The sequence below is a fragment of the Cajanus cajan genome, chromosome 7 (genome assembly GCF_000230855.2).
Source record: "Cajanus cajan strain Asha chromosome 7, NIPB_CcT2T_4, whole genome shotgun sequence".
NCBI lineage: Eukaryota > Viridiplantae > Streptophyta > Magnoliopsida > Fabales > Fabaceae > Cajanus > Cajanus cajan.
In genome coordinates, this window is record NC_138523.1 from 49,132,193 (window position 1) to 49,276,371 (window position 144,179).

General features: G+C 32.9%; 12 protein-coding genes and 1 pseudogene across 26 annotated transcripts in view; 6 read left to right on the forward strand and 7 right to left on the reverse strand.

Annotated features, from left to right (window-relative positions):
- Positions 1-1,202: 1,202 nt before the first annotated feature.
- On the reverse strand, positions 1,203-1,877 carry LOC145950060 (uncharacterized). Its single transcript, XM_083060983.1, has one exon. The coding sequence runs from the start codon at positions 1,875-1,877 to the stop codon at positions 1,203-1,205; it is 675 nt and encodes a 224-aa protein (XP_082917109.1).
- Positions 1,878-11,966: 10,089 nt separating this feature from the next.
- On the reverse strand, positions 11,967-12,084 carry LOC114915667 (uncharacterized; annotated as a pseudogene).
- An 11,260-nt stretch (positions 12,085-23,344) lies between these two features.
- On the forward strand, positions 23,345-36,092 carry LTA3 (Dihydrolipoamide acetyltransferase, long form protein). The gene is made up of 23 exons (XM_020348396.3): positions 23,345-23,584; positions 23,803-23,850; positions 24,379-24,433; positions 24,509-24,539; positions 26,952-26,998; positions 27,092-27,136; positions 27,268-27,341; positions 29,297-29,366; positions 29,980-30,168; positions 30,269-30,313; positions 30,450-30,523; positions 31,023-31,092; positions 31,326-31,715; positions 32,178-32,238; positions 32,336-32,380; positions 32,554-32,637; positions 32,954-33,030; positions 33,107-33,169; positions 33,397-33,467; positions 33,581-33,641; positions 34,704-34,764; positions 34,846-34,926; positions 35,579-36,092. Exons 1-23 carry the CDS (start codon positions 23,505-23,507, stop codon positions 35,638-35,640), a joined length of 1,884 nt encoding a protein of 627 aa, XP_020203985.1. The 5' UTR covers positions 23,345-23,504; the 3' UTR covers positions 35,641-36,092.
- A 556-nt stretch (positions 36,093-36,648) lies between these two features.
- LOC109789442 (pyruvate kinase 1, cytosolic) lies at positions 36,649-44,320 on the reverse strand. Its single transcript, XM_020348397.3, has 16 exons — positions 44,163-44,320; positions 43,246-43,342; positions 42,640-42,737; positions 42,373-42,528; positions 41,763-41,840; positions 41,165-41,296; positions 40,634-40,711; positions 40,387-40,458; positions 40,165-40,254; positions 39,837-39,981; positions 39,560-39,648; positions 38,822-38,917; positions 38,602-38,669; positions 38,297-38,396; positions 37,676-37,735; positions 36,649-37,087 (listed from the first exon to the last, which is right to left on the reverse strand). The coding sequence occupies exons 1-16, from the start codon at positions 44,229-44,231 to the stop codon at positions 36,935-36,937; spliced, it is 1,581 nt and encodes a 526-aa protein (XP_020203986.1). The 5' UTR covers positions 44,232-44,320; the 3' UTR covers positions 36,649-36,934.
- A 6,459-nt stretch (positions 44,321-50,779) lies between these two features.
- On the forward strand, positions 50,780-54,588 carry LOC109789444 (protein PSK SIMULATOR 3). Of its 3 annotated transcripts, none has more exons than XM_020348401.3 (2): positions 50,780-50,945; positions 52,321-54,588. In XM_020348401.3, exon 2 carries the CDS (start codon positions 52,382-52,384, stop codon positions 54,101-54,103), a length of 1,722 nt encoding a protein of 573 aa, XP_020203990.2. In that variant the 5' UTR covers positions 50,780-50,945; positions 52,321-52,381; the 3' UTR covers positions 54,104-54,588. The 3 variants fall into 3 exon arrangements, with proteins under 3 accessions (XP_020203990.2, XP_020203989.2, XP_020203991.2); XM_020348400.3 differs by having other exon boundaries at positions 52,326-54,588; XM_020348402.3 differs by having other exon boundaries at positions 52,375-54,588.
- Positions 54,589-57,837: 3,249 nt separating this feature from the next.
- LOC109789438 (phosphatidylinositol-3-phosphatase myotubularin-1) lies at positions 57,838-83,034 on the forward strand. Of its 2 annotated transcripts, XM_020348393.3 has the most exons (19): positions 57,838-58,170; positions 58,276-58,344; positions 59,775-59,849; positions 62,936-63,007; positions 63,759-63,828; positions 65,112-65,161; positions 76,259-76,548; positions 76,664-76,737; positions 76,883-76,946; positions 77,161-77,220; positions 77,680-77,779; positions 77,865-77,978; positions 79,022-79,191; positions 79,340-79,424; positions 79,730-79,957; positions 80,787-80,846; positions 80,938-81,002; positions 81,831-82,110; positions 82,190-83,034. In XM_020348393.3, exons 1-19 carry the CDS (start codon positions 58,057-58,059, stop codon positions 82,694-82,696), a joined length of 2,547 nt encoding a protein of 848 aa, XP_020203982.1. In that variant the 5' UTR covers positions 57,838-58,056; the 3' UTR covers positions 82,697-83,034. The 2 variants fall into 2 exon arrangements, with proteins under 2 accessions (XP_020203982.1, XP_020203983.1); XM_020348394.3 differs by lacking the exons at positions 57,838-58,170; positions 58,276-58,344; positions 59,775-59,849 and having other exon boundaries at positions 62,962-63,007; positions 63,759-63,821.
- Positions 83,035-83,588: 554 nt separating this feature from the next.
- LOC109789445 (uncharacterized) lies at positions 83,589-90,285 on the reverse strand. 9 transcript variants are annotated; one of them, XM_083059955.1, is made up of 11 exons: positions 89,834-90,285; positions 89,221-89,440; positions 88,252-88,522; positions 87,914-88,064; positions 86,225-86,827; positions 85,513-85,648; positions 85,323-85,376; positions 85,146-85,237; positions 84,478-84,713; positions 83,864-84,025; positions 83,589-83,776 (listed from the first exon to the last, which is right to left on the reverse strand). In XM_083059955.1, the coding sequence occupies exons 5-11, from the start codon at positions 86,710-86,712 to the stop codon at positions 83,685-83,687; spliced, it is 1,260 nt and encodes a 419-aa protein (XP_082916081.1). In that variant the 5' UTR covers positions 86,713-86,827; positions 87,914-88,064; positions 88,252-88,522; positions 89,221-89,440; positions 89,834-90,285; the 3' UTR covers positions 83,589-83,684. The 9 variants fall into 9 exon arrangements, with proteins under 9 accessions (XP_082916081.1, XP_082916085.1, XP_082916083.1 ...); XM_083059959.1 differs by lacking the exon at positions 89,221-89,440 and having other exon boundaries at positions 83,864-83,928; positions 84,002-84,025; positions 89,834-90,281; XM_083059957.1 differs by lacking the exon at positions 89,221-89,440 and having other exon boundaries at positions 85,513-85,645; positions 89,834-90,281.
- A 9,816-nt stretch (positions 90,286-100,101) lies between these two features.
- LOC109789449 (GABA transporter 1) lies at positions 100,102-106,073 on the reverse strand. Of its 2 annotated transcripts, XM_020348408.3 has the most exons (9): positions 105,623-106,073; positions 105,293-105,523; positions 104,446-104,543; positions 104,161-104,347; positions 103,947-104,077; positions 103,355-103,588; positions 102,719-103,259; positions 101,817-102,048; positions 100,102-100,496 (listed from the first exon to the last, which is right to left on the reverse strand). In XM_020348408.3, exons 1-7 carry the CDS (start codon positions 105,744-105,746, stop codon positions 102,879-102,881), a joined length of 1,386 nt encoding a protein of 461 aa, XP_020203997.1. In that variant the 5' UTR covers positions 105,747-106,073; the 3' UTR covers positions 100,102-100,496; positions 101,817-102,048; positions 102,719-102,878. The 2 variants fall into 2 exon arrangements, with proteins under 2 accessions (XP_020203997.1, XP_082916089.1); XM_083059963.1 differs by having other exon boundaries at positions 101,817-103,259.
- A 13,738-nt stretch (positions 106,074-119,811) lies between these two features.
- LOC109789447 (glucomannan 4-beta-mannosyltransferase 9) lies at positions 119,812-123,826 on the forward strand. Its single transcript, XM_020348406.3, has 9 exons — positions 119,812-120,604; positions 120,745-120,843; positions 121,298-121,550; positions 122,073-122,183; positions 122,266-122,402; positions 122,581-122,694; positions 122,781-122,980; positions 123,058-123,252; positions 123,433-123,826. Exons 1-9 carry the CDS (start codon positions 120,287-120,289, stop codon positions 123,593-123,595), a joined length of 1,590 nt encoding a protein of 529 aa, XP_020203995.1. The 5' UTR covers positions 119,812-120,286; the 3' UTR covers positions 123,596-123,826.
- Positions 123,827-125,392: 1,566 nt separating this feature from the next.
- Positions 125,393-128,949, reverse strand: LOC109789437 (E3 ubiquitin-protein ligase SINA-like 10). 3 transcript variants are annotated; one of them, XM_083059964.1, is made up of 6 exons: positions 128,808-128,949; positions 127,609-127,718; positions 127,456-127,528; positions 127,249-127,392; positions 126,969-127,094; positions 125,393-126,078 (listed from the first exon to the last, which is right to left on the reverse strand). In XM_083059964.1, the coding sequence occupies exons 2-6, from the start codon at positions 127,674-127,676 to the stop codon at positions 125,455-125,457; spliced, it is 1,035 nt and encodes a 344-aa protein (XP_082916090.1). In that variant the 5' UTR covers positions 127,677-127,718; positions 128,808-128,949; the 3' UTR covers positions 125,393-125,454. The 3 variants fall into 3 exon arrangements, with proteins under 3 accessions (XP_082916090.1, XP_082916091.1, XP_020203981.2); XM_083059965.1 differs by lacking the exon at positions 128,808-128,949 and having other exon boundaries at positions 127,609-128,484; XM_020348392.3 differs by lacking the exon at positions 128,808-128,949 and having other exon boundaries at positions 127,456-128,486.
- LOC145949212 (uncharacterized) lies at positions 128,748-130,117 on the reverse strand. The gene is made up of 5 exons (XM_083060985.1): positions 129,938-130,117; positions 129,620-129,746; positions 129,400-129,457; positions 129,162-129,296; positions 128,748-129,074 (listed from the first exon to the last, which is right to left on the reverse strand). The coding sequence occupies exons 2-5, from the start codon at positions 129,730-129,732 to the stop codon at positions 128,748-128,750; spliced, it is 633 nt and encodes a 210-aa protein (XP_082917111.1). The 5' UTR covers positions 129,733-129,746; positions 129,938-130,117.
- Positions 130,118-130,689: 572 nt separating this feature from the next.
- Positions 130,690-138,048, forward strand: LOC109789443 (Vps51/Vps67 family (components of vesicular transport) protein). Its single transcript, XM_020348399.3, has 7 exons — positions 130,690-131,528; positions 131,710-133,197; positions 134,710-134,904; positions 135,207-135,487; positions 135,978-136,157; positions 136,394-136,568; positions 137,290-138,048. Exons 1-7 carry the CDS (start codon positions 130,833-130,835, stop codon positions 137,461-137,463), a joined length of 3,189 nt encoding a protein of 1,062 aa, XP_020203988.1. The 5' UTR covers positions 130,690-130,832; the 3' UTR covers positions 137,464-138,048.
- A 5,193-nt stretch (positions 138,049-143,241) lies between these two features.
- The window catches only part of LOC145949588 (uncharacterized), a 3,796-nt gene continuing 2,858 nt past the window's right edge, over positions 143,242-144,179 (forward strand). Inside the window, exon 1 of the mRNA XM_083059966.1 lies at positions 143,242-143,991. The gene's annotated coding sequence lies outside the window, so the exon portion shown is untranslated. The remainder of the gene's footprint in view (positions 143,992-144,179) is intronic.

Genomic DNA, 144,179 nt, shown 5'->3' on the forward strand with positions numbered 1-144,179 from the left:
ATTAGAGGTAAAAAGGTGGTGCCTCGTTAAAAACCTTCTCAGCAAAAACCCCTCATATTTTTACAGGGACAAAATACTGAGTTAGGAAAAAAGTGCACCTAATACATATGGATAAACTGATTAGCTATAGTAAAAACGCAAACTTGCAGCGTTCCACGTCCTCGGTATTAGCCCTCCATCCAGGGTCCTTAGTCGGTAAGCTCTGTTGCCGACCACATCATCAATCTTGTATGGGCCAACCCATTTGGGCGAGAGCTTGTTCCTTATCTGCGTCAGCTGAGCACGTCTCAAAACTAGGTCGCCCACGACGAAGTTTCTTGGATTTACCTTTGTGTTGTACTTGAAGGCTGCTCTTCTCTGGGCTGCTACTTGATTTATCCTCGCTTTCTCCCTTGTTTCTGTTATCAAGTCCAGGTCCACCCGTCTTCCTTGGTCGGATTCCTCCTCAGCAAAAGTTATGGCCCGTGTTGACGGTTCGGCAATTTCAATTGGAATCATGGCGTCAGTCCCGTATAATAGGTTGAAAGGAGTGTTCTGAGTCGATGAATGGACCGTCGTGTGATATGACCATAGCACCTGGGGAAGCTCCTCCACCCATGAAGCGCCTGAGTCTTGGACACGCTTTTTCAATCCTGAGAGAACTACCTTGTTGGCCGACTCCGCCTGGCCGTTAGACTGGGGATGTTCGACGGAGGTAAATCTCATCCGGATCCCGATCCCTTGACAGAGTTCTCGGACTTTCGCACTTGCGAATTGTGTCCCATTATCCGACACGAGCACCTGAGGAACGCCATACCTGCATACTACATTCTTCCATAAAAATGTCCGTACTCTCTCCGCATAAATGGTTGCTACAGGTTCCGCCTCAATCCATTTGCTGAAGTAGTCCACAACTACTATCAAGAACTTCAACTGTCTCATCGCGGTCGGAAATGGACCGAGAATGTCAATACCCCACTTGTTGAATGGCCAAGGAGACAAGATCGAGTGGAGTCGTTCGGCTGGGGAGTGGTGCAAGGTTGCATGCCGTTGACATCCATCGCATTTTTGAACCCAATTGACGCAGTCATTCTTCAAACTTGGCCAAAAATAACCTGCCCTTGCTACTTTGTACACCAGAGCTCGGCCTCCTATGTGGCTTCCACACATTCCACTATGCACTTCATCCATCACTCTCCAGGCTTGTGGTATGGTCAAACACCTTAAGAGGGAGAGCTAAAACCCCTTCGGTACAGCCTTTCGTTGATGACTACAAACCTAGCCGATTCTCTTTGTATCAATGATGCTTCCCTCTTATCTTCTGGTAACTCCCCCCGAGTCAAGTATGCAATGTACGGCCCCATCCATGAATCAAGCTCTTCTTGAATGAAGAGAATACTTCCCTGTGGAGTGTTGATGCTCGGCTGAGTCAAAGTTTCCTGGATGACGGACCGAGTTGCTCCCGGCTTCTTTGTGCTCGCGAGCTTGGAGAGTAGATCGGCCCCCGAATTTTGTTCTCGTGGAACGTGGTTAAGCGTGAATTCTCGGAAATTTTTTGACAAGAGTTTAACCTTTTCCAAATATTTAGCCAATTGAGGATCCTTCGCTTGGAAGGTTCCAGCCACTTGCCCGGTGACCAGCTGGGAGTCGCTTCTTGCTGATAAGCTCGTCGCCCCCATTTCCTTTGCCAAACTCATCCCTGCTAGCAATGCCTCGTATTCGGCTTGGTTGTTACTTGCTCGAAAATCGAATCGCAAAGACTGCTCTAGCAGTATTCCCCCTGGGCCTTCCAAGACAATTCCCGCTCCGCTTCCTCCTAGATTTGAAGCACCATCAACCGATAAGATCCACTGAGCTTCGCCGACCGTATCCTCCTCGGCTGGAGGGGTCAGTTTCATGACAAAGTCGGCTAATGCCTGAGCTTTGATTGCTCATCGTGGCTTATATTTGATGGAGAATTCCGATAACTCGACTGACCACTTCATCATTCTGCCAGCCAGATCGGGTTTCTGCAGAACTTGGCGAATCGGGTAGTCCGTGCGGATTATTACCTCGTAACTCTGGAAGTAATGTCTCAACTTCCTCGCAGTTATCAAAATTGCAAGGGCCAGCTTTTCCATTCTCTGGTATCTTGTCTCTGCTCCCTGTAAGACCCTACTTACGAAGTAAATAGGGACTTGAGAGGTCTCCTGCTCTTGCACCAGAACCGAACTGACAGCTCGGTCGGATGCCGAGATGTATACCAACATGGGCAAGTTTGATCGTGGTTTTGTCAGGATCGGCGGGGATGCCAACAACTTCTTGAGTTCCGAGAAGGCTTCTTCACACTCGACCGTCCAAGTAAACCGGTCGTTCTTCCTCAGACATTGAAAAAGGGGCAACGCCTTATCCGCCGCTCTTGATAGGAATCGGGAAAGGGAAGCCATCCTTCCCGTCAATTGCTGTACCTCTTTCACCGTAGATGGGCTCCTCATGTTGATGATCGCCGAACACTTGTCGGGATTGGCTTCAATACCGCGGTGAGTTAACAGGAAACCCAGGTACTTTCCGGCCTGGACACCGAAAGAGCACTTCTCAGGATTCAGTTTGAGCTGGTATTTTCCAATGGTGTCGAACAGTTCCTGTAAGTCAGCAAAATACCGATTTATGCTTTCCGACTTCACCACCATGTCATCTACGTAGGCTTCCACATTTCGACCCAGTTGATTCACAAGGACTCTGTCCATCAGTCGTTGATAAGTCGCCCCTGCGTTCTTCAGACCGAAAGGCATGACCCTGTAGCAAAAATTGGCTTGGTCGGCTATAAAGGCAGTCTTGTCCTCATCTGCGGGATGCATTCGGATTTGGTTGTACCCCGAGTAGGCATCCATGAAGCTTAATAACTCGTATCCCGATGCCCCATCCACCAGGCAATCTATGTTCGGAAGCGGATACGAATCTTTTGGGCAGGCCTTGTTAAGGTCGGTGAAATCTGTACACATTCTCCACTTTCCGCTGCTCTTGCGCACCATGACTACGTTTGCCAACCAGGTTGGATATTGGATTTCACGGACATGTCCTGCCATCACTAACTTCTGCGTCTCTTCAGCGATAGCTCTTCGTTTTTCCTCGCCAAACTTCCTTCTCTTCTGGATTACCGCCTTCGCGCTTGGGTCTAAGGCCAACTTGTGGCACAAGAAATTTGGGTCAATCCCAGGCATGTCGCTGGAATTCCATGCAAACGCCGACACATTGTCCTTTAGAACACTCACCAATTTCTCCTCGTCCTGGGGGGTCAACGAGGTACCTATCTTCACATTTCTGCCTTCCATTACCTCCACTTCCTTGAGGTCTTCTGCTGGGGCAGGTCGGTGGTCGAACTGACCCATTCTAGGATCCAGTTCGACGGAGTGGACTTCCTTCTCTACCCACTTGGTGTAAAGTCGCCTTCGCGCCTTTAAACTATCCCCATAGCATTTCCGAGCTACCTCCTGGTCCACTCTGAGGGTCCCTACAGCTCCGTTCGGCAACGGGTACTTCACCTTCAGATGGGAAGTAGATACCACCGCTCCTAGCTTGTTCAGGGTCGGTCTGCCGATAAGTATACTGTAGGACGACTGAGCGTCGACCACCAAATACCGAACGACCACTGTCTTCATTTGAGCACCCTAGCCGAAGGTCGTCTCCAAATCGGCATATCCCCTTGCGATGACCTGGTCTCCCGCGAAACCTACTAGAGTCCCTGCATAAGGAATTAATCGGTCATTAGGTATTTTCATCCCCTCGAAAGTTTCCCAGAATAAAATGTCTGCGGAGCTTCCCTGATCGATCAACACGCGTTTCACATTGTACCCCATGACAATCGCCGACACGACGACGGGGTCGTCCTCATGAGGAGCTACTCCTTCGTAATCCGAGTCGGAAAATGAAATCTCGGGCTAAGGTGGTCGCCTTAATTCCGATACCATTAAAACCGAACGAGTGTACCTCTTTCGGGCAGCAGAAGTGGCTCCCCCGCCGGCGAACCCCCCTGCCACGGTATTGAAATCCCCGTGGATGGGCTGCTGATGGGTCTCAGCAATCTTTGCTGGCGCGTCTCTAGGAGGGGTTCTCCCCCTACGCCTATCCCTCCTGGTGTCATCCTGTGTGCGTCTCGGTCGCCTATCCGACGGGCCTTCTTCCTGTTTTCTTGCCACAAACTCCTTCAGTCGACCCTCCTTGATTAAACGCTCAATCTGCCTTCCTAAGACGAAGCAATTTTCAGTGGAATGCCCATGAGCCCTATGGAACTCACACCAATTGGTTTCGAAGGGCCCCAACTGACGCTCCGTCGCTGCTGGAAATTCAAACAACGATGCACTATTAACATCGTGAAGTATCTGTCGCCTGGAAACATTGAGCGGAGTAAACTTCTCTTCTTCATTGTTGCGCCTCCACTCGCCCCTTGACCGACCACCATGATCGACTTGCCTGTAATTGCCCTCCTTCACGTTGTACCGGTCATGTCGTTTACTCCAGTCTGATCGCGGTCGGAGATGCTTACTTCCCTGCTTATTGCTGCCCCCAATCTCGCGATTCTCCGCCGCCCTTTTGCTGATTTGTCCTTCCTCCGTCTTAATGTGACTCAATGCGAAGGCTCGTACCTCCGACATGGTCTGGCAATTTGCTCTCTCCAAAGCGATGTCGAAAGCTCCAGACCTCAGGCCCTTCTGAAACGCAATGACTGCCATCCTCTCGTCCAGGGATGCTATCCTTAAGGCGACTTCATTGAATCGTTGCAGAAAATCCTTCAGCGACTCCTCCCTCTGCTGCTTGAGATCGAACAAGTCCGACGTGATCGGTGGCTTCTTCTTGTTAGCAGCAAACTGTGCCATGAAGAGCCGACTGAAGACGTCAAAGTCGGTAATGGACCGGTCGGGCAGACCGCTAAACCAGTCGAGAGCCGCCTTTTTGAGCGTCCCCATGAATAGCTTACAACGGACTTCCATGCTTCCCCCACATATTAGCATTTGAGCTCGAAAATCCATTAGATGTTGACTGGGATCCTGCGTTCCGTCGAAGGGTTCGACTTGCGGTATCCGATGATCCCTGGGATGGCCTCGGCTTCTATAGCTTCCGAGAAAGGCCGAAAATCCCTAGGGACTTCCAACATGAGATCCTCCTCCACCGTTCTGGTGCTGGCTTCTATCCTAGCCTGTATCTCATCTGCTCGTCTCCTGATCTCTTCGTTTTCACGTTGCATGGCGTCCTCTCTCTCCCTGGATCGTGCGTTCTCCTCCCTTAAACCGTTGATCATGGCCATCATCTCCTCCATGGTTGGTGGTTGCGAGTTGTTGTTATTATTGCCACCCCTCGCCATGGTAGAGGGTAGGTTCTTTGTGCTTCTTGGGGCGTAGGAAAAGTTTCACTGTAGCCCCACGGTGGGCGCCAAAATGTTCCGGCCACGAGGTGCGCTAGGGTTTTTTCCTAGATTGTGCCTCAAAGCCAGAGCATTCAAAAGTGTAATCTGCCCCCTCAACTCTAGGGTTTTAGGTCTTATAGTACGTCGTTCATGGGCCGCTTGGGCCCCGAGGATCAAGGGATTTTCTGAACCGCTCTTGCCACGATGACTCTTGGTTAGTGGGAACGATCTTGATCGGAATCCGACCGAACGGCCCTGAACCGAGGGTCCAGTAAGGCGAATGCCGAGTAGTCCCCTTGTAGGCGAGCAGAGCCGAACTTAAGGAGCCTAGTCGGTATACGGTCGAGTAGGACTGTACTGAGCCCCTAGGGTCGGTCGATTACCGAGTGAGGGTGGTTGTCCCCCTATCTCCGAGAAGTCTAGGTCAGAATCCGACCTGGACGGTACAATATATATAGGCACACTATGCACCTTTTTTTTTCACATCAACCATACGTGCACCCACTTTTAAGAATTTGTTTCTGCGAGCATTTTGGTAACAAAGGATGTACTGTACACGTGCTAACTGATTGGAGAAAAACCCGTGAGACTTGGTCAAAAGGGGCACAATTAAAAAACTGTTTTTTTGTTTTGAAACGTTATAAAAAAAGATTAATTATATTAAATATTTAATTTAAATTTTAAATTCTAATATTATTTTTCAACAGTTTGTACCTAGGGAGCATCTTCAGGGCCGGGGGCACGTGATTGTCTATTGCTGTTTGTACCTTGGGAGCATCTTCAGATCCCACCGTTGATTAATTGAATCACGAAGTTAGTACATTAAATTTAAATCTAAATGCCCGTCACTTTTTTTTTTCATGTGTCATAGTTAGAGCACCTATAATGGGAGTTGCTCTCAACCACTTTAAATGAGTCTTAGTATGCCACATCATTCTTAAGCAACTCATACTATATTTTTATAATTTTCTCTAATAAAAGTTGCTTATAAGCACCCCTACTTGTTTACAACTCATACTACACTTTTTGACACCTCACACTACACTTTATTATAAATTTTTAAAAAATTAATTATTATAAATAATATATAAATATGAATAACAAATAAAAGAAATTACATAATAAAAAAATTACAATAATAAAAAGAAGTAGCTTAGTATATTCTACAATAAAAAATTAAAAGACTATTTTATTTGAGAAAATATTTTCTATTTTTATCTTTAAAAATAATTTTTATTTTTAAATTTTTAGATTTAGAAAACTTGTTTAGTTTGAGTTCTTGTTTTCATTCTATTTAGAAAATAGAAATACTAAAAATGTGTTTGATTTAATTATTTTTAATAAAATTTTACAAAATTTATTTTTTTTACTATAAAATATAAAAAATAAAACATAAAAATAAAAAATAAACGTCTCTCTTTCTCTCTTTCTCTCAAGCTCTCTTTTTTCTTTCTCTCAATCTCTCTCTCGTCTCTCATTCTCTCTTGTGGTTGGTGGCTAGTGGGTGTTGGCCGTGGCTGGTGGCTGGGGGCTGGTCGGGGGGAGCGCGCGCGACTGAGGGGGTTCGGTTGGGGGTTTCCAAAAAGGTGCATCAACAGATCTCATAGCTTCACTATAAGTTTTAGGATCATTTTCAAGTAAGAAAGAATAAAATTCATGACCAAAATCTTTAGCTTTTCTAATTATTTTACTAATTCTAGGTTCAAAATCCTTGTTAGCAGTACTACTAGAAGATAAAACAGAGCTAGAAGTATCATAAACAGGTTTAGACAATTTATTCTTCAAAGGAAAAATATTTTCAAAGAAAACAACATCTCTAGATTCCATAATTATATTATTAGAAATTTCAGAAACTTCAGATTTAATAACTAAAAATCTATAAGTAGTACTATGTAAAGAGTATCCTAGAAAAACACAATCAACCGTCTTGGGACCAATTTTTCTTTTCTTATTAATAGGAATATTCACCTTTAATTTGCAAGACACCCCCACACTTTGAGATATTTCAAATTTGGTTTTCTATTTTTCCAAAGTTCATAAGGGGTTTTATCAAAATTTTTATAAGGAATTTTATTCAAAATGTGACATGCAGTAAACAAAGCTTCCCCCCACAAATTATCAGGCAAACCAGAACTTATAAGCATAGCGTTAATCATGTCTAATAAAGTACAATTTTTTCTTTCAGCAATTCCATTAGATTGAGGAGCATAGGGAGGAGTGACTTCATAAATTATGCCATGTGTTTCAAAAAATTCACCCATTTCATTAGAAGAATATTTCCCTCCTCTATCAGAACAAAGAATTTTAATACTCCTTTCTAATTGATTTTCAACTTCTGCTTTATAAACCTTGAATTTTTCGAATAACTCACTTTTATGAATAATCAAGTATACATAACATATTTAGAGAAGTCATCAATGAATTCAATATAAAAACATTCTAAAAGTCATGTTATTCTTCTTAAAAGCACCAATTATATACGTATCCATATTATCTCCTCGTATAATCATCAATATATTAATGTATTTTACTAAATTAATAAAATTCACTTTAATTAATCTCATACACTATTTATCTATTTAAATTAAGACTTATCTTTCTCTTAACTAATTAGACTTATTCAGTGGGTACAGAGGTCCAGTGGGACGTGATTGGCTCTTGACTTGTTTGTACCTCGGGAGCATCTTCAGATCCCACCGTTGATTAATTGAATCACGAAGTTAGTATATTAAATTTAAATCTAAATGCTCGTCACTTTTTTATCATGTGTCGTAGTTAGATAGTTACGTTTGGCTTATGAGTCCATCCAAGACCCTTCCTATTTCGGAATCCACGCCAATTTTTTCTCATGTAAGTTCCTTCACTCGCGTGTAACATCATTTTCCATGTCTAAATCAAAATTATGCCTATCTTATCCTCGTGTTTCACAAAGAAAAATAAATAAATAAAATGAGTTAATTTCACCGATTTCATGACCTAACAAACATGCATACTAGTCCACACAGGTTCACTTAATTCGATTTCTTTTATTTAATACCTCTAATAAACACAACACAAATTTATTTTCCAATAAACTTATAAGTTTAAAGTGCTTAATATTAAATAAATAAATAAACATAATTTTAAAATATTATAATTTAATAATCTATATTAATAATAAAAAAATAACTCTATTTAGTGTTGATATTTATTTTACTACATTTAAATAACCGCATACACTATTGTAAGAAATGGTTGTCACATATTCTCTTTTCTGATAGCTTTCGTGCCTTTTTTATCTTAAAAATAATAATAATAATTATTATTATTATTATAAATAAATAAATAAAAGTTTTGACTATAGGAATAAGTACTATAAAACACGTTAGTTGAGCCCAAAATATGTTTTTTGTTAATACATATTTACCAGGCAAATATTGAATAGCCATCGAAATGGAAGTTGCTGAGTTACATGCATCAATGCCTCTCAAAGGTTTCTGCTGCCATCTTAATTAAATGCATGTTGGAATATGGATTACATATGTACACAGAGTTACAAAGTACAAACTATTATTTAGTCATAAGATTTAACAAACAAAATGGTATGTTTGGTTTTTTACTAGGTTCAAGGTTTAATATAGAAAGATTAAAACGTTTTATAGAATTAGTCTGCCTATTTTTTTGGGTTCAATATATATTTAATTAATATTTAAATATACTACCTTAAAATTCAATTTGAAAATTATTTCAGAGAGTGAGAGTGAAAATATTTCCACAGTTATTACGTGACAATTAAACTCTCTAAATTAACACACACACACACACACATATATATATATATATATATATATATATATATATATATTCAATATAAGATTACATATATTTTTAGTTATTATAAAATAAATTTTATATTGATTTTTAAATTATTTGTTTTTTGAAATTAAAAATTATTATTTATAATTTTATTCTTATGTGAACAATTTTAATTACTTTTTAATCAATTTTAACTACAAATGTACTTATTAGGTGAAGTGGTCATTCTATATGATAGTTACAACTGTGTATAATATCTTATTAGTGTGTAATACTTTAAAAATATATATATAATTATAAAAGTTATTTATCTACTTGGAAAAGATCATTAAAGAATAAAATTAGTAACTATTTTTATCCATTAAAATTATATTATCAAAATTTAAATTTAAGACCTTATACATATTATTAAATTCTCTTAAATTTTAAAGAGATGAAAATAAATATAAAAAATATTTTACATAAACCAGCAAAATAAAAATTTCCTCATTTACAAAAATTTAAAATAATATTTGTAAATAATTAAAAATAAAACGTTTATTTACAGAGGCAAAAATTAAAATTAGCTTGTTTTACTTTGATTAAATCCCTGGTTTATATATACATATATATATATATATATATATATATATATAAGAGCACTATCAATTCAAATATGAATAGTTGTGTATACGATTAACATCTCAATTACAAATAAATATATATTTAAGTAATTAAGTGAATATCATATTAAAATTAATGCAATGAAAATCGGTAAACACGTGCATGACAGACACTGAATTGACTGAACGGAGAAAATCGGTAAATCCACCGAATCATCGTCCATTAATAGGAATAAGGAAGGTACAAAATTTGTCAATTCTTCCTTCGGTGGAAGAGACTACCAAAATTATGTCTTTAGTCTTCACTAATAAAAAACAAACAAGTACCAACGTGTAAATAGCCATAAAATAAAATTTATAAATTGTGACATGTCCGCAGCATGAATTTTTTTCTGGAATAATTTTTTTAAAATAAAATTGGGACTCACACTCAGTTTATTTACTAAAAAGAAATTGTTTACTGTTCACATTCAGAATTCGGTTTTCCGAAATTCTAAACTGATTTATTTGCTTTGGCGAGTGATGGTGGTTGCCTACTTACTAAGTATGTTGCAAGTAATGCAAATGTATGTTCCAGGCTTTATCTGAAAATTAAATACGCAACTAGCATACCAATGTGGCTTATTAGACGATGAGAGTGTTTTATTTAAAAGGTTATTTTGGACTTTTAAACCATACATTGATGGTTTGTCCTTTTGCAAACCAATTGTTCAAGTGGTTGGAATATTTTTATACTGCAAATACAAAGGTACGCTATTGGTCACAGTTGCACAAGACGGACGCAACAACATAATTCCTATTGTGTTTGATATTGTTGAAGGTGAAACTAGCGATGCATGATTTTTTTTCTAAAGAACTTAAGGTGGTATGTAACATCGCAAGACGGGTTGTTCCTTATTTCGGATCGTCACGAGGCTATTCGAAGTGCATACTCCAAAAATGGAAGTGGTTGGACAAAAAACAATTATGTTCATGTCTATAAACACATTGCACAAAATTTCATGCGACAATTCAAAAATGCAGCACTAAAGAAGGATGTCGTCAACATGGGTAATTTTATCATTACTTTTTTTTAAAACTTTGTTACTTAGTTTTTATCATTTAATTTTTCTTTCTCCAACATATGGGATGACTGAACCTAAATTTTTTTATTATTACAACATAGTAATAGATAATAATGTTGAACCAACACAATGGTTAGACAACATTCCTAAGGAAAAATAAACACTAGCATGGGGCAATGGACGATGTTGGGGACACATGACAACAAACCTAGTAGAGTCTATTAATTCGGTATTGAAGAAAATATGAAATTTGCCAATTCGTTCCATGGTAATGGCGACATACACTCGTTGCAACAAGTTCTTCGTTCAAAGAGGCAGGGAAGTGGATGTAATGATTAATGTTGGATATGTCTACTCGAAAATTAAAAGTAAAATTATTCAAGATGGACAATCAAAGGCAAACACTCATAGAGTTATTACCTTTGACAGATTAAGCACTAGATTTATAGTGGAAGAAACACAATATCCGAGAGAATTTTGACTCATTGAGAAATTTATAATAAGGTTAGATGAGATGTGGTGTGATTATGGCAAGTTCCAGAAAGTTCATATTCATTGCTTTCATGTACTAACTTCATGCTTACATGCACACCACGACTATGAAAGCTACATATCTCCCATATATACCTTACAACAAGTTGCAAAGGTCGACGAAGGACAATTGAGTGCTCCGACATGAAGATTATTGGCCTACTTAGTACATACACTGGTTAAACTTTGTAGCCAAATTCGAAACTCAAGAGAACTTTAAAGGGTCGACCCAAGTCCAACATAATTAGAATAGAGATGGACATTAGAGAACAACATAATCATGTAAAAAAATTGCTCCTATTGTCACACCCCTCGTCACATTAGGAAGACATGTCCAAATATTGGTCATGCATTTAGTTTCCGCCACCATTGATCTTTATTGTTGTAATGAATTTTTAGTCTAATAAATGTAATTTTCATTGTAAATATAATTAATATATTTAATACTAATTTATTAAATTTAGTAATTATAAAGATATTTAAATTGTATATATTATTATATTTATTATTTATTACATTTTTAATTTATTATAAATATAACTTATCAAAAATATTATTTATTAAATTTATAATTTATTATAAAAATAAATTTTATTTTGGTGTTGTTTAAAAAAAGAGGGGCAACACGAGGACTTCCCAAGAGGTCACCCATCCTAGTACTATTCTCGTCCAAGTACGCTTAACTGGGAGTTCTGATGGGATCTGGAGCATTAGTGCTAGTATGATCGCACCTTTATAAAAATAAACTTATTAAAATTATTATTTATTAAATTTGAAATTTATTATAAATATAACTTATTAAAATTATTATTTATTAACATTATAACTTATTACATTTTTAATTTATTTTAAAAAAATTAAATTACTTATTTAAAATATTAATAAACAAATTCTATTTAATTAATGCATATTTTTAAATTGTTTAAAAAATTTAATTCTTTTAAAAAAATACAATTTAATAAAAATGAAAACAAAAAAAATAAGGTAAAGGCTGCTCAGAATTCGGCTCCATAATAATCGAATTCCAGCAACCACCATCACTCGCCAAAGTATTCAAATCAGTTCAAAATTTGGTTCCCGGGAAACCGAATTCTGAATGTGAAGAATAAACAGTTTCATTTTGGTACATAAACTAAGTGTGGGTCCATTTGTGTAACTTTATTTGAAAAAAAATTGTTCTATAAATTTTTTTTCACAACATCTCTACTTAAATAACTTGATTTGGATTTTAGGCACAAATAAATTTTAAAAAATACTTTATTTTTTTTTACCGTTTTATGTGATTTCTGCCATGTGACAATGTAATCAAATGGCGTAAGGTACAAACATTTTGTGCATGAACAAAAAGATAAATGGATGACGCACAAAATATCTTACTTCATTTGTTTTCTGATGCTCAACCAGCTTTGTGTGCCTTTTAAATGACGCATGGGGGCTTCTGCTCCATCCATATGGCAACTCTTCGTCTATAACGTGTCAGGGATGCAAGGACATGCGAATTCCCCTCCTCCATGCCCCTGATCCTCCTTCTCCTCTACAAATTTATTCTTACCCTCTTCTCTCATTCCTAATCTCTTTTTTCCCTTACTCTTGTAAATTATTATTTTTTTATTTATAATTTTTTGTTTAATTATTTATTTTTTTGATTAATTTTTTTGTGTTATTTTGCCGGTTAAATAACTAAATTTAATTCTCTATTTGTTGTTGCAAATTGGTTACAAGTTAGTATATAAATTTTATTTTTTAAAATTCATTATATATTGTAAATTCAAGAAATATAATATATGTGTTTAAAATTTGATAAAAATATAATTTTTTATAATAATTGAGCGACATATAAATATTAAATAATTATTTATTAATTTAAAATTAATTGTTAAAATATTTTAAAATATATGTAGATTTTATTTAGTTTAAATAAGTTAGTTAATATAGTTTGATTAAATTTGTAGTAAGTTATGAAATAAAAAGTAGATAAATTTTCAAAAAAATAAAGGTTTCCTTATGTTTATATGTTCCTAAAAAAAATTTTAAGTGTTCTTGCTTTAAATATTGTGCGATGTTATAATTATTTTAAAATTAGTTGTACAATATTTTTAATAAAAATTTTTGAACTATTGAATTATTTGGATTAGTTAAATAATATAATAATAATTTTTGATAAAATTAATGTATATTATTTGGGTATGGGTAATTTAATTTTTTTGATTAAATTGTATAGTTTTTTTATTATTAGAATTGAATTGTTTGTAAAAATTTAACTATTAGAATTTAATGGATAGAATAATTGTTAAAAATTAAATTTAACTATTTTAAAAATTAATTGTTAAAAATTCAATTTAACTATTTTAAATAATTTTAAGAGTTGTTAAAAATTAAAATGTTGGAATTAATAGAATGTGTAATTGTTTTGATTTTGATAGATGTTTGTAAATATATATTATAAGAATTAATTTAAAATATATATTTTTTGGTAAGATGGAAACGATTACAAGAATGGTCGCAATGATGATTGAACTTAGGTCTTCGTGATTCTAATTACCCCAACCCCTCCCCACCCAACCACTTGACTAACCCTAGTGGTTAAATTAAAATATATTTTTAACATAACAACTGAATATATGCATTTAAAATATGATATAAAAATAAAATATTTTAAGTATTAAATATATGGTGAAATTAATATCAGGTATAATTAGGATATTAACTATAATATTTAAATGAATAAAATAAACTATTTGATTTTTTTATCGGTAAATAAATTTTTTGATTGACAGAAAATAGATTATTTTTAAAAGCCATTTTTTACGAGCTCTAATTAGTTTAGTGTACTTTTTTTTACAATGTTAATATAAAGAAAATTAAATTTTATTAATATTATTCGAATTATTCACATTTATAATATTCAATAAAATAATCACATTTATAATATTTAATTATATATATAATTATTAAATTTAAACTATATAATTTTTACATTTAAGATTTTAATTTTTTTACAATTTAAAGATAATTTAATTTCATAATGATTACAAAAATATCCATATTAATTTATAAAATTATCTTTCATCGTTTTAAAAATTGAATAACTAAATCATATATATATATATATATATATATATATAGATTTTCAAGTAAAATAGTCACATTTATACAATTTAATTAAATATATATTTAATTATTAAATTTAAACTATATAATTTATAGATTTAAGTTTTTAAATTTTTAAAATTTAAAGATAATTTAATTTCATAATGATTACCAAATTATACACATTAATTTATAAAATTGTCTTTCATCATTTTAATAATTAAATAACTAAATCACGTATACACATATTCAAGTAAAATAGGTATATTTATAATATTTAATTAAATACATATATTTAATTATTAAATTTAAACTATATAATTTTTACATTTAAGATTTTATATTTTTCAAATTTAAAAGATAATTTAAATTCATAATGATTACCAAAATATCCATATTAATTTATAAAATTTTATTTCATCTTTTTAACAATTAAATAACTAAATCATATATATACACATTTTCAAGTAAATTAATCACATTTATAATATTTAATTAAATATATATTTTTTATTATTAAATTTAAACTATATACTAAATGTTCCTTGAAAATTTATATTACAACAAGATGATTATAAAATTAAATTATCTTTACATTTAAAATTTTTAAAATCTTAAATGTAAATATTTAAAAAAAAATCATGTCATGAAGAAATTTTTATATTTATTTCATGTGCATAATAACATATAAAATAATTTCAACTATTAAATACAACACATTTATTAATAAATTTTCTAAAAAAAATTAATAATCACTTCAAATATATTTTTGCAAACCGATTAAACATATTTCTCAATCTAATATTTCTCAAGTCAAAACTTTCTATAAAAAAATCCATACAATCAAATTAAATATACTACATTGAAAATTGTTAACAATTACAAAGTTGAACAAAATACTTACTTGTTAATACATAATAATTTTCATAAATAACAATTAATTTGTAAGCTTGCAAAATGTAAACAAAAAAATCAACAACATAAATATATTAAATAAATAAATTTATTTATATAAACAAAAATTAAAAAAAAAACTACCACAATAATGAAGATGAAAATTGAGGAAGAGCAAGTGAAAATTGAGGAAGAGCAAGAGGTGAGGGGAAGTGGGGATTTTATGGGAGAGTGAGAGGGGGGAGGGAAGAGGAACAATATATAACAAAAAAACAATCATAGATGGAGCATGGATGGAGTGACCAACCCCCTGTGTCATCTAAAAGACATGCAAAGCATAGGGGACCCCTTGCGCAACACCAGTCAAAGGCTGATACAAACGTGACAGGTGCGACAGTGTATCAGAAAACAGATGGAGCAAAAGGCCTTGTGCGCCATCCATTCATCATTTTGTCCATTCACAAAACGCTTATCTTCCTGCGCCATTTAACTATACTGTCACGTGACAAAAACCAACTAAAATGTTAAATTGTTTTTTTTAAATTTATTTGGGCCAAAAATCCTTATTTTTAAAGATAAAATATTTCTCGTTGTATATATTTATGCAAGATATATACTTCAAGTCAAATGATTTCTATATATGGTTTTTAAACCATGGTTTTTAAACCGACAAAAAAAATTCCATAAAATTTCCATTAGATATTATTAAGATTAATTTTTCACTTGATTGAATGTGGAAATAGAGAAGTACGGGACACACTTTTTATTTTAAATTTCTCCCTACCTTATGTTCATTGTATTAGATATTTTTCATTTTTCATTTTTCTTCTATTTTTTTCCTCCACTATATTTATAACATTGTAAATTTTTTGAATTTAGCAATAATTATATATTATGGTATTCAGAAGTATAGTGTTGAAAGACACTGAAAATTAAGAAACTCTTGAAAAATTATTAGGTATTTTAGAGGATTTCTCTGAGTAAAAATCCAATTTGACTATGGGAGATATATAAATTTTTTTTTAAGAATTGAGTTTTATAAGTTTAGTTTTTAAAAAACCTTATAAAGATAATCTAGAGACAAGAGTTTTGAGATTCCGATTCCTCTCTTTCTTTCTAGACTCCTCAAGTAAATTAGGATTGTTGGTTTGAAGTCCGAAAGCTGAGAATCAAGGTGGTGTTGGAGCGGAGCTTCAGTGATAACTCCAAGGCGTTCCTTTCTTCTTCCCCTTTCTCAGTTCAGTTCGACTTTGAGGTAAGGAAAGCTAGATTCATGGTTCTTATTAAGTGGTTTGGTTGATTGTTGGTTGATTTTGTTGTTGTATGTTGTGGTATTGCACTTAATCCATGGCTATATGTGTGATTGAGTGATGAAACTATTATTCTTAATGAGTTTTGGGTGAGAGATGCACATTGAGGTGATCTTGATGATTCTAGCTCATACGCGGTTGCATATTGGTGCTGGTTAAGTTGTTGATGATGTATATGTGTGTGTGTGCTTGTGTTGCATGTTTAGGTGGCTTGAGTAAAAATTGTGAGTCTGCAAGTCCAGAACACATCGTCGTGTCGGATGCACATTCATGGCATTGAGCATGGTTTTAATCAATGGTTCTTCATCTTGTTTATGTCAAGCATAAGATTGATGTCTTAATCTATCCCATGGTATCACAAATCCTAATAAGAGCTTCCCACCTAAGCATCATCATGGAATTCATCGGTGTCAGGTTGAAAGACACCTGCAAGCATAAAAGGAAACACATACAAGAACAAATAAGGGAGTGAAAAATGTCTTACTCGGGTTTAGGAGCAAAAACAATTGTCAGATAACACACACACAAAGTAATCACAAACAAGGCACACATACAAGCCATACATAAACCAGTAACACATGCACAATCATTTATCATGCAACGATGCCATGGACTTGACTCATAAATGCATGCATGTGGCGCCAGTCACGTATCTCATAATCACATATCACGTGGTATGTTGTCGAAGCAACATACCTGGAGTAGTCTAAGAGTACATGTAGACTCAACCGTGCATTCTCAACTAGAAGCATGTACTGTTAAGATCTCGTTAAGATAGCAAAGTCACGCAAGATACGTCCTATGCACACAAACAGGTAGAACTGGGCCTTCCAAATCGCACTATCCCCTAAGACTCCTTCAAGATGTTTCACTCGACAAGCCTTCCCTAACGGTGTACTCCATATCGTACCCCGTCACATAAATGCATATGATGCTTGTTTCCTGTAGGAACCCATAGAACACTTTAATCTATATCAAAACATATCCAAACTCAAAATTAAACTACATTCATACTCAATAATCATCAAGAAACACAATAGAAAACTCATAAGTCAAAATAGAAAACAATTGAAATTTGCTTGTTTCCCACAAGAATCTACAGAGCACTATAATTCATATCAAAATTTATCTTTTCTCGAAATTGACACATATTCACACTCAGCAAATATCAAATAACACAACAGAAAACTCAAACATGAAAACAAAAAATATTTAAAAAGTGTTTATTCCTAAGAGCATGCATCAGGCAAGGGATTGAGGCCAGTCCCACTACCAAACATATCCATTGTTGAAATTGAACACATATTAACACTCAAAATCACACAACACTCAAAATCGCACAAGGAATGCAATAAAATAATCAGAAAGTAAAATAGAAAACTTTTATAAAGTGTTTGTTCCTATACGCATACATCAGACAAAGGATTTGGGGTCAATCCAACTACTCAACAATTATTTTCACATCCCTGAGTGAGACTCTCACTCTCCCCTTACTTGGATGAAGCGAAGGTGAAGTGTGAGTCGTCTCCTGGTAGTCTTCCCTCCTTGGTTCTCCTGAGTCCTGAGTCTTCAAAGCAAGTAAAAAATAAATGAGAGAGTAGAGTCAAGAGAAATGAAAAGCGTGAAAAGTAACTCCTGACAATCCCTTTTTACTTAATAATAATAATAATAATAATAGTAATAATAATAATAAACAAAAGACTATCACGCCCTTCCTTTCCTTCTCATAAATAATAATAATAATATTAAACATGTCTTCTCCCTTTTATAAAATAATTAAAAATAATCAAATACACTTCCTCCTTTTTAATAAAAATAACACATGTCTTATATACAAAAAATAAATAAAATAAAGCTCGTATCAAATAGCTAAATAATATTTAAAAAAATTCTTCTAATAAACACATTAAAACATTAAAATAAATATTGTGTATTATTAATACAATTTTATAAAAATCATGGTGTTACATAAACATTGTCTAAATAGTGTCAAACATGAGATAAGAAAATGGATCCAACATGGATTGACGTTTAACACAAAAAGAGTGGCATTGAGTGTGAAGAGAGATAATTATCTTTGCCTGAATTGGGACCGGGCATTAGATTTTGTCATGCCAAGCTTGAGAACCCAAGGGTATCTACCTAATCCACATCAGGTGCAGGTGGTATGACATTAGATGTGGTCAAGGTAGAGGGCTCCCTGCCTCAATGGCAACAAGTGCATGTTGGATAGTGTTGAGCACATGTTGCCTTATAATAACTTGTTCTTTACTCAAATAAATTGGTGAACATAGATAAGTTAGATGAATTTTATTGCATGTTATATGTTGATAAATGATATTTGTTTTATGTATATTGATTTAGGATGATATATATTTCTAAAATTATGTAAAACAACACACTTCTAGAAAGTACTTTTTGGAATAATAAAATTAATGTTCTGAAAATTACTTTCGAGAAGTGTGTTGTTTTACATAATTTTGAAAAGTAATTTTTGAAATAGTAAATTTAATGTTTCATAAAGTACTTTTCAAAAGTATGTTAAAAGCACAATTATGAAAATTATTTTTGGAAATACTAATTTTACTATTATGGAAATTATCTTTCTGGACCATTAAAATTATTTGATATTGTGTTTTTAAACATGTAAATGGGAGGAAGTGCTTGAAGAAAAAATGTACATTTGACTCAACATTTTTTATATTATCGAGGAAGCCACACACATCTATAATATTATCAAAAATTGATTTTACGTCTCGAATGCGTGTAAAAACTTAAAAAAGGAGAGGGAGAGGACAATAATGTGAAAAGGGAAAGAGGAGGGGAAAAGAGAATAATATAAAATCAAGAGAATTAAAATTAACTACTAAAATAAGTGAGAGTAAGGAAAAAGTAAAAAGGTACATGTGAAAATCGAAAAGACGAGAGAAGAAGTGTAGAAAAAGAAAAAAGTATTTAGATTTTTTTTAAAATGAGATGTACTTATTAAAAAAATTATATATATCATGAGCATATTCTGTTGGTTCATGATATATACACCTCCTTTTTTTTTATAAGTACACCTCCTTTTAAAAAAAATAATTAAAATTTTAAAATATTCTTAATTTTTTGGTTTAAATTTTTTAATTTTACATCCACAACATTTAATTTAGTACTTTTTTTTTCACATATCTTTCCTCCTTTTTTCAATTTTTACATGTACCCCCTTATTTTTCCTTCACCCCACTTATTTTAGTAGCATGTGAAAATTGAAAGAGAAAAAAAATGTGTGTGAATAAGAAGAAGAAAGTAACAAATTGAAAGTTGAAAGTGTAAAATTAATTTTTTTATAAAAAAAATTATAATATTTTATAATTTTTTTAAAAAAAAGGAGGTGTACTTATAAAAAGAAGGAGGTATATATATCATGAGCCTATTCTGTTTGTGCGTGCCCGATTCTTAAGCCCAATAATATTAGGAGGTCACTGGACACTGTAACCAAGTCCATTGTTTGGTGTTTGAAAAATATGGTAAAGGCGTTGACCCACGAGGTAGCATGCCAATATACCATTCAACAATATGGGCTTTGGGTTTGATTATAGGATTCACCGATTTGGGTATTGGAATCTGCCTACGTTCTTAAATCTCGACTAATTCAGGAATTTCTCTTTTATCACTTTTTAGAATTTGGATATTTTTGTACTTGATAAATTTAGGGGGGTGTATTGGATTAGGATTTTAAAGGACTTTTTTAGTTAAAAAAAATCCTGCGAATTTTAAAAGACTTTGCAGGATTTTCATGACTTTTAAGATTTTGCAAGATTCTACAAGACTTAAAATCAGGATTTTAATGGATTCTGCAAGACTTTTAAATTATGATTTTAATGGGTTCTGTGGGATTTTGTGGAGTTTTGACATTTGATAAGATTTAAAAAAAATTATACATTCAAATTTAAAAAGCGTCAAAGATAAAAATAATAAATAAAAAAATAATGTCTAGATAAATAATAATAATAATTCTCTATAATATTCTATCCTCTTTTTATAGCATCCACTATCAATTGTAACAATTCATCGGAATCATCCTTAATCCAAGCTTCATAGTTTTCTTTCTCTTTTCATTTTTCTTTATTATTTCCTTGTGAATCTCCCATTTGAATTACTAAAACAATATATGTTAAAAAATAGTTATATAAATAATTACGGATAATAGACAAAATCAATAAAATTATATTATTATTTTTAGAAGCACACCATCATACAAGATCGAATATATTTTTGCTATCCAAATGGATCAAATACCTCAGTTATTATAAAAAAAATGTAAAAACGAAAATATAGAAACATAAGATAATTTTTTATATAAAAAAATTAGTATATTCGATACTGAAAAAATATTTAGATATATAATTTTTTTTTATATAAACAGAAGTATTTAGATATAGAGAATATATATATATATATATATATATATGATAATTTTTAACGATATTTATAAATATAAATTATTCTAACAAATATTTTAACAATATTTTCTTTTTTAAAAAATAAGTTAATGAAGGCATAAATCCTAAACCCTAAAAAATTAGATATTGCAATGTCTTATGTTAATTTTCTTTTTTTAAAATATAAAAAATCTTAATTTCATAATATAAAAATAAAAAAGAAAAATTCATAGTAAAAAAAATAAAATAATTGTTGAGTCATAAAAGGAGGAGGGATAAGAGTAACAAATTCAAGGGAAAGAGAGAATTCACAATTTTTATGCTAAGAGGGTTCTTCCCCCTACTAAGATCCATTTTTATCTCATTCTACTCACAAAAACCCTAACAAATTCATCTTTTATATATATATATATATATATATATATATATATATATATATTGTTGAGATTATGATATCAATTTCATCTTTCACCTTTTTCTTTTCTTAACGTGTGTCATAAAAAAAATTACCACTTAAAAGTTAAAATTTCAAGTATTTTTTTGTGTTATATAAAGGAACAAATTCAACTACATAGAATAAAATAAAGTAAGTCAATTAAAGAGAACGAACAGAAAAATAAAACAAGTCAATGACACTATCATTTACATATTAGAGTTTCACAAAATAGGAGAATGGTATGAGAATAGTATTATATATGAGCAATGAACAATAGTGTAATATTATTAGTAGAGAAAAAATGGAGAAGACAGGAGTATAGAAAAAAAAGATGAAAAACTCACTTGAAAATTCTTAAAACACTTGAAAAATCATTTCAAACAATCCTTCAAAATCCGATGGGTTTGGATGGGATTGTTTTATGAATCTGGTATTTATAGATAACACTAGAAAGTCTTTCAAAATCCCTCTCACACAACAATCCTTTAAAATCCTTAAATTTTTGAATACCAATGGATTGTTTTTAAGTTGTAAAAAATCTCAAATGAATACCAGTGGATTTTAATGGACTCTTTAAAAAATCCTGAAAATCCATATTGAATACCACTGGATTGTTTTTAAGTGACATAAAATCCTGATTGAATACCAATGGACTTTTTTACTCAAAAAAAGTCTTTTAAAATCCTACGAAATCCTAAACCAATACACTCCCCTTAGTTTGAACTGTATTGAATTTGAATTCTCTCATATTTTACATCATTCCATGCAGATTTGTGTCGGAAATGAAGTAAGTGACCCATAATCCCATTAAAAATCTTTAAAAGTTAATAATTGATTTTGATATGAAGTTGTGTCTTCATATAATATATTTTTTTATAAAATAATATTTTATATTTCCTTTGTCTCACAATAATTATAATTTAGTTTTTACATGCAGATTAAAGAAAAAAATTCATATATTACTTCTTTATATTTTACTAAAATAATGCACTTTTTAATAAATGTATTACTTTTATCTGTGGTGATTAAATTATTTATGAATAATCAAATTATGAAAAGGATAATTAATATTATATTAAAATTTGAGAACATCATTCGTTTTGAAATATCTTCTTACTAAAATTACAATGGTTGTTAGATGTATGAAGTAGTATTTTTTAAAATATAAATAAATATAATACTCCCTTTTTTTTCAAAGAGAGAAAGTGGTATGTAAAATAATAGGTTATATTTTTTTATGAATAAAATGGTAGTTTGGGGATGACATTTCATGATTATCAAATAAATAATTAATGACATGTTAAAAATTCTCATATCAAATACTAATATCGACTTAGTGGTTAATGAAAACTTAGTGTTTAATTTGATTTAGTACTTTATTTGTCGAATTAAGAGCTAACATATATTTATTAGAGAAATTTCACCTTTAATACTAAAAAATTTCTTTGAACAAGTATGCTTATCAAATTAAAATTTTATGATTGCAAGAGATGTCGAACTTAAATCATGAAAAATATATAAAGTGTATCAAATATTGTATCTTTTATGTCAATCTACAACAACTAAAAATTGCAATTAAGATCAAGGAAGAAATATTAGAGTAAATGCATAATTTTATAAATAACTTGAAAATTAGATATATTTAAATAATTAAATCTCTTAGTTCAATAATTATAAATTATGGTGTCGATCAAATATTTTTATGTTCAATTTTTTATGCATTAAAATAATAATTAATATAAAAATATTTGTTTTATAAAAAATTGTATGAACTTCCATAAAAATAATGAGAAACCGAGAATAATCTAAAAAAAAAAGAAGTTATTTATAAAGTAGCCGGTGTGGAAAACGCCGCTTACGGTGGCTGTCACGTGTGCTTACAAAGACTTGCAGCAATAACCTGGCTTACCTACCCGTCGTGGAGAAAAGTAACTAACCAGAGAAGAGTCCCATTTTCTCTTCTCTTTTCTTCCGAATCGAATCAAATCGACGCAACGACATGGCACTCTGGCGCGTTCGTCACCCTCTCTTCTCTCGTTCCTTTCGCCTCCTTTCTTCTCCCGCCAGATCCATCTCTCGGTATTGCAATCACTTCCTCAACTCTTCAATCTCATTTTATTCCTTTTCGTATTTGGTTATTTCATCCATCTGCATAAATACATCATCGTTTACTTTTGCCATCTCATTTCTCACTTGCCTCGCTTTTACTATCTTAATTCCGAGATTTCCTGCTTTTCTTGTTTTAATTTCATAATGCTGCTTCTGACGTACAATTTCGGCTTATATTTTTCCCACAGAACTTCTACTTCAACGATTTTTACCTTGGGAGGTGACAGCAATATAAGGTTTGCATCCATTGCCCTGCTTCTTTGTTTTTTGTTTTTTGTTTTTTTTTTCTCCTCATTATCTGTGAATTTAGATTTATTCTAGTCTTGTTTCCATTCTTACTTATGAGAGGAATTAGTTTGAGCTTTAGAGATATGGAGTTTTAGTTTAAACAAAAAAGTGAGAATATCTTATTATCACTATTAGGGTTGAAGTTGTTCACCTTTTGAGTTTTGACCACCTAATCACGTGTGTGAATCAGATTACCTGGCTTGAGACGCTGAAATAAAATTGTGAAACCAGACAAGCACAGAGCCTGATTGAATATAAGTTTGAAGAGTTTTTGAGAACTACTCTATCAGAAGTAGAGAAACTCTCAAGAGTTTTTATAAGTTTGTATTCAAACAGACTTATAGAATTATTAACTTGAGTATTGTATTAGTGTCAGGTGGTTCAGTTTGAACTCCATTGTCATATAATTGTCACATCATTCTTTGCGGTCTTCTGCATTTTCATCGTGGTAGTTTACTAATGTTGATGTTTATCAGGCCTGCATCGTGGTCCAGGCTTACTGGAGTTCGTGATAGATCTTTGAAGTCAAAGGTTAGCATTTAAATGGATGAAAATTCCAATCGTCACTATGATGTTGTCTGACAACTTTCAACTTCTTTTTGGCAGTGGACTGATGTTAAATACTTTTCATCTTCAGGTACCTAATGTTAGAATTTAGAGTTTTAATTTTTTTGGCTTCACTTGACATGGAGTTTGTTTGAATACAAACTTAAAAAAATGAGAGCCTCTTTAGTGAAAATGAAGAGTTTTTCTAGCAGAGAAACTCTTTTAAACTTGTATCCAAACAAACTCATGCTTGTGTGCTTCTCTTATTTACAATGTATTTTTTTTCCACGGCTGTTTATGGAAGCTCCCATTTTGAAGATTTCATGTGAATTATGCTATGCTGTGTTAGCTTTTTAAGTTGAAAGATTATGGCATATTTGTGTTGGATGTCTATTTGTTTTTTTTAGTGACATTATATGTGTGTCAGTGATAAAATCCAAGAGGTAACATCATGTGTTGCAATTTTTAGCCTTGTAATTTATACTCAAATGTCTTATAAAACTAAATATTAGCGAACCTTATATATAGTAAGTTAAGAGATTATGGTAATGTGTTCATATACAGGAAGAGATGGATATTTAGTGGGGGTGAGACAGAAGGATGATGCAGATTATTGTAAAATAATGGACATAGAAAATGACTGAAAGCAAAGGAAAATCTTAGTGAAATCTGTGATGCGAACTTACTATCGAGAGAAGAGAGATTACAAAAGTGAGTCTTCTACATAGAGTTAGCTGTATATCAGAGTTCTAATAATTTCTCTGCAGTTGGAAGTGCCAGCTGGCAGTGAGTCTGTAACTGTCTGTTACAACATAGTTAAACAGCCAACTAACATTCTAACATTTAGTGATCATTACAACAGAAACTGAATTGTGTTATAGAACTAAGATCACAAAGGCTTTACAAACTTTCCTATATTTTTAGATACTTAACTACCCTATATTTTTATATACTCTTAAAATCCCCACATCAAAGTCATTGTGGACTTAAACACTCTGAGCTTGTCACTAAAGGTAGTGAATCTTTGAGGGGATATTAGCTTTAGTGAGAATATCTGCATTTTGGTCTCAACCTGAATAGGAAAACTGAAATAGTATTGATACTGAAATATGACTTATCAGAGGGGAAACTTCTGTTACTGTATAGAATTAATGAAAACTAGACCGTAGCTGGGGCAGAGCTCCTTGCAGAATGAAAATGACAAAAACTGAAATAAGAATAAATGAATAATCCCTTTCCTGAGGAAAACCCCTTCTTCACTCAGCCTAGCCAGATATTTTTCACTCAAGAATCCCCATAGCTCTCTCATTCCACTACCCTCCCTCAAATAATCATTCTTTCTCCCCCCTAGCACGATCCTTGCATCTCCCTCCCCCACTCTCCTTATGCCAGCTTTCCATTCTGTTATGCTCTCCTTCTCCCTCTGACTCTTTTGTTTCCCTCCAATCCCCATCCTACTCTTAGCACTCCTCCTTTTTATTTGTTAGCTCCTAACTGCAGGCCCAGTAGCTCCTAACTGCAGGCCCAGTAAATAAGCGTAATAATGGGTTACCCATCAGTTATTACCACATAACAGGTGAGTAGGGGGATTGGATAGTTTGATGGTGCTGGCTGAAGAAGACCATGGTGTATAGACTCTTTCAGGCATCTAAGAATTCTTTTAACCACCTTCCAATGCTCTATTCAAGTGGCTGTGAGAGAAATTGGCTGAATTTGTTCATATACAAGAAGAGATGGAGCTGGGAGAGGAGGATGCAGCATGTTGTGTTTGGCAGTCAAACTGTTGATGTGTCTACTGTCAAGAATTTTTCTTAGGTGGTCTGGTCATGGTTTTTTCAAGGGAACTGAGACCCCAGTCTCAATGCAAAGTGATTATTAAGCTGTATTAGTTATCAAGAAACCAAGAGAAGCTGATAGAAAGTAAGGGGAAAGAGAGAGAATGGAGGGTTGAAAACTTGCTGATGAATCTAACTATATTTTGTCATTACACAACTAAGTCTGTGAACTGAATGTACACTGCAGATATATATAACTGAACAACATCCTAACTAAATCTAGCTGTCACTGACAGGTGGCAGTAACTGAATGCATTGTACAGCTGTTAATCTCTGACTAAATCATTGTTACCAAGATTGTGTGTGATCCTATCCCCCCAGGATTGCCCGTTTGTGGTATCAGAGTAGGAATGTCAGGATTATTAGAAAATCCATGGGATCAGTGTCTTCTTGAGCCTCACACCCATGAAATCATTGTCATGCTGTCACGCAAGACTCTCCCATCCCATGCCATCTCCCTCTCTCTCTCCCTCTCTCTTTTTGGTTAAGAGGGTTCTTTATCCTTTGTTCTCTTTGTAGTTCATTCTCTTCATTTCAATAGCTTTCTTCTTTTATCATTTTTTTTATTGTTTGCTATTTTAACTAAATTTTAGTGTTTAAAGAGGATAATCTGCATGTATTAAATCATGTGCATCGGGTTATGTTCTAATCATTTTCCCCCTTGATAGATTTTACACACGAAGTCCTTGGGATGCCAGCTTTATCTCCAACAATGGTAAGCTTGGGGAAACATATTTCTCTCTTTGTCTTATTTCTATTCCATTTAGGGCTTCTAGGGATTGTTGTTGACATCGTCTCTTGGATTTAGACACAAGGTAATATTGCAAAATGGAGGAAGAAAGAAGGAGAAAAGGTCAGTCAGTATATAGTTCTCATATTGATGGTTGTAGATCATAATTCTGTTTGTGTTGATGCTTTTATTTTGGAGATTGACTTCTTTGAATCAATTAATCATTTTCACATTGGTAATGATTTATCTAACAGATAGAAGTGGGGGATATACTATGTGAAATTGAAACTGACAAAGCTACACTAGAATTTGAAAGTCTTGAAGAGGGGTAATTTTCTTTTTCTTCCTTTCAATTTTTTCTTCCCATGTTTCGGATGACCAGTAATATAGGCTGTATGCACTTTAGTTTCTTACCATCTAGAAAATTAGTATGTTCCACCACTTTTTTCTGAGTGGCAACTAACTACTCAGAAGCATTGTTGGTGAATATTTCTGGAGATACCAGCAGCTAAGGATCTCCCCAGTAAAGGTCTTCAGGAAATTATGAGTCGTTTTGTTAGAATTTAAATGGGTGAGTGGGGGGGGGGGGGTGTTGAGCGCTGTTGATATGCTATCAAATTAAACTAGTTTTCCCTTAAATTTTGCAATATAGGGAACCCTAGGTCAGAATCTAGAGAAACAAATCATTAAACACGAATTTTACAATACAAATTAGCAAGGAGATTTTTAACAAACATTTTAAATGCAGCGCTAAAATGTATGAAAATTACAAAATAAAATTGAATTCCAATTGGAGAAATACCAATTCAAGAATATAATCGTTGCAGTTTCAAAGAATAATCTGAATTTCACCATTTGAAAACTAATTTGAACAAAGAAACGAAGAACACAATTGTATTTTATGAAATTTTACCGAAAATGCAAATGCAATCGCAATTTGCAATTCTCTGTGAAATTCAATCCGAATTGAATATAATTCACTGTTTTAAGATATTCATATTTAAAAACAGAAAATGAAATTAAAATTCGGATAGAAGAAAAGTTACCATAACTATTGAATTTTTGAATCGGTAGAATGAATTTAGCCGAACAACTTCATCAAGATGCTACAAAAATTTGTGTAGTGTAGAACAAAGCATAAAATTCGGACAGAGAAACAGAAACGAAAGAGAGAATTTCGGGAGGGGGAGAGAGAGAGAGAGAATTTTGAGAGATTTCTAAGAGAAGAAATTCAATTTCTAAAAAATGAGGTATATTATATTAAATGTACATGTGTAACACTTATTTATGGACTACACTAGTGGGCCTAATCAGAGTAATTAAAGGCTCAACCTACTAAATCAACGAATTACATCACTAAACAAATCTTAACATTACATGATAAAAATATAAAGAAAATACTGTGCAGGACCACAACTTTGCAATGCATTTTGGGTCACTTAACATCAGAACTGGCCTTTGGTCCCAAAGAAGTTGTAGAACTCTCTCTTATCTTTCCAATGACATCAAGAATGTGCAAATCTGATGTTGAGATCTCCAAATATGGCATGCATAAGAACAGAGTGTAAAAGTAGGTCAAATTGCGAAAACTAATAAGAATTTTCAATCATCACTAACTAAACCCACTAATACAAATCACATCTAGTATATCAATTATTTACACTATTAAATGCCAAATCATCCCAAATTAATGCATTGAAATATGTGTCTCAAATGCACTATTAGGGGGACCAATAATGTCCTTAATAATTTTAGTATACACTTTCAGTCGAAGCCTATTGGAGTATAAACACAGCTTGAACTCTGCCCTACTAACTGCTGATAGCTACACGTGCACTTTATGAAAATGGTGAAGGTCAAAGTTTAAAAAGATAACTTGGTGCTCTGAAACCACTGTCAGATAAAACTTTACATTTTATAGGAGGAAGAAACCAAGAAAATTTTCTTTACTTTGGTAGCTGTCAAACACAATACTCAGTTAATCCTTAACAGTAAATATGGAGAAACCACCCCATGAGTTGTTGTAGTCGTTAATTGTTTCTCCACTTAGCTGTCTTCTATCTTTTTATGCATGTCTAATGCATAAATGTCCATTTTAGACCAAGAAGTGTACAAGTTATTTATCTTAGTTTTTTTCTCTCATTGTTAATTTGTTGTGCATTTTGGCCTTCAATATTTTTTGAGGGTTTAATGTACTTGACTGATGAGTGTAGATCATATGAGGCATGTAAATTTTAGTGCACCAATAAAATGTCTGTTGTTGTAATTGAATTATTGCTACAGATTTCTGGCTAAGATATTGGTACCTGAAGGTTCAAAGGACGTGCCTGTTGGAAAACCAATTGCAATAACAGTAAGCCATCATTAATTTCCAATTCTTGCACTTTTACTTTTATATGGATTCCATCACAATGTTAACTTCCAACATTATTGCATTTTGCAAATGAAAGTAGCTTTTATGGACAAACTAATTTGTAATTCTTTTTCCTTCAGGATTTCTTAGGCCCATCGGATGTATTTCATCTCTTTTATAATAATGTCTTTCATAATTGTTTTCCTTGCATGTCCAAATTTGTGCTTTTCTGATTTCTAAGGTGCTATTGCTCTTAGAAACTTCTCAATTTATCCTTTGCCTCACACGATCTAAAACATTATTTGCCTTTAGCTCTTTGCACCAATTTAATAAAAAAATGTTACACGCACTATTAATGGCTTAAATAACATAATGAAATTTACTTGCAAATTGGACATAAGAAGTTTATTTCAGTTTTCAGTTTCCAATGTTCCATTTAAAAAATATACAATTTAAATGTTGTGGTTTTGGTAAATCATATATAAGCATTAACTATTATTTTTTTTTGACAGTCATTAACTTTTAATTTTAAACTGTTAATTTGTGGAATTCAATTAATTTCTGAATTTTGAATATTTGATTAATGTAAGCCCTATATATGGGAATTGACTAGGTTGAGGATGAAAAGGACATCCAAAATGTTCCTGCTTCCGTGGGGGGTGAGACCGGGGTTGAAGAGAAGAAACCAACACATCAGGATGTTAAAGATGAGAGCAAACCAGAATCAACTTCTACTATGATTAATGCATCAGAACTTCCACCTCATATCCTTCTTGAAATGCCAGCTTTGTCACCTACAATGGTGAGAGATGCTATTCATTATAACTATTGCTTACTGACATAAATTTTCTTTCCTTCCATGGAGGCATTCATTTTTTTCTTTTTTCTTTTGTACTGCACAGAACCAAGGAAACATTGCTAAATGGAGGAAGCAGGAAGGAGACAAGGTTAGTTATGTTTTAACCTAAGGTTATAATAAATACAATTTTCATAAATTTTTTATTATTTTAAAATATGAACAAAGTGAGTCATTAATGCCCTTTTTTTTGTCTGATATGGAATGACATCTAATTTATCTAATAGATTGAAGTGGGTGACATATTATGTGAGATAGAGACAGACAAAGCTACACTTGAATTTGAAACTCTTGAAGAGGGGTAACAGTCTTTTCCTTATTCTAAAAGCCATTCATTGTGAATGTTACTGTTTGTTTGGTATGGTTGTCTACTATCTACATTGCAACAGAGTTATTGCCAGACAAAGAATTATTTGGCCATGATGTTTCATCCTAACTATTTTTTGAATGATGCAAAGACTTTGGCCATGTCATGTGATTAGGAATCATATTCATTACATGTCTGATGTCTTACTAAAGTGTTTATAGACATGACTAGTACTGATTAGTTTCCATTGGGCATTAAAGTTCCACTAGAACTCTAGAAGTAACACCTGAGAATGGTGTCTTTTATTGTCTCAATTTGTGGTAGGTTGCAATCTTTTTTGTTTTATAATCTTACTATTTATTGATCTCAAATTTCTGACCCAATTTTTTAGTACAATGCCAGCATTCTAGTTGATTTATTTTGCAGATGAGCTTTATTTGCACTCCTCCTTCTTCCTGACTAATTTTTATCTGAATGGGGTGGTCGGTACTAGGTACCTGGCCAAGATACTTGCTCCAGAAGGTTCAAAAGATGTGGCAGTGGGATACCCTATTGCAATAACAGTAAGTATGAATAATGTTTTCTGCAATTTTGTAATTTTCCTACGATGCTGTATGAAATGTGTCAGGTTGAGGTTTGAGGTCTAACAATATATGCATCTTCTTTTGAAATTAGAAGTAACAGTCTAACAAAATCATATATTTATTGGTTGGTTTACCAAATTACTATCCCTTGTTTTTATTATGAAGAGCACTGGAGTATATAAAATTATTTATGCTATCTGCTGTTTTACAAGGTTGAAGATGCAAGTGATATTGAAGCTATAAAGAATTCTGTTAGCAGCAGCTCAACAAACCAACAGAAGGCCACCCAACGCGATACTAAAAGCGAGGTCAAAGCTCTGAAAAACAATATAGCACGAATCAGTCCAGCGGCAAAGTTGCTAATTACAGAGTATGGATTGGATACATCGACATTGAATGCAACTGGTCCTCATGGCACCCTACTAAAAGGGGATGTTCTTTCTGCAATTAAGTCAGGAAAATTGTCTCCAAAACCTGCTTCATCTAAAGAAAAGGTGTCATCATCTCAAAGTCGTCAACCAATTGCAGCTTCCCAAGAGTCAAAGTCTGACTTAAAGCAGTCAGACGCTTATGAAGATTTTCCTAATAGTCAAATTCGCAAGGTAGGTCCATCAAATATTTCATGTTTATGAATAAGGTTATTTTATTCTTTCAGGATGCATGTTGCACGGTAATTAGAGTTATCTTGCCAAATAAAGATATATGAACAGTATACAAAAAGGACTCTGAGCAGCCATTGTTTGGTATTTCTGGCCGGGAGTTGATTACTCAAATATATGAAGGGAAATGTTTGTCATTAGACCTAATATGGGTCAGAAGACTCAGCTGTTTTTGTGGTCTCTATTGAGTGTGTTTGGCACATTTTCCTCCCAACAAAATGTCCTTGGCTGTTGGTATACATGCAGAGATGCTGATCTCATTTTAACGTTTTTGATTGTTTCTGGATGTCCAATCTTTTTTATTTACATCTCTCAACTTATGAATACTTGGGAAAATTTCAACTCTGATTCTTGTCCCCTTAATTTATGATGACTTGTCTCTAAATATTTTTGACTGTTTTATAGGTGATCGCCAAGAGGTTATTGGAATCAAAACAAAATACACCACACTTGTATTTATCATCAGGTTTTTGATTCCCCATACCTTGCATATTATTGCAAAATGCAAACTAATTTATGTTTGAAGAGACTATTTAATATATATTTTCATTGTGATGTTTCAGATGTCATACTAGATCCTCTTCTTTCCCTTCGAAAGGATCTTAAAGGTATGAACCAGTAATAAATTTTTCTTGGCATATATGTCTTATGTTATCCTCACCTAGTGAGATAAGGCTTTTGTTGTTGTTATTATTGTTGTTATTGATGTGTCAAATGTTGATACACTTGGTCATGTTATTTTTGCACTCTGATATATTTTTCATTTGTTCCTTGATTGCAGAGCAGTATGATGTTAAAGTTTCTGTGAATGACATTATTATCAAAGTTGTAGCTGCTGCTCTCAGAAATGTACCTGAAGCAAACGGTAAATAATTTCATTGTATTATTCTATCCATTCTCGTTGCCTGTAATTGTCTGGGGTAGTAGCCTAGTAGGGATTCAAATCACGAAATATTTATTTAATATAGCTGTGGATTTCCTTTCCTCCTTATTGTTCATCAATTAAGTAAATATAGTATTTTGTTTTGGCAGTATAGAAAGCAATGGAATCTTGTTACCAATAATTCTGTGATATGTTATATTCTTGGTTTCTGCTTTTTCCCCCATTTGCATACCCACTCTTAAACTGAATTGTTTTCATGAGAGTTTCTAGTGCTGAAATCTAATTTTCATTATGGCAGCATACTGGAATGTTGAGAAGGGTGAGGTCATTTTATGTGATTCTGTTGACATATGTGTAGCAGTTGCCACTGAGAAGGTAACTGATGGTGTTTTTAACTGCCATTATGATAGTATCATTGTATAAGGCACTCAAACCTTTGGTTTGATTACAGGGCTTGATGACTCCAATAATAAAAAATGCCGATCAGAAGACAATATCTGCTATCTCCTCAGAGGTAATTTTATCTTATTTATGTAGGTTTCGAGTTCTGGTTAATGACTTTTTGATAGAAACTGGAATATACTGAATGCTATTTACTGGGTACTTGGGGAGCAAGGCTCCTTATGGCTGAGGAAGATTCCTCTAACAACAGAGTTCTAGTAAATTTAAATATTGGAAAGAAAGGAAAGTAGGGTTCTTCTTTGCTTCTTGAACAACTTTGATAGTTTGTTGGCACTTTAGGTTAAGGAACTAGCTGCAAAGGCGCGTGCTGGCAAGTTGATGCCGCATGAATTCCAAGGGGGGACTTTTAGGTGAGTTTTCTACTTATATTGTCACGCAACCTTGGAAACTATAATGTTTCTTAAGAAATATTTACTATGTCAAAAGTAAATAATTCTGAACTTTGCACAATGCCTTATTGCAGCATTTCAAACTTGGGAATGTTTCCTGTGGATAAATTTTGTGCTATTATAAACCCCCCTCAGGTTCTCTCTCTCTCTCTCTCTCTCTCTCTCTCTCTCTCTCTCTCTCTCTCTCTCTCTCTCTCTCTAACACACACAACACCTGCACTTAAAGCATCTAATTACTAGCCTCATGTAAGAGCAAAATTGCTTGACAAATCTATTTAATTTTTAGTTAGTATAGGGGTGGATGTGGCCAAGTGGGTAGTGAATCTACCATGTACCGGCCCAATACCAGTTACTCACCCATAAATAGAATAATAAAGATATATAACTTTTCTTAAAATTAGTATAGGGGTGGATGTGGCCAAGTAGGTTGTGAATCTACCATGTACTGGCCCAATACCAGTTACTCACCCATAAATAGAATAATAAAGATATATAACTTTTCTTAAAATTAGTAATTTTATTTTATTTTTTTGCTTGTGAGCACAGTTAATTGCTACTGTTCCTCAACGTAGTCCTAATATTTTATTACCTTGTATAGATGAAAAACCCACTCATACTTTTTCTATTCTGCTATTTACTATATCAATGAAGAAGCAAACTATCATGGTGAACCAAGCATGAGTTTACCTAATTTGATTTTCTTTAGAAGAAAGAAAAATGAAAGAGAACTGGAGATTTCAGGTTTATAGATGTTCTTAATAATCCCTTTAGTCGTAGATCCTTCATGGAAATTTTCCCATTCTTTGAATTCCCTCCCCTATTTTATTTGTTTGGTTAAGACAAAGCAAAATCTATTTTATGTACTGTAATTTATAGTTTCATACTACGGCAATAAAGAATCATACCATCATAGTGAACCAAGGACAGCTCATTTCTAACATGATTAATTATAGAAGATGGTAAAACCCTGGAAACAGGTTCATTGGAATTCAAGTTTGCCATTCTTGGTTTCAAAACATATATTTGATGAAAACATGCTATTTTGAATGAGTTTTCAGCGTGCCTGATTTAATTTACCAGCCTCACTTCCCAAGTTGTCAGCCTTGTGGGTGGAATTGTAAAATTTTTGAAGTTTTTGTTGCTTCTTGTTACCGAGGCTGTAAGGGATTTTATTATTTTGTTTATCATTTGCTGCAGGCTTGCATTCTTGCTGTAGGGAGAGGCAACAAAGTTGTGGAACCAGTTATTGGAGCTGATGGTATAAATTTATGGATGTTCTGTATGTGCCCCCTAAATGCTAAAATTTTAAGTTGTTTTAACATTGATGTTTATTTGATAGGAATTGAGAAACCATCAATTGCCAATAAGTTGAACTTAACATTGTCTGCTGATCATCGTGTATTTGATGGCAAAGTTGGAGGTATGTGTTACTGGAACACTTTAGTCGGCCAATTGAAAGTAGGAAGAACCGAAGAAGTTTGATTACTGTTACTTTCATACCTTCTAGTTTGCGAAGTTGCTACGTTGATTAGGATCAAAGCAGCTAAAATATCACAAAATCAAATTGCCGTATATTTAGTACAATGAACAGAGTTCTGAAAATTGTTTCTTGGATTGATAATGAGAAAATGACCCACTAAGAAGGTTCCATTTAATTCATATTATTTTTTTAACCAAATAACATAATTTAACTCAAAATAAACATATTAACTACTAGTAAAAAAGTTTCTATTTCAGTTCATATCTTGACTAGCCCAGTATCAAATTATTTAACCTTAAATCTACAGATAGTAACCAATAATATAGTTACATTCCTACGATACGTGGTTAATTGTAGGTAAATTATTGGTTAAATTTGTTTTATATTTGATATTTTATTTGTTAATATACACAAACTGAAATGGAATAATTCACCTAGCCATATAAAATGTCATTTTGCCATTAATAATTGACTATAAAAGAGATCTTGGGTGCGAAACATATTGAATAGCACCTATGAACAAATGTTGCAGCAATCAACCAAGGTACACTGTTTTAAATGGTGGCTTAAGTGATTAAACTTTATTTTGCAGGTGCATTTCTCTCTGCTTTGCAATCAAACTTCAGTGATATAAGACGGCTTCTTTTATTATGATGTACAACAATTTTTCCTGTCATTTGATTGGGCTTCTCACGACCAATCATGTGGATCCCCCACAACCTGGATCAAACTTGCATAGCATACCCATTTTTGTCCTTTAGATTTTTATCTCTTAATCTGAAACAGTTTCCGATTGTTGTGCCTCATCAGTTTTGTATAATAATATCTTGGGTCTAATTACTAATTATCCTGAGAAAATACCCAACAAGGTACCATCCTTCTAAAATTAGGTTTCCAACAATTGAGATTCAAGCATGTTGGAAATTTTGTTCATTAGGCACTTTGCTGCCCTTTGTTGTTTAATTTTGTATGAAGAGCTTTGTATAGACAGCCATTAAAATACCGACATCTGGATGAATAAAAATTATTTTCACGTGCTGCATGTCTGTCATCCGACTTAAGTGATGGCATGATTTGTCACAATGGTACTCTTGGTTCAATGTTCATCTATCAGCCTATTCTGGCTCTTCCTCCCTAGCATTTCATCTTTAATTTTTGTATCAGGATTTGGCCTAGCGGTTGTATTGATTATGGGGAATTTGGCTAAATCTCCCATCTAAGTCAATAATGGACCGAGTACACGTTGATGAATATGGTTATTCAATTTATTGCAACACCTTCCGTTTAATCATTGAATAGCCACCTGCAAAGATGAAGTCTTTGGTATTTGATTCATTTAACTTGATTAGTAGCTGCACGAACTTGGCTATTAGCAGATTATAGCAATAGATTTGACGTTAGCATGCCCATTGTCTTGGGAAAAAAATCTTTGAAATAGAAAAGGATTTCCACGAAGTGATTAATGATCATCCTTTTTTTTTAGTCTGAAGTTCATTAACTTAATAGGAGTAATAGTAGTAGTATTGCACCATGTACGTCACGCAGTATGATTATAAATATGCACATCGTTTATTCTTTTGACAGCATAAGTATGCATATCGTTACCTGTTAACAAAAATGGAATTAGAGAAAAACATTTTTTCCAGGCATCAGAGGAAAAAGTAAAATAAAGAATAAACTACTTCGTTGTAACATTTTCCAATTTTGGTACCATCATATCTCAACTGTGTTTGCCTATAAAAACAATCAAACTACAAAGTTTATTTCCCACTCTAAATCACTCGACAATTAGTAGAACTAGACTACATGACTCAATTCAACAAAATGAGTGGGGCAAACTCTATAATATGCATCTCGTGTGTTCATTGCTGTTACTTTAATGAAACACAAAACGCTAGAATGAAAAGGTTCGGAAAAAGTTTTATTATGGATCCCTCAAAAGTTCTAATCAATCTTCGAGCTCAATAATCTTCACAACTGACGAGTCACCCACTTTCTGGCAAACAACAACTCGGTCATGTGGCTTTACGATGCCAAAAGCCTTGCCATGGTCTAAAGCAACCTTCAAAATTGATTCATTTGTTCCACTTTTAGACCCCGCCTGCACTCAAGCCACAAAATCACCAACTTTAATAACAGTGCAAGGTCACACAAATACCTAACAATTCAAGGATTGACTTTAATAAAGAGTTAAAGACATTTAATTGAGGGTAATTAAAACTAAAAGGAGTTAGTGGGAGTGTAAATGAATAACTGGATGTGCCAATGGTCCTATCATGCAAAAAAAAAAAACAGAAGAAGAAGAAGAAGAAAGGATATAATATGATATTTAGAATGAAATTGAATTTATGATATGTTTCAATCCAGGAATGAGGGATTTTAATTTTAGTTGGTGTTTATAATGTAAATGTTTTGGGCCTTGAAATATCTTATTTCTGGTTGGATTAGCATTCTACGTCCTACTCTAAATTTGGATTTCTTGAGTTATGCTAGTAGAAATGCGTTTATTTGATTTGCCTAATCATACAAGGTACCTACGTTATCTGTTCACAGATTACTTTTTTTATTTTTTTATTTTTTTTATATACATATATTAAATTTGTTTAACAAGAATAGAAATTTGAGTGTTTTTGTATTGTTCCTTGGTTACATCATTTTATTATATCAAACGACGTTGAACAATTCTTACCGGGTGTCGTGGATCTGCCAGCATAGGGAAAAGACCTCTCACAATAAGTGATTGCCTTGCCTGCCATAAAAGGAAACATTAAGTTTCAATGTCATTTTCAGTGTAGTTGAAAGAAGAAAACATTTTTTTACTATATTTCTCTTTCATTTCTATCCTTTTTTTTCTTCTTTATATTTCATTGCTAATCCAAACAAAGCCTAAAAGGTAAATACAAGCAACAAAAGAAATATACATATAGGCATAGAACAGCAGCATAATTTTCAAACCATTTTTACTATCAAACCAAGTATTGGCACAAGAGATGTTTTTCTTCACTTGGTTGTAAAAGCTAGCAAGCAAATTTTCCCATAAGAAAAATTCAAATTGACCATTTGTTTTTTGAACAATGAAACCAAAATATGTTAAAATATATTGACAGAAAACTAACTAATGATCTTGTGGGGACTAATGAAGTTCTCAATGGTGAAAGAAGCTAATACAATAGCAAATATTTTTTTGAATAATTTGAATTGGTCAAGTTAAAGACCAGCTAACTCAATATGTATGGGTTTAATGATAAAGCTGACTCAAAGGGTTGAATAGTATCAAGATTCATTCCTAGCATCTATGTCAATTATATACCTCAAAAGCACCGGTGAATGTCCATCGGAGTTGATTTGTCTTTAACTGAGGAACAACAACAGATATCACAGGCATGGTTGGTCTGTACTTAGCAATCAATCTACATAGATACACAAATTGTGTTACAATAAACAAATAATTAATAATATTTCAGCTTGACATTAAATTGCAACAGAACAGAATATAACTGAGTATTGAGTGCCAGTAACTTAGATTCAACGTGAAACAAAATTACTGATATAAAGAATTTAATAAATGTAAAATTTGGCACCAATAATCCCAAAAATAAGGAGATAAAATGAAACCTTGCAGCTCTTCCAGATGAAGTGAAGCAAATAATAACAGAGGCCTTAACCTTGATAGCTGCTCGAACCTATATGTTTCAGCAAAAAGAAATTTACTTCACAATGTGTACTACTATAAATAAGTACATAATATTTTGAACAAGCTAATAGAAGAATGTTGGTGGAAAAAGAATCATAAAAACAATCCAAAAAGCTTTAGCAGTGTAACCAAGAACCGTACCGCAGAGGAAGCAATTGATTCCAAGTGGCTCATTGGCTCTCCCACATATTTGACAGCCTTCTTAAAATACAAATCTTGATTATGAACTTTCTCTGCCTGCACACAGCAGCTATTAGTGGGGAAATAATCTTGACTCTTCAGGGCAAATAGTAATCATTGTATAATGAATGAATTTAAATTAACCATAACGTAATTTCAAACTAAACTGTTTTATAGATAATCATCAGAAACACAAGGCAAAAGCAAGAGAGGAAAATGAAGATTGTTTCAACTTGTTTGCTCAGATTTTGATATACATGAATAGCCAAGACAAATCATTTCTGTAGACAATATGGTAGTGAGAAAACTTCTATAGCTAAAGTACATCTGAACAAATTAGTAAAAAAAATTAAATCAATTTTTTTTGGATACCAGCAATTACCATTCTAACAAGAAGTACAAAACAAGTTGGCAAGAAGGAAACCGTGAAACCCCCTTCAAACATTGTAAGAAGCAATGATCGCAGAGCAAACTCTATAAAACCCATTTAGGCAGCATATTGAAAAACAATGAAGATTAATCTGCGTAAGTGGTTTTGTGAGGCATACATGGCATAGCCATAAATGATCAAAATATACACAAGGAAATTAACCCACAATCATAAGAGTGACAATTATCTAACAAGAGTGACACAAATAAATAAATATATATGATAAAAAATGTTATAGGAATTTGTTTAAATGAAAAGCACAAACTTACCTCGGCACATATTTTTCCAACTATGGAAATGGTCTCTACAGGGTATAGTCCCCGCAGGGTCTCTGCCCCAAGGAGAATTGCATCACTGCCTGATCAAAAAGAAAGAGGAAAACAAAATTAGAGATGAAAGGTGCAAATCATACTTATGCATAATGTGAACATAACAAACTAAAGGAATATTAATGAATAGCAGAAACATGCACATGTATTAAATGCTAGAGTTTATACAGTTCTGTAATCAAACCGGATTCACCAAATATAACAAAAAGGAATTTACCATCCAACACTGCATTTGCAACATCGGTTGCTTCAGCACGAGTAGGTCTTAGATTGTCAGTCATAGAGTCCACAACACGTGTGACAACAACTGGCTTTCCAGCCATGTTGCACTTGTAAATAGCAGCTTTTTGGAATAAAAACACCTGTCAAATTCATAAATATATGGAAGATTCTAGTAAAGTTTTGTATTGAAGAGAGTAAGAAAGGCTGTAAAAGTCACAAAAAAGTAGACACAAATCTTCCCTCATGCAGAAAAATACAACTAAACAAAATGGAAACATCTCATATATAACATTGGATTTTTCTGTCCAGAAATAAATGCTGACCTTCTCGGGTGGGAGATCTATCCCTAAATTTCCACGAGCAAGGATGATACCATCTGCTTCTCTCAATATCTCATCAAAATGTTTAAGTCCCTATAATAATTTTACAGGAGAAAGAAGCATTTTAGGATCACAATTCAGCACTCAGCTAAAGATCTTGAACCACAGCATTTTACTGTCATACAAGAGGAGAGTTTATTATTCAAAAGATTTCAAGTTTCTTACCTCTATATTTTCAATCTTTGCATAAATATGTGTCTGCTTAAGGTCCCCGAGTTTAGAGAGAAATTCACGTGCCTGCAAAGTGAAAAATTCTTGCATTTGTTTATTTATTTATAATGCTAAGGAGAAAATGATTCACTGAATCACAAGTGGTACCAAAACTAAGAAAACTCAGAAGTTGGAAATAAAATCAGGAAGAATATTAGAGGAAAGGGAATGATATGATAAAATTTATCAGGAATATTCTTACATAGCGAATATCTTCAACGTGACGGGTATATAATGCGAGGAAGTCTATATTGTTCTGAACACCCCATGTGCTTATTACCTGAGTTAAGAGAGTAAAATGAAAAAAGGAACATTTAGATTTACAGAACTACAAGATAATATAACAAAAAGGTATTTGCCATTCATGACTATAAAAGAGGACTCTCAAGTCTCAAACCAGTTATGCTTTTAGTTATTATTGCAGATAAAAGAATTCACAACATCTATTATGTAGTACAAACTGTATACATACATTTGATCTTTTGGATTATCAAATAAATGATCCATTTTCCATTTTGACAGACTAACAGAATGATAAGCCATTGTACAAAAAAATCAAGTAGTTTCAACCTTTGATCAACACAAGCTATAATTTCAAAAACAAAATGCAATCCAACTCCCCATGAATATAGATAAAAAATAAAGCATTCCTTCTCAACCACATTATGACACTGGCTACTTGATCACATTACGACAGTCTCACTACTTTTCATTCATAGTTCTTGTTAGTTACCTCTTTATCCTTATCTGTAAGAGTAGGAAGATCAATATGAGTCTGAGAGACATGTACAGTAAACAACGATCCAGAGAGTGTAGCAGTGTTTTTTACAAGACAAGTGACATCATCACCATCCACCTCACTGACCTGCATTGTGAAACCAAAACTGCTTGAGTGACAGTAACAAAACTGAATAATTCTGACTTTGTATTGGCAATATTCTACTTTCCGCACTCTATCATACAATGCTTCCTACAGAGCTAAGTGCAGAAAAGCAGCATACATGTGCCAAGTCTATTATTTGATGTAGAACAAATTTTCTTTAATACAACACTATTATAGACTAATAGAAGCATTAAGATAAAGAATTGTATTACATCGTCAATCATAATAATATCCTACTGAACTGCAATTGTGACAGAGTCTACTTATAACTTTTGCAAATAGTATAATAAGTAATAACTAGCCTATAACTTAATTACATACCCTAAGGAGGTCAAAAGAAAGGTATTCCAATAACTTACACACAGAATTCATTAAAATAATCACTTAATCGGAATAAAATGTGTGTATGTGCATTGAGATTGTATTAGTCAATCCAATATTGCATTACCTCCATCCATACAGAAGCTGTTTCACTTCCTGTACACAGGTATTTGCCGATAAAAATAATATCACCCTTCTTCACAGCCTGCATAAGTATGGCCACATTAGAAAGGAGACACCACATTGTACACAATCAAAGTACACCTGTAGAACCCACTTAGAACCACATGCAAAAATAGGATCAAAAGTTAAGAGAAAATAAAGAGTCTGTTGAGCTTTAAAAAATTTCCTCACCATAACAAGTATGCAGTGACTATACACAAAAATAGCTACAAACAAAGATAATTGGGACCTGTTTGGATAAGTTTTTCCAAAAGCACTTCTAGGAGAGAAAAATAGGAATGAACAATAAAATGAGTTTCTCCATAAACTAAAATTAACTTGTGTATAAACTAATTTGTAGAAGTTTTCTCCTATTATCTTATCTAAAAACTTATTTTTAATCCATGCATTAATGCATAAGTTAGTTTTAACTTATGAAGAAACTTATTTTTATTTTCCTTTTTATTTTTACATCATAGAAGTGTTTCTAGAGAAGTTTATCCAAGTAAACCTTATTCAATAGAATAATATAGCAAACCCCAAAAATACAAAGTAATTGGAAAAGGTACACTGACCTTTGATAACCCACTAAAATTTATTGGTAAGAGATTTGAACTTGCATCCTTGTTCTGATCTGGAGTTAAGACAACTAATGTGTCTACTTCAAGGGTGATTGGATGATCAGTCTTATTCTCAACCTGTAATTCTGGACCCACAGTATCTACCATAATCTGGAGTTGGACCAAAATGCACGTATGTTTTTTACATCAATTACCCTTCAGAATTTATATACATGTATACGTACCATAAATAAATAAATAGCAAACATATGACAAGCATACCGCACAAAGTTTCTTGGTACTTTTGATAGCAACTCTCAAATTTTCCAATGTCTCTTGATGGTATTCTGGATCACCCCATGAGAAGTCAAACCTTGCCACTAGCACATGGGAAGAAAAGAAGAATGAGATGACAAAACAGATAACTCAGAAGCAGGTTATAGACATGAAAGGGCCATTCCAAACTACAATGAAAGAACAAACAAAACACAATTGTTCAGTTTATTTGTGATAGTCAAAATAAAAATAATTGTGACAAGCTAGATGGCAATAGTTTATTAAAGAAGTCTTTCCGTTTTGGAAAACTATTAGGCTTTCCAACTTGAAACCTGTTTGGATACAAGTTAGGAGTATTTTTGAGAGCTTCTTTACTAAAAAAAGAAAAATTCAGTTGAAGTTATATCCATACAGACTCTTGGTCAAACACAGTTGATTCTAATTGATTGAGATATTCTAACTTTCTTCCAATATAACGAAAAATCTCACATCTTACATTCTTAATATCCTTTACTAAAAGAGGAGAATCAGTGAGATCAATATGGGGAAAATAAAACACATCAATTTTTAAAAAAGGTTCACAAGTAATCAAAGGTTGAAATGGGAAAATACCAGACATTCCTGCATCCAGGCAACGGGAAATTATATCAATTGATCGCGACTTTGGACCAAGTGTGCCAACAATTTTTGTCATAGCTGGAAAGAAAGTCTGCATAACGTATTCCAAACACTTCAATCAAAATCCAAAATTGACAGACACTGAAATTCTTCATTAAATATGGCATGTACTAAAAATTCTCCAGGAAATAGCATGCGACCCATTGATCCTTTCTCTTAAGATCTTAAAACTTAATTTCTACTTAATTTTCACAATTTAAAGACCAACATTTTCTCTTTTTTATAGAAGAAGAATTTGTGAAACAATCAAGTAATCTAAAGCGACAGTACCCTCCATTAAATAAATAAACAAGTTATCCGTTTGGTGAGAGCTTTCAAATCCTTGTCATACAAACAAGCACAAATAATATTTCAAATCAGACTCCAAATCAAATAGACTAGCAAATCCAAACTCAAGTCAGGATAAAAGTGTCTTTCAATTCATCTATGACAGTCATTTTACTAATCGATCTACTAAATTCCTTAGCAACAATCTTAAAGATTAGTTTCTCAGTATCACAGTGCTTAAAAGAAGACAAGAATAACAAAACCAGCACAACCCCACATGAATTGCACCATTTGTCAGACTACAAACGGCTTTGTTTTCATCAACCACAGTCATTTTCAACTTGATCCGCCAAATTCCTCAGCATTTGGCGATCAAAAGCCTCATCACCAACACCACACAACACACTCACTCCAACTAACAACAGCACAAAAGGGTCGCCAAAAGTTGATTGCTTTCTCATGATCACCGGCTTGCAACTTTACAAGTCACAACACAAGGAAAAACCATATTAACATAACAACCAGAACACATCAAACTTGAAAACCAGAATGAAAGACAGAGAGAGAGAGAAGGAAATACTAACAGGCTTGGATGGCTCAAGGACAGATGCCATCCTAATGGGTTCCTCAAGAAGCAAAGGGCTGGACTGCATTTTGTGATCAATGAAACCGACCAAAGCAAAGCAAAACAAAGCAAAGCAAGAAACAATTGTAGAACGAATGAGAGAGAAAGGCCAATAAATATAGAATGTGTTGTACGGTCAAATGTAAGAACGAAAGTTAGTAAACTCAATTGACAATTGTAAGTATAAACAGGAAGTGTATGTCTATGTGTCATTGTATGTGTGCTTCAAGTTTCGCGAATGATTGAAGTGGCAATAACAGTGTGCTAGAAAGAAAAGTGGGGCTTTTCACAGTGCGACACGCGTCGTGGAATTGAAGTTACCAAAGTCATCACGTGGGGATGCATGGCAACTAAAACCACATAAATTAATTCATAAAAATTAACCAAACTAATTACAATAATTAATTTTCATTAATAATTTCACAAAGCTAGATTTTATTTCAAAAACAATCAAATAGTTTCAATAGTGGTTACATTTAATAATATTACACCTAACTTAAAAGATATTTTTTTATACAAGGAGCAAAGAAAAATATGAATTATACGTATAGTTTGGTTTGATAAAAATAATAGGTAAATGAAAGTGAAAAAGAAAGAAAGGACTGAAAAGGATCTGTGGTAGCGCAGAACACGATATTAGACTGACTTCACTAAACAACGGCTGCTTCAGAAACAGGTAGCGACTGTTAGCTCAAACCACTAACCACCTATTCTTCCACACCATCAACTCTTTCTACGCTACTTTTCTTCATTCAAACACCAAATATATTAATAATAACTTCAACATCTAATACCCCACGTATTTTAATTTAATTTTTACAATTCAATCAATTCTTGTACGTGTTAAGGTTACCCTAGGCTAAAATAAATTTACACTATTATTTAATTATAAATCATTTTATATGGTATATGTTTATCGACTTTTATAATAATTATATTAATAGTATTTTTTATTAATTGATAATACAAAAGATTCTACACTAATAATGTATAGTTATTATAAGATAAAGTGTTATAATAAGAAGTAAAACCACCAAACTACTGAATACATATTTAAAAAGACAGGATTATTTAGCAATTATGTTACATCTCGTTGATAAACACAGTCAATTTGAACACATGATTTTCCATTTCATTTTAAAAAATAAGTAGAAAAATACGAAATCTATTTTTAAAGGCAACGACCAACTAGAGCGAGACATCAATCAATTGATTCTAGGCCCAACACTGTTTTCCTTTTTTTCAAAATAAAAAATTACCGAAACTGAACAGACAAAGAAAGTCACGCACGAGACAATCTTTAATCAAAGCTGTTTGTTTACTTTTTTTAGCCTTTAAGTTGAAGGAATTTTTGCGTTTACTTAATTCTGATTTTGTTTTGGTGATGATATAGAATTAATAATTCTGTATAGGAATGTTTTATGTGGCTAATGTATATATTGTGCATAATAATCATAAATAGTTTATGGACTTGTTTGTTTAAGCTTTCTTTATTTTTTTAATAAGATAAGTATTTTTTTTTATGTATTTCTCTAAACTGCTTAAAATAAATTCTATTTACCTTAATAAACAATATATTATATGTTTGTTTAAAAATCACTTTTTAAAATTATTTTTTAGAATTACTTTTTTTAAATTTTAAATAGACCGACTATATATTTGTTGATGACTTTTCAATAACTACAAAAACAATTAATTTGTTTTTTTTTATGCATCTAACATAGGAAACCAAAGAAAGGAAAGAATTAGGAGCAAATATGGGTTACTTCCATCATATCAACTAATAGGAAAAGGTGTTAGTAAAGAGGATACTCATTCTAAACTAATAAGGTGTCTTTATGGTTTATTCCATATTTAGCCAACCAATCAGCACACAAATTCATTTCATGAAGAGTGTGGCAAAACCATAATGTCCAATGAAAATTCTTGAACTCTCAAATTAGGTTGATTACATGATTATGTGGGTGAACATCATGTACATCTTTATCAATAAGTTTCAAAGCTAGTAATGAATATGATTTACAGATGACAAACTTGAAATTGTAACACTATAAGTTTTAAATGTTTTAATTTAATTATATAATTATTGTTATCATAGAACTTTAGAGTCAAAAAATTTTGAGGGTTAAGTTGGTATTTGAGGTAGTTGAGTTAAAGATAAATTGGGTCAGCTTCAAAAAGAGTATGAGATTTCTTAGGGTGTGAAACTTGTAAGTTCATGTTTTAGAAAATCCTAGAGAGAAGTTCTTTAGAACTTGAGAAAAACTTTTCCCCTCCTCACTTCTCTAACTCATCTTCCACTCCCTTACAGTTGATCAGGTGGATTGATTGTTGATTCAAGCTTGTGAAACCATGAATCTTAAGCCTTATGATGTGCAAAACTTCCTTCTCCTTGCCTCTTTTTGGTTCAGATCAATAAGAGGTGAGGAAAGCTAGTGACTTGTTGATTTTTGTGTTATTTGTTGAATTTCATGTTGATTTTGTTGTTGAAGTTCATATAGTTGTTGAATTCTTTGATTTGATGAAGATGAAATGATAAGGTACTTAGGTTCTTTTGGTTGTTTGAAGTTGCTCATGAGTTGATGACGATGACTATTGAAATGTAGTGGTTGCATGTTGTTTTGGTAGTTGGAAGTGAGTTTTACATGTTGTATATAAGTGATTTTCCTGGTTGCATGTTGTTGTATTATTGCTTTTAAGGTGGATTGAGTGAAATCAATGTTTGCATAAGTGCATGAACTTATATCGCATCGAGCACGCTTTCAAGGCGTCAAGTGTGACTTCAACGAGGGGTTTCAATCTTGCTCACATCGGGCACAAGATTGGTGTCATTGGGTGCGAGAATAGAGATTCATCTCAGGTTGGAATCACATCAGGTGTGGTTTGAATATGAGGAGAGAAAATCGTCTCTACCTAGATCCACATCGGGTGTTAGTGAAGTGGCATCGAGCGTGAGTCAGGTAAAGACTCTCCACTTGATTAGGATCAAACATGCGTTCTTGTCACACTAGGAGTGAGAGCATGGGAAACTTTTTGCCTTAACCATGTCGAACGCGAGTAGTTTAGCATCGGGCGTGGGTGAGACAGGGAGCCCCTTATCTCAATGGTGTCGATGTCTTGTGAGTGGCATCGAACGCAAATTGCATGATGAAAACTTGTTTTTTTAAGTTATTTTGTAGTTTAATGTTGATGAATAAATTGTATGAATGATGATATATGATGATGAATCTATATGTTGTAAAAGCTAAAGGGAAATTAAATGTTGTTTTAGAAATTTAAATATCTCATTGTGTGGGTATATGTTGTGATGCTTTAAGAGCTCAAGTTGAAACCTTTCAGTAAGTAAGTTAATTTCTGAATGAGTAGTTTTTTTAAGTTATTTCCTTTAGGTTTTATGTGACTTTCACATGTGGATAAGGTTGATGCATACATGTAAAAGAGAGACCAAATGAGTAAAGTACAAAGTCGAGGATTTAGTCTCTAATCGAATATTGGAATGGCATAGTATTTGGAGAATTCTTAGTTGGTTAATCTCATAGGTGACTTACTGTTACAAGTTAATATCGTGGTAGACTTATATCCAAGTTGTTTTATCCTAACAATAGTACTAGACTTCCTAGTTTAAGTGATAAAACTTGTTAAATCAAATTGAGTTGTTAAATAGGTTCCCTGAGAGGGCTGATAATTTACTTAATTAAGATAGGTCACACGTTGTGATTCAGTAAGGTCTAACCACTTAAACTGTCTACCTTTTTTTTTAAGAAATATTCATAGTTAACATGTTTGGCGATGCATTAGTTGTATATTGTTGTTGTGTTGCTTATGATGTGAGATGAAGTTGGTATGCTACTTTAAGTTGTGAATTGTATGAGTATGTTGGTTGATGAGTTGTATGTTATTTTCTATAAAGCTGACTATGCTATAATTATTGAAAGATGTTTATTAGTTGTGTAATTATGTTGATTATTTTCACAATCTTACCGCATGTTCCCCTTGTAGTGGAAACTGTTATGATCATACATTGGTTTTAAAGTAGGTTAGGATTAACAAGATTTGTTGGATGTTTTGGTGGCGAGTCATGCTAGTAGTGACTCATTTTGTTGAGGCTACTCAATAGTAGTCGGGTCTTATATAATCATTTGATCGATGATTATGATTAATATGCACAATTGTATATATTTTATGGTGTGTATATAGTATGTATGTACGAGATATTTACATGAATAAAATGAGATGCTCACTGTACAATAATCCTATATTAATTGATAATTGTTAATTTTATGTCGATGCGTAGTAGTTGAATCAAAGTAAGTGTAGTTATCTACACACACATATAGTTATATTTTGCTATATTATTGACTATTGAGGTACCGATAAACTACTTACTTTACTTTCAAACTTCTATAACTCATTTTCACAATTCTTGATTTAGGCAATTAACTTATTTAAATTTTAATAAATTATTCTAGCACATAAAAAACTACACTCTTATCATAAATATAACTTTTATTTCTAGTTCATGTAATTATTTATTTATTTATTTATTATCTTTACAATATTTGTTTATTATTTATTTTGATTTTCATTATGACAAAAAAAATTAAAGAAATGTATTATAGGGTCATAATGACATAAACTAAAAACAAAGATCAGTATATTTGTAGAATAAACATAAAAAACGGTTATATTTTTATAAGGACACTAAAATAAATTTAGGTCACTAAAATTTAGGTTGTTTGCAAAGGACATACAAGATGTTGTTACTAGTGCAGGTTTACGAAGAGGACCAAGAACACATAGAAAGAGAATAATAAATGTTTATTTTCTCTTGATTTTTTCAAAACGTAAAAAGAGACTGAATCGAACATGTTCAACATTCCTAATAATATTCATAAATAACTTGTTATTGGTAATATATGAATGTTATTGTATCCAAATTCTGATGCACGAGACACGTCATTACTCCAAGTACGTGATTATGTCCCTCACATTCAGTTCGGGCTCAACAAGTAGCATAATTCATTAACTAGATACCAATTCTTAAACAGATATCCAATAAAGTTGCAATTAATTGTCGGATAATTTCCCATAAATACATAATTAAAACGTGTCCTCTACAATTTGACCTTGAAAACAAAAGCCACGACTAACTTGTTGACAAGTCAAGCTATTTCCAATGTGATAATTAATCGTGATCGGATAATATTAAACTTTGTAGCTGCTAATATAAATCAAAGTCATTGTTTAAAAAAATATTTTAATGCAAGCGTTTTGGGTGGAGATGAGGATTACGTGGAGGCCATATCGGTAAAAGGGCAGAATTGCGCGTAATTGGCACTCAAAGTCATGTCTAGGATGATTGTGATTTGTGATGGAATTCAACACTCTTAAGTCTTATCTCCCCCATTCAATTAGTTCCATTGCCAATTCTACCATCCAACTATTTTTACTTTTAAGACTTCTAAAGCATTCAAAAATAGCTTTTTCAACTTTTATATTAAAATTACTCCAAGCAATAAAATTCTGTTTTCATGTCTAATTATGTCAAACATTCATTAACAAAATTTAATTATTTACAAAATTAATTTCAAAATATTAATTACATTTAAAAAACATATATCACGCAGCTGCATAAATATATCATATTCTTTTAAAATGAAGATGTAGATTTTTGTTATATGATAGTGAATTTCATGGCAAAACAATTATAACACAAAAATATTGAAAAGTCCAAATTTATGTGGGCTCTCTCTTATGAGGCGGAGCCCGAGGGTTGGAATAAACTTTGTGCTAAATTCTTTTATTAAGAAATTAAAAATATAATATTATTGAATATTTTATAATTTTAAATAAAATAGATAAAAGTTTAAGATTGAAAGGAATTGCACAATGAATCATTTAAAACATAATATATCAATATAATGTGTTAAAATTTAATAATTTAATTTAAATAAGAATTAATTAATATTATAATAATTAAATTGCATTGTTTTAAATTTAAAAATATTAACTACTAAGGATTGAGATAGTTAGAAACATGGAGACCTAAGTTCAACTCTCGTTTCAACCATTTTTGTAATTTTTTCTATCTTTACTAAAAAAATGTAAAAATATTAATTTATTATATAAAAATTAAAAAGTAAATATATAGCAACTTACAAGGGTTCCCACTTCACACAAGTTGATAAACAAAACAAAGCATTCACACAAGATTCAAATTCATGAATTAAAAAAGTAGACCAAAGTTTATGATAGTCAAAGCTGCTATTTTTTTCTTCTTCTCTCATGTTGTATAGTAAAAGTAGAAAACTACTATTAAACTATAAAGGGGGGGTAACATGAAGATCATAGTAGAATTGAAGTCGATTTCTATAAATAAAATTTGAAGTTTGAATCTTGAATAATATATTTCATTAAAGGTAATTAATTAGTTTACGATAAAAAAAAAAAAATTCATTGACAAAATAAATGATACTGACAAAAGAAAAAAGTATAGAAAAAATTATAAAAGTTATTAATTTTGGTAAATGATTGTCGGAGCGTGTGAATGGGGGCATAGAAAAATAAGCAGAAAAAAAAAATGACATGTCTTTAATTCCATACACTCGCTTTCTCTGCAATTTCGCATTCTTTTCCTTTCACTGCACAACTCCCATATACTTCCCTTTCTCTCTCTCTCTCTCTTCTTCTCTTTGTTACCATTTTCCACTGTTTCGTCTCAGCTCAAGGATTTTCCTGATCGGTGAGTTTCTGGGCCTGCTACACGTGCTTCTATGTCACTATATGTTTTTTGTGTAAATTTTATGCTTCAGAAGTTGCAAACTGAATATTAACTTGTGATTTTATTTTTTATTTATGGGTCTGTGTCATTTTCCTTTCTAACTGCAGTCGGAATCGGAAAGTATATTCCTTTCGGTTTGGGATTTTGGTTAGTTACTGTTTGTTAATAAAGTAAGCAAAGGGGAATGGAAAAACACTAGAATCTCCAGATTTATATTGCCCTTTTTCTTTAACTACTAAATATTCTTCACCAATTTTTTGCAATTGTGGAGTTGGTGCAAGAAGTTAATAGATTTTTTTTTTCTTTTTCAGAATAATATGCTAAGGAAAAATCATGTAAAATAGGGAAAAAAAAAATCTTTTGTTGCCCCTATTTCCTCTTTTTGTTTTATTTTCCTTTTATATTTGTTGAAAAATCCGTGCATTTTTTAATTTTTAATTTTGGGTTTATCGGTGTGAGATATACCATGGTTAGAAACTATACAAGTTTGTGATTAATTCCCGGTCAAGTCTAAGATTTTTAACTACAATTTGAAGTCAAAATTATGAATTTGCTGAGCATTATATCACCATTTTATTAAATCCAGGATATAATTGCTTTTGGTATGTATATCACCTTTTCAATCTTAAGATATCCATTTCAAATATTTTATAGTTTGCTTTTGCTAGATTTTGCCAAACATTCCAATACAAGGAAAATTGGTAATTAAATCATTAAGCTACAAGATGAAGTGATTTACCTTTGGCCCATCAATCTATTGCATCAAAATGCTATAACACGGGGGATAAATTTGCACCGTATAAAACTAGGAGCAACCAATAGGTCTCATGAGTTAAGTAAGGTTTGAATTAAGCAGTGAAAGAGAAAAAATAGATTGTCTTGGAAGGGGAAAAAGGTGATTTTTAATTCTCAAATAAACCATTGTTGTACTTGAAACATGTAAAATTTTTGAAACTGCAGAAGATGATACGGTTGGAAATAGTTTGGCATGGTTGGAAGATGTTAGAATGGTACACTGTATGCAACATGTAGCAAATAATAGAAACTAAGCAGTATGCACTAGGCCAAATTTAATTACTTCAAGCTCAATCTTTGCACCCCTCCTTCCATTGCCATGGGACAGAATAGTAAAAATAAGCTTGTTAAAAGATCGAGTACATATTATGTTGTTTTATTTTTAACTGACAATAATGATATTAAAAATGTTTGATATTAAACTTTTGAGATGACATTTTATACTGTGTCATAAAATATTTGATTCAGGTTGAATTTTATCTGGTAGCTGGATACTTAATGCCCATTTTGACAATCTTATTTTGTGTGATTTTCTGAGTAGTACAGAGCTATGACCAAGGACTTGTCTTAAAGAACATTTTTTTACCATTATTAGGTAAGCAATGGTTGGTGCATCATGGTTTCGAACTCTATGGAAGACTCAACGGAAGGATGATGCTAAGTCTGAGAATGCAGTGATTGGAGTATTAGCATTTGAGGTTGCAAACCTGATGTCCAAACTTGTTAATTTGTGGCAGTCTTCGAGTGATAAACAGGTTGCTAAGTTGAGAGAAGAGATAACAAATTCAGTGGGTATCAGAAAGCTTGTGTCTGACGATGAGAATTTAATTGTACGTTTAATCAGTCTAGAGATGCTTGAGAATATGGCACATGTGGCTGCATCTGTGGCTAGGCTTGCAAAGAAATGCAGTGATCCAAGTTTGAAAGATTTTGAGAATGCGTTTGATGAATTTATCACATTTGGTTTTGATCCATATCGATGGGGATTCACTTTCAAGAAAATGGAAAAGAAGGTAAAAAGGATGGAAAAGTTCATATCAACTAATGCAACTTTGTATCAAGAGATGGAAATGCTTGCTGATCTTGAGCAAACTCTAGGAAGAATGAAGGCTTACACTGAGGCTGATGAACTAAATTTAATTGACTATCAAAAGAAGGTTGCATGGAAGAGGCTGGAGGTGAAGAACTTAAAGGCTAATTCTCTGTGGAATAGGACTTATGATTACACGGTACATTTCTTAGCAAGATCTTTATTTACAATATTCAGCAGGATCAACAACGTATTTGGAATTCAAGAGATTATAGATGTTCGTAAAACCAAGAATGGATCAGTTTCTGATCATGCTCATGGCAGTCGATCGGTTTCTGAATTATTGCAACCTTCAGTCCAACCCTCCAGCAAAGTGCGTGCCAGGTTTGCTTCGGGACCCCTCGGTGCTTTTGCTGCTAAATCTCGTCCAAATGCTCTAACAAATAAAGCTAGCATGTTTCCTTCAGATGGTGGAGACTCATCCACAAAGTCGGGCCTAATTTCAGCAAAGAATAGAGGCTTCAATTTTTTCTCAGGTCCTCTTGGAAGAAACTCAAAAAAGCCAGTCCCAGATAATGGAACAAATAAAAACAGCAAGATTTGGAGCTTTCATGGCCCCTCAAAGGAAAGTAACACAAGACATAATCGACTGACTCAAGTAGAACCTTTCAAAGGATTAGCAACACAGAATGTCAATGATGCTGGTGCAAACCATGTTACTCCAGGAAAAGAGGTTCTTCGCACTCGATCTACTTTCAGTTACCTATGCAGGCTAAAGGCTCCATCTGAATCCCTTGGTGCTGCTTCTTTAGCCTTGCACTATGCAAATGTTATCATCATGATAGAGAAGCTAGCAACATCTCCATACTTGATTGGTCTTGATGCAAAAGATGATCTGTACAACATGTTACCCAGACGTGTAAGAGCTGCTCTTAGGACCAAGCTAAAGCCGTATACCAAGGCCATGGCCTCAGCAGTCTACGATGTGGTTTTAGCAGAAGAATGGACGGAAGCAATGACGGGTATACTAGAATGGTTAGCTCCACTTGCTCACAACATGCTAAGATGGCAATCTGAGAGAAGTTATGAGCAACATTGCTTTGTTTCCAGGACAAATGTGTTGCTGGTGCAAACCCTTTACTTTGCAAATCAAGAAAAAACAGAAATAATAATCACTGAGCTTCTTGTGGGTCTGAATTATGTGTGGAGATATGCTAGGGAGCTCAACAAAAAAGCTCTGCTAGACTCTGGCAGTGGTGGTGTAGATAATGGATATTCTCAACTGAATGGATAATTAAGCAATTTTCATGGCAGTTTTCATTTTTCAACAAAAGTTCAGTCCCCGGCAATTATTGATTGGGATGAAGATCTTCAGAGACACCAAACTTCTGGCTTCTTAAATCCCAATGAATGTGAATCAAGTGCTAGATGGAGCATGAGAGAAATATTCACACTGATATGAATTTTTCGGTGTCAGAATGCATTCTTGGTGAGGACTGTTATTTTTAAATATTTAGCATTGGTTTTCTTTGAGGAGATCCTAGCTGATTTAACTTGGATCGCAGGCCTCTTCTTTGAAAACTTGCCCTATTGATGCATATTTATGAGCACTATATATATTTAAATTGTATAGCTTTTATCTACCTGGATATTTCTGTATTGATATCTTTTGCACGGTAGGACATAATGATTTCAAAATGCTGTATACGTTTGGTATGTAAAAGTATTTTCTGTTTTTATTAATAATTTTAATTAAAAATTTATATTATTTTCATTTTATTTATTTTTTTGAAAAATTGTGCAGAAAATAATGAATATAATGGCTTTTTGATTATTTGTGAAAAAAAAATCTAAATGCATAAAAAAAATGAAGTGGTATTTTTAAAAATTGTTAGTCAATTATCAATTAGAATAGTTTTTTAAAGTATTGTGGCACTTCTGCTGGATAAAAAAGTTCCATTAGGACGCGATAATTTGAGGCATAAGTAATTCTATACAAACAAGGAGGTAAACAAAGTTTTGTTGCCATGGAGCATTATCTCCTTTTGCATCAAAGGTTTCATTGAATAATGATGACCTTTTACGAGGAGCACAACTCAAGTTAATGGCATTAGAGCATACCAACTACCCATTTTTAATTTAATTTATTGATGGACTGGTGCTATAATTAATTTCCGGAATGTTGGTAGATTTTTGGTTGAATTAGCTTGACAACTAATCATTTTACGAACTAAAACGAAAAAACTTTTAGTTATATTTTATTTCGGATTAAAGTACTGTGTTAATGTTAGGTAAAAAGTTACGCGAAAAACGTGAAAAAGTTCTCAAGGGAAGAACTTTTGGGGCAAAAAAGTTCATGTGTAAAGTACCTCAAGTTGTCATTTGTATAATAAAATCTACAAATTCAAAACATTTATTAAAGATGTTATTGACAACTTTTTTAAGAATACTGATCAAGAAATCAATAAATATAATGTTTTTACTAAAACTTACCGCAAGAGTATGTATTAGAAATTGCAACAGAAATATATTAATAGTATTTTATAATTTTTATTTTGAGTTCTTAAGTATTATTTTTCGTAATTAAAATATATGGTTTGTTATATTTAAACAAAGGAAATCTGGTAGTCCTTTATATTAGGGGGTGGATTTGAGGGAAAAATTAAATGTACACCCTAAATTTGGGATGTAAATATAAAATGAGCGGATAAAAGAAAATTAAAATAAAAGTGAGATGAAAGAAAAGAAAATGTGTATGAATGTATTAACCCGATTTGGGGTTATAAAAACGGGCAAGAGACTTGTACTTAGAAGTGAAGTAGAAACCAATGACGAGATAAGAAGTGAAACATGAAGAAAGGAAAAAAAAAAAAAAAACTCACTTTTAAATAGTGTCAAGGTGCTTTGCAAAGTCCCATTTTTGATTGTCTAATGTAGTATGAATGGTTGGTATTATAAAGCAATTTATTGTGTTAGTGAATAAATAATAATATTATTAAATTTGACTTGAACTAACTATTTTAATTTGATAATTCATCGATGATTAAATATATTATTTTTTTATTTATAAAAGTTATATTTGCTCTTCGTTCTATCACTTTGTTCCATGTCACAATGGATTATGCACCTTAGTAAATTTTATAAAATCGACTTGTAAGGTAAGAATTATCTTATACTTATAAAATGTTTGATTGCAATATTTCTAGTCGATGTGAAATTTTATTTTTTTCCAATACATTCTCATATTCTATTGAGTATGATGCCTTAATAAATGATGAGTGACAATTTTAATAATTTAAGATATGCAAGACTTGAGTTTTTTTTAATATACCCCCTCATACTTAACACTAATAGATTTGATTAGTGTATCAATGATAAATGTCCTATGTCATGTCTATGCATGTTGATTGGATTGTTGAACGGTGTTGCCATTAAATACCAATTGATTCATAATTGTCAAAAAAAATATAGTAATTAACAAAAAATTACATAAAAATGAAAGTTTTGACTTTGGTAGAACTAGAGCTCTTAAGTTATTAAAAGACAACTCAATCACTACTTACCTGTTTATTGATTATATATGATTAAATTCATTTTCATAATATATCATTAATATAAATATATATATTTAATAATATATTGATTTATACTGACTCAATATTTTCACTAAGCTAACTACTAATTCAGTTCTAATAACCTTGATAAAAAGAATATTTTATGATAGAATTATTATACTCTTTTAACATTTTAGACTCCACAACGTGATTCTATAGAACTAATATAAAGTGTGTCGATCTATTGAGTTGAGACACTAGTGCAAGGATAATGGTGTTGCGGGCATAGACAATGAAGTCATAGTGAAGTCTAGGCAACAAATTGTGTAAGGTTGAGGAAAGTAGCACCCACAAGGATAGAAGAAAACTAGAGAAGTATCATTAGAGACAAAAAGAAAATAAAAGTCTTTGATCAAAGAAGACTGATAGAGATGAAGAAGAATAGGGCAAAGGTGATGATGGAAGCAAATTAGAATGAGGAGGTGCTGTCAGCATTAAAGCTTGGGTCATATTTGGGATAATGAGACTCAGTCTTTTTTTTTATATTATTTTTTTTCTATTTATTTTATTGAAGCCAACGACATAATACAAGGGAGTAACATATTATTATATATATATATATATATTGATATTTTAAAGCAATATTTTACTTTATTTCAGACTTACTTAATTACACTTTTCTTTTTGTATTTTAGTGTGATATTCTTAATTTTTCACATTTAATTTTCATAATGTTGAATCATTGAAATTAAATTTGTCGGCATAATTTTATTTCAACAATTAATTGAAATATATGAAATGCATTCTACTTTATCTCAGACTTAATTACAGTCTCAACTTTTGTGTTTTAGTACAACATTCTTAGTTTTTCACATTTAATTTTTATAACGTGTCATCATTGAAATTAAATTTCTGGGCATAACTTTTGTTCAACAATTAATTGAAATATACGAAATGCGTGTTATGGCATTGATTATATAGATTTTTTTACCAATAAAAAATATTAGAATGAACACAATAAATTTAAAACAAAATATTTAAAATATTTTTTTATTAAACATTGATTATATACATGTATAAAGAGAAAAATGTACTATAAAATGTTTTTAAAATAGAAACAAAATGTAAAAAATGTTTTTGGTCACGAAAGTGTAAAAAAAATATGTAAGTATCATTTTCTTTTTTTTCCTAAATTTTCAATCATTTTTAATACAAATCACAAAAATTTTCTACATGAGATAATTTTATTTGAAACAAGTTTTTCTATAAAAATTAATTATCAATTTCATTTCTATATTAGAATGTACGATAAATCATATAATCAAAATTATATATGTATGTATTTAAACTTATGAAAATGACTTTAAGAATGCATGAAATATATATATAAATATTAAGAATTGATGTTATTTAAACAAAAATAATATAGTGGCTAGTAGAGAAATTGAAATATGAAGGGAGAGAATAGAGATAACGATAGCTTGGGTTGGAAGAGTGGGGCGGGCACAAACTTATTAATATTGGTCGCTAATGTGACGCGGGAGCACGATAGTTAGCGCACCACACCTCACACACACACACTTCCCCGCTTGGACGTTAGGTATTCTTGGTTTCGACACAACATAGCGACGTAGCGTAACCCTTTCTCTCTTTCATCGTTCGCCGGAGTCTTAGCTCCTCCACCCTCGCCGGCATGGATGTGCCGAAACACCGCTCCACTCGAACTACGTCTCTCAGAGACGCCTCCGACTCCTCCAAAATGGAAGGCACCGGTAGCTGGGACGCTATCGAATGGACCAAGATTGAGGTTCTGTTCTCATTTTTCTTCTTCTTATTATTTTCCTTTTGTTTTATTTAACATTATTCATTTCTTGATTCAATCTATTTGCCTTTCTCCTTATTATATTTGCAGCCAATTCCGCGCTTCGTCTCGCACGCGAATCTCGATTTCTTGCTCGAGTCGGAGCAAGTTGCAGCCGAAGTACGCAGTAACACCTTTAATTCTCACTGTTATTAATTCATTTTGAGGAATCTAGAAAATTCGCCGTTTGTTCCTTCTGTTTTGGTAATCTAGGTTGTGTATTGTGTGATTTGTGGAGCGGTTATGGTTTTTTTTTTTTATATATTTTTTTTAATAGTTTTCTTTCCGAATTAATTAGTCTGGTTTTGATCGTGTGTTCTGAGTCTGCGAAAGTGCGTGGAATGTGAGGAATGATGATAGGGCAGAGAACAGTTACCGTGCTGAGTTTATTGAAAACTTCATTAGGGTTAAGTCTAAGATAGTACTGATATTGACTTGCAACGCTTTGTTATGCATTGGCAAATGTCCATTATAGTTTCCTGTTTACATGGAGATACTTTTATGAAATACTACTCCCTGTGTTCTCTATTATAGGCACAACTCTATTAAATATAAGTAAATTTCAATTATTTTTACCTTATTTAATGATATTTTCTCTAAAATGTCCGTCCTTTACTGCATAAAAACAATTATAATAAGAACAATTTCGGAAGAATATGATGAGATTGGTAATATTTAATGCAGTTAACTAATTTCTTTAATATGCACGAGATCTTTTTTTTTTTTTTTTTTTTTGCTTGTAATAGAAAACAGAAGGAGGACCTCTGTTCCTATTTGTAAGACTCAACTTAGAACCCAATCCATACTATTTTATGTATTAATTATTTTTAGACTAAAATACTCCTAATTAAGATATGTTCTCTTAATTTGGTGATATACATCAATTATATTCTCTTTAAAAGACTCTAATAGGTTAGGAGAGAGAGCAATATTAATTAAGAGAGAGAAGCAGTATAAGACATACACTTTAATTGGTTAAGAGAAAGAAAAGTACAAGTTTAATTAGGAGAGAAAAATAGTAATAGAGTTGTTTAAAAAAGAATATAAAAGTTTGACAAATTTATTATTATAAACTATACTAACTACTTTTCTTAATCTTTGTAAATCAGGTATTTGGGTATTATGTATATAGTAATGGAGGTAGTATTTGGTTGAGATTGCTCTGGAAGTGGGTTTTCTTAGAAGTTATTTTGGAAAGCAGAGAGAGAAAGAGAATCCAGAAATTTGGAACTGATAAATACAGATTTTTTATTATTTTATTTTATTTTATTTTATTTAATTTGTTGAGAAATCCTGACTTGTACGGACTACAACAAAATATACTCAGGAAATCAAGTGCTCTGATTCCTCTCCATTGTGAACCTCTAGCAATAAAACAGGATGCAAATATGCCTAGGAAGGCAAATGCTCCATGAAATTTCTCTTCAGTGTGAACCTTTTTGGCTTTTGCTAACTTTTACTACTAATACAAGTCTGAATATTTTAAATTCACATTTATCCTGTTTGAGTCTATTGTATGAAATTCAGTTGGTATTGGTGTTTATTTTCAGGGACATGGTGTTGTTCTTGTTAATACAGATGATGCAGGCACACTGATGGTAACAAATTTTCGTCTTATTTTTTTGGTAAGTTCATTTATGTAATATTTTTCTAAACAACTTCTGAATTATTTTTTATTATGAGGTTACTATGATGTAGGAGCAGTCTTGAATATGTGATTAGAATTTAGGAAATATCCACAACCTAGAAAGGTGACTGAATACCCATAGGAAGGACAATATAAATGTATACTAGTGTTTGGTTGAAAAATCATTGCATGCAACTGTTTGAAGAATATTTTAATTTTGATTTGGGCTTTACCACTTGACTGATCAGGAAGTTGTGGAAACACTTGATCAAGTCTTAAATATGTTGGAAAAAGTTGCATTTTTGAATTTCCATATCACCCAAATCTAATATCCTTTGCTGCGATTTAAAATTCACCTCACTGAAGTGTATGTTTGTTGATCATTCCTTATATTTTCCCTAAAATCCATCGGTTCATAGCACCTGACACCCATCAAGCTTGAAACCATACCCAATGCACGTGTTTAGCCTAAAAAAGTTGGTGAATACCATGCTAGCTATGCTTCTAGGCCTATTCCAATCTTAAGTGAACCAATATTAATATTCATTGGTGTTAGACTTAAATATGTAGTGTTCTGAGAAGTTCATCTTTTGCTTCTTCAAAATAAAATAAAATAAAAACTAAAAAAATACAGCAACAATTGTATGAAATTTGTCAAATGATCAGAAATAGATTCTGATATTTCGAAATTTATTTCAAGAGCATTCGCAGATTTGCTAACATGAAAAAAATTACTCAATTTCAAACTTGATTTCCATGAGCATAACAATCACTTGTAAAAACTATTGTTATTGTCCCTAACCAATATGTATAATAAGTCAAATGCCATAGTTGTTACAAAATTGTTGCCTTTCTCATTACCATTTTTGGTTTGAAACCAATGTCAAAATATTTTAAAATAATCAACTTGTATGCTCACAAAAATGTTCTGATAATCACGCTCAGCCAATATTGAGTTTCTAAAATTTTGCTTATGATAAGAACCTTGGGAGATTCACATCAGAAAAACTAGGCATTGTAGCTGGAGAGTCCAAAGCCTTATCCAACCCCATGCTAGGATCCCATGCTTCCATTGTGGGACTCTTGAGTGTCATACCTTACAATTGGTTCTTAACAGCTTCTCCTTTAGGTCCATATGGCTCTAATATTCCAAATTCAGTGCTGGAAAGTTGAAAGCAATTTAAAAATTTGAGAAGGTTCAAATAGAAATATTATATGTAGAAACCACTCAATTTCTAAAAGGTCTTTCCACTAAAATTTGCAACGTAAACCTGGAGATTCCATAAATCATTCTCAAAGAGCCAAATAAGCAATTTTAAAGCAGAGGTTAACATCCACTCTACTCATAGGGCATTCTCTCACTTAAGAGAATCACCCCTTGAGAAGCTGTAGAAGAGAAAAAGGGACAAATAATATTTTTAAGTTTTCACCAAAATCCCAAAAAAAGAGGCTTATTGCATAGAGTGTGGGAAAAAAAAAAAGAACATGTATGAAAAAAAAAAAGAGGAGGGGCAGTAGAATGAGAAGTGTGCTGAGTTGAGGAGAGAAGAGGAGATCCACAAAGAAAGGACCTGGCTTTTGGGGTATTATGATGTTAAACGAAGATAAAAACTAAGAAGTAAGAAGCTGCCATTAAAAGACAACCATTCTTGACAAAATTAAATGGTGTGTTACTTTAAATGGAGAGAGAAAGGAAAAAAATACCTCCTCTAGTCATTATTTTAAGACATTTCTAACTGAATCACACATGCTAATATAAGTTTATTTTAGGCATTTCGTGTCTCTTTGTATTTCATTTAAAAATAATATAAAATATAAATAATAAAGGTTGCAACATGTAAATCGTGAAATGATGTATAATTATAAAAAAATAAAATAATCTTAAATCAAGATGGAGACGATAAGTGGTTACAAAATAAAAAGGATAATTATTATTGATAGAATGGACATTTAATTTTTTTATGCATTTTTTTTCTTTCTATTTTATCTTTAAGAGATATGATGATGGAAAAAATTAAATGTAATAGAGGGGTATAAATGTCTAAAAAAATGTGGAAACCAAAGGAGGTATCCCCTTTATATGTAGTATAGAAGTATAGATAAAATAAAATCATAATATATTAATTTTACCCGTCTTATTTATCATTAAATTTTCATGAGAGGTGAAGATACTACTCCATGTCAAAGCTTATGTTCCAATGGCAATGAAATTGATAAATGACAATTGAAGAGTTTAAAAGGCGAGAGAGAACATTTAGTTCTCAAATTTTCTTCTCATTATCCAACAATTATCCAACAAAAAAAATATATTCTCACAATTTTTAATAGGGACAAAAAATGAAAAATAAAATTAATGCTTTATATAAATTGTAAATTGTCTTATAAAAAGGATCATTATTCACTTCTAAAGTGTGCCTTATAATAAGGACCGACAGGAATAATAAAAAAATGATTGAAAAGGGAAGTGTTCTTATTTTGATTGTGGTTAGTATCATGGTGGTAAGGTATCACTTGATTAACTATTTAAAGTGTCTGTTTGGATAAACTTCTCTCTAAGCTAAAATTAGCTTATGCACAAGTTAAAATAAGATTTTGGGAAAGCTAATAGGAAAGAGTTTTTATAAATTTGCTTTGCATAAGCTAATTTTAGCTTATGGAGGCACTCATTTCATTTTTCCTTCATATTTTTCTCTTATAAAAGTGTTTCAGGAGAAGTTTACCTAAACAAACTTAAAATCTGATAGCTTTGGTAACTTTCTTGTCTTGTAGCTACCTTATGGCTTGCACTTACAGAATCTAGCATTTGATTTATATACTATAGTCCAAACATTGACATCTGTAATTGTATGGAATGTGAAATATATAATTAGTTCACAGTACATTATCCTCTTGTTCCAATTTCTTTGTTTCTGTAAGTGAATATGCTTGCTGGCAATTAGTTGCCTCACATTCATCCAATCATCATGCTAGTTAATGTGCATTTTAATGCATCTACTTTCAGCTGTTTGTCTGGGAATTTTTTTTGCCTATTTATCTGTAAATAATCTGTATTTACTTTCTGATTTCCTTTATTGCATTTTCTAGAGTGAGGGAACTAGAAAAGTTATTGCCCTCGGAACAATACCACTAGCAACCATTGAGAAGTATAACAAGATAGTAAGTTCATGCAATGGTTTCTGCAAACTATTTGCTTGTGTTGTGTATATTGTTATTTAATTTGGTTATGTTGTATTAGATTGATCTGAACCTTCTGTGTCTGCCTCACATATATGTTGACAAATGTTTTTGACATACTATAATCAGATATACGTGAAATAAAATTCAAATAATGATTTTGGAGTGACCATGCATATCCCTTTTGTACAAGTTTGGTCAGCCTCTTTTTTAATCCCATCTTTTTTTTTTGCTTATTTTATTTTTTTGCTTCCCTTTACAATGCACACTTGGGCATGCACACACACTCCCATATTATTTTATGTTAGAATTTAGTCATAGGTTGTAGAATATTGGAAGTCTTCAAATAATTACTAATTCTTGGGGTTACCACCAATAGAACATTGGAATACCCACAGTGTGAACCTAGACTGATTCATGAAGGGGAAATAGGACTTTGATATTTTAATTGGTTTCTTCTATAAAAACATATCTTGAATGGCCTGAATTTTTTACTTTGATTGACTTGCCCATTAGATGGATTTCTGCCATTAGTTCATGCGCTGGTATCAGCACAGCCACATAAATGAATATCTGTATTCTTTCACATATCTATTAATGTTGTAAAAAATTTGAATTATATCTGTATGGTGTGTTATCGACAATTAAGTGTAATTTTTTTGTCTTGATTCTGGTTCCTACTTTTGTCACGATTATTTGGAACCTCATGCATAGCTCTCTTTTAAATCCATAGGCTGTAAAGGTCCAGTCAAATACTCGCAATGTTGACAAAACACCAACACAGAGACTGCTCCAGGTGATTGGTATGCATAAACTCCCCTTGATCGTTGTTTTCTTTTAAATATGTAACTAATGAAATTACCATGCAAGATTTGTAGATATTTCTGATAAATTATTAGATGGAGGATAAATCTTGCTGCTGATTGGAGGTTTAATACCATGAAATACTATGACTTTTTACTGTATATTGAATTCGACTACTATTATCTCATTTTGGTCCAAACTATGGATGGGTATTTTGGCCATAGGCAATGGTGTTTGTCAAGATATATGGGTCCTTCCTATGATTTTATTTGATGAAGAGTGATTGTTGTCATATTGCCAAACTAGGTGGAATCCTTGTAGTCTTTGTAACTTCTGTCTCTTCCCCTTCCTCTTGTTTAACCTAATCTGCTTCAAGGTTATGTACACGGATAGAATATGGTAAAGTTGATGAGGACCCTTGCTTGATCAATTTAGAACTTTTGCTAGTAGCAGGGGACTTACTGATTGTTTAGGTATTTCAAGGATTTATTTCGATTGAATGGTATGTTTTCCATCAAGTTTGATATGTAGTTTATGTTTATTTCTATTTTATTTTTCTTGCCTGCCTTGTATAAATGAAGACTTTATTGGAAGAGAAGAACATAAATGGGTTGCAAAAAATAATAATGCAAGAGGGTCCTAGAAATATACATCACATTAAAATACTAGAAATTTTAATATACATCACATTAAAATAGCTATTCAATCTTTTGCATTTCAAACAAAGATATACAAAAGGGTCCTAGAAATTTTAGTTGTTAGGTGAAGGAACAAAGTTGATTTTATATTTCCAAGAAATACTAAAGTATTGCAGATTAATTAGAACCTTAAATTAGTTGCTTTTTTAGTATATGTATTAGCTGTAGTTATAGTCTGAAACCTTTTATTGTTATATCGTAAAATAAGAAACTTTAATTTTAAATAATGTTGTTTTGAGATTGGGCTAGAACTGGGTGTAACTTTGAATTTGGAGGTCTTACTAGCTAGCAGCTTTCTATTTATTTTAATATTCATGTATTTATTTTATTTTTTAATACTTAATATTAAAAAGTGTGCATTGTATGCTGCTTCTATTTGGTGTAAAGCACATGGTCTTTTCAAGGGATTTACTTTATAATATAAACTGGGCAGCTTTCTGCATTGATTTATTTTTTTATGTTGCTTTTCTCCCTTTTTATTAAGGGGGATTCCATATCCTTTTAATTTGTGGTATTTTTGTCATTATCTTAAATCTTAATAATTTTTTAATAAAAGAAAATACTATTTTTATTCACATATGCAGGAAAAGATATGAGAATTTTAGTCTTCAGTTTCAGGCCACGCACAAAACAGGTAATTCTCAGTTTTAGCTTGGATTTATTAAATACTTACTGTGCAGATATTTAATACTTTTGGATTCCATCTTTATAAAATTTTCAAATGTCATTGACTTTCTCTCATCTGAATGTCTGTTTGTGAATACTCCTAATTTATCTATTTGGTTCCCCTTTTCCCTTCATTTCTTCATCTTAGAAGAAAACAGCTCACAAAGTTGCAAGAATTCTTCATTTTCCTTAAGAATTCTATGAGCTGCTAGAAATGAGTCCGAGACATATACACAATTTCATCATACATGGATAGGATAAATCACAAAGCTATTCACAGCAGGTCTTTGTGGATAGTCCCCAAAGATGGAGAGATGTTTTAACCTTTTATGTTAGTTTTCTTATAGGAGAAATAGAAGAAACTGAATATTTGAAGTGAATATTATTGAAAAGGTAAACTGCACATTGTGCGGTATGGTTACATATATAGAGAATTACAACAAAGAGAATAACCAAGCCTAAACAGAAAAACTAACTCAATACAACTAATAAAAGTATTTATTATTTATTCTCTAATACACCCCCCACAAGCTCAAGGAGGATGAAACACAACAGATGGGTTCACCACATTGAGCTTGGAACGGAGAAACAAAAATCTTCTTGGTGATAGAGCCTTTGTCAAAATGTCTACATATTGATGTTGAGCAGGTACATGTGAAACAACCAGAGTTTTACTTGGCACCTTTTCTCGAACAAAAAAGATGTCTAGTTCCATATGTTTGGATCTTGAGTGTAGGACAGGATTGTGAGATAAAGCAACTGTACTCTGATTGTCACAGAGCACTGTAGGAGTATTTATTTTGACTTTTAATTCCTTTAGGACCGAGATAGATGCAGGCTGCTGAAGTAGATCGTCGGTCATTAGGATCAGACGCCCAATCAGCATCAGTAAAGGCAGTAAGATTAAAAGAGGAAGTAGAAGTGGCAGGGGTGAAAAGTATTCCATGTCCAATAGTGCCTTTAAGATACCTAAGTATTCTTTTAACAGCTTTCCAATGTTCCTCCATTGGAGCACACATAAACTGACTCACTTTATTACACTAAAAGCAATCTCTGGTCGTGTGATTGTAGCATATTGCAAGGCACCAACAACAGATCTGTATAAGGTTGGATCATCAAACAATGTACCCTCCTTAGCAAGTTGTTGACCTCCAACCATAGGAGTAGATATCCCTCTAGAGTCATCCATTTTAACTCTAGTAAGCAGATCAGTGATGTATTTGTCTTGAGATAAAAATAGTCTTCCTTGAGAAAGAAATTTAACTTCAATACCCAAGAAATAATCCACGGTACCAAGATCTTTAAGAGAAAAATGCTTATGAAGCTGATCAATTAATTTTTGCAATAAGGAAGGAGAATTGCTAGTAAGAATAATATCATCCACATAAACAAGCATGTAAATAGTGACTGTTGAATCAGATAAGATGAATAGACTAGGATCACATTTGCTTTTACTGAACCCAAGCATGAGTAGGACAGAGGTTAATCTTTCAAACCAAGCACGAGGGGCCTGTTTCAGACCATAAAGGGCTTTTTGCAATTTGCAAACCAGATGTTTAGTCCCAGGTTTAACAAAACCAAGAGGTTGAGACATATAAATGTCTTCCTCAAGCATTCCATTAAGGAATGCATTATTAATATCCAGCTGTCGAATAGACCAGTTAAAGGAAATAGCAAGAGAAAGAACAACCCGAATGGTAACAGGTTTAACTACAGGAGAAAACGTTTCAGAGTATAAGAGAAGCGATTCTCAGAAGAAGAATATTATTGATTATTATCACACACTCAATACATGAGAGATGTATCCGTATATATACTTGACTGACTTAACTAACCCAAGTAGTCTAACTAACTAACCTAAAGATATAAGCTGAAATACAATCAGAAAAATATATTTGAAATACACAGAAATAAGATAATAAAATAAAAGTATTTATTATTCTATTCTTTTCTCTAATACACCCCCCACAAGCTCAAGGAGGATGAAGCAAAGTGGATGGATCAGCAACATTGAGCTTGGAGCGAAGAAGAAGAAACCGCTTAGGAGATAGAGCCTTTGTCAGAACATCGGCAAACTGATGTTGGGCAGGTATATGTGATACAACAAGAGACTTGTTGAGCACTTTTTCACGAACAAAGAAGATATCAAGTTCCATATGCTTGGATCTTGCATGTAAAACTGGGTTGTGTGAGAGTGCAACAGTGCTTTGATTGTCACAGAGTACAGTAGGAGTGTTTAGAGGAACAGTTAATTCCTTTAGCAGTGACTGAATCCATAAAACTTCAGTTACAGCTTGAGCTAAGGCTCTGTATTCAGCTTCAGTGCTGGATCTGGCAACAAGTAGTTGTTTCTTGGACCACCAAGACACAAGATTAGGACCAAGATAGATGCATGCTGCTGAAGTGGATCTTCTGTCATTTGGATCAGATGCCCAGTCAGCATCAGTGAAGGCAGTAAGATTGAAGGGAGCAGTGTGCTTGGCAGGCGAGAAAACAAGTCCATGATTGACAGTGCCTTTGAGATAGCGAAGAATACGTTTGACAACTTTCCAATGTTCTTCCATGGGAGAACACATGAACTGACTTACCTTGTTGACACTGAAGGCAATTTCAGGCCGCGTGATTGTGGCATACTGAAGTGCACCAACGACGGACCTGTACAGCGTAGGGTCATCAAATAGAGTACCATCTTTAGCAAGCTGTTGGCCACCAATCATAGGAGTAGAGATGCCTTTTGCATCTTCCATTTTGACCTTAGTGAGGAGATCAATGATATATTTATCTTGGGAGAGTAGTAACTGTCCGTGAGGAAGAGACTTAACTTCAATGCCTAAGAAGTAGTCCAGAGTGCCAAGGTCTTTAAGAGAAAAAATAGCATTGAGTTGAGTGACAAATTTTTGTATCAGGGAGGAGGAGTTGCCAGTAAGAATGATATCATCAACATAGACAAGCATGAACACAGTGACATTGGAGATGGAGAAAGTGAAGAGGCTAGGGTCACACTTGCTTTTGCTGAAGCCAAGCGTGAGTAGGACAGATGTGAGTTTGTCAAACCAGGCACGAGGAGCCTGTTTGAGACCATAGAGAGATTTATGTAATTTACAAACAAGACTTTTATTTGCAGAGTCAATAAAGCCTGGAGGTTGAGACATATAGATGTCCTCTTCAAGCATGCCATTGAGAAAGGCATTATTGATATCAAGCTGTCTAAGAGGCCACTGAAAGGAGACAGCAAGGGAAAGAACAATGCGAATTGTGACAGGTTTGACAACAGGAGAAAAGGTTTCAGAAAAATCCAAACCGGGTTGTTGATGGAAGCCTTTTGCAACTAGTCGAGCTTTGTATTTATTTATGGAGCCATCAGGGTTCTCCTTTACACGAAAAACCCATTTGCAGCCAATGGGCTTTCGGCCAGGAGGAAGAGTGGTTAATGTCCAGGTGTGATTGTTATGGAGGGCGGTGATTTCAGTTTGCATGGCAGCAAGCCAATGAGGGTCAGCTAGAGCAGTTTTGACGGTCTTGGGCACAACATGAGAAAGAAGAAGTGTGGGGTTGAGTCTAGGCTGCACAATACCATTTTTGGAACGCGTGGTCATGGGATGAAGATTAAGGGGTCTGGCAGTTTCAGAAATTGAACCAGAGGCAGCAGAGATGTTGGGTGATGAATTGAAGGAGGAAAGTTGAGAATCAGCAGGCGCAGGCTGAGAGTGTAAGAAATCAGGATCTGAGTGAGTAGAGCTCTCAGGTGAGTTGAATTGAGAAGGGGAATGGATAAGAGATGGAATGTTGGACACAGAGGTGGCTGGAGTAGACGAGACAGACTTGGAGACAAAGAGATCCTGGTAGGGAAACCTGCTTTCATTAAATACTACATCTTTGCTGATGTAGATGCGACCAGATTTACTAAGACATTTGTAGCCTTTGTGAGTAGGAGAATACCCCAAGAAGAGACATTCCTCAGACCGAGGTTGAATCTTATGCTGATTATAGGGTCTAAGTAATGGAAAACAAGAGCAGCCAAAAATTTTAAGGAATTGATAATCAGGTTCTTTGTGATGAATAAGGTGGTAGGGTGACTGATGACCAATAGAGGAGGAAGGGAGCCTGTTTATGAGATAAACAGCAGTCAAAAAGGCATGATCCCAGAATTTGAGTGGCAATGAAGCATGATGAAGCATGGCTAGCCCCAGTTCAATGATGTGCCGATGGCGCCTTTCAACCATGCCATTTTGGTGATGAGTGTATGGACATGTAAGGCGATGAACGATGCCTTCTTGTTGTAAAAATGGGAGTAAGGGACGAAATTCACCCCCACCATCAGTTTGAACAGCCTTGAGTGGAGCTTGAAACTGTTTTTCAGCAAGTGCCTTGAAGTTGAGGAAATGAGAGAAAACATCTGATTTCCGGTGAAGAAGATAAATCCATACATATCTAGTGCAAGCATCAACACACGTCAAAAAATACGAGTAACCACAACTGGAATCTAATGATGCAGGTCCCCAGACATCAAGGAAAACAAGTTCAAGCGGTTTAGAATAAACAGTAGTAGAGGTTTTAGAGGGAAGTTTATGAGCTTTTGCCACACAACATGAATCACAAAAATTGGACATTTTATTAACGTGAGGAATACGAATGTTACACAATTGTAAAGCTTTGATTAGTGCATCATGATGAGGATGCCCTAATCGTAAATGCCATTGTTTGTAAGTATTTGAAACAGCAATATTACATTGTTCAGAAACGAATACACAAGGTACAGAATTAAGAACAGTAAGTTGCTTGAGATTGTCATCAGATTTGGAATTAGTCTTTGCAAAAACTGGATGAAAATGATAGAGACCATCTTCACCAAGCTTGCCCTCAAGAAGAGTTTCGTTCAAATCCTGTGATTTGACAAAGCAGGAATGAGGGTAGAAAACAAAATAAACATTGTTATCTTTGGCAAATTTAGAGACACTAATCAGATTTTTTGTCAAAGTAGGGACAAGTAAGAGATTTTTAAGACATAGAACAGTGGAAGGTTTGAGTGGGGACCGAAACATATTAGAACCAATTGCAGTAATAGAGGTACCTTGACCATTGGCCATGGCAATATGCTCAGTTCCGGTAAACTGAGCACTCTGAAGCAGGTGTTGAGGATCCGGGGTGGCATGATGAGATGCACCAGAGTCAGGGATCCAGGCTGTGGCAGTATTCAGGGTTGGCGCAGCTCTTGGAGCAGAGGAGGAAGCACCAGAATAGCCTTGCTGAGTGGGAAAGGTAAAGCCAGGTGGTGGCATATAAGAAGGAGGTCCAAGGGGACCACCAACGGTGTAAGGAGGTAGCGAGGCGTGACTTGAGAAACCAGGCATGTTTGTGACGCCAAACTGTGGAGCAGCACCAGAACGAGGAGGATAAGCAGGACTTGAGCCAAAAGTAGGATAAGGAGTAAGCACAGGAGTGAATCTCTGATAACACGTGGAGGCTTCGTGTCCACGTTTGTGACAAATTTGGCATTGAACTTGAGAATTGCGGTTTCTGCCACCACGACGACCGCGACTACCTTCTCGGGTCTGAGTAGGGAAATTCTGGAACGCGTTGGTTTGAGAATGAGACATCTGAGGCTGTTGGAAGGCTAGATTGGCATTGTGGGACACTTGAGGAACAGGAACAGATTGGGCGAGATTAATTGTGGCGGGTTCTTGAAGGATAGTGGTTTTTGCTTGGTCAAGGCGAGCTTCTTGAGCAAGAATGACATTCTCAAGTTCTGCAGGAGAGAAGGTATCATCCCTGCTGGCAAAGGCAGTGACGGCAGAAATTAACGAGTCATATTCAGGAGGAAGGCCACCAATAATACACTCAGCATGCTCACGGGAAGAAACAGGGCTACCAATTGAAGCAAGCATTTCAATGATGGTACTGATGCGAAGAAGATAGTCAGAACACGATCGAGTGCCTTTCTTGATTGTACGAAGTTCAAGACGCAGTTGAGCAGCCTTGACCTTAGTGAGCGAGTGAAAATGCTGAAAGACAAGATCCCAAATTTGGTAGGAATGCCGACAGGAAACCACGCGAGCCTGAATAGACTCGGAAAGCGTCGAGAGCAACCAAGAAAAAAGCAGTGAGTCTTTGCGGTCCCAGACCGTATACTCAGGGTTGATGGTGTTGGATTCACGATCGTCAGCGGTTAAACACTTGAGTGGAATTTTTGGATTGACGACAAAGCGTTCGAGATCATGAGCTCGAATTACAGCAGTGACCTGTTGTTGCCAGGTCATGAAATTTCGGTCGTCCAATTTGCACGTGACAGACTGAGAGAAGGTGTGCGAAACAGAATGATCAGAGAGCGAAGCAGAAGAAGCCATTGGATCAGGGAAGGTAAGAGTTGATACTCCAGCAAGGACGCAAGAATCAGCAAGAAAGAGATTCGTCAATTGCGCACGGAAAAGATCGCGCGAACAGCAGCGAGAGATTGGCGCGAACAGCAGCGAGAGATTTGCGCACAAGAGCACAAACAATAGTGAACGACGGCGGCGCGAGTGGACAGGAAGAGGCGCGCCAATTGCGCGAACAACACAGAGAGATTGCGCGCAAGAACGCAAGCAACACGACGGTGGGCAGCGTGAGGCAGAGAAACGAATCGAACGGGCTTACGATGATACCATATAAGAGAAGCGATTCTCAGAAGAAGAATATTATTGATTATTATCACACACTCAATACATGAGAGATGTATCCGTATATATACTTGACTGACTTAACTAACCCAAGTAGTCTAACTAACTAACCTAAAGATATAAGCTGAAATACAATCAGAAAAATATATTTGAAATACACAGAAATAAGATAATAAAATAAAAGTATTTATTATTCTATTCTTTTCTCTAATACAGAGAAATCAAGACCAGGTTGTTGATGAAACCCCTTAGCAACAAGTCTGGCCTTGTATTTATTAATTGAGCCATCAGGATTTTCTTTGACTCGAAAAACCCACCTGCATCCAATGGGTTTCCTGCCCGAGGGTAAGTCAACCAGCTGCCATGTATTATTTGCATGTAAAGCTTGAATCTCAGCTTGCATAGCAGCAAGCCAGTTAGGATCAGTGAGAGCAATTTTCACTGATTTTGGTTCAGCACTAGAAAGTAGGATTGTAGGATTTATTCTAGATTTGACAATTCCATTTTTGGATCGAGTAGTCATGGGATGAACATTGAGCGTTGTAACAGGAGAATGATGTTGAGAGGCAGAAGGTGAAGACGAAAAAGAGTGATCAGTAAGAGAACCAGCAGGTGCAGCAGCAGATTCAGAATTGAAGGGGCTGAGTTCTAATGATTCTGAACTGGAGGAGCTAGGAATCTGAACTGGTACAGAAGATGAGGAACAGTGGGAATCACAGATACCGAAGTTGCAGAGGTAGAAAAATCTGATTTTGGAACAAATAGATCATTGTAGGGAAATCTGCTTTCATTGAAAACAACATCCTTGCTCACATAAATCCTTCCAGCTTTACTTAAGCACTTATAGCCTTTATGACTAGGAGAGTATCCCAAAAATATACACTCCTCTGATCTGGGCTGAATTTTGTGTTGATTATAAGGCCTAAGTAAAGGAAAACAGGAACAGCCAAAGACTTTCAGAAATTTATAGTCAGGATCCTTATGATGAAGTAGCTGATAGGGTGATTGATGGCCAATTGATGAGGATGGTAACCTATTGATAAGATAGGTAGCAGTTAGGAAGCCATGATCCCAAAACTTTAATGGCAATGAAGCATGATGTAGCATGGCTAAACCAAGCTCAACAACATGTATGTGTCTCCTCTCAACTATGCCATTTTGATGATGCGTATGTGGACAAGTAAGTCTGTGAATAATCCCATGCTGTTGTAGAAAAGAAGTTAGAGGACGAAATTCACCACCACCATCAGTTTGAACAGACTTTAAGAGGGTCTGAAACTGTTTTTCCGCTAGCGTCTTAAAGTTCAGGAAATGAGAAAAAACATCAGATTTCCTGTGAAGAAGATAAATCCACATATATCGAGTGCATGCATCAACACACGTTAAGAAGTACATATAACCCCAACTAGATTCTAATGATGCTGGTCCCCATACATCTAGAAAGACAAGCTCAAGTGGTTTAGAGTAAACAGAAGAAGAAGGTTGGGAAGGAAGTCTGTGAGATTTTGCAATACAACAAGAGTCACAAAAATCTGAAATTTTATTAACAGTAGGAATGTGAATGTTACAAATTTTTAAGGCCTTAGTTAGAGCATCATGATGTGGATGCCCTAACCGCAAGTGCCACTGTCTATAGACACTAGGAACAGTGTTTGTACAAGTTGCAGAAAGAAAAGTACAAGGTTCAGTCAGAACAGAAATTGAATTCTTCTTGTGAACATCTTTGTTTATTTCATTCTTCATCAAGGATGGATGAAAACGGTAGAGACCATCTTCTCCAAGTTTGCCTTCAAGAAGTGTCTCGTTCAAATCCTGTGATTTGACAAAACAGGAATGACGATTGAAAACAAAATAGACATTATTGTCTTTAGCAAACTTGGAGACACTCATTAAATTTTTGGATAAGGTGGGAACAAGCAAAAGGTCTTTTAGTGACAAAAAGGTGGAGGGACAAACAGGGGACCTAAACATATTAGAACCAATTGAGGTAATGGATGTACCTTGGCCATTGGCCATGACAATATGCTCTGCCCCTGTAAACTGAGCACTTTGTAGAAGGTTTTGTGGATCAGCAGTGGCATGATGAGAAGCTCCTGAATCAGGAATCCAAGCTGTAGCAGTATTTAGAGTGGGAACAGGGCGTTGAGTAGAAGAGGCAGTACTCTGATGTGCTGGCTGGTTGGAATAGGGTGCAGGAAAAATGAAGCCAGGTGGAGAAAAACCAAGACCAGATAAAGTGGACCCAAAAGGACCATTCATCATAGGGGTAGGCCACTGTGCCAATCCTGATGCTCCAGACATGTTAACAGACCCAGAATAAGGAACAGGACCAGGATTGGGAAGAAAGGATGGGCTGAAGCCAAAGTTCTGAGTCCCGTAACCATTCTGAGAGCCAAAACCAGCAGTAGGATAAGAGGAAAACATTGAACCAAAAGGCATCCCATATCCAGCAAATGGCAGCCCATTGGTTCGTTGGTAACAAGTAGACGCCTCATGTCCTCGTTTGTGACAAATTTGACACTGAACAGATGAACGATTTCTGCCACCACGTGCACCACCTCGACCACAACCTCCATCACGATTCTGACCAGAAAAGATATTGAATCCACCTTGTGAAGGAAAAGAGGAATGTTGAAAGGTGTTGGGCTGTGAATTTGGCATTTGTGGTTGCTGAAATGCTAAATTCACATTTGGAGCTCCATTTGCAACGGAAGTAGTTTGAGCTACATTAATAGTCACAGGTTCTTGAATGATCGCCGTTCTAGCCTGTTCTAGTCGTGCTTCTTGAGAAAGAATCATGGTTTCAAGTTCAGCAGGAGAAAGAACATCATCACGACTAACAAAGGCAGTGATTGTGGAGATGAGTGAATCATATTCAGGTGGAAGGCCTCCAATGATACATTCAGCATGTTCTCTAGTGGACACAGGACTTCTAATGGAAGCAAGAATCTCAACAATAGTATTGATGCGAAGCAAATAGTCAGAGCAAGTCCTTGTGCCCTTCTTTATAGTGCAAAGTTCCAAACGAAGTTGTGTAGCCTTGATTTTGGTAAGAGAGTGAAAATGTTGAAAAACCATATCCCAAATCTGATATGAATGGCGGCACACGACACGCGCTTGAATCGAATATGAAAGTGTGGTTAGAAGCCAGGAGAACAGAAGTGAGTCCTTGCGATCCCATGTAGGGTACTCAGGATTCACAGAATTTTCATCACGATCCTCACTGGTGAGATACTTCATCGGAATCTTTGGATTGACAACAAAACGCTCAAGATCATGAGCACGAATGACAGCAATGACCTGTTGAGAGAAGGTATTATTGATACTAGCAGAAGCTTGAGTGGAGGTTGCAGAAGCGGAAGCCATGGAAATTGATTTCAAGAATCAAATGAAAGGACGGAGAAAACAACACCAAACACGACGACGAGAGAATTGCTGCGATGAAGAAGACGACAGAGGCGCAACTTGACGGCGTAAGAAAGCAACAACAAACACACAACGCAGTGACGAGAGAAAACAACGACGAAAACAAAAGCAAACGTTTTGTCGAGAGAACACGACAACAAGAGATGCAACGCGACAGCGAAAGAAATGCACAACACGAAGGCGCGACACGGAGGCGCAAAGCGGAGGTGCAACACACGCTCCGTCAAGAAACAGCAACGGCGAAGAGATGCGAAAGAAACGCACAACACTGAAGGCGCGACACAGAGGCACAACACAGCGACGCAACACGGCAGCGCGAGAAAACAGCGACAAGAAGAGCGCAAGAGAAACGGGAAGAAATCCAAGATCGCACCGAGCTCACGATGATACCATATAGGAGAAATAGAAGAAACTGAATATTTGAAGTGAATATTATTGAAAAGGTAAACTGCACATTGTGCGGTATGGTTACATTTATAGAGAATTACAACAAAGAGAATAACCAAGCCTAAACAGAAAAACTAACTCAATACAACTAATAAAAGTATTTATTATTTATTCTCTAATATTTCTTAATGTATTCATTCTGGAATGGTGCTTTTGCACTTACTATAAACTTTTTGATCTTCAGCATGCAAGTTTCTTTTTTATTTTTTGGTAAAATGGTAGGTACATACCATCCATTTCTAATGTATATACTATCTAAACTCCTTATCACTGGATTTAAGGTCGGATTTTGGTCTTGGAGTTTTCAACAGTCATTCATTAAAGCATGGTTTGCATGTAGAGCAATTCCATTTCTTCTTGCTGACTGTATTTAGGATTCTATTAACTTAATTAAAAGTTTTTTCTTTTATACAAAAATTAAGGAGGTACATACATTGAGGTGTGGTATTTGATTATGAAAAATATTCTAACATGTTTGGCATACAAAAATGTTGTAACATGTTTGGGATCTAATGTTGATTATGAAAATCTTTCAGAGACGTGTGGTATTTGATGCACTACATAGGTGTACAAAGCCATCAAGACTATGGGATCTTTATGCTTTTGCAGCAGGACCTTCTAGGTTTCAGAACACTTCTCCACTGGTTCGCTTATTGGATGAATATTTTCGGCTTCTTTGCCTAGATTCTTATCGTGCATCAATCGATATAATTGAAAATGGGTCCTTCACCTTGTCAAATGACCTATGGAGAATAAGTGGCGTGAATGCCAATTATGCAATGTGCCAGAGTTATCCATTTGCTTTGGTCGTTCCAAAAATCATTAGGTAATTTATTGAGGCCAAACTTTCCGCTTTTACAGTAGTTGTGACTTTTGTCTATTATATTAATGGTTGAGACTGGTGAATCATTATTTGTTTCATTGCATTGTCTTCATACTAGTGACGATGAAGTGCTCCAGGCTTGCAGCTTCCGGGCAAGATGTCGACTACCTGTAGTTTCATGGTGTCATCCTTGTATGTGTAGAATCTAGGTTTCATTTCTTTAATTAGTAGCACCTTTCTATGTTTCTTATTTTTAATTTCTTTCACTTCTGTCTTTTGCATTTTATTATTGTAATATGAGGATGATTTTCTAACTAAATGGAACTGATGACTATAGTGACTGGAGCAGTTGTTGCACGATCTTCTCAACCCTTAGTTGGTCTTATGATGAATATGAGGAGGTAATGCTAACTATTTCATCAAATATATTCTCTTTATAAGATTGAGAATTTGAGAGAAAAGATAAATAGAACTTCTGAAATTTTGCACAACTGACTCTGTTTAGTTAATGTGTTTTCTTTTGTATGGTGACTTCTTTGAATAAGTTCTTTTGTAAGAAATGAAATATTGAAATGAACAAAATACTGACAAGTTTTTTCATGTATTTTCCTGCAGCAATCTGGATGAAAAACTTGTGGCTGCCCTTTGCAGCAAACTAGAGAATGGCTCGAGAAGGTAAGATTTGTATGTTAATGTTATACTCTTGTATTGTGGTATGTCATATGTGGAAATGTGTAGATGCCCATTTTACCTTTTGTTGAATTTGAACTTAATTATGAAGAATGGGTGGTGCGGATTGAATTCTGCATCATTTGTTTGTAGTGGTTTATATCATACCAAGGATTAGGATGGCATTTCCGGATCATTTTTTCCTGGGGTATCTCTGACATTGTAAAATAAATAATAATACATTCTTAAAATATTTCAAAAATTATAAAAAAAGAATATATTAAATTATATTAAAAATATAAAGATATTTATATATTGATTAAGAAGATGACTAGAGTCATTTTCATTTGTGTATATATAATGCTATCCTCAGGCAGTTATGTATCTGTTTTTTTAGGGGGGGGGGAGGTTAATTTGGTGTAATCCTGCTCATTTTTTGAAATATTTTTCAAAATTGTAATTCAGAAAGCTATATATTGCTGATGCTCGGCCAAGGAAAAATGCATTGGCTAATGGAGCCATGGGAGGTGGTTCAGAATCATCATCAAACTATTTTCAATCTGAGGTCTACTAAGCTTAAACTGTCCCAGTTGTAATGATAAATTTGACTTTATTTTCCAAGTATATAAATTGTTATTTTATATTATTAGGTAGTCTTTTTGGGGATAGATAACATCCATGCTATGAGAGAGAGCTTTGTTCGGCTCCGAGAATACATGGACACTCATGGCAAAGCGTCATCAGATGGAATGTCCTCTTTTTTGGTTAGTCTATGAATGTTTAAGGTTTTATATATTTTGTCTTTGGATGTATTGAGTAGGCTAAAAATGGCATGATTTGGAACTGTTGGTAAATTCTGTTATGATAATTATTGTTTTGAAGATTTTTGGTTGATTTTGAAAAGTTGAATGTGTACCATGGCATATTTGATAAAAATGCTTCTATTATTCTACAAATCATCCAGCATGGTTGACCCTTAAAGGACTTTGGTAAAAATGATTGTTTGGTTGTAATTTGTTGCCAAAATTGATGTAAAAGACTGTTTAATTTGGAAAGAATTTTGAGTTAATGACATTTTTAATATATTTTTATGTATCATGTATGAGTTCATAAACTCAACTGATAAAAAAAATGATTTCTTTTCTACTGGATTGGATTCAGATTTCATATTTAATTTTGAAAACTGATACAATTCAATCCAAACCAAACTTATACATATCTATATATTTTTATTTATAAATTTGTGATATCACTCACTTACATTTTTATTTTTATATATTTGTAAAATTATCTCATAACTTGTACTTATTCATGAAAAACATATTTAAATAAAGATAATATTTAAGTAAGTACTTGAGTAAAAGTATATAAGTGATACTTTCAAGTTGTATAAACTTATTTTTTATAGTATATATTTGAAGAGTTATACTACATTACTACTATTAGTTATATAATGACTGTAAATGAGATAATTGATTTCCTTTGTTATTTTTTATTATGTATATTATATATCTGAATACTTATTTAATACGTCCTCCAAAGAAAAATAAAAGACCAAAACTAAAATCCAATTTAAACCGTTCTAAATTGGATTGGATTTAAATTTTAAACTAAACCAATTGAATGGTGAATTAAGCATACTGAAGTGATTGAATCAAATGATTCTTCTCTTCAAAACCGATTTATTCCAATTCATGAACACCGTTAGTTTTATGAGTGGCTAGATTAACTTTGTTCTGATCATATCAATTAACAGAGTCTTTGGTTCTAATTTTAAGTGAATTGTATTACTATGAGTTTTATTTAGAGACAAGGTGGGTCAACGTGGGGTGGTGGCAATTTAAGTAGCATGTCTGCTTCAGTATCAACGCTTGGGGACAGTGGATGGTTGCTGCATGTTCAAAGTGTGTTGGCTGGTGCAGCTTGGATTGCTGCTCGTGTTGCAATGGAACATGCCTCAGTTCTTGTACATTGCAGGTGCTATGATGATGTCTTTTCCCACTAGTCTAAAACTGTGAAATCTATATTGAAAATTTTTAATTTATACCTTCATATGATATTCAAGTTTGTTAGGTATCTTGAATTGCACCTTACCCCCCTCCACTTTTTTTTATTATTTTTGTAGTGATGGGTGGGATAGGACAAGCCAATTGGTTTCACTTGCTAATTTGTTGCTTGATCCATATTATCGGACATTCACAGGGTTTCAGGTAAGGAATTGAAATTACTCAACTAGTTGAATATCTTTTATTTCAATGCCCAGAAAAGATGAGCATATATCCAGAATGTTTACACCTGATGTCCACCTGGATACATGGTTAATTGCATATATAAATATGGTTAATTATCAGCATATGTTGATGGTGTCATGACTTGTCAATGTTATTGAATATTTGAAATCACGGTTAAACTCATTCCACACTATTCAACAACCATTTATAAGTTTTTAACGCGTTGAAAATGAATCAATGTATGTGCTATTTAATTTTGCTTCACATTTATCTTCCTTATGCAGGCACTCGTTGAAAAAGACTGGCTTGCTTTTGGTCATCCATTTTCTGATAGGGTGGGAATGCCATCTGTCTCTGGGACTGGTAACATGCCTTTTGAGTTATCTAGACAATCTTCAGCTGGTAGTTTCCCAGCATCACCCATGCGCCAGTCATCAGGAACATTCTCATCACAAACTCAAGCTTCATCTCACTCAAATAACTCCAACAACTATTCTCCCATTTTTTTGCAGGTTGGTTACTTATTATGGTTTGTAGACATGATTTATGATTATTATAGGATACTGTGGTGTCAATTGATCATTAGGAAACTTTACCTAGTAGGAAAAAAGGTTACTGTTGTTTATTGATTAACCTCTAGGAATCATTTAATCGAGACAGTTTATAATTAATCAACTGGATTATATCATCTCTCTACATTTTTCCTTCCTAGAAGTCTCACCTTCAAACTGAGGCTTCAGTACATGCTACATTGTTTTTTCATGGCTTAAGCTAATTCTTTGAATGTTGATATCACTACAAATTTGATGATACGTACTATTGTAAGCTATGAATCACACACACCTCTCTTGCTTTTAAGTGTCAAATTGGTAGACCTATTTCCAACTCTGATATACTTGTATGACATGTTGGACAACAGTTATTATAGTTTTTTTTTTTCCTGTTTTTAAAATTTACATTTCTATATGGGGATGTTCTTCAGTTTTGAGGGTGATTTGTATTAATCACCTTTAATAGTGGTGGTTCATTCATTCATTTTATTTTTTGTGGGGGGTTCAATATTCATTACTACTAGTGATCTTGTACACGAACCCATATAATGACATTGTTACGCATGCATCAAATATAATTTTCTACCTGTATCGGCTTGTCTTTACATACTATATGGAGAGTTGCTTGTTGATTTTAGACAGCTGGTAGTCTTGATGGCTATTTTGTTCTGTTTGCATGCTTTTAAGAATTGAAGATTTACTTGGATTCGAATCTACATTTTGTATTACAGTTATGTTCAGGGTGTGTTTATTGTGAACTTACTGTCTTGTATATGTTTTCATTTTTCAGTGGGTTGATTGTGTTTCACAATTAATGCGGATGTATCCTTTTGCTTTTGAGTTTTCTGCGGTATGTATCCTTGAATATTTTATACATTTTGTTGCGTGGTTTTCTTTCTAGTACCTTTGTTTCTACTAACTTCTACTTCTCCATGATCCAGGCTTTCCTGGTGGACTTTGTAGACTGCATGATTTCTTGTCGTTTTGGAAACTTCTTATGTAACAGGTACTTCCTTTGTTTGCAACTTGTCTTCTCTGTGGAATGGATGTGGTCATTGGCATGCTTTTTTTGACATTTCTCACATGGAATGTAGTTGAAGATACCAACGTGACAGTCGAGTAGGTTTCATTTAAGACGTAATTCAGGATTTAAGGATATATTATATAGCCATATGGAATTTTTGCTGATAAGCTGGTATAGTTAATAGTGATGAAAATTTCTCATTTTTTATCGCTTGAAAATTTATTTCATTGGGACCAAAGTATTCTTGGTGTATGGTTGCTAATTTACTACCATCACCTCCTAGCAACACAAGATAGTTCCAGCGAATTCTCAAATCATTTACTCTCTCTATCGGTATATCAAACTGCATCTTGTTATACTCACATTATATGATTTGATGCCCTGCTTACTGACTCAGTCATCGTTTTGTTGTCATTAATTGCATTCACATTTTGTAAGATGTATACTCAATAATTTCTTCATTTGCTTTAATAAGCTCTTTAACACCTAACCTTTTTAATTTTTATTCAAAGGCTATATATCTATTCCCCAACCTACACGGTGATATAGCCCATGCAGTACTAGCACGTAATACTGGTTTTTTATGATTTCAATTTAGAACCTGAAATACTCGTCATTATTATGGTTAGTCTAAGGGCATTCCCCTTTATGTGTTAAGATTAGAAATAAAAAAGGCCATGCATCTGGGAAAGTGTCTATTACATGATATATGTACAAGGATTAAATTACAGTATATGTGAAATAAGTATTGGACGAATTGCATTTTGTCCTGATGCCGTTATTGTATTTGTTCTGATTGCAATTTTTTAGTGAGAAGGAAAGGAAGCTATGCAATGTTTATGAGGCATGTGGATGTCTGTGGTTATACTTGGCTGATTTGCGGACATCAGAAGGAGGTTCCCATGTGCATTACAATCCCTTTTATGATTCACTGAAGCATAATGGTCCTCTTCTGCCCCCAGCAGCAGCCTTAGCCCCTACATTGTGGCCCCAATTTCACCTTCGTTGGGCCTGCCCAGAAGAAGCACAATCTGGGGAGATTGAAGCAAAATGCAGGAAGATAGTTATGAAATACTCTGAGATGCAAAAGGTAGGTAGTTATTTCCCTCCATTTTCTTTACAATGTCCTGAATGAAACTGTTGATCTGTTTGGTTTATCCTTTTAACAGGCTAAAGAAATGGCAGAAAGGAAAGCTAAAGAAGTTACAAATTCGATGGAGTCATTGAATGTAGAATTACGGCGTGAGAAGCAGATAAACAGCTCAGCTATGAACATGGCCAAGAGTGCAAGCAAAGAAAATATGGCCATAAAGCGTGCAATTCAGTCAATGGGGTGCAAGGTTCATGTCTCTAGTAGTGGTGAATGCACTGTTGACATCGAAAGCAACCCAGACATTCTGTGTTGTTCCTATAGGAAAGAATCAAATAGTAACGTGCGAGATGAGAAAAAGGACGTGTCTGTTTCGGTAGTGGTTACTGCCGATGATGATGATAGATGTAATAATGCAATTGGTCGGGTATGTGAATATTTGTGCCCATTTCGCTCTGGAGATGGAGGCTGCAGATGGCCAAATGGTGATTGCGCTCAATTTGGTAGCCAGTATGTTGGTCTGAAGGCAAATTTTGATGCATTTGACCAAATGTCAATTAATGATAGTTATTTCAAGTCTGAGTGAACAGGGAATTTTGGTTTCTTTTTGCAATGAGAATAGTTGTTAATTCTTTGGATCAAAAATTGCACCCAGTCATTTTTATTGGGTCTCGGGAATTGTACAGGCTATAAGAGTTGGCTGGAGATCATTTTGGTGTAGATGCATTCATCATCTTGGTCCACATCGTTATATGCTGTGTATAATTGTAAATTTGGGGACAATTATAGTTCCCTGATTACATCATAATTGTTCTTGAATAAGATCAATTTTGTACAGATGATCAAGTGTTTTCTACTTTACATTTTGAGGGATCAATGTATATAGCAAGAATACTTAACGAAGCGATATTACTGAGTTCAACATTTGTTGAAGGAGACCTGAAATATTTTGTATTTCTTTGTGCCAGTTAATTGCAGGAGTTGGTGATTTCAGAGCATTATATTTCCCTAAAATAGTACCGGGAAAGGTCGAGATTTGGTAGGCGGCAATTTAACCTATTATTTTAATATACTCTGTTCTTGATTATACGTTTTTTTTATAAAAAAAATATAATCAATATAATTTTTTAAATTATAAACAAAAAACGCTTAAGATGTTAGAAAAATTCTTAAGAACCCTCAAAGGCAAATCCTCCTAAACATGCTTTTGGCACAAGAAATTAGTTCATACTTTAAATAGTTGATTCAACTTTAAAAATGATTCATAATTCCCTAGAGATATTAAATCATTTATAAAAAATTATATTATTCTTTAAATATATACATTGCTTTTAAATGAAAGTAAAGTGTCCTAGTAGTATTCTGATTACACCCATTGTCATCCTAGACTTGACTGATGAAATGGGTTGAATGAGTACACCAGAAGGTGGATGTTCTAAGCCGCATTATTAGCTCGTGTTTAAACGAACAAGAAAGGCTTGGAGAAGCGGTAGGTTCTATAATTTAATCGGTTTTCATATGTTTAAATGACAAAATGATTATTCCAGTAACTAAATACAAGCAATCGTACACGATTAGCCATCAGTTTGACCGATCAAAGTGCCAACTTGATCTCCACATAATGCTCTTGAAACATTGCCGGGTTCAAGCATGTTGAAGACTACAACTGCAGAGAACGAATAGGTTATAGCATTAGCTGGCTGAAAGAAAATGGGCTTAACACATTGAATGAAAACAGTGACAAAATACCAACCAGGTATGCCATTCTCTTCACAATATGTCAGTGCCATCATATCCATGGACTTAGAAACAACTTCCCTAAAGGAAATGTGATCAAGTGTTACATTATCATTATCGGGATGGCAGTCAAAAACACCATTCACATTAGTACCTTTCAGAACCGCATCAGCATTAACTGGAACAAAAAACATTATTGGAAGACACTCAAAATTCAATCATATTCAAGCATCAAGAAATCTATATAGATGTGACTCGCATCATGTGAGCATGGCTGCTAATATTAGAATTTAGAACACATGATTAGAACTGACAATGGGGTATGCTAAAATTCCATATGGAACAGAACCGATCCAAAAGCAAACTGATCCAAATACAAATTATAAAAGCCAATCCATTTTGAGAAAAAACTAAATTAATTCACTTCATAAAAACAGCTCAATTAACTGAACTGTTCCACTTAAAAAAAGTCTGATCCAATTTTAGACAAAACATACTGAATCACTTTATAAAAAACGGTTCAGTTGGTTCAGTTCGGATTTTGAATAATCCTAAGTGTGAACAAGCCTAACTGACGTAAAAACAAGAAAACTAAAGATAAGATGCTAAAGTGGAAGTGCAATGTCATACGTTCAGAAGCTCTGAGAGCTGCAGCTGTATCTGTCGTAAAAAGTGGATTTCCGGTGCCAGCACCAATGCCACCAAATATGACAACCCTTCCCTTCTCAAGATGTCTAACAGCTCGTTGCCTGCTATATGGTTCAGCAACCTCTGGCATTGAGAATGCACTCTGAACACGTGCTTGAATACCCAACTTCTCCAAAGCAGATTGAAGCAAAATAGAATTCATAACTGTTGCCATCATACTTGTTTTACAGAGAATAACATATCGTCAGGATGCAAATGTAATCAATAATGTGGGGGGAGGAGTGACTATTACTCCATTGATCTATTACTAATTTCAAGTTAACATTAATAAATAAAGAATATGACTCTAGAAAACAAACAAGGAAAGCTGGTTGCACTTCAGATATCACATACTGAACCCATTACATAAATATATATTTACTACTTAGCATAACCTTATTAACAATGAAAAGCTCAAAGTCAAAATCTTTGCCCTACTTTTAATAATCCTACTGTATTTTCCCAAAATATCATCCTATACTTGACATATAGAGCCTCACAAAGTGCAATCATCAATAGAGAAAACTGGCACAATCAGTATAAATAATTTCATAAATAACCAATCAAGGACTACATGTGTTATATACCACCAAAGCACTAAAATCACTTACCCTATTTGGTATGCTGTAGGTCTATCCAGCCCAGTAGCAGACACCCATGTATCTCCACAAAAGAAGTTACGACCACCAACAACAATGGCCACCTATATATAAATTGAGGATTAGGCACTGCTAACATAAACTAGCCTCCAGTTTACAAAAAAGACTATAAAGAAGGAAATCGAATACCTCCACACCAAGGCGGCAAGCTGTTGCCACTTCCCCAGCAATCTGCATTGCCACCTAATGATGGAAGGAAGCAGTTGAATTGCAGTTTCCAGTTAAGTCTCTAAGAGTAGCAAGCACAATCTATTCATTCAAATATCCTCAAAAACCAATATCCATGAATGTTTAATAGAACTAATAACAAAATAGGCACCTTGGGGTCAATGTTCCGGAAGTTTCCAGCCAATGCAGAGCCACTAATTTTAAACAAAACTCTGCGCCATTTTACATTCGATGCTGGTTTCGTCTTTAGGTGGTTTGCCATGACAGCATTGCTAGGTGCATATCTGCTGACAGATTCATCACTAACGGTCAGAAGACCTTCCCAATATCTCTTACATCATGACATATCCCATTAACAACAAACTATTAAAGCCAGCAACAAGAAGCTATCAACAACTAAAAAGCATGTTCTGTCACACCATCATGAACAAGAGACTGAACTATACCAAGTATACTTGTCTTGGTAGGTGGAGTTAGCTGCACATACCAAACAGCAACAGCAACTAGCAAACAAACGACCTACTAAAGAAGAATTATAAGCAAAAATCAAATACAAAACATTCAAAGTGGACAGACAACGCTCACTGGCATCAAAAGCCAAATTTCCAGTAAAACAAAAAACTGAACTATTAATCAGAGCCAAATCAAAACATATTATAACTCCTTTCAAACACTCTTATTAATTGGTTGAAATTTATTAAAAACTACAAATACTGTGATTTTCAATAAATTTCAACCAACAATAAACAAACCTATTCAACGAGTGTATTGCTAGTATTTCTCCAATAAGTTATGTAAATCCACATCACCAATCCATTATACAACATTTACAAACACAATGCACAATCACAACAAACTAATACCCGTTCTTGGTTTGTCTAGCCATAAAAGAGGAATTGGCACCACCACCACCACCACCACTAGCACCAGCCTTGTCATCATCAGAAACAGTTTTAACAGAGAGAGAGTCGCCAACAATAGTTTCAATCTTCTTAAACCAATGCCAGTGACTAGTGGCAATGCCACCACTCCCAATTCTCTGAAGCTCCACCTTATACCTCTTCTTCAGATTATCAATCTTATTCTTACACTGTTCCACGCTCTTCTCATGCTTCCCCTCTCCGCCACCGCCGCACCGCTCCGCCACCGCCCAAGCCACCTCCTCCCAGTCGCGCCCGCGGAGGTTGCCGCGCTTCAGCTCGTTCAACTTCTCCGTGTACGCCTCCAACAGACACGCGATCGCCGTGTCGTTCCATTCCTCTCGGTCCTTCCGGTAGTAGTAGGGAGTGGAGGAGGAGTAAGGGAAGTGGTGGCGCGTGGGCGCGTGGGAGGGAGAGTCTTGAGTGGGCATTAAAGAGGGGTTAGGGTTTGTGACGGAAGATCAGAGACGACGTTATGACGGAGGATGTAACGATTTCCGTCATCAAACGTGCTTCCTTCTTCTTCTTGTGTGTTAACAGATCAAACTGAAACCAAGTTGTTACTCAGGTACAAACCAAAAGACTCAGCCACCACAAAATAGTTTTTTTTTTTTTTTTTTTTTAATTTTATTTGTAAGATATTCATTATTCCTATTATTTAGTTTATCAAAAATTAATTTTTAAATTATTTATATGTCTTTATATATCATTTATATTTTTTATGTATAACTTTATCATATTTGAATTTTAAAATGATAAGTAAACAAAAATAATTATTGATTTTATCAAAATTTACATTTCCACCTAACACTCTTACTTAATATTATTCTCTTTAATAGTTAATTATCAATTATTTTTACTAAGGGTGAAATAATATTATATTTATATTTTTATATCTAATAAAAAAATGGAGAGCAAAAAAAAAAACCTTTTTCTGATTCTATCTCCATCCATCCTATCATTTAGGATATTTATTAATGATGAAAAAAATAAAAAAGAAACACAAAATAGTGTATAACTTATTATAAGTGCAACATTATTCTAAAAAGTAAATAATATTTTTATAACAAATTATACAATGACATTATTTGTGAATTTATCTCTTCATTATTAATAAAGGTAACAAATAAAGTGACATAGAGATATAAACTCAAAAAAAGAATATATACAAATTGTTATACATGTTATTATTATTTTAAGATGATTTTAAAAGAAATATTTTATTTTTATAAATAAGTGTCCATATAATTATGTACTCAATTAGTTTTAGTTAACAAAATCGTTATATTTACTTCTTTTAAAATTAACTTTATTAAAAAGCAAACGTAGAACTCGAAAAAAATACTCTATCAACTAAACAATAAAATTATATTAATTTTAGAAATTAAATTAATTTTATAAAATTAAATTATTTTTAATTGAACAAAGTTAACATCAACTGTTAACAGTATGTTATAATATAAATAATGATATCTTTTTGTGTTAGATTCATATTAAAGTGTATTGTAAACTTGTACTTATACAAGTTCTTAAATATTATCAATTCAATTTAAACTCGATTTTTTTACTAAATTTTACAAAATTAAAATCATCCAAAATCAAATTTATGAGCATTTATTTATAAGCACACACCTAATAAAATGGATAATAATGTCATGGCTAGGACAACATTTAACGACATGGCGAATGATCTTAACACTGCATACTGCACGAGTTTGTGGCTTAGAAAATCATTCCGAAGACGAAACGTTTTTCATCTATCACAAGCCACGACCACCACTTTCTGCGTAAAATAATTAAAAACAAAAAATAAACGTTCAACATAAAACAATGAAAATTTGAATTGCACCACGCCAGTTGAAGAAAAAATGCATTGACAGATTATTTAGATGCTGACTAATGACGTGGCGACAGAGAATTTGATAACAGAAATGAGAAGGAATTCATTTGATACTAAAGAGAATATGTACCAATTCAGCAACTGTTGGTAAAGAAACAGATTTCCATTGCTGTTTAAAGCAAATGAAACAAATTTACATTCATACTGTGAATGTGAGTATTGGACATAGCACTTTATACAGCTATAGAAAATTTCTATTCATCGCCTGAAGATCAATGATTATCATCATTAGAATGACTTCCTTCAGCCCGCTCATCATTGGAAGACCCTCCTCGACCCTTCCTCTCATTCCACCTTGCCCAAATCCATGTTGAAATCATGATCGCTCCTACCGCATAAACCTGAAATCAAATAAAGTATTGTGAGAAAATGCAAATGGACTCGACATTATATTTTAGAAGTATAACAAGACAATGCAGCCTCTTCACGAATATATTGTCTCTGGCCAGCTCATCATGGAATATCCTAATTAGATTATATGAATTCGTTACTCTCACCCCAAAAGTCGTATTAAGATTAAAATTGAAAAGCAATCTTTCAAAATACCTCAGGAATAGCTAACTATACAAGCAAGATTGGTGAAGAATGCCCATTTGTGCAACTCTAGTTAGAGAGGGTGAAAGGAATTTGAAACCAATAACATCTTATTCCAAGACTTTTTGACTGTCTGTCAGCCTTCTTGACAATGTCAAAGAAAGAGATTTAGGGGAATAATAATCTGAGTGCATTTAACTCTTGGAATCCAGGGATATTTAAAATATGTAAATCAGTTGTGATAAGATGACACTATCTAAGGTGGTTTTGATAACAATATCATTAGGTAAAACTGGACTATTTCTTGGGAAATCAGAACAGAATATCAGCTTCTAACAGAAGCTTCTAGTATCATTTCTTAACTACCCTCCTCAAACAAGTAGGTGGTGTAACAACCACTCCAAGTGTTGTCCCTAAGTTTGTTGAACCGAGAGAGTGCAACTTGGTAAGACAGTCAAAGGGCACATAAGTTATAGAAACTGTCTCCAATGTAATGAACATCAACCTCAAAATATTTTGACCTCGCAGGAAGTATCGAATTGGATGCCCGAGACTTTGTCACTAAAATTGTCACACCATAAGAATGATGTCCTTGGTAGACGCAGCAGAATTTCTTGTAGAAGGGACTTGATCCAAGTAACTTGTGAAGCCAGGTCTTTCAATGCCCTGTATTCTTCTTGGGTGGCTGTTTAACGCCATTCTTTATAAGCAAAATTGGTCTTAACCTATACACCCAAATCATATTCAGAACTAATAAAACCTTAATCAGATCAGTCACTATCAATAACTATAAAGTTTCCCGACAATATTCACCAAACCACACTCCGACTAGACAACCACGACGCTTCTTCCGCTTGTGCTTATAATATCATTACGATTGCTAGTTGCGAAAAAATATTTTCACTCTTCATAATTATTTATTTCATACGTTGTAACAAAAGACAAAAATACAGTCGAACCCTCAAGAAATGGGAAACCTCTCAAACCATCCGAGATCATCCAAATTCTAATTCATGAACATGAAAGCGTAAAATCGACCAGAAACCCTAACTTCGTACACAGGAATGCAATCTAGGGTTCACGAAAGGGAAAAAGAAAACCCTAATAGAGGAGAATACCTGCCAAATCACAAAAGGATTGGATGTTTTGGCGGCGGAAGAGTGGTCGGACTCAACCTGCAGAGACGAAGAAGAAACCACCGCACCCTGGCTTTTCGGGAAGCGTACAACGATCGGCTTCGGAGGCTCGTGCTCGGGTTTCGCTGCTTGCGGTTCGGATTTAGGCTTGGGTTTGGGTTTGGGTTTGGGAGGGAGGAAAGGTAGTTGAAAATCGAATTTAGGGAAGAAAGAGAAGAGGTTAGGTAGGGAGTGTTTGGGTGGTTCTTCTTTAGTCACCGCGATTTCAGTGTTTCCAGTCATCGTGTAGCGGCGGAAATATCAAAATTCAAAAGCTGGTTTAAATTGAAACCCTAACGCGTTTATATAGAGAAAATGAAACGAGAATCGTGTGTAGCTTGAGCTTCGGTTACGTCACTCGCTTCCAAGGACGGAGCCAAGGGGGGAGTTACGGGTGCCACGGCCCCCCAACAATTTTAATTTTTTTTTATATTTTTTTTTATATGCTTTTGATACTTTAATTTTCATTTATTATAAATTATATATTATTTATTCTCGGCCCCCCAGTATTGAAATCCTGGCTCCGTCCCTGCTCGCTTCCTCCTTCACTCTATCCATAATCCATGTTACATTACATGCTTGCATTCCAAATACGATTCCACTTTTTTATTTTTTATTTTAAAAAAAGTTGACTTGGCATATAGAGATGCAACACGTGTCACTGATATATTGCACGTACCAACCAATGATGACCATAAACATTTTCCGACAGCGTTGAATGCACGGACCTGCAGAAGCGCGTGAAACAACCTCCAACGAAAGTCTTGCTACATTTCATGACTTCAACGTAAGAAAATATTAAAAAACTGAAGTCGTTTCGCAACTTTAATAAAAAAAAATTAATTAAAAAAACCAAAAGTCATGATCCCGTTACAATTTCTATAGAAAAATAATATATTCAAAGTTTATATCATTTTCAGTTTTACAAAATAAAAATCAATTGAAGTCGTGTATCAATTCCCCCCATTGTAAGAAAAAATAATGAAGTTGTGTTCACTTTTCCAAAAGAAAAATTATAAACAATAATAAAATTCACAATTGTACATGATGAATGAATGTCTTTCATTTTGAAACCCTGTCTTTATGTACTGCTTATCCCAATTAAAGTACTTTTCAAAATCAACCTGTTTTTGGTAAAAAAAAAATTAAAAAAATATCCTTTTAAGATTAAAAAAAAATCCTCCGATTAACTTTTTTCCATTGTCTCCTATTTCTTTAAAATTAATATCTATTTTTTTCCTTTCTGCTATTTATTTCTCTTCTATTTTTGAAAAATACATACCTTTTAGCCAACAAATGTCTTAACACCGTAAATAAAGATACAAGACAACAATAAAAACAGATACAATGCACAGTAAAATATGAAAAAGGAACAAAATGTTAACAACACTTAACTTTTTAATATTTTTCATTATTGTCGAAATTTATAAACTCTAAAGTGTTACCACTAAATTATGATAGACTTATTAAATGAAATATAAGACTTATTAAAAATTTTAATTTTTCCTAAATTTCACTTTATAGTATTAGAAAAAGTATTATAAATATTTTAAAAAGTTAAACGTAAAATAATAAAAATATATGACTTATAGGTTTTTTTTGTGTAAACAAATTATATGAATGGAGTTGTTTTGAAACTTTTTCCCTCTTTAGAAGGGTTAATGTAGATGTTGTTGATCAACACAATGTTATTCAATGTCATGTATTTTTTTCTTTTAAAAAAATTAACTTAAAGAATGACACATAATGCCAAAATAATGTCGTTGAAATCTCATGCATAATTAATATTAGTACATACGACTTCAATGATACACTAATCAACATAACATTATCCAATGTTATGTATTTTTTTCTTTTAAAAAAATCAACTTAAAGAATGACACATGATGCCAAAATAATGTCGTTGGAGTCTCATGCATAATTATTATTAGTACATACGACTCAAATGATGCACTAATAATTTTAATTTTTTTTATAAGTGATGTCGATGTTCCCAATGGAGGACTTGCTTTAATTTTTTTATTAATTATTTTTCCCGAGTCATTGTCCTGAGTAAAGGACAAGATTCATAGTTTTCTTTTTATTTTTTTATTTCAAAGGTGCCATTGCACCCCAATGAGAGATTAATTTTTATTTTTCATGTGTCTTTGTCTTCAACTAGGGGATTGTTTAATTTATATATATTTTATTGTCATATGTATACATATACTATCCACTCACATGTTGAATGTTGCTTGCTTTAGTTATCAAATTTGAATGAGTTATTTTAGTTTGTTTCTTAAAAAAATGTGTTTTATACTTTTTGTTGTTTTTTACAAAGGAAAAATTATAAGTGATCTAAGAGGAATCATATATGAATGTAATACTCCTAAGTTACTTTTAGTTACATGTTTTCTGTGTATAGAGAATTTTATAAAGTATGTCCAATTGAATTATATATTAACATTGAGAGAACTACAAAATATATTTTGCGATGTTTGCATCCACCATAGCTTGTAGACCAAAGTAGTTGTTTAGGTGAAAGTATGTAAGATGATGATTTATCAACTAATTTATTTGATCCATAACATTAATGTTTGTTGAATAATAGTAATATTTTATTTATTATATTAAATTTTATTTTTATTTTTTAAATGTAATTTAAATTAAATAATTATTATAGATCTATTTATAATTTAAATAAAAATAAACTATAAAACTTAAACCCTAAAATTTAAGTAATGTTACTTAATTTTTTTGATGTAATTAATACTTATTAATTAATTAGACTTGTATATATATTAACTTAATTATATATTATTAATTTGGATTTTAATATTTAATAAATTATACTTTACTAATAAATTTTAATTTTAATTAGTTTATTTATTAAATTAAATTAAAAAAAATATTTACAGATTATTTTTAATTTAAAATTTAAATAAAATTATAAAATGTTTTAATGTAAAATATTATTACTTATAAATTAATTACACGTATATACATATTTAGCTAATTTTTTATTAATTACAATTTTAATATTTAACATATTTTATTAGTTTTTTGTGAGTTGACATGCATGAACTTTTTATTTTCATTTTTTTAAAATGTTATTGTAAGTAGGCACACATGTATGGCAATTTCTTTTTGCAAATTGTGTTATTGTGAGTAGCTGCATATACATGTTGCATGTGGTGTTCTTGCATGTAGCGGCACATGTGTTGCTACAAACAACGGCATATGCATTCAGCTCCCTCTTCATTTATGTCATTTTCTTCTCCATTCCCACCTAGCCACTTGTTATTTTTTCCCTCATGATATGTACAATATTTGTGATAAACATGAGAAGGTCTCCATCAATGTCTCATTATCAATAACATGCTTTATACAGCGATGTTAATTAAAGATTCAACATTTAATTACATAAAAACTTTGATGTATTTTCATCATTTTGCTTAACAACATTTTTGATAACACCTTTATTTTTAAACTCAATATCAACATATAATCATTACTAATTGACCAAGTACTTAACAGTTCATTCTCTGAAATTTCTTCTAGATCTAAGTAATTCCAATTTATGTTTGTATAATGAGATAAATTATCCAAAAATTGACTTCTACCTGTTACAACCAACAATAATTAAAAAAATTAAAAGATTAATAATGACTACAACTTTTATTTAAATTATTAAATTCATTAAAATGAGTCACAAAAATAGGTTCAACAACAACGTCATCAAATGATGTATAATCATTTATTTGATCTTTACTTAATTCGTTTCCACTTTGAAATGAAGGAATCGTCATCTTTTTCTCATGGCATATTTGTCAAACATTGAAACTGTTGCTCATTAACTAGACAAAATGCCAAATTTTTTTAACAGAATTAAAGATATACCTTTGACACCAATTTCAATATATAATTTCATTATTAACATAGTTGTTTGGCTCTGAAATGCGTCTATCATGCATTAAACTTCATCATCACTCAATTTCATTGTTTCATATTCATTTTCAACTAAAAAACAATATTGTAAAGTTAATATAACTTGATCATCTCCAAGACAAAATTTATTTGAATATTTTTTTTTCACTCAAAATATCCAAAGATATATTGTGTTTAATATACATTCCTTTCTTTGGAGTTTGGACCATTAAATATAATACCCTCCAGTCCTTCAAAATTTTTAATATAAATATAAGTCACAATTTGATCCATAATATTCTAATAATGTATATGTAAAATAAAAAAAATAGTAAACAAATTAAAACTATTAATAATAATTAATTTTAATAAAAAATCTATATAAAAGACCACAACGGTCACTTTAAAAATAAAAAACAAAGTCCTCCACAGTGTGACTATAAATTTTCTTTAAATAAACATATTATGCTATTGGGTACAATGTCATTGCAGAAAAATTAAAAAATTTTAAAAGTTAGTTCCCCATTGGGGATAGTGGCACCATATATATATAAATTGGTTTCTTACTTGAGATAGCGACACTAGAAAAAAAAAAAAAAAAAAACTAGTCTTCTATTGCGGAATAATGACACATTTAAAAAAAAAAATTGAAATCCACTTGGGACAACAACATTGAAAGGATAATAAAAAAAAAGCTAGTCTCTCATTGAGAGATAGCAACACTAATTATACAAAATAAAAATAAAAATAATTGATCCCCCATCCAAGGATAGCAACATTAAAAGAACAATAAAAAATTAAAAAGTTAATCCCTATTATATATATATATATATATATAACGTGATATGAACTTTTAATCTAACAGTTAGATTTACAAAATTCACATTTAATATAAAGTTATTGAGTGATGTAATACTTAGTAAAAGTTACACCGATATTATTATAACCCTATATATATATATATATATATATAAACACATGTGTGTGTGCGCTAATCTCCTACTTGGGAGCACTACTGAATATTTGGAATCTATTATAGTGAAAGTAGAAGAACAAAATGAAGGTGATGATAAAGGTAATAGGTGTGAAGTTGATGAATCAAATAAGGATACAAGTGATGAATTAGATTACTATAGAGTACTAAAGACAATTTGTACAAGTCACCTCCACCTGAGTATGAAAATGATACTAGTTCAAATGTTGACATGGAAAATCAAGGTGGTAATGGTGGGACATCAAAATCAAAAGGTGAAAATTCTTGTGCTAAAACTTCTTATACTTCTTTTATAAGACATGGTAGAGACATAAATAAAATTAATAACAAATTTTTAAAACAATCTAAAAATGGTTTTTCATTGAAGATGTGCCATGTAGTAAGGACTAATGTTGATGAAAGGACTAAATCACCAAATTATCATTTAGAAGAACTGAAAACACATGTTAGCATAAATGATGAAGGTGTCCAAAGTGATAAACCCACATTCCCAAAATTTATAGAAGGGTCACAATTTGAGATAGTTCACTTGAAAATTGGTATGGAATTTGACAAGTTGAGAACATTTAAACAAATTGTTAAGAATTTCACTATATACCATGGGAGGCAAATCAAATAAGTGAAAAATTATAAAGTCAAGGCAAGAGAAAAATGTTTTGTGAAAGATTGTGAATGAAATATTTTTTGTGAATGGAGTGAGATGAACAAAAGTTTTTAGTTGAAAATATTTGTACAAGATCATTTATGTTACAAGGTGTTTCTAAACAAGAAAGATGATAAGAAATTGGGCTAAACGACCATTGTGGGGCAGTTTTAGAAACTTATTACCAAAATGGGGCTGTTTTGAAACATTTAACACCTTTGGGGCTATTTTCTTGGGTGTCGCTATGAGCCATAGCGACACCCATGACACGTGGCAATTCTAGGTCTGATTATAAGCCATGAAAGCCATATTAGTAGAGTCATTGTAGCTGGTGGAGTCTCAAAACAAGGTGCTATAGGCTACAGCGACTCAATCCGGCTAAAAAAAAATAAATTTTGTTAAAAAATAATAACTAAAATAAGTATTGAAAAATATAAAAATGGGGCGCTATGGCCCATGCCTCCACTGGGGCGCTATGACCCATAGCGCCAGTTTAAAAAATATATGTATTATTTTATAAATATAATATTTGTTTAAAAATAAAAAAAAATGTCAGATAAAAGTGAAAAAGGGAATTAAAATAAGAAAAAATAAAATTTTTAAAAATTTAGTTATACAATATGAAAATAATTTAAAAAGGAAAAGAAAAAAAAAATTGGGGCGCTATGGCCCATAGCGCCTCTGGTGGCATTATTACGTACAGTACTTTCATTTAATCTAATTTTCTGGTTGTAACAGTGATGTAAACGATGATAAGTAAAACTCTATTATATAATTAAATTACTTTTATATAAGAATGAAATTGGAAGTAAGCATTTCGTATAAGAAAAGAAGATACATTTGAAGTTAAAAAAAAACGTGCAGTGTGGAACACGGAGCAGAGACGGAATCATGGAATATTTCCTTTCCTCACGAGGCGCTATGGCCTATAGCGCCAAAAATTCGCTATAGGCCATAGCGACCTGTCTTCTGTTTTTTTTTTTTTTCTTTTCAAATTTTATATTATTAATTTATTTAAAATATTAATTTTATATTTCTGTTATTATAAAAATTTATTTAATTTCAATAAATTATTTATTTTCTTTTCTTTTATTCTTATTTATATTATTAAATTTTTTCAATTTTTTTTAAATTTATGTTTTATTCCATTTTATTTTTAAATATTTTTTTTCCTTTTATGTATTTCATTTTTCCACTTTTTAATGTATTTAGAAATTTATAAAAAAAATAACGGATAAAAAGGAAAAAAACATTGAAATAAGAAAAAAATGTAAATTTTAAAAAATAAGTAATATAATATAAAAAATAATTTAAAAACGAAAAAAAAAATATTGGGGAGCTATGGCCCATAGCTCCACTCAGGCGCTATGTCTCATAGTGCCAGTTATAAAAACATATCTAATATTTTTTCAAATATAATTTTTTTTACAAATTTATAAAAAAATAACGGGTAAAAGGAAAAAAAAGGATTGAAATAAGAAAAATATTAATTTTAAAAAATAAGTAATAAAATGTAAAAAAGAATTTAAAAACGAAAAAAAAAATTTAAATTGGGGCGCTATGGCCCATAGCTCCACTCAGGCGCTATGGGCCACAGCGCCTTTGTTAAAAAAATACATTTTTTTTATTTTAAAATTACGTTTTTTAAAAATTTAATTTTTTATTTATAATTATATAATAAATAGTTCAGTTTATTATATTTATTTTACATTATTATTATTTTTTTTTCTTTACCCAGTGTCGCTATGGGCTACATAATTGTTTTAAGCCCATCAGCTGTGGTGGGCCAGCCTATAGCGACACTGGTCCAGCCCAACCAAGCAAAAAAAAAAAAGTTACGTGTCATGGGTGTCGCTATGACCCATAGCGACACCCAATAAAAGAGCTCCAAAGGTGTTAAATGTTTCAAAACAGCCCCATTTTGATAATAAGTTTCTAAAACTGCCCCACAATGGTCGTTTAGCCTAAGAAATTGACTATTGAGAAGATAAGGGAAATTGAAGATACACTCATCTTTAATAACTTATGAGGTGTTCGATTATTTGAAAATAAAATTTGGAGTTTATGTTGATGATAATAACAAAACAACCGAAGAGGTGATACCTAGTGTGTTACATATATTGTGTTATGCACTTGTGAAGGAAATTGACAAAACAATGAAGTATACTACCTAGCCAAGTGGCCCATAAGGTCATGAACCAAGGCATATTTCAATAACTGGCCCAAGGTGGATAACATATGCAACATACATGTGAAGTGTTTAATGCCAATATTGTCAAATATATGGGTAACATATTCTAACTTATGCAAAGGAAGTTAGATGCTATATCTTGAAGGCTGTGAATAAAAATAAATTGAAATTGATAGGTTGGTTAGGTCCTTTGACTCTAATACGACTAGGGAAGGGTAGACGGACCCGGGTCCGCAAGTCTGCGGATTTCGCGGATAACGGACCCGTTTTTTTCAAATTCGTATGACTATGTCTAATTTTTGAGCCCGGCCCGTGAAGTTCGCGGACTTAACGGATTTAATTCGCGGGCTCGCGGGCTAGTCCGCGGACTTCACTAATTAATATTTTTAAATATTATGATTTTAATATTAAGTTGTGTATTTAATTTTTTAAATTATTATGACATTAAAATTATGTTTAGTTGGTAGGTATTTGTCATTTGAATTACTTTTATGACATTTTGATGCTTTTATTATTGAAAGTTTGGTACTATTATTTAAGTATTTGTAATTATTTTTATTTTAATATTTTAATATTTAGTATTTTAAACCATTTTAACTATTGATAAATTTTAGTATGATAAAATTTAGCTTATAAATAAAATATTTTTTTCTTCTAATTTTATGTATTTTTATTTTTTAAAAATTTAATTTTTTGAACCATTATTTCGGCCCGCGGACCGGTCTGTTATCCGCGGATTTTGGCGGGCCGGATACGGACTTAAAAAATAAGTCCACTTATTTTACGGACCGGACTTATCCGGCCCGTATAAAACGCAGGTTTTACGGACCGGGCCTTAAACGGGCCGGACCGGTCCGTATACCCATCCCTAAATACGACAAAGTAGGTTGAAGAAGGAAAAAATTAAGAACATCTAGACTCAAGAATGAAAAACCAGAGAACTAATGTGATGGTTGGCTAACAATGAGTTCATATAATGCAAAATAAATATTTTATTCAGCCAAAACGTGAAGTTGATTATTGACAGAGGATTGGGTATCAAAACCCCACTCCACCACATGTTAAAAAATCCCCTAGAAGACCTAAGAAATAATGGGAAAAAGTTGGGAATGAAACAATAGTTAACAATAACAAGCTCAAGAGTTCATACACACTAGTGAAATGCTCTATGAAGTTCATGGACATAACATTAAGAGATGCAAATATGACGAGACAATTCCAATGCTAAAAAATTAAAAGTCACACTAAAAAATTAAAAGCCACCACCTAAAGAAGAAGATGATACTATTCTAGGCCAACCAACAAATGTAGATACACCCTATGATGCATAGACAAGGCGTGAAACTAGAGTCTCAGTGTCCGACACTTTTATGAAGCAAGCATGTCATTGACAGAGTGGCGGACTGCATCCTCACAAACCATACATGTCTCCATCTCGAACCCCTATAAAATGACACCTTTCCATCTCAACCCACACAACTCACCTCTCCAATCAGCAGATTTGAGATTTTTTTTAAAAAGAAATTTTTCAATAAAAATAAAAACAAAAAAGGGGGCTTCGAGAATTTTTTCTTGAAAAAAATCCTAATAAAAACATAAAGAAGAAAGAGATTGATTCTTATCTTTTTCTTATTTAACCTTCACATAATAGAATCAAAATTGTAAAATCGAAAATAATTTAAAGATATTTTATTATAGATTATGGTGTCTCTGAATAATTTATTTTTAAAATTTAGTAAGTTATTATCATATTAATATATAATTTTTTTGTTATATTATTCATATTATATATTATATATGTTGTATTTATGTGTCGTATATTCTTTAATTTTTCAATATTTGGATATTCATGTTATGTCCCGTGTCTTATCCGATTCCGTAATTAATAGGTTACACCTACTAATTCAAACCAACCACCAATAACACACAACCTACTTCTCCAAACCAATCACCATTAGCAACAACTATTCTAGATCAGCAATAACTATAAGCTAGATATGATTGAATATCCCATATTATATTGAAATAATGATCTGATAATTTTACCCATGAAGTTAAAGGCTTGCCAATGAATGTAGTAGCTACTGCATATTTGAACCTCTTTTAAATTACAATTCATGTAATTTTTGGAGATCATGTATGGTTAATTTGCATATGTACTTTTTGTGTGTGCAATGCAATCAAAATCATGTGTTACTTCAAATTTTAAATGCATCACAATCACATGGTATCATGGGTACTGTAATTTAGTGATATCACATTTTGGAACTTTTTCTTCTGTATATCATTAACATAATATAATGACTATTTTGAAAGTTCATTATTATTCTCCATTTGTGGGTTCCTTTTACTGCACCGTATTTTTTACTTAATCAAAACAAAAACATGATTGTTTAACTTCAATTACATATTTATCATTAATAAAAAAATGAAGAAATAAAGTAATGAACAACAAAAATTGGTTAACTCAAAAGAGATCAATGAAGAAAAAATTTCAATTAATCGAAAAATCATTACACGAGTCATAATCTCCATTACAAGACAGAAGGGGAAAAAAGACCAAAGAACCAAGGCTATGATGCATTATGACTCCCTACCATAACACCATGAAAACTAATACTAATACTAATACTAATGCAAACAGAACAATTGCAAATTGCTTCGACATTTTAATCTCTAATCCTACACTGTCAATCTTCAAAAACACATCTTCCTTCCATATCACCTCTCTACTAATATCCTCCATGCCAATAACATTCCTAGAAGACATCTCATCCCGTTCAGTTGATAAGATCAACCTCCCTCCGTGGTTCCTCTCATTCCACCTTGCCCAAATCCATTTTGATACGATCAACCCTCCTAATATATAAGCCTGGAATCCAACAAAGTAACATTGTGAGAAAATACACATGAAGTATAACAAGACTAAGCATAAGCAACACTTGCATGAATTAATATCTTGTCTTGCTCAATATGGAATATCATCCCACTTGGTCACATTAATAGACAAATTACTAGATCTTTGGAAAGCTCATACCGTCATACACACCAATTACATATATACAATGCAAACCTCCAATGTAGTTCTTAATATAAAAAAATCATCAGCTTAGAACTGTCATATTTTGCAAAACGATCATCGAATTAAATGCGAATTCATTACTCTCACACCCCAAAAGACGTTAAAATAAAAATGCAATATTCCAAGTTACAACATACCTCAAGAATGAGAAATATGAAGATAATATAAGAAATTGAGGAAAATAAAAAGTAACTTTACAGGGAAGATATCAGAAACAGGGTAAAGAATTCATAAAACTGAAATGTGTAGACTCTAGTTAGAGAGGGAGAAAGGAGAAGCATTCATGTAATCATTTGCATGGACTTCTTTCAAACTTCACCATCAAGCTGTCCACTTAATAAAAGTGAAAATCAGAGGGAAAGGTCTTTATCTGACACATGCTGGCATCTTTCAGTATATCCATAAATACACTCCTTTCCTCTTCCAGCACCAATGTCAACGTATGTTCAAATAACATGACACATCACATAAGTTATTGGTGACTATGCTAGAAATGGAAGCTACCAAAATGTGTAAATACTGGATAGGGATCAATAACTCTCTCTCTCTCTCTCTCTCTTTTATGTAGAATAGCAATAACAAGATTAGCAGTTAGCACTTATTAGTATCTTGTGGAAACTACCAATCGGGTTGGAATGGATAACTCTTTAATCTAACCTTCTTATATGTTGACTGTCTGTCGTTAACCACAAGTTTCAAAAAATATTCTCTGAATCATAATTTCAGCACCAGTGAAAACTATCAGGTTCTGTGCTTATAATGACATTATGATCGGTGCTTGTAAAAAATATTCATTCTTGGTATGTTAGCTATTTCATATACATGCTCGTAATGAAGGTTGTAGAAACACAAGACAAAAAGATTAAAAAAGAAATAATTGGACCCTCAAAACTCGAGAAGCATCATACAAGTAGGATTCCAATTTCCAACCCATCCAAGGCAAGAAGAATGATCAAATTAGATTTTAATCATTGATTTGACCGTTTGATGTTTTCATAAACAAAAGATAACATCGATGGAATATGAATGCAATATTTGATTCAAGAAATGACAACCAAAAGTGTAACCATTAAAGGTTCAAATTATATATAAAAAAGAACAAGAATATACCTGGGAGATTATAGTAGGATTGGATGTGATGGTGGAGAAAGAGAGATCAACGTTTGGCTCAGCCTGCACCTGCAGAGGTGGCACTACAACTTCGGTTTTGGGAAGGCGTACGATGTTGGGCTTGGGATGAAGCATAGTGAAATTCCTTGAAGGTTGAGGTTTGAGTGGGTGTTGAAAATAAAAGAGATTGCGTGTGTGTTCTTTCATTTCACTCTTCTTGCTCATTGTGTTTCTGGTGTTGTTTAAACGTAAGCAATAGCAATGTAATCAGAAGCTGCATCAAATTCAAACACTAACATATATATAGTATACGAGGTTCCTTCCATTTGGATTTTGGAACAGTGTACGTTGTTAGTAACGGCTAGTTTTAATGTCTCAAAAATCTTTTATTTTTATTTCTCCATAATTTTAAATATGTTTTTAATTCTTAAAAAATTGAGTATGCACCAAAAATTCATCAAAAATGAGTTACTTTTATTTTATAATATTTTATTTTTAATACAGGATAATCTACAAATAATTGTTTTTTCATAACTATTTTTTCTACAACTTTTTTAACTATTCAATATTCTAATTTAATTTTTCTCTGCCAATAAATTTTATAAGAAAATTGTATTCTTTTTCAAATATGAACATTACTTGTAAAATAATATTCGCCCTAATGTATATATTTTTTTTGACAGACCATAATGTAGATGTTACTGCCACCAAAACTAATTTTTTCAAAATTAAATAAATTATGTACTAAAATTTATTAAATGGACTAGTTATTTTATCTATTAGAAAATATTAGAATTACTTGCATACAAACTTTTGAAAAATAATTTTTGAACTTAAAATTTATAGTTATAAAATCAGACTTGATGGGTTATAGTATGCTTAGACATCAAAAAAAAATTTACCTTAAAGTCCTAATACCTCACAGTTCTGTCTTGATAAATTATTAAAGAATTGATTAATGGGTCAGAAAATCCACACTGTTGAAAGAATTGCTTGATTTGAGATGACCAATAGAACTGCAATGAAACTTAGCACTGGTGTTTGTATGTATTGCTATAATTTTTACATATCTGAAAATAAATGATATGTTTTGGCATCAAGTACTATTTGTCTAATTGATGCTATTCCTCCAATTACAACTAAAATTGAGGATGCTACAATAATCAATGTGTTGACCCAAAACATTATGCTGTATTTTGAGGGCTTGAAAGTCACATTGTAAAAAATCATAGGCAAAATGAAATCAAGAGGGATGCATCCAAATGCCCCAAACAAGGCCATTATATCTGGAAAGAATGGCAACATTGCTGCTAAAACCGTGGCTGCTGCCACTGATAGTGACCTAGACAGCACCCTTGGAACAACATTGCGAATGGAGAATTGTCCCATTTTTGGGTCTCCAAAAGTTGCTTCAAATAATTCATTTGTTGGCTGCAGATAAACCTGAAACACAATAACCATTCTATGGTTATTCATCATGAAAAGGAAATGTTGTCAATGCAAAATTGACAAAAAGTATTCCAAGAAGCTGTTCTTACCGCTGTCATTGCCATCACTTGTAGAAGGATGAATATATTGGTCATCAAGAAAAACCATTTGGGAAGCAAAAGCTTAGTCTTGCCAATAAAGTTAGCAAGAATTGTTGCACCGGAATCATTACCAAATGCCCAATAACCTGAGATGGCAACACTATAATAGGTGGTGGCTATAACAGAGTAACAGACACATAGTCCTTTCAACATTTTTCCCTTCACAGGAGGGGCCAAAGTTGCCTGTAAATTGCCGAACAATTCTACTTAGTGACTTGACATGATGTCTAATTGATGCTTATTTTGTTAGAACTAAATATAAGTATATTTCCATATTTAAATTTTCTTGGTTGCATATCTAATATTTGTTTCTTAGAAAAATGAAGGATAAAACCTAGATGCAGTTCTATGTTTGTTCTTCAATTAGAATTTGAATTTTATCTCAGTAATCCATGTAATAAATATTTTCATTAAATGTCAATGTGGATTACCATGATGAAACTTCAATTCTGATAAGAAACAACACTAAAATCACCTACAGAACTGCATCTAAATTTTGTCCATAAATGAATAATACCAAGATGCTCATTGCTCAACTAACCTGTATTTCTGGAATGATTCCACTAGCATATGCAGTAGCAATGATAGAAATACCATTGAAGACACCAAAAAGTTGATCTACATCAGAACCTCTTACAGAATAATGCCTAGGTGGTGCATCTTTTGAGTGACCTGTGGTAGATACAAGCAAGACATCAAGTTGAGTACAGGTTTCTGCTTAGGCTGCCAATGCCATTGTGTTTTCCTTTCCTTACCAATGTATATAGAACCGACTGCGACACATGTGGCATACAGCACACTAAGAACCAGAGAAATCAGATTAACATGCCTCAGGGAGTGAAAGGATGGAAGTTGAGCCAAAAGCAGTGTTACCACACCAGATATACTGATAAATTGATAAAGCTTCATTGCTCCATCTGGGTGGTAGAGCTGGTAAATGAACTGCAAAGAAGAACAAAATGTAGCTTCTCAATAAAACACAGAAACATGTAGATGAGAAATTTCATGAACTAATGTAAATGACACTAGTAATTAATTACCTTGAGGCTCTTTCCTCCCACTAGAGGACCACCAATCACTGTGCCAAAGCATATGGCAAATTGAAGCGGCCCTACATAGTATTTAGCCCATCCAGGTCCTGCCACAACATTTGCATTTCAATTATACCATTAACTATGAATGCCTCTAACCCATTTCAGGCACAAACATCCTCCAGGTAATCGAATGAAAACATTGAAAAATCTGACAGTAGTTCAATTCCAACTAAAGTAGTGGATAACACTGGCAGTTAAAAAAGTTTCTGTAGATGACTGGTAGCTATTGTTTATATGCTACAGACTACAGAGTTTGTCTCTAATTTTTCTAAAGAAATACTAACAATACACTCTTAAATATAATCTTTGGGATACATTTTTTATAATTGACCGAAATTTATCAGAAATTACAAAATTTTCTAAGTCTCACACTCACCTGTCACAGAGAGTGTTGCTTGTGCTCCTCAATTTTACAAACACAAAACAAGGAGGCCAAAGCAATTACACCAATTCTGGAAAAGCTACAGTTTCAACTCTTAAAACTTAGTACCATTTTTGGATTGAAAATGAAAGAAAGCTTCGGATAAAAATTTGGACAATGAAAATACAAAATGATTTTTTTTTAGTCCATGGACAGATTTACACTGTTCAAAGCTAACAATTAAGGAGTAATCTGTGCTTGCAAAATATGAATTCCATTGAGCAAACGTTATTTTATCAGTGACTGAAATGGATCCTGGAAGTACAGGTTGACCCCCCTTTGATGCCCCCCCTCCCCCGAAAAGCAGTATAATTCTGTGAAAAATGGGGTGTTTTAATTCAAGGAAGGAAGCAAAAGAGGGTGAAAAATCACCTAAAATATCTCTAGCCATATCCCTGAATCGAAGCTGGCGACGGCCAAGCTGTGCATGATGCTCCAAGACCACAGATAAAAGGTTATATGAATAGAATGTGACAACAGCCGCAAGAGTCAACCAAAGCACTCCTCCAACCCAACCCAACAAAGTGAAGGCGAAAGGAAGAGTAAGAAGCACCGGAGCCACAATAGATGTAGTCAAATGATACCCACAGTGCAACCATGATCCTGCACACAACACAACAATTCATCAACACCCTTTTCTCATCAAGAATCAAAGCTGGTTCTTGTTTTTGCTTTGGTTCGTAGAAGGAAAATCAGGCTCACCTCGAGACACAAGAACAAACTTTGCCCCTGCATCTAGCTCTGGCGGAGTAGAGTGGTTGATCGCAAACCCCTTTTCACTGTCACTTGTATACACTTCTGAGGAGCTGCGAGTAACAGTTCCCATCTTTGATGCCACTTCCTTTGTTCTTTCTTTCTTCTCTGCTGTTTCTTATTTTTTTTCTTTTTCTGCAGCTATTTTTCTAATTTCATATATGTACCTTGAGCTAATAATAATGATAAGAATAACATATGATCTGACACAGAGATATATAAATAAGAAGGAACGCAAGTTGACATGAAGCTTGAAAAAGACTGAAATTAGTTTAGGGGAAGAAACATGATTGATTGAGTGAGGGTGGTCAAAGAAGCATAGCCACAGTGCGTTGGAAACTAATAATTTTGAATGGTATATGCGACAGTGACATGTACATAAACATGTGTAACAACTTGGTTCATAATTAGTTTATTAGGAGTTCTTAGAGTTTTATACCAATGTGGGGTAATAAAGCAAGCACCAAGGTGGCTCATCCAACATGAATATTGAAGTCAATTTAATCAGCTGTATTATATTATTATGATATTCCACATTCTATGTATATTTTGCAAGAAAAGTTGACCAGATCCAGCCTGTCCCCATACAAACATTTCACACATGCCACAACTCATTATCTCACTTTGCCTACGTGGTTTTAGTTAAAGTGAGAGCAATCGTGGTTAAATATGAAGGCAACAATTTTAAGTGGTTATATTATTTATTAATAATTCATGATTTTAATTTAATTTGTTTACTTAGGACTCCTTTCTTTAATTTTTAAAAACAATATATTAAAAAAATTAACTTATTGTTTTAAACTTTTGAAAAACCAACTAGTTTTTTTTTTAATTATATTTTTAGTTTCTATAGTTTTATAAACTTTACTTCTTAGTTCTTATAGTTAAAATATTTCTATTTTCATTTTTATAAATATTATTTTTATCCTTTTAGTCTTGTCGTCTATTTAGATGAAAACTATAAAATAAAGGTTATACATCAGTAAGAACTTAAAAAGATTAAAAAAAATTATATGCATAAATATTAAAATGAAATAATTTTAATTATAGAAATTAAAAAGTAAAATTTATTAAACTATAGAGACAAAAAAATAACTAAAGTATATTTTTGTATATTTTTCTAAATAACATAATAATTGTTATTAATTTATAACAGATTTTATTTTATTGTTTTGTAAAAAAAAAAAAAAACAGCTTTTGTTTTTTTCTTCTTTGGAAAACACAGACAAACAAGCCTTAACGGTATTATAGTATTTTATGTACGTAATCATGCTGCATCTAGTCAAAACAAACCATTCAAATAGATTAGAACATCTAAACCAAAAGAAGGATATCCTTCTAGATTGATTTTGAAAATTTTAACAAAATTTAGATTGGATTTTGTAAAATAACCCGCAACACATATTCACTTTTGAGTCTAAAGTAAACTCTTTTAAGATTTTTTCTTTTTTTGCTTTTTACTTTAAGGGGCCTTTACTGTGCAAAAATCTTTTTCATTCTTAAAAATTATGTTTCTTGAAAACTATATGTTTAGAAAATGTATTTATTAGGAATATCATAAATACGTTTAGTATGTCTAAAATATTTCTGGGAAAAAAAGACATACTTATAAGAAAATTTTCCCTATGGACATTTTGGATTTCCAGCCTCATTCCATGGCGAAATTTTTAGTAAGAAACTTAATTAAAAAACAATTTTTGAGAAAGATTTTCATAGCTTTCTTTTTTGTTTTCTCCTATATATGTTGTGTTACCTTTTTTGGTAGGAAAAATTAAAAAACTAAAAAATAGAGTATGTTTTCAATTTTTGTTATGTTTTTATAGTTGATATTTAAAACTCAATAGTTAAAATATGTGATCTAATTCAATTTTTCTCGTATTTTATATCTTTTCATACAGACTTGTATTGTATATAAAGTTGATGATTCGTAATTTTATTGAAAAATTTCATAAAGGTTAATGGTTAGTTTTGTAATTATATGTGATGATACCTTGTCTTAATCTAAACTTTTTTTTTAACCAAGAGACTACCACTAATTTAGTTAAAACAATTACACAACATTTGATCTATGTGAACAATAGTAATTTTTGCTAAATTACATTTTTAATCTCTTTATTTTCATTCACTCACAATTTTAGTCTTCTATTTTAAAATAGAAAGATTTAGTCTCCTAATTTTAAAAATATGAAATTTTAGTTCTCTTGTCAAATAGACACATGTTAATTGTTAATTTTAACATTTACTAGTTCTTAAATGATATAAGATTTAGTGACAAGATATTTAGAAAAATAAAAATTAATTAATTAATAAAATAAGTATTCACCACTTATTAAAATAAATAGAAACGAAAATCTTTGTAAGTTATTATTTTAATTTTTATACTTATATACTACGTTATTATTAAATATCATATCACTTAAGTGATGATATATCATTAAAGAAAGTTAAAATTTAATTATTAACAAACATCAAAATTTTGTTTTTTTTTAAATAAAGGGATTAATTGTCTCTAATTTAAAATAGGAAAACCAAAATTTCAGATTGACAAAAATAGAGAGACCAAAAATATAATTTAATTTATTTTTCTAATTGGAATACAATTTTTTAACACTCATAGAAAAATGTCATTTTCTTACGAATTTTCCTATAAAAAAATATTCGCAGAAATTTTTTTGCGAATTTTCTTGCAATAATAATTTCGCAAAATTTTTTTACGAATTTATTTGCGAAAAATAATTTACATATATTTCTTACAAATTTTTTTACAAAAAATAATTTCTATGAAATTTTTGCAAATTTTGCTACAATTTTAATGATCATAGAAATTTTTTTCCATGGTAAAAATTTGCAAAAAATATTGTAAGAATTTTATTTTGTTTCTTGCAAATTTTCTTGCAAAAATAAATTCGCAAGTAATGTTTACTGAATGGTAGAAAAATTTTGCAAGTAACTTTTCCTGCGAATTTTCATGCAAATTTTAATCCGCAAGAAAAATAAAAAAATATTTAAATTTATAAGTTTAATATTTTAAAAAAACTTCAAGTCCCACATCGATTGAAAATAAAAAAATTAAAGAGTATATAAGTTGGGGCAACACTTATCTTACAAGTTGATTTGTATAGTTGAGTGTTAGGCTTATAATCTACAATCTTAGAATTTAAAAGATTATCTATCACATGTTGGAGGCATGAAAACAAATGTTTCGGATGAATTCATTGTGAGCATTTGAAAGTTGAAGAATTATTGATAGAATTTATAGTAATTTCTTTAATTTTTTCGTAAAAAATATTCTTGCAGAATTTCTTGCTAAAAAATTCACAGGAAACTTTAAAATTCGCAGGAAAATTTCTTGCGAATTTTAAAATTCGCAAAAATATATTATCCACGAAGGCATTACCTGCAGATAAAATTTCGCAGAAAAATTTATAGGAACAACGCTTTCTGCGAATTTTTCATAAAAATTCGTAGGAAAAGTCGCATGTAATAAGAGAAATTCTAGTAGTGTAAAGTAATTTAATTACAATTTTTTTTATAATAATTATTAAAAAAATCCTTATCAAGATAAAAATGATTTATTTTATAATTAATTAATATATTAGCATTTTATTTGTACAATACACATACGATCATATGTAATTAAAATTTTATAATAATTTATATATAAATAAATATGATATTTGAATATATAAATTATATTTGAGATAAGTATAAATAATTTATATTATAATATAAAATTATTTTATTTAAACGTGTAGAAAATAATAAAAATGACATTTTTTTATTTTTAATTTTGAAATTTTTTAAAAACAATTTTAAAGAAAATATTTTCTAAAATTAAAAGTAAATTGTACTTATTTTCTATTTTTTTTTCAAAAGTAAAAATAAAAAATAGTGAAACCAAAACGTACCATAGATTTTCCAATTTCTCCGTCATTTAGATAAAATTGGTCGGAAGTGGGAACTTCATTAATTTTCATGATCATGATTAGATATAGTTGTCAACTCAGTTTTGAAATTAAGAACAAAAAGCACTTTTCAGTTTTGTAATTTTTAAGTTTCAAATTTTTTCAGTTTTCATTTCTTAATACTAAAATTCTCAAATTCAAATTATATAAATAATTTTTTGCTTCTTATAACTCAAGCTTGTTTAATAATAAAGATGATAATATCTGTATAAATAAGGAGAAAAAAATTTAAATGATTATAACAATAATAATAAAGTTGTGAAATGTGACAACAGAAAGAATAATAATTATAATAGTTTAACCAACATCATCATGGTAATATTAGAATAGTTACAATTAGTAGCGGACCTTGATAGGAAGAGTCACGACTTCTTCAAATTTTTATAAATTATATATATATATATATTATATTTATATATTATCATATTATTAATTATAATAAAACTAAAAACATTAAGTAAAAAAAAATTCTATTATTTTTTTAACTAATAAAAAATTAATTTATAATTTTATATAAATAAAAAAATAATTCGACACTTTCAATTTTTTTTTTCAAGTTCCCGTCACTGGTTGCAATAAAAATAATAAACAAAATATTTTTTATTTATTATATTTTAAGCTAAATAATCTTTTAAAAGGTTAACTTTCACTTAATTCTTTTGTTCAATTAAATAAAGATTATTTTTACTCTCTTTCCTTTCTCTTCATTTGATTTTTAAACACCTGTCGCAATTTTTTTTTTCTCTGTCAAACACCATAACTGTAAGTTGGTACCCCTCCCCCAAAACAAAAGATGATGTATAATTCAACTAATACTATATATTATAAGCTTATACAAAGAAAACATTTCTTTTAATATCTACCAGAATACGTAATCATAAAAAAGATCACGAGAGTAATTTTATATCTCCATAATACTATTTTGATAATTTTAAAGAAGTTATATTATAATTATTTGTACTGGTAGAGTCGAAGAACTCTGTCTTTTTATACTTATTTAAATGTATTTAAAAATTATCAATATTGTTAAATTAATTGATGTTGTGCTCAATTCTCAAATTTCAAGGTCTTGAATTCGAGTATTTGGTTTATAAAAATAGTTAATTTTTAATATTTTTTTATTATTTAAAAGTTTAAGAGTAAAATAATTTATAAATTATGTACATGAAAATAGAGAATCACTTTTAAATATAGGTATAGATGATAAGAGAAACAAGGACATTAACAAAGGGTGACTATGAGAGTATTAAATGACAACTGTTTTTAATAATATATCGTGTTTTTGGAACAACTTGACAAATGATTACATTTAATATAATTCAGCTAGTATGCATCGAACAAGTAAAGCATACGCAACGCAACTAATATATGGTTCACATGCAACAATTATATAGATAATCATGTAATCTATACATGTATAGATAGAAGACATAATATAGAAATCATAAATCCCTTTACGGGGCTATGTACGTACCCTGTAAACATATACAATCTACATTAAACACATAGTTGTATACAAAATAAACCTTACTCATCTAGCAAGTGTCTATACATAATTATGTTACATTAGAGTAGCAACAACACAAAAGAGTTATCCCCAACATGACTCACCACCAACCATTCAAGCATCTTGTTAATCTTGCCCTACTCATGTACCAAGTATGATCATTACCATTCCAACCATAAGAAAAACAAATAAAAGTAAGCTTATGAAAATAATCAACATACAACTTACAAGTAAACAACTTACAATAATACAACATATACAACTTAATTGATACTTATTGCAACTTATCATAACAACTTTCAGCTTATCAACAATACAACACACTCCTTGCAACATAGGACAACTTAACAACTTTAGCTCAACAAAATGTTCAACACATCAACAATATATAATTAATATGTCGCCAAGTATGTCAGCTATGAAAATCTCCTACAACAAAAGTGAGTAATTTAAGTAGTTAGACCTGATTGAACCACATCGTCTGACCTATCTTAATTAGGTCAAGTATAGACAGTTTTAGGTCTCTTAGAGAACTTGTTTAATAACTTAATTTGACTTTTCAGGTGTTGTCACTTAAATTAAGAAGTTTAGTACTATTGTTAGGATAAAACAACTTAGGTATGAACCTACCATAGTATTAGCTTACAACATTAAGCCTCTTATGAGATTAACTCACTGACTACCCTCCAAATATTACATCCTTTCAATACTAGTTAGGAATTAAGTCATCGACCTTGTACTTTACTCAATTGATTACTTTATACATGTATGTATCGACCTTGTCCATATACGGATTTCACATAAAACCTGGAAGGGACAACTTAAAATAACTGCCTATTCAAAAGTTAACTTACTTACTTAAAGGTTATCAACTAAGCTTGCAGAGCACCACAATTTATATCACACAATGAGATATTTTAATTTCTAAAACATCTTTTACTCTCCTCTAATTTTATGCATATTAGTAAAGATATGTATCTATACCACATGCCTAATATCTCATTGCCTAGCATGGCAAAAGTTCACATCTAACCCCAATCAGGTAGAGAGTCTTTGCCTAACTCATGTACAATGTTACTCCATTGGTGATAAACATCAATTCAGGCAGATACAATTCACTCTCCCCACACTCAACGCCACCAATCTTGAGTTTGATGCAAGTAAGACAAAGACCCCATAGTTGAAGCCACAATCGACATCCTGAAGTTACACTTATGCAAAAACTAGATTGCCCAATCTACCTAAAACTCAACAAAAATCCAACATACATTGAAATATACAACATGTAACCATCCTAAAGAACTCATTTCTATCAATAGAAACAATATGCATTCATCATGGATCAAGAATCAACACATTGGATTCATAATAACTTAAAGAGAAACCCCAACTTCGTAAGTAATCATCTCATGGATTTCAACCAACAACAACTATAGATCAATGATTTTAGGCAACATTAAAAATAATTTTAAAACAAATTTTTCTTACCTCTTATTGATCCAAACTTAGAAAAAGAGAAGAAAAGAAACGAATTTTCTACAACCTTTGGCTTGATATTTCTAACTCCGAAATTCTGAAATTTCTAACTAGTCAAGTGAATTAACTATAAAGAGGAAGGAAGGAAAGGCTTTCGGTTTATATGGAAAAAGAAGTTTGAATTCAAAGAAACTCTCTAAAATTTCTTAAAATATGAATTTATGAAAAGATTCATGTCTTAAAATCTTTTTAGATCCCCTTATCGAAACTAAACCAACTTAATTCTACCTTCATGACCTCATAGATAACTAACTCTCAAAGTCTTTTAACTCAAGAATTCTCAAACAATAACACTAATAACAACTTATAATTAATAATATAATTAAATTAAACACTAAAAAAAAAATATAGTGTTACATGTTTGATTGGAATGGTTTTGGGAATCTCAAATGCCTTGAATCATATTTTTTTACCATACTATTATAAGTGAAAATATTTGACTAATCTTTACCGTAATCTTAAATTAGTTAATTTAATGTAGATATTAATTCACTCGATTGAAAAATTGGTAAAATTTCACCTTGATAAAATTCAAAACATTTCGGTAATACTTAAATTCGGGCCAAACCCGTACTAGGCATATACAAACATTTACATGTGGACAATGTACATGTGGTGATGTGGATAACAATACACGTGTGAACATAGTGCGCTATTCTTTGTATAAATATCTAAATCAAAATAAATTTATTTATTGATGAGAATTGAGAAATGTATACCCTCTTACTAACACATTACTAATTTATTATTAAATAAACTTATTCAATAAGATCAAGTACGTGTGACTTATATTAAATTAGAAATGAGACTATTTACCTAATCCCATATAAATTTTACCTTCATCATAAAAATGTTTTAAATTATTTTTTATTTCTTTTATTTATATTAGGATAAGGGGTAGATTTTATTTTATTTTATTTTATTTTTGAAGTTTTAAGTTGAAACGTCAAAACAAATTGTTGCATATTTTGTCGATGGAATTAATAGAAGAAAAGGAAGAACCGGCCAAAGTGGCTAAGGAGTTGAATTTTCTTTTGTGACGGCTACAAGTCCACTCAACAATCTATGTTCGATCTTTACCTAAATTGCATCATATTCCAAATCGTTTCAAATTAAACCATTGAAACTAAAACTAATAATCAATAATCTCACACTCATGCATGCACGCATAGTTTTCACTCATCAACAATATAATTAATTAACGTCTTTGAAAAGTCGAACAACTATTAATATTTATTAGACACACTATACTTTGACTTTATGAGGACAAATAAGAGTGATCCTCTATGTCACCAAAATTATTATCTTTATGGATTTTGTTCAATATGGCAGTATGAAACTTAGACCAAAAACAGTATAATATATGCAGAGCTCTAATCGCTGAGATATTTTTGGGGAAAGAAATCTTCCAAAATACATGCAGGAAAATTCATGTTTATTAGTGCGTGTTTGACTTATGATTAAAAACTTATAAAATTATGTTCAACGAAAAAGAGGGAAAAAAAATTACTTCCCAAATTTAGTGTTTTGGAATTTGTAATTTTTCCGTTTAATGGAACTTAACGATAAAGCAAATATGTTCTTAATAATTTAAAAGTTGTATTTATAAATAAGTAATTTGTGTTAGATTTGTATTCGTCTAAATATATTCATTGCTTTGATATAAATGGAATGAAAATAAATAGGAAGGGAAAAGGGGAAATTATTTTTATGAAACTTACTAGAAAATATTTCCTTCTAAATTTAATGAATGGGAGGGAAATAATTTATCTTTTTCTCTATTTAATTTTTAATCGAGAAATGCTAACACCAGAGTCTTTCAAACAATTATTGAAAAATACAAATTTTAGTAGATCTTATATCTTATTTAATAATTTTTTCTTTTAATTTTGTAATCTTCAATAAATTCTAATCAATGACAATAAAAATAGTATATTGGTAACACTTTTTTTTTATTTATAAAAATTTATAATATAGTTTTTTTAAAATAAATAAGTTTATATAAAAAAAGACATTTGATTAAAAAAGTTATATTTGTAATTATTATAAACTTTATCTGTCAAGTAATTCATTTAATTTTTTTTTCACTCTCTTTTCTCTTTATCCATTTAGTTTTTTTCACTCTTTCTTAGATTCATCTAATCACATCCTTTTCATGATCATTCTATTTTTTTTTTTACCAGTTTTTCTTTTTCTTTTTGTTTCTTTATTCTTTATTTTATTCCTAATCCAAATAAAACATTTTTTCATTCATACTTTGAACCTGACTATATTCGAATTCTCTCATTTTTGGAATTTTTTATACTATTCCTTCTTCTTTTGCTTCTCACATCTTTTTCACACATGCATATGTCTGCGGTTAGCCCAATTAAAGTAAGATGCTCTATTATTTTCTAAGTTAATTAAAATGAAAGGATCAAATACGTTTTGGTAGAGAACAAGAGGAAATTTTTTCACTAGCAGAAGCTTCTCCCTAAAGAAATCACTGAAAGGCTTGTGTTACACTTTTCTAACCAATTAACCACTAAAGACATCATGTTTCTTGACATTATATGCATTACTATGTTGTTCTTTGCTAGGTATCTGGATTAGTTCAATTTGTCTTGTAATTAAAAAAGGTAACTATGGAAGCTTCCCTTAACATGTAATGGTCCACAAAGAACAAAAGTGCTTGTTGTGGATGAACAGACCAAAAAAGTGCTTATGTGCTCATTATATGATGTTGACTAATTCTCCTCATAGAGAAGGTAGTTAACCAAAAGAACAAAATTGAGTTGTTTGAGTTATTGTGATGCCAATTTTGTTTCCAGCTTACATAAGTAGGACAAGTAATCCATGTCCTCAGGGATTTTCTGATGCAACCCAGTTTAGTATTAGGTTTGATTTAATCAGGAAAATTAAACATTTGAATTAAGATGGTGCTTCAATTCTCATATTGATTTTATTTGATATAAATTTCTCAATATTCATAGATAAATAAATTTCTTATTATGTAGATAATATATCTTAAAAAATGATTTTGGAGTTAATTTTACTTTACAAAATCACATTGTAAGATAAAAATTGTTTTCTAATTATATAATATATTAGTCATCTCATTGGATGGTGTAAGATTTTCAACATACTCTTCTTTTGTCAAAAACTAAACATTTCGAACATGAAATTTGTAAGATTGAACATTTATAAGTGATCCAATAATGATTCGGTAGTAAATGACTTAATAAATTCAACAATTATTGAAATAAACTATAATATCATATTAAGAAGGTATATTAAAAATTAACTCAATCTTACAAAATCAACTTGTAATGTTAGAATTATTTTTCATTTATATATATTATATAAATTATAAATTATACAATTAGTTGATGTGAAATTTCTAATAATTATAATATCCATAGGTTAATTTATAACAGTATTTTATTCGCTAAATAGTTTTTGTTTAAAACTTATTTATAGATTTCTAGAAGCTAATTTTTATTTACAGGAGAAAGTTATTTTCTTTTTCTTTTATCAATAGGTTTATCCTACATATGTCAATATTTAGCTTTGGACTGTTTGGAATATCGGAAAGACAGAAAAAACAAAATGAAAAGATGGTGAGAATTATATATTATATATGAAAGACATGCCAACTCAAGCAAATTCATTTATTGCTAAATGCTTACGCAAAAGACATAGACGCAGTTATAATTAAAAAATCAAAAAGACAGATATTATGCATGTTGACAAAAGACATAGGAGGAGTAAATTAAGTGAGAATAAACCATCAAACAGGGACAAAAAATTAAAATTTGTGTACATATTTTTGTCCGTAAATGATGTTCTTCAAATTCAATATTTCATGCCTTGAGTTGGCTTATGAGTTATGACTTGTCTAAGTTGTTCCTTGTGAATAATTTATCTCGTTTTTTTTTTTTTTTTTTTGATTTTTCGGAGTATCCATAGATTATTGACCTTGACTATATACACTTCATTGTGTCATCTCATTCGACTCATCTAGTACAATAAGATTTTATTCTTTTTTAGAGTTCGAGGCTTTTTAGATTCTTTTTCTTATAGTAGCAAGAGCTCTTCATTTTTTTTTATAATCACTAATAACTATTTTGGTTTCTAAGTTTCTCGAATATTTGCTTAGGTGTAAGAAACCATAAGTTAATTGAAATAAACAAACTAATAAACCAATATTTAAATCAGACAGACAGGTCAGCTTGATACTTTGTCCACTATTTTTTATATGATTATTTGAAGAGTTAATCATCTATACACTGTTAGTGTAAATTTTTTTCACTGACAGCCAATTATATCTTTTAATTATGTCATGTCACTGTTAAAAGTAAATGTGTTTATAATGACATGACATAATTAAAAGATATAATTAGTTATCAGTATAAAAAAACTTTACATTATTAGTGTATAGGTGATTAACTCTTATTTAAATAATAGGAAACAAACGAAAAAAAAAGTTGTTATTCCATAATTATTAATAAAATTATACTAGATAAAAACTTCTCAAACTAAATATGTTCTAAATATTATTTTTGTTTAAGAAAAAGTATTTTATTGGGTCTCTCTTTTGGCTATGCTCTTCGTACTTGAGATTATTTTTTTGGTTAAGGTACTTTTTAGGGGTCTATTTTGATCTTTAGATTAGGTCAATCCTTTGGTGTAGTTTGCATGCTTTAAGCTTTTCAGAGAACTGGATTTGGGCCTGTTTGGGCTTGTACTCTTGATGCATTTTTGATTGACTAAAAATAAAAACATTTCAAATGGAATTAGTAAAATAGTAGGTCTTCATATTCTTTGGGAAGTATGAATGAGAAAATTCAAAACTTTTAGCTAATTCAAAAATTTATTATTTTGTGATAAAAAAGTAATTATTTATTATTATTTAAAAATCTATAGGGTTAAATAATTTTTTTGTGCTTGTAAAATAAGATATATTTTTTTATTTATTTTAATTCTTTATAATTTTCTTTTCAATTTTACCCCTATAAAAAAGTTTGCCTCATTTTTATCTTTACTGTTAAATTGACTGCTAAATTTAACCAAAAAATCTTAAAAACTATGGAGACCAAAATATAAAAGTTAGAAAATTATAAGAACCAAAATTTAAGAGGATAAAAACAACTAAAATTAGATAAGAGTATAAAGCAAAAATAATTAAAATTTCGGATGAACAAAATGAAAATAACTAAAATTAAGATAGTTAAACAAAATTTACAGTATCACGATCGTGATTAATCTATGTCATATAGTAAGTAAGTGGGTATTGAAGCATTTCTAACGTGGATCGTTATTGCATGGTTTATGGATGCTAAAGGAAACACCAGGTTGTATACATTGTTGAGAAGGGTTTGAGTCTGTGTGCGTCATTTGAATTGCATATATACATATATTGTTGAAAAGGGAGATTGTACAAAGTGATTGCATTGCATGGTTTATTAATGGAAATATTAGTTGATATATCATATATATATATATACTTTTTGATTACTCTTCTTGAACAGTGTGCATGTGCATGCTGAATTATATTGCCCCGTGGATCTCCATGCATCAATATCGTAAAGCAAAATTTAATTTTGTTACTGATATCATATCATAATGGATCATAACCAAACTCACCTTTTCTAAAATAATTCCTATTGCGGTGGTCAACAGTTACAATCAAACAAACAATTTCCATTATACAATAAGCAATAAACAATCAACTCCCACGTTAGCACGTCAAAGTTAATGAATTTAAAATATAAATAATAATATACTAAAAGTAAAATTGTATTCATTTAATTAAATTGGTAAATTAAAAAGAAAAATATTTAAAATTATTATTCTCAATATGTTAAAAATCAATTATAGATATGTAATTATTTATTTATTGTGAAATAATAAATAAATTACTTAGTTAAATCTCATTAATAATTATATATATTATTTTGAACTTTTTATTAGGTCAACTTTAATAATTGAGGAGATATATTAGTCTATTACAACGTATTTAAATCTCATTAGAAAAAAGTATTCTAACCATAGTAAAAAATTATTTACAATTGATTTAAATTAGTTAGAATATTTTATAAGTTAATTAGTTTAATTTAATTAACGATAAACATATTTTTCTATTTCCACTTTACACATGTTTCTCATTTTAATTAAAAGAATTAAATCACCGTATTAATATATGTTTATGATGATATTAAACTGGCCATTCAATGCCAATTATGATATCATAATAATTTGTCAAGTTCCATTAAATTTATTTGGAGAAAATTGATGATATTAATTATGATTAATCATATAATTTGATTATTATGCTTGTAAAGCACCAATATTATTATATGTGTCAATTTATATATACTTTTCGAGTTTCAAAATTCTCGATGTAAAATTAAGGTGAGTATTACTTAAGACCTGTAAAATATATCGACATGTCAACCGCCAAGTATGCTTCCTTTGTTGGCTGTTCTTTGTCTAACTTAGCAACACATGATCCATCACATCCTTTGTAAGATATCTCAAAGGAACCAAAATCAAATCTGAAATTTCAAACTTCTTTGCCAAAAGCACTGAACAAAAGAACTCTTTTCCACATTAATTTAATCCAGTTTAAAAACTCTCTTAAACATAAAAAAGTTGAATATATGCTTATTTTAGTTTATTTAAGGGTACAAAACGATACTAATTCGATTTTATTGGAGACAATTATGTTTAAACCGATATAATCATGTTAAATAATCAAGCTTTTCTTTCAAAATATTTTAACATTATATATTTGAACTTGAATATACTAATTAAGCTGAAATAACTCCACGTTAACTTGATATTTAAATTAGAACTTTATTAGTGTATTTTTTATTCATACGCAAAACAATTTTAATGACTAAAATGAGGTTGCATACATCTTGATGTACTAAACCTTTTCCTTGCACAAAATCTCAATCTTGCTGATAGGAAATAATAGTGACTTGCTTTGTGGAAACCACTGCTTCATATTTTAATGTTCTGTTAGATACATGTCTACAAACGCTACTGGATTATGACACTCTTTTCTGGTTTCAACTCTCAAGCCAGCTATCTATAATCTTATCATAATTATTGCTTTTGCAATTTTTTCTCTTTTCCTTTGATACAAACACTGCAATCTCTTATATATAAATACTTTACACATTGTTCTGTTCTTACTCAAGGCATCAAAATACCACAGAGTCTCTCTCTCATTAATCATAATCGAGAAGAGAGACCAGAGAGAGAGAGGGAGGGAGAACTTGAAAAGCATTGCAACACACGTTAGGTCCATTTGGTGTCACACAAAATGTTGCACATGGAGCTGAACTAGCTAGTTCGTGTGAATGCATTGTTACTTTGTTAGCAGTGTTATAATAGTTCCTTCTGACGCCAGTTCTTCCTTGACGTAACTCCTACGGAAAAGTCAGAGAGTGAGTGACCAAAAGTGAAAAAAACTAGAAACAATTCGTGTTCTTTTCGCAAAGCCAACAAGCCACCAAGACCAAGCACAAATAGTGAGTGATATCACATTGTTTTATATAGTCACACCATTTTACAAGTGTTCTTTGTCTCTCCAAAGGAAACCAAGAAAGCCACCAAATGGATCGGCTTTCATCAGTAGCTACGTTTGAAAGCATGCATTATGGCAGTGCAAGCCAAGTGGGTTTGATTTGGCAGCAAGCTAGGGCACCCCTTGTGGTTCCATTGCTGAAATTGCTAGTGGCTTTGTGCCTAGCCATGTCAGTTATGTTATTTGTGGAGAGAGTTTATATGGGGGTAGTCATAATCTTTGTGAAGTTGTTTAGGTTCAAGCCAGAAAAGAAGTACAAATGGGAGCCACTCAGGGATGACCTTGAGCATGGAAATTCTGCATACCCTATGGTCTTGGTGCAAATTCCTATGTACAATGAGAAAGAGGTAATGTTGTTAAGTTATCCCATTTAATAGACCCCTGTTTTTCTAAAAGGAAAATTTGTTATGACATAGATTGTTTCTTGAAATAGAATTATTTTTTCACTGAAGTAAAGGCTTTTGGGGTACTGTTTCATTGGTTGCAGGTGTATCAATTATCAATTGGAGCTGCATGTGGGCTATCATGGCCCTCTGATAGGATCATTATTCAAGTTCTTGATGATTCCACTGATCCAATCATTAAGGTTGAAATCATCCCTACTAATAAAGTTAACTGACAAGTTGCTCCTAAATCTTCCTATAATTAAACAATGTAAACATTTCCATTTCTTTTTCCCTTAGTCAACAAAAGCTCCTTTCGAGATCTTTTATACACTCTAGGGGATACTTAAAGTAACTTTACTCATTAGTTCATAATCTACGTCAAATTGCATGGAAAAACAACATTTAAGAACAAAATTACAGTGTCAGAAAGTCCAAGGTTTCAACCCAAAACACAATTGTGCATGTCATGTTTCTGAACATTTAGATGGTAAAGAAAAACGGTGACCATCAATTTGGCCAAAAAAACAAGATTCTGGATTATCTATTGTGGCTACAGACCTTGTAAAAACTAATACATTACATTCATACAATATAGCCTAATTCTCTGATCAGAGTCTAATTAATTATCACATAAACTTTTTTTTTTAATGACAGAATATGGTGGAGGTGGAGTGCCACAGATGGGCCAGTAAAGGCATAAACATAAAGTATGAGATCAGAGAGAACAGAAATGGTTACAAAGCTGGGGCTCTCAAAGAAGGCATGAAGCATGGCTATGTGAACTTGTGTGACTATGTGGCCATCTTTGATGCTGATTTCCAACCTGAGCCTAACTTCCTTTGGCGCACCATACCATTCCTTGCTCACAACCCAGAAGTTTCACTAGTCCAAGCTCGATGGAAATTCGGTATTTTTTTTTCTCCTGAAACTCCTTTTTCCGTGCTTGCTTTAGAAACTAGAACAAAAACTGTTCTCCAACAAACGATCTGGTGTCAAAATACAGTTTTTAGTTACAACTGAACTGATTTATTTTTTAGCTGTTTCACTTTATTACTATTTTTAGACTTAGAGCATCATGGCCAAGCTTAGCCAATGGACTCAAAATTAAGATCTACATTAAGATCAAATTGTCCAATGGAAGCTAAGAAGCTCAGATAAGATAGTTTCACTCAGCACACAATACCACTCTTAATTCTTTAAGGTTTAAAATATTTTGATATCTACACAACTCCATTTTTAGTGTCGGTGCTTTAAAGAACAAAAGTTACATCAACAGTTAGAAAAAGAAAGAAAGTACTGACATCAGTGTCTTAGCTACAAACAAAATAAATCATTTCCAATTTACATGACAAAAATTTATCACAATGTAGAATGTAGTTATTTGCCTTTGGCAGTAAGGTGTGATAGTAATATACCTTGTGTATGGCAGTTAATGCTGATGAATGCTTGATGACAAGAATGCAAGAGATGTCATTGGACTATCATTTCCTTGTGGAGCAGGAAGTTGGGTCCTCAACCTATGCCTTTTTTGGTTTCAATGGTAAATCATTTCCTTAATAATCAAACAATATGTTTCGTTGAGTAGTAGAAACAGTCATGTCAATGTAGATGATATGTTGCAGGCACAGCTGGTGTGTGGAGAATTTCAGCATTAAATGGAGCTGGTGGATGGAAGGACCGCACAACAGTGGAAGATATGGATCTAGCTGTCCGAGCAGGTCTCAAAGGCGGAAAATTTGTATATCTTAGTGATCTCAAGGTATCATTCAATCACACTGCATTTAATTGCAGGGCTTGTACTCGAGTTTGTTCAATGAGTTATTTAGCAAAGAAGATCGTACAAAAAACCATCTCAGTTATACATCAAGTTTCTGTTTAGTCTTTTATCATATACTGAATTGTTTATTTTATATAACAATTTACCTAAACAAATTTAGGTGAAAAGTGAATTGCCAAGTACCTTCAAGGCCTATCGTTATCAGCAGCACCGATGGTCATGTGGCCCGGCTAATCTGTTCAAGAAAATGGCAATGGAAATCATGAGAAACAAGGTATCAGTTTCCTTGTAGTCATTGAAGAAGTCAAACTAGTAGTATCCATCTTCTCTACTGATTCCTTTTTTGACCATATCATGCAGAAAGTCTCCATGTGGAAGAAGTTTTATGTGATTTATAGTTTTTTCTTTGTCCGGAAAATCGTAGCTCATGTGGTCACATTTGTATTCTACTGTGTGGTTATGCCAGCAACTGTTCTAGTTCCAGAAGTGGAAGTCCCCAAGTGGGGCGCTGTGTATATACCTTCTATCATCACACTCCTCAATGCAGTGGGAACTCCTAGGTAAGCATTGCAAGACTTTGCTGAAAAGGTTTTCTTGTGTTCATTTGTGAGTAACTAGTCATGTATATCTTGTGCAGGTCAATCCACTTACTTGTATTCTGGATACTTTTTGAAAATGTTATGTCAATGCATAGGACCAAGGCAACACTTACAGGTTTGCTAGAGGCAGGGAGAGTAAATGAATGGGTCGTTACTGAGAAATTGGGAGATGCACTTAAAACAAAATCAGGAGGCAGAGCAGCTAGGAAGCCTCGTATCAGGATCGGTGAGAGGTACACAAAGATAAGGAGAATACTCTTGTTTTTATTAACTTGTTATCATTTATAACAAAATAGAATGAACAACATAGACATGAGTTCAGTTGATTCCCTCAAGTTGGAACTTTGGTGTCTACATTTCATAACTAGTACTAATGATTTTACCTTTACTACTTGTTTGTTGATGATTAACAGGCTTAATTTCCTGGAACTTATAGTGGGGGCCTACCTCTTTTTCTGTGGATGCTATGATCTTACCTATGGGAAGAACCACTACTTCATATATCTCTTCCTGCAATCTATTGCCTTCTTTGTTGTGGGGATTGGCTATGTTGGCACCTTTATTCCCAATCCATAGAGGAACTCCTTCACCAGAATTATTTCAAGTGTCTGTCATTTGGCTGGCATTTTTTTCACTACAAGAAGGAACAAATGCAGTTTCTTCTGCTGGTAGCAACCATTCAATTTGTTTTAGAACCATATATTATTTTACAACCATTATTTGTCACACTTTGATGTATTACTTGAAATGCCTTGGAAAGAATAATCAATAAATTGGAAATTTGAAATATAGAAGCAAGTTGGCACAGCTTCTGTTTCCGTCCTTCCCTTCTCTAACCTGAAAATTAAGCTGTGTTACAAATGTATGTTTTCTCGATCTTCTCTTTCATACATGGCTTTATTTAATTTAAACCCCACAATTTATTAATAGCTGTGAAATGAATAAACCTCAAATAGGAGTCTTAATTATAATTAAGAAATCACAACTTGCGCATTCTGTACGAGGTTTGCTTAAAAGTTTTTGTTTTTAAAAAAAATAAATAGAATTACCATAAAACCTAAACTGCTAAAAAGTATGTAAATCCAGAAATTCCAGCATCTTACAACTTTTTTAGGACTTGTGATGAACATTAACGTGTTGTTCTAAGCAGCCATCAGTTGATATTTAATGATGTCTTGACACTTTTAGATTAAACTTTAAGCGGAACTCATAATATCAAGAAGGGACCAATATTGTTTTTGAATCTACGTGTTTCAATCGAATGCATTGTAAGTGGGAGTGGAACCTTTAGGTTTGAGCAATGGCCTAACATGCATGTTTAAGAGCTATTTGTAAATTTTTTAATGAATTTATTAATTTTGTTTTAATTATTTATATTCAATTGAATTTTATTTTCATTCTATATATTTTTTTTATATTATATTATAAATATTAGATTTATCTATATCGATATATATAGAATCTATATCGATATAAATAGATAAATATAGAATAGTATACTAAAGACATGAAACTCTTCTGATGGGGCAAATGCACCTAAAGACAGCCTCAAATAAAGAATTTCAATTGTTCCAAATTTCAATTATTATAAAAAAAAAATTATTGCCTGGCCAAATCCATATAACACCTGGGATAGAATCAGATATTATAATGAAATTTCATCTCATTTAATTCTTATTGTAAAGAGAAAACCTTTTAGTGCAAGCCTGAAAATAGAGAGAATCCTTAATCGTGAGAAAGCCCAAGGTAATAAGGTCTCAATAGGGATATAAAAAATATGATATGAAGTTCAACTTAGATAGTAGAGACATACGATGACTTTTTTTTTATACATAGATAACATGCAACTATGTTTAGTTTTTTTTTTTTTTTTTTTTTTTTTTTTTTTTAACGAGTCTAAAGTTGTTTACTTGGCATTAGCATAATTAGAGAAACGAAATTTCATATCTCAACTCAGTACCATATATTTTCCGTTTGGTGCAATCATATACCAACTAACAATTCTGTTCATTAATTATATACTTTTGTTCATAAAATTTGTCCATTTAGGATTTTTCACTAGAATAAATTTTGTCAACCAATTTCTCCAAGAACTAGTGCAATTAGATGAAAATTGACGAATGTTTTTTATATCTATCATGTACTTGGCTGCAAGGAGTTATTACATCAGTAGCAGCAAATAAGTTCTACAATTTATTAAAAATACTATAGACAAAAAATTTTAAGAACCGTAAAAGAGATGTCGCAATGAGAAGGAAAAAAAAAAAAAAAAGGGGGGGGGGGGGGTGTGAGTAGGTAGGTGGCTTTTCCAGTATAACAGAAGCCACAAACATTGAGAATGAGCAGGAATATTGTAAAGAAATACCAGAAAAATCTTATAAATGCCGATTGACATCATTTTCACTGAATAAATTATCTATAATCTAGGTCACAAATCAAGAGCAATCTACATTATGCTCAGTAGAATTCCATATACAAATATCTATATTGAGCTCCCCATAAGAAACAAGAAAATTGAAAGGAATCAAAAGAAAATCTACAGGGGGAAAATCCTCCATTCGACCAGGAAAATTCTCAGCTACAGACTTTAATCTGAGAGAACTTCTTCCCCTACATGAAACAATCTCATAAATAAACCTCTCTTTTGATGAGCTTGGACCAATACAGGTTATCATCACAGTACTCCCATTAGTTTCTGTGCCCTTGTTGAGGAGAAATAGAACCCCGTCTTCTTCTTCCTGGAGAACAAGGAATTTCTCATCCATGTGTAAAGAGATAGCCAATGGACGATTATATTTGAATCGTCTTCCAGAATCCCAGTGTTTACTGCTGAAATGCAATGCCAACTGTTCAAATGACCCAACATAGTTGCAGTCTTGAAGTGGGCAGGTACATGGAGAATAGATGCATGTCACTTCATGGTCATTACTGGTCATGTAATCCACAATTTCATTGCAACCATATTCTCTGTTCTGACAAGGTGCTGCGATTGATTCAACTACTAAACCCACATCTGCACTAAACACTGTTCTAGTCTCAGGATAACCAAGGAATCCTTCCTGTAGAAACAATTTAGTTACTCAGAGGGTAAACATTCTCAAGCTGCAGAATTCGTATGTTGGTGCATATGCCATCCAGGCATGGGTAAGTTTAAAAGTGTGCACATGCATTTTTTGAATAGAAATAGAGCTTCCACTAATAGCTTGTTGAAAACACCATCATTCATTCAGATATAAATTCAACTAGCTATCATGGTCAGGAAAAGATCATGTTTAGAAAATCTATAAGAGAAAAGTTATAGTATAAGCAGCTTCCAATGATCTATGCGTCCATGATTACATTTTTTGCTTGGTTCCAGAATTATCTTTTTTCTGCGTATTTTTAAAGCTTGATGAAATAAAAACATGTTGAATGTGCAGACCACAATTGGTAAAGTAGTTGCATCAGCTAAAATGCTGATGGACAGCCTTCCAATTATGCACTCATTAACTATATAGCAACTTTTGGGTGTTATAGCACAACAAAATCACTATAGTTCAAAACCCAACATCACCAAAGAGACTAAAAGCCATTTGCTTGATTAACTGTAACAGCAAGGGTCATGTGCTAAGTTCTTTCATGTAATGCACCAATTTTATTTTTTTTAAAGCTCCACCAAAATATATAGTCATCTTTTATTAAAGAAAACACATCTCCTGGTCACTCATCTTTTTCTTTCAAGCAAACTTGTAAAACTTTTAAGACTGCCTTACTCCACTTGTTTCTCCACTTCAATTATTGCAAGGTCGAAAAGAAACTCAAATATCCATTAGCCATTTTTCTTCATAAAAGAAAAGAAAAAACTTGGGTTTCATGATTATAGAAAAAATATATATATAAAAGAGTGCCTTTTGAAATGTTCTTGCGGACATGCAACGAGGCTAGTAATGAATGGCAATGGTATCAATACCTCATTTGATTCAGGTCTAAGAAGACCATGTCCAATCCTAATGCTTCCTGTGGTGATTGGTGGGCCATCTAGATGATCTCTATGCTCGGAAAACTCCATCTGATGGCATTTCTTCTTACTTGCTAGCTGCAAAATAAAAGCATACTTTAATATCTGAACAAACTTGGGATTCACTAGTTTAGCAGAAAATATCAAAATCGTATGTTTCTGGAAAGTTAAAAATTAATTTCACAGAAAGCACTTTCATCATTTTAATCATTTTTAACATTTTGACATCTACCTCCCCAGAACCATAGCCGCCAAGTTCCTTTTCTCGTTTTTCTCTCTCAGCAATCTCCTCCTCTCCCCAAGAAAACAGATATGGAACAATAGTTGGAACTGAAGCAGAAGACCCTTCAAGTGATATGCTCTCATAGTAGAAAAGCTGAAAAAGAAAGAGGAGTTAAAAATTATTAGTTAAATAAAAATTGATGAAAAAAAAATTTACCTGCAAAAATAAGAGACAACCACCAACAGCTCTCTGCTTCCCTTGATGGAAGCGTGATACCTCTCGAACCAGCCTATCAAGCAAGAATTTACCCCAGTTATACTGATGGACGAGATCCATATTTGTCAGAAAGTGGAGAAATGATGGGCTAACATCCAGCCTAGCTGTTGGTGAAAGAAGCGTTCCCAGCACGTAGAGAACAAATGACCTCTTAAAATCATCTCCAGCCTCTGCAGTTGCCAACCGCTCCTCTAAAAGTCGCACTGAAATTCCATGATTTATTGCATTGTAACTGTTACGTAAATCCATAGTAGTCAATAGCGGCCGGAGCGGTCGCTATCGCGGCGCTCCGGAGCGGAGCGGCGTCACCCCGCAACGTGGCTGCTGTCGCGTGGCGGATTTCTGTAGCGGCCGGAGCGGCCGCGTCGGAGGCGTAGCGGAGCGGCCGAAATCGCGGATTCGCGAGCGCGATTTCAGACTTACCCTTCATTAAGGGTAAGTCCGTCTTTTCAATGGGGTTTTTTTGCCCTAATCATCCCTTTCCCATTCGCGATTTCAGACTCCTCGAAACCAAACCCCTCCGCTCGTCTCTCCCTCTCATATTTTCTTCTTCTCTGGCAATCGCGTGCAGCTCCGACGAAGTCCGGCTCCGACGCACCTCCATCGGCGACGCGCCTCCAGCTCCGACGCACCTCCGACTCCGACGAGCCTCCAGGTCCGACGCAGCTCCGACGTGGCCGCAAGCTCAGACGCGCGTTTGTCTTCTCCTTCCTCCGACTAACGTTTGCCCTCTGTTGTCTGTTCCCCTATTCTATTGTGTCTTTTACTCTTTTATGCAACATGCAACATATCTTTTTTAATTATTTATTAAATTATTTCCACTGATTTTTTTTTAATTTTTGATTAAATTTAATTGAACAAATTTTATTTTTAAATTCTGATAAAATTTAATTCAACATATTTAATTTTTAAATTCTGATTAAATTTAATTCAGAAAAATTTATTTTTAATTTCTGATTAAATTTAATTCAGTTAATTTTATTTTTAATTTCTGAATAAATTTAATTCAACAAATTTTATTTTTAATTTCTGATTAAATTTAATTCAGCTAATTTTATTTTTAATTTCTGATTAAATTTAATTCAGCTAATTTTATTTTTAATTTTTGTTTTTTTTAGCTTTTATATATATATTATTAATTATTTAATATATATAAATTAATATTTAAATAGCGGTTATCCCGCTCCGCGTCATCCCGCTATCCCAGTTTTGGGGTCGGCCGCTCCGCGCCGCTATCCGGGATTGACTACTATGCGTAAATCTGAAATTAAGTCTTCTGGACCAGAATTTACCACTTCTTTGCCACTGGCCGCTAATCCCAATACTGACTCTACATCTTTTGGAGTCAATGGCATGCGCACATTGCAGATCTCCAAGCTGCAATTAGTAGTGTCAAACCTATCCAGTAACCAAAGACACAAACTGCGTCGAAGTGTTCGACATCTAAGACCAAGGAGGTTTCCAAAGCCCATGCTCTTAACTGCCTCCTTCTGTTCAGGTGTGAGGTGTTGTAACACATTGAATAAGCGACCAGGAGAGCATCTTGTTACCAGTTTAGTCTGCATTATTTAATCTTCAGCTTCAAGATTCATTAACTTCGGACATGAATAAACACATCAACCATCTCCCAAGTACTTGGAATTTACCTGTTTCCTTGGCTTGGGGGCAGGGGCAGCACCAGAACTCAAGTAGCCATCCCACACTTCACGCGCACGCCTAGCATATTTTTCCTTGTCTTCAAGAGACATCAACTTCCATGCATTCGAGGCAGCCTTTGTTGCCTGCACAACAAAAAACTTCTACTTAAATTATTGCCATAAAAAGTTTTTCACCTACAAATGAGGTACAAACCTAGCAATTTCAAAAGTCAAAATAGATGCTCACAGCTTTAAGGCCTGGTGTCTCAGGATGGGAAGCAATGTACTCTTTGATAAACTCCTTACTGCAACAATTGATTTAAAACTAAGTACCTCACAGAATCATAACACACACAATAATATTAATAATAGTTTAATTTCTACGCACTTTCTGTGTACGTGAGTGCATACACTATTTATTCTAATAATAAATGTAATTTCACTTATAAGAAATTAAAAGAAATAACCTAAAATACACCCATGAGCATGCAGGACGAGGAACCAAAACTTCCTTCTTCCTCTTCTTTTTCCTTTGCCCTTCTTTCATAGCATGTTGTTCAACCCTTTGGTTTACCATCATTATGCTTTCACATTCTGTCCAAAAAATTTCAAATTTAAAAATTAAAATTAAAAATAATTAGTTCAGACAACAAGATGTCAACCCATACTCATAACAATTTAATAAGAGTATAATCCTTTCAATCAGTGTAAGCATATAACTACAACCCATCTCATTTTATTTTATCGTAAAGACTAACTAAACAAAAGGCAATTCAAATTTTTACCATAAGAAAAGAGGAACCCACAATCATGGCAGCTACAAATAATTTAAAATAACAAACAAACAAAAAAGGACCTAAGCGTGATGCATATTTATGTGACGAAAATAGAAAATGCAAAAATAATGTGGGAACTGTAAGAGAACTTTGAGGATAAAATGCGGAGGAAAATTGGTGAAAGGTAGTAGTCATACTGAGAGATAAGAATAATTATTGGTAGTAAGAAAGGGTTGAACGAAACGGTGTCGCAGTGGTGCTTTCTCCGGTCAATAGTTTCTTTCCCTCTAGCTCAGCCAACATTGGGCCTTTACACCGTAGATTCAGTGGGTTGGGTTTGAGCTGGACTCGCTTTCGAACCCAATGGGCTACTCAATCCAGTTAAATCTGAAGCCCAAATTTACAAGTCCATCTAAAAGTGCACTGCAGTCCCATGAAAGAAGTGAGACACGATGAAAATAGCAAGTTTTTACTACTTATTTCAAAGGAAAACTGATAAAAAAAGGTTTTTTTTAATAAATTTGTGTCATTACTCGTAATTATTTGTTACGAGCTTGATTAATCTTCCCTTAATTAATTTAATTATTCAATATATTTTAATATGAAAGGAAAAATGAATATATTATATCATATCATGCACTATAAACTTGAAAATAAACCTTTAATTTGTTTTAGCAAGTTCTAAATATAAAGCTGAATGTTAAAAATAATTAAACACTACTATTTGTCTTGGATCAATGAAAACGACGCCGTTTAGATGACTGTGAGACAAAATTGTCCTTGAATTTCTCTCTTTCTCCTCTTCCAAGTGACCGTTCGCCAAATTTTCCACTCTCCTTCCTTCCATCCTCCGCCGGAGCCATCAATGCCAAACCACTAAACCCCCAAACCCACCGCCACCGCCATGCGAGTCTCATCTCCCGCGGCGGCGCCGTCGCCGCACGCCGACGAGCACCGCATCTCCACCCTCGGCAGCCGCGATGCCGAGTCCCTCTTCCGCTCGAAGCCGATCGCCGAGATCCGCAAAACGGAGGCGGCGATGCGGAGGCAGATCGAGGACAAGAAGGAGGAGCTCCGGCAACTGGTCGGCACCCGGTACCGCGACCTGATCGACTCGGCCGACTCCATCGTCCGCATGAAGGCCTCCTGCGACGGCATCTCCGGCAACATCGCCGCCGTGCACGGCCGCATCCGGTCCCTCTCCCAGTCCCAATCCCAATCGCAGTCCCAATCCCAAAGCAAGCTCCATTCCCAGTCCCGAGCCTGGACCTACGGCGTGGCGTGCCGCGTGAAGTACCTCGTGGACACGCCTGAGAACATTTGGGGCTGCCTCGACGAAGGCATGTTCCTCGAGGCAGCCTCGCGCTACGTCCGTGCCAAGCACGTGCACCACCACTTGTTCTCTGATTCCGACGACCACAGGAAGAACATCTTGTCCAATTTCGCAATGCTCCAGCACCAGTGGCAGATCGTCGAGAGCTTCAGGGCGCAGATCTCCCAGCGCAGCCGCGACCGCCTTCTCGACCGCGGCCTCGCCATCGCCGCTTACTCCGACGCCCTCGCCGCCGTCGCTGTCATCGACGAGCTCCAACCTAAGCAGGTATTTTCGCTTCTCCACTTTGAATTCTCGATTTCTGCCTGGATTTACGTGTTTCGACTGTGAAGTGATGATTAGTTGATGAGAAATGGATTGCTTATGGTTTGTAGATTTAACTGATTTGAGATTTGAGATTTGGATAGTTGCTGGATTTGGTTTAAACTGATTTGTGGATGAAAAACAGGTGCTGAGCCTGTTTTTGGAGTCGAGGAAGTTGTGGATATCGCAGGTTTTGGGTAATGCTGGTCCTGGTGATGCTTCCTCCTTGGTGGTTTCGGTTTTGTGTGATGTGTTGGGTATAATTCAGGTCAGTGTGGGTCAGGTGGGGGAGTTGTTTTTGCAAGTGTTGAATGATATGCCACTTTTTTACAAAGTTATTCTGGGATCTCCTCCAGCGTCTCAATTGTTTGGTGGGATTCCCAATCCTGATGAGGAGGTTAGGCTTTGGAAGTCGTTTAGAGATAAACTAGAGTCGGTTATGGTAATGCTTGATAAGCGTTACATTGCTGATACTTGTTTTACTTGGTTGAGGGAATGTGTGAGCAAGATAAGTGGAAGGAATTTGATTGATGCCGTTGGCAGTGGCCAGGATCTTGCTTCTGCTGAGAAATCGATTAGGGAGACAATGGAAAGCAAACAAGTTCTGCAGGGGAGTCTAGAGTGGCTCAAGAGTGTTTTCGGCTCAGAGATTGAGTTGCCATGGAGTAGGATTCGGGAACTTGTTTTGGAAGATGATTCGGATCTTTGGGATGAGATATTTGAGGATGCTTTTGTTGGCAGGATGAAAGCAATCATTGAGTTGAGATTTAGGGAGCTAACTAGTGCTGTTGACGTGGTGAACTCAGTTTCTGCTGTAGGTGACTTGTTTACCAAGTTGGATGATGTTCAGGGGTACTTGAACAAATGTTCTACAGCTGGTGGTGTTTGGTTTCTAGAATCAAATGCCAGAAAAACTGGAGTTGTTTCTGGGTTTAAAGTCCAGCCTGAAGAGAGTGAATTTCAGTCTTGTCTTAATGCCTATTTTGGTCCTGAAGTAAGTCGAATCAGGGATGCAGTTGATGTATCTTTTCAAAGCATCCTAGAGGATCTTTTAAGTTTCTTAGAATCTCCAAAGGCTTCCCGAAGATTGAAGGATCTGGCACCGTATTTGCAAAGTAAATGTTATGAAAGTGTGTCCTCTATATTGACGACACTGAAAATAGAGCTTGATAGTTTATATGCTTCAATGGAAAATGACGAGGTTCCAACAGCTGTTACTGTTGAAAAATCTCTTTTCATTGGACGATTATTGTTTGCATTCCAAAATCATTCTAAACATATACCCTTGATACTTGGTTCTCCCAGATTTTGGGCCACTGGGAATGCATCTGCGGTTGGGAAATTACCAAGTCTGGTGAAACAATCTCGTTTTGGATCTGATTCTGCTATCTGTGATAGTCCGGGAAGACAAGCAAGCCTTGGCTCTAAAAGACAAAATTCATCTGCTGCAGCTGCTTTGCTTGGCATGAGAGAAGGTGCAAGCCATGAATTGGAAGAACTAAATAAGACTATAGGGGATCTTTGCATTAGAGCTTACAACTTGTGGATATTATGGCTCTCAGATGAACTTTCTGCCATGGTCTCTCGGGATCTTAAACAAGATGATGCTTTATCTTTGAGCACACCCTGGAGGGTAAGTGTTATTCACCTCCCCTAAATTTGTTTTCTTTGTTTTTCCATGACTTGTGATGGTTTAAACTTGATTTATTAATATTCTACTTGTGATCCTTTATTTTTTTTTATGAACCTTTACATTTTACAATAATACTTGTTTGTTCCTTTTAGGTCCAAAGAAATGGATAAAGAAAGCATAAGAATGAGGATTAGAAATTCTTTACAAATATAGGGTAAAATAAATATAAAAAAAATAGAGGAAGTCAATAAAGTTAAGCCATTCCTCCTATTTGTATATCAGCAGAAGGAAAAAAACCACTTAACAGACTTGTGTCAAGACTTGTTCTTGATTCCTGCTTGGACATTTATAGCACAGCATACCATGTGATTGTAGTCTAACATCATAAATTGTCTACCAAAATAGATATGTGAGCAACTATAAGAAATCTGAGTTATGATATGGATCTTGTGAAAATTTGATAACTTTATAAAGGTTCCAAATTTTTTATTAACATAACATGTCCAAAACAGATGTCATACTAGTGTATATTGTAGGATTGAAGCTAACATCCTGGAGGAAGCACTATTCCATAAACCATTACTGTGCTAATTTTTGTTTAGCAAATTGCCCAAAAGTCTTGCCAAAAAAGCTATATGTTAAAAGACTGTTCTAGTTTAATATTTCCTTTCCAGATTCCTCCCCAGAACTAGGCAAGCCCTAGCCCTTTGAGGGTGCTAACAATGAATTGAGCAAACATAAAATCCAAATATTTCGGTCCAGTATTGTCAAATTTGTTTGGAATTAGTTGAGAATAATTGCCTTATTTATATGTGTTGTCCTCTGTTTACTTCAAGATCTCCATGTTCTTGAAAATATTGGCTGTTTTCTAAGACCACTGCTTTATTCCTAGTTTCCTACTAGGAATGGTTTGACAAATCTGTGGACTGTGATGGTGAGGTTTTTCACCTTAATTTAAATGAATTGGTAGCATTTAGTATGCTATTTCTCTATCCTTTCAAACTTCAAATGCTCTTAACCTTGCAGTGATGTGCTTCAGTCAAGAGGCTTCCTTAAGTGTTGGTATTACATAGTAATGGAAATACCAAGAAGATAGTATTTATCTGCTTAGATTTCTTTTATTTAAGCAGTCAGTAATCAAATTATTGTTGTCTAGTTAGTTGAGACTCAGAGAACTAAAATAAATTGAAATTTTGAAAAAGTACTTGTTCGCAGTGATCTTTTACTTTGCAACTAATATATTAATGGATCTCGTGGGTATTGAGTCTTCAATCTTCAACCATTGGTGACATGCCAAAGGAAAACTAGTGGCCTTTGAATATAGAGCCAGCCAGCTTAACTTCTGTTTGTCTTGAAAGGATAGTAGGTGTCATCAAACTCAAGCATTGTCTTCGTCGGATATTGTTATTTCTTTAGTGGGACCTTGTATTGGTGATATCATGACTAAGTTATAGGGTTTAGGGTTTTTGCTTTTAATCTTGAAGGTTGTTCAATTTTTGCTTGTCTGAACAGGGCTGGGAGGATATCGTTGTCAAGCAAGATCAGTCTGATGAGAATCAATCAGAGATGAAAATATCTCTTCCATCTATGCCTTCTCTGTATATCATCTCATTTCTATTTAGAGCTTGTGAAGAAGTTCACAGAGTTGGAGGTCATGTACTTGACAAGAAGATTTTGCATAAACTTGCATCAAGGCTACTGGAAAAGGTAGGTTTTCCTGTTAGGATGTGTTGGTCTGCTTGATCTTCATGTCTACTAACGTGACTATTTATCTCTTTAATTTATTTCCCATCTTTCCTTTTGGTTATTTATAGAAAATGAGATTGCATTGAAAAGAAAAAGAGTAGATAACATTAAGGATAATGTATCCTAAAAATGATATAAAAAAGAGTTTTGATGCAGTTTTCTAGGAAGTGGCTTATCAAGTTATCACATATTATTGTTTTGATGATTGTGTTGCTATGTTCTTGACTGCATGTACATTACAATGACTGTATCTTATTACACAGGTAATTGGAATCTTTGAGGACTTCCTTTCCACTGCAGAGGGTGGTGTTCATCAAGTGTCAGAAAAAGGAGTCTTGCAGGTTTTGTTAGATGTCAAATTTGCTGTTGATGTTCTCTCTGGTGGTGATTCAAACGTGGTTGGGATACCTTCTAGTAACCCAAAGGCAAAGGTGCCTGTCAGACGGAAGCAGGAGCAAAGTTCTACAACCTCAGCCATTAGAGAACGTTCAGATCAATTGTTAAATCGTCTTTCTCAGAAACTGGATCCCATAGACTGGCTTACGTGAGTCTTATTCTTCCGTTCAAGTTCTCCTTTCTATGTTTTATTATGTTGAAGGGGCATGGGATGTGCAATCCAGGAACCAAATAAGATAAATTTAGAAGAAAATAGAAGTAGAAGAAAAGGCAAAGTGCTCTCTAAAGCACAAAATCTTCCAAAGAGTGAATGAAATAGATTACTAAAATGAATGATATCTCAAGGCTGTGTACTGATCATGGATTTCAAAGATGCGCAATTCATTTCAAGCAACAACCATTGCTTATTGCATGTTCATGCAGGAGCAGATCCGGATAACCTACTTTGCATATTTTTTCTATATGGGATGTTGAGACATTGTTTCTTTCTTCTTTTTCCTGCAAAATTCATGGTTAGAGGGAATCTGTGGCATGTATTTCTTGGACAGGGTTAAATTGGTAGCATGTAATGACTTATGACTTGTACTTCTAGTAATTTTTGTACTGTCATCTCAAATCTTCTTTGTTTTATGTTAAAGGTATGAGCCATATCTCTGGGAGAATGAGAGACAATCATACCTGCGACATGCTGTCCTATTTGGATTCTTTGTGCAACTTAACCGTATCTACACAGATACTGTTCAGAAACTGCCTACTAATTCAGAATCTAATATTCTGAGGTGCTCTACAGTTCCTCGGTTTAAATACCTCCCGATCAGGTTAGTCTCATCTTGTATTTTATATATGTTTTGTCTGTCATTTCATAATGCGTAGTTCTGTGCTTGTCTCTTTTACTATCATTCTATTTATTTAATTTAAATTAGCTTAAAGCCAATGATTTATTCAATGACTATTTTTTATGGGTAGTTTTGTAAATCTACTGATGTATGCTCCAAAGTTAGTGATTAATACTCTATATGTCATATCTTATTCACAAACCTCTTGGTAAATCCAGTGCTCCAGCATTGTCCTCTAGAGGGACTAAGAAGGCATTTACTCCATCGTCAAATGAAATCTCTTCAAGAAGTTCATGGAATTCAATTACAAATGGAGAACTTTCTCAGAAGATAAATTTGGATGACAATTCAAGTCTGGGGGTGGCAGCACCATTACTGAAGTCTTTTATGCAGGTAGGCCCTTATCAAAATTTGGTTCTATTTGTTGCCTTATTGCAATTTAATTTTAAACATTGTCATATTCATTAATTAAGAAATTATGAGATGTCGATGCACCATAATGTCATGCATTTGCATATCATATTGATACACATCTATGGCACTGCCGCTGCAGTGAACTCTATCCATTTTTTCAAGTGCATCCATACAAAATGTATTTTTTTCTTTCTAAAGGCAAGTTTTCTTTATACACTCTGGACAACTGTTTAATGAAATTACAATACCTAAGTCGAATGGGATTATTAGGCCAAAATCTAAAGAATACCGCGGTTATTATATTTGGACTGCTATCCTGCAGTTTTGATAGAATTAATACTGTGTCATTTCATATTCTTCAACCACATTAAACTTTATCTTGTACTCCTAGTTCTTGTATTATGTGTTGCTCTACCCGGGAAAAGGTTATTCATTCAATTATAATTGGTTCCTTGATTGTTGAACAAATTCTCTATAATAGTAGGTAATGATTTTTTTTCATGTTGTGTTAATGTGTTTGAGCATATAATGTCATATATTTTGACCAAGTAGATTTCAATGTATATTATGTACAATACTGATACTTACATGCATTTGTATACTGATACTTCTCCATTCTTGTATATCAGAAATCTGATTTGGAATTTGTTGTTTGATTACAGTTCTGTGGGTATTTCATACTATTTGATTTTTATTCTAGGTTGGAAGCAGGTTCGGGGAGAGTACTTTTAAACTGGGATCCATACTAACCGATGGACAAGTTGGCATTTTTAAGGATAGATCTGCAGCTGCCATGTCCTCATTTGGAGATATTTTACCTGCTCATGCAGCTGGTCTTCTTTCATCTTTTACCGCTCCCAGATCAGATTCATGATTGAAAGGCATCCCAGTTGCTCTTTTCAAAGTCTCGTTACCATAAAGTGTGACATCTCATGAAAACTTTCCCTACCCTCCACTCCACTTTATATAGGGCAACATTAGAGTCGTACATGGCAGCCCCCAATTCCAAATATTCTAAACATAAGGAGCAAATGGATTCTTTCAAATAAACTATGGGATGAGGATTCTTAATGTTGACTGCCGTGGTTAACTTCATTTTATCATTCGGCTTGGAAACGGTTGTGAATATAAATATGCCCAAATTGTAAGCATGAGGATACTTGACAACAGATTAATGAGCAAAATTAGTGTTGATGGCAGATTCAAGTTCGCTCGTCATTTGGGACAAGGAAACTGAAATGGAATTTTGCTAATGTCAGAGTTGAGAGCTGCAATAATTCGTGGCTACTGTATTGCGTGAAACTAAATTTTTGGTGTATGTCTATAGTTGTTGCATAAATTCAATCAAATTATCTTGTTAGATTTTTTTAATGTTCTCATTACAATGTAACACTGTATTTTAAGATACTTATTCAATGAATTGAATTCATATAAATAAGTGGTAGTTTATTTATTTGTATTGTTATTTTGGTAAATGTACCTATTGGCTATCGCCAAATACAGCATAGCATAAACCAATATACGGTTAAATTTATATTGAACTTTTATGCGTTGTTTGGATCGGAGACAAAGAGGAAGGAATGGAGAGGGGAAGATGGATACACATTTTCAAATAAAAATCTTTCTTTCCTTGGATACATATGAAAATAAGAGAGGACAGAAAGAAAGAAAAAGAAAACTTGTGGGCTCCACACTTATTGATTCTCTCTTATTTGAAGAGAGAACAAATTAAGAGAGAAAAACAAAATTATTATTACACTCGTTATAACTACACCTCATACAAACAAAATTACTATATCTTAATACATCTGATTTTTATTAGTTATTTATGTCTTTTATAAATGTATTTATTTCTTTCTTTTCATTCTATCATAGGAAACAACTAAATGCATATCATTCTATCATACGAAACAACTAAATGCATAGGTCATACAGAATTACATGGATAAAGTCATAAAAATATAAAAGGAATTACATGATTAAAGTTATAAATTATAAAATTACATTGACAGTAATCGTATCATGAGCCATGACCTCAAACTTTTAACCAATACAAAACTTACAAGTTGCCACTAAACAACTATAGTTGTTTATTTTAAAATATGATATAAATAATATATATATATATATATATATATATATATATATATATTTAAACATTATGTTATATCCAGTGATACATGTAGTTTAATTATAACTTAGCGATTCCACCAATAATCTATTAACACAGTACTTTAAACAACTTGATAACCGGTTTGGTTCTGATAATCCTTAGCATAATATTATATTGTCTGATATAATAATATTATAATGAATGGTTGTGATTATTTACTTGTCATCAATTAAGTGAAGAATAACTAGTTGATTGAAAATTGTAATTTAGGTTTCGTTATCTCTTTCAGTCTTAACATTTCTCCCTTAATTCCTGTGTCAAGTTTCAGAATTAACTCAATCCGTCACTCTAAATTGTGGTGCAGAGTTTGGCGGCACTGGACGTGAGGCTGAACTCTCAATGTAGTTATTGTCACATAATCACATTTCATAAGAACATGAGCATAGAAATATATATCCCTCTTTCTTTTTCTATTTTCTAAGAATCTATTACCTTTTTTTTCTATCTGGGCTTTTTTTTTCACTTTTTTTCTTCCATATCCCATTCTATCCACCTGCAGTGGACCGAACTTGCTCGTTATGTAATAGAAGCCCTAGTAAGTTATCATTTATTTATTTATTCAAATTATTTACTTTCTCGATGTTTAGAAGAGTTTCATAATTTTGCACCACTAGCAGGAATGTGGAAAACAATTTTGAGGCTTAAGACAATTTTTTTAAAAAGAATTAATACTAAATATTAACTTATATATATATATATATATCAATTTTTATTATTTTAAGTTGAAAATTTATTTATTAATGTTGTTATTTTTATATTAATCTCCTAATTTGAACTGATGGAATATAATTATGTTTCTGTTTATTTGAAGCTTGCAGTATATTCCTTCCCCTTAATTTCTATCCATGGATGATATGCTTGGAATCTTTTGGCTATATCAACGTTTTTTTTTAACCATTTTGAATAGAACTGTATAATATATTTGCCATCATTTATTTTCATAATGATGATAAATAGTTTGGTAATGGCAATAGTAGCAGATAATTTAATTTTAATTGCCTTTGTTCAAACTTGTTCTATTTTATATTCTTGATGGGATAGTCTCTATTTTTGTGAACACCCACAATAAAGTTTTACAATATTTTTGATTTGTTGTTTCTATTCGTAGAGGATAATTAAATGGTATGGTTGATGAGGCGATAGTAATAGAGATAAGAGCAATAATAAAAGAAATTTTCATTTGAGTGATTGGTTGGCAAGAAACAGTTGAGTGTGTTGAATATGTAGAAAAAAAACGAATGTTATACCTTTTGACGAGAATCGTGAAGTGCATGAGTTTTAGAACAAGTTGATAACTTAGAAATTCCAAGAGCTGTACCTTTTGTTAGTCAATTTTCTCTATAAGAAGGTGTCACAATTATTTTTATAAGGGTTCGTGGATTTTAATTTTTTTAAATAAATATATATTTTGCTATTAAAATGTCGATATAGTTTGCTGTATTTTAGTGCGTGACCCACATCAAACTTAACCTTAACACGACCTAAATTTTTCTTGTGTGATGTTATAGAATTCAGCTTTAAATGGGTTAATGTAAGATATGTGTATAATTTTTTGTATTTGTTATTTTTATATATAAATAACAAAATTATTGAATAAAATTTATTTAATAATATTATAATAATTTTAACCTAGATAGAATAGTTACTTCTCACGTATATAATTCTAGAATTATATGAACTGTATAGTACCATTTGTTTTTATAACTATGAATTAATAAATAAAAAATAAAGATTGTTTTAATTATATAATAAAAAAATAAGTTAATTCATCACACTCATATTTTTAAAGTTCAGTTCTATCTCATTTAATGTTTTTTTTTCATTTATTTTGACTTTATTAAGATTGTTTCATTTTATATGATAACGTTATATTTTTTAATCTTCTTAATACTTTATACAAAATATTATATAAAAAAAATAAGTATATTTAATATCTTTAAAATATAAAAAGTATTCCACACAAGACAAGTCATGCGGTGATGACAAATTAAGAAGAAGAAAAAATTAAGATTGAAAAAAAAATAGTTATTAAATATAATATCGTATAAATTTAAGAGATGTTTAGGCTCGAGTATAATTTTCCAAACAAAATTAAAACATAATTTTATGTTTTATATATTTATTTTTAATTATAATTTCACTATAGGTAACATATTGTTAGCTTTAATTTAAAAAAAAAAAAGATTAAATCGTACTTCTACCCTTTCCATAATATCCGGTTTTGTTTACGGTGGAATTAACCATCAAATCCTGGGTTCTTTTTATTTAGACTAGCATACGAACGTATTTCAATTTAGGCGCTTTACTGTGTTATCGTGTTACCGCGAATGGAGAGTAGGATGAAAAAGTCTTAGCAACTACTTGTCTCAAAATGTTCTTCGATTAAAACAAACAAGCAATGTTCCCGCATGCAAATAACAATATGAATAGAATGAACATACAAATCATGTTCAAATTACATAATGTTCAAGCATTACAAGATTAAAGTCTATAACTACGTAATTAAAAGGAGAGAAGAGAAAAGAAAGACTACACTAATCCTACTCCTAAAAAGAGAAAAGACAAGTGGCCGAGAAGTAATCATACCCAAAGATGATTCCTCGCATGGAAGCCATATGTGCAAGCAGAGAATGCTTCGGAATTTGGTTAGAGTATGAGTTTTCCGACCTCCGTAAAGGTCCGTACTCCTTGTATTTATAGAGCAATCAAGGGCGGTTAATTCTGTACATGTACGCTTTTGATTCATAACCGCTATCCACTATATTTGCTACGTGGTCTTGACTCACAACTTCCTTTAACCGCTCTTCCCACGTTCCTTGTTTCCTCGATTGATTTTTTAGTAACCGTTTTGGCTTAACCTCCATGTTCTGAGAGTCTTAACTTTTCAACTATTCTCGAGCAACACTTGTTTTTTCGAGTCCCATAATTTCGAGTGCTCTCACGCCCCACATGAGATTAGTCACAAGTATTCAGCATGTGTTGATTTTACTTCTCAGGCAGCGCTATCAATCTTTTCGAGTCACATGATTTTCGAGTACGCCTAACAAATGCCCCCCTAGGAATTTGGTTTCGATGAGCATCTTAGGAGAAAACTAAATTCCTATCAAGGTTGTTCTTCGATACTTCCTCGATTTGTTTCTTGATGTTCACTTTTCTTGACGTTAACTTAATCTTTCTTTCGATGAAAACCTATTCTTGTAAGGTACTGACCATTTGGATGTGACATTGATAGCTCTGACGGCGCATACTTCTATTTTTCCATAAATTTGTCTTCTGATATGAAACGTTTTGGCGGTTGTTTTGGAAATTCAATTTAATATTTCAAATAATCTTGCCTAACCTAACCCGTTTCAACCTAGGCCCATTTACCTCGTTTAAAACCCCTTTTTCACCCTAGGGTTAAATTGTTTTCACCATTCTCTTCCTTCGTGCCCAAGTTTTCTTGCTCACTGTTTCTTTTTTGCTCTGGTTCTTGATCTTCTTCTCAGATTGTTCTCTCTGTTCTTGCTTTTGTTCGTTATGGCTTCTTCTGCTGCGTCCACTTCCGCTGCCGTAGCTTCTTCAATGTCTCCTACTGCCACCACTTCTTCCCCTATTTTGATTGCTACTACTTCTGCTGCTATGACCACCACTCCGGTAACCACTATGGCCACCGCAACTACTACCCAGGACACTCCTCTGCTAATGACTGGTGCTCAAGTTCAAAAGGTCAAAGAAGGTGATGACACTTTCATTCCAATTCCAGGCATGGAGGAGGCTAGTTTGAAAATATACCAATCTCAGGTACTTCTTCCTTTTTCTCTAGCAGATGGTTCTGTTCATGCTTTCCTTGGTCCTTTTGCTGGTCAAAATACCAAGAGATATGGTAATACCCTTTTGCCTGAGGACTCCACCACCCTACCTTTCATTTATTCCCCAGAAATAGACCTAAACCTTTTTGGGGATACTACCAAAATTTTTAGAGCGTTTCCCCCGTTAAAGAAAGGCACCTCTCTTGGTTAGCTCGTGTAGAGGCTTCTATGTCCTCAGAATGGAAAGAAACAGGTATTTTTGAATTTATCCAACTAGCTAAGTTCGACCTCCACCTTTTCGACCCTCAAATGCTCCTTTCTGCTATCTTCTTCTGGAATAGAGAGACTCGGGCTTTCGAGTTTCCTTGTGGCTTCATTTGCCCGACGTTACTTGATGTTGCTGCTATAACAGGGTTAAAGCCTATTGGAGATAGGTTTTATCCTGACGCCTTTGAAGAGGAAATTTCGATCAAGGATACTTCAATTTCTTGGGATAAGAAGACCTATTTGGCCTTTATTAACGCGCATATGGGACAACCTGACACGCCTGTCTCACCTTCAGAGCATATTGCCTTTCTTATGTACTGGTTGTCCGCCTGTGTCTTTTGCACCCCTTCGCTTCAAGTCCCAAAATATTATTACAATTTAGCTCAGGCTCTTCATTTGCAAAGGAAAATCTGCTTAAGCAAACTACTTCTGGCCTCTCTTTATACTTGTCTTGATGAAGCTTCCGAAAGTCTTGCTCGAGAATCTGGGCCTCGAAATCTCTCTGGCCCGTTATGGCTACTTCAACTTTGGCTCAACGCGCTATTGGAGAAGAAACTTCATTTGCCCTCAAAACCCATTCCCATATGTGAACTCGAAGGAGCTCGTTTAACAACCCTTACCCCTCGAAAGCGTCTGGTAGACAATTTCGAGAAATATATTAGAGCCATCCTTAGCTTCACTGACTTCACTGAAGACTTAGCCCCTTTCATTCGACCGAATTTGATAGGTCCTACATGGTTGCGTCAAAATAATCAAGTTGGTAGCATAAGTCCAGCTTCAACTGACCTGTGGTTTGGATTCTTGTCTTGGGATGTGATCATGTCGGGTATGAGGCAAAAAGATGTCAGACTTTATCCTTATCAGCCCCAACTTTTTGCTCGACAGTTTGGGCTTTGCCAAATGAAACCTCTTCCCCTTCGATGTAAAGAAGGCATTGATGCGGATATTTGTGTCGAAAAAGGGAATTATGAAGAAGTCCTTGACTTCATCCTTCGCCCTGATAAAGAACTTAGGCTTACACCGACCACCTTTTCTCCTTCCTTCTTAGTCTCAAAATGCTACCTTCGATGGTGGTGTTACTATATTGTAGATAAACTCACCGATTTTGATGGCTTTCTGAAAAAGCTGATTAGTTCTCCTCTTTCTTGTTCGCAGGGGCCTAAACAACCAGGTACTTTCAAGAATCAACTTATCATTTATCAATTCGAACAATTTTTTAAGGTTTGTTATCGACCTGACAATGCGCACCGAACCATTTTTGACGCTTCTGTCTCATTATCGAAAATGGTACAACGAAACATTCGCTCAAAAAAGGTAATAAATCCTCAAGGTAAAACTGATTTCGAAAAATTTTGTCCA

Excerpts from the sequence above, each read along its gene's own strand:
- LOC145950060 (XM_083060983.1), bottom strand. The coding sequence starts at position 1,877 with ATGAAACTGACCCCTCCAGCCGAGGAGGATACGGTCGGCGAAGCTCAG.
- LTA3 (XM_020348396.3), top strand. The coding sequence starts at position 23,505 with ATGGCACTCTGGCGCGTTCGTCACCCTCTCTTCTCTCGTTCCTTTCGC. Across the intron at positions 27,137-27,267 it reads GGAAGAAAGAAGGAGAAAAG|ATAGAAGTGGGGGATATACT; the intron begins GTCAGTCAGTAT and ends TTTATCTAACAG. Across the intron at positions 33,170-33,396 it reads TATCTGCTATCTCCTCAGAG|GTTAAGGAACTAGCTGCAAA; the intron begins GTAATTTTATCT and ends TTGGCACTTTAG.
- LOC109789442 (XM_020348397.3), bottom strand. The coding sequence starts at position 44,231 with ATGCAGTCCAGCCCTTTGCTTCTTGAGGAACCCATTAGGATGGCATCT. Across the intron at positions 41,297-41,762 it reads CAGCTTCTGTATGGATGGAG|GTCAGTGAGGTGGATGGTGA; the intron begins GTAATGCAATAT and ends TTCACAATGCAG. Across the intron at positions 40,255-40,386 it reads CAAAGATTGAAAATATAGAG|GGACTTAAACATTTTGATGA; the intron begins GTAAGAAACTTG and ends AAATTATTATAG.
- LOC109789444 (XM_020348401.3), top strand. The coding sequence starts at position 52,382 with ATGGTTGGTGCATCATGGTTTCGAACTCTATGGAAGACTCAACGGAAG.
- LOC109789438 (XM_020348393.3), top strand. The coding sequence starts at position 58,057 with ATGGATGTGCCGAAACACCGCTCCACTCGAACTACGTCTCTCAGAGAC. Across the intron at positions 58,171-58,275 it reads TCGAATGGACCAAGATTGAG|CCAATTCCGCGCTTCGTCTC; the intron begins GTTCTGTTCTCA and ends TTATATTTGCAG. Across the intron at positions 76,549-76,663 it reads GTCGTTCCAAAAATCATTAG|TGACGATGAAGTGCTCCAGG; the intron begins GTAATTTATTGA and ends TCTTCATACTAG.
- LOC109789445 (XM_083059955.1), bottom strand. The coding sequence starts at position 86,712 with ATGCCCACTCAAGACTCTCCCTCCCACGCGCCCACGCGCCACCACTTC. Across the intron at positions 84,714-85,145 it reads CCTACAGCATACCAAATAGG|TATGATGGCAACAGTTATGA; the intron begins GTAAGTGATTTT and ends CTGTAAAACAAG. Across the intron at positions 83,777-83,863 it reads TGAAGAGAATGGCATACCTG|TTGTAGTCTTCAACATGCTT; the intron begins GTTGGTATTTTG and ends CGTTCTCTGCAG.
- LOC109789449 (XM_020348408.3), bottom strand. The coding sequence starts at position 105,746 with ATGGGAACTGTTACTCGCAGCTCCTCAGAAGTGTATACAAGTGACAGT. Across the intron at positions 104,348-104,445 it reads TGGGAGGAAAGAGCCTCAAG|TTCATTTACCAGCTCTACCA; the intron begins GTAATTAATTAC and ends TCTTCTTTGCAG. Across the intron at positions 103,589-103,946 it reads GAATCATTCCAGAAATACAG|GCAACTTTGGCCCCTCCTGT; the intron begins GTTAGTTGAGCA and ends GGCAATTTACAG.
- LOC109789447 (XM_020348406.3), top strand. The coding sequence starts at position 120,287 with ATGGATCGGCTTTCATCAGTAGCTACGTTTGAAAGCATGCATTATGGC. Across the intron at positions 120,844-121,297 it reads CCACTGATCCAATCATTAAG|AATATGGTGGAGGTGGAGTG; the intron begins GTTGAAATCATC and ends TTTTAATGACAG. Across the intron at positions 122,695-122,780 it reads TGGAAATCATGAGAAACAAG|AAAGTCTCCATGTGGAAGAA; the intron begins GTATCAGTTTCC and ends CATATCATGCAG.
- LOC109789437 (XM_020348392.3), bottom strand. The coding sequence starts at position 127,764 with ATGGATTTACGTAACAGTTACAATGCAATAAATCATGGAATTTCAGTG. Across the intron at positions 127,393-127,455 it reads GTTGTCTCTTATTTTTGCAG|CTTTTCTACTATGAGAGCAT; the intron begins GTAAATTTTTTT and ends TTTCTTTTTCAG. Across the intron at positions 126,079-126,968 it reads TTAGACCTGAATCAAATGAG|GAAGGATTCCTTGGTTATCC; the intron begins GTATTGATACCA and ends TTGTTTCTACAG.
- LOC145949212 (XM_083060985.1), bottom strand. The coding sequence starts at position 129,732 with ATGATGGTAAACCAAAGGGTTGAACAACATGCTATGAAAGAAGGGCAA. Across the intron at positions 129,458-129,619 it reads TGCTCATGGGTGTATTTTAG|TAAGGAGTTTATCAAAGAGT; the intron begins GTTATTTCTTTT and ends CAATTGTTGCAG. Across the intron at positions 129,297-129,399 it reads AGACACCAGGCCTTAAAGCT|GCAACAAAGGCTGCCTCGAA; the intron begins GTGAGCATCTAT and ends TTTGTTGTGCAG.
- LOC109789443 (XM_020348399.3), top strand. The coding sequence starts at position 130,833 with ATGCGAGTCTCATCTCCCGCGGCGGCGCCGTCGCCGCACGCCGACGAG. Across the intron at positions 131,529-131,709 it reads ACGAGCTCCAACCTAAGCAG|GTGCTGAGCCTGTTTTTGGA; the intron begins GTATTTTCGCTT and ends GATGAAAAACAG. Across the intron at positions 135,488-135,977 it reads GATCCCATAGACTGGCTTAC|GTATGAGCCATATCTCTGGG; the intron begins GTGAGTCTTATT and ends TTTATGTTAAAG.